Genomic DNA, 115,435 nt, shown 5'->3' with positions numbered 1-115,435 from the left:
TTTACACTAAAATATTACTAAAGAGATACAAAAAAAGTAAAATGCATATGTTGTTTTTCTTTAAGGAGATTAAATATTACTGAAGAAAGAAAAAAAAAAGTAAAACAGCCAAATGGGCTATGCATACGAACTTAAAAGGTTTAAATAAAACAGAAATACAGTCATCCCTCACCTATCGCGGGGGTTACGTTCCAGAGCCCCCTGCGATAAGTGAAAATCCACGAAGTACCAACCTATAATTATTTTATTATTTATATATATTTTAAGGCTTTATAAACCCTTCCCACACTCTTATAAACCTTTCTGTCTGTCTTTTTAACCTTTCCCACACTCTTATAAACACTTCCTATGCTCTTAAACACTTTCTACACTCTTAACACTGCAGAGCAACACGCAGCGATCAGACGTTGATGTGTCTGCCACTCGCTTTGTGAAGAGGGGGACAGGTGAACGCACATTAAGCAGAGGTGGACTTTGTGCTGCTTCTGCCAAAATGCCTGCTTGTCGCTTTGCGCGTTCTGAAGGAGGAGGAGGAGTGTGGGTGTGTGAGGGCTGAACGCACGTTCGCTCAAACCCCCCTCTCCGAGCAGCATTAAGCTCCTGCCACTTCGCGTTGTGAAGGGTGGGGGGGAGCGGGCTTGCTGAATGCACGCTAAGGAGAAGTGGACTTTGTGCTGCTTGTCGCTCTGCGTGTCAATAAGCCTGTACAGCTGCTGTTTTCCTGTGTCACTGCCTTGTCTTGCATGATCTTAAAATGTTTTATAATAGAGAGATGTTACTCATATCCTTAGTCCGACATCCACATATCATATGTGTTAACAAAGGGTATTTTATAAGTTTACATGTGTTTAAAGCGTGTGGGATGGGTATTTTAAGGCTTAAACTATAAAAATGTTTATTTATATGGTCTTTCTATATCGCGGATTTTCACCTATCACTGATGGGTCTAGAACTAACTTCCGCGATAGGCGGGCGATCACTTGTATTTAAAAAACCCGCGATACAGTGAAAGCCCGTTTCAGTCAATAAGTCTTAAAACAGGTGTAAAGATATTGACAATAAGCTACGCAACCCCACCAAGACATGGAATCGTTTAAATCAAGTATCATTACACCTTCCTTTCTTAAAGAGAAGTAAGGCAGTACTTATAAGCTTAGTAATGTTATACATTTCAAATGCTACTTCGATAAACTTTATCACTTCAAACAACTGAACTATCCAGAACATTTCAGGCATACATCCAGCATTCAAACTATGTATAAAAAGCACAACTGTTAAAGGAATTCAGCATTTCTTAATTGAAAATGTTCCTTTAATCATCAACATGTCTCAATGAGTCGGTGTGGTGGTTTTACTTGACGTTTTCATCTTCTGGTTAATTGTGTTTGCAGTTGAGATGTTCTTTCCTGATTTATACTTGTTTTCTCGTTAATATTTGTTTCGCTGGTGTTAATGTTCTGATTAGAGGTTATTGGTCCTTTGATGTCTCGACGGTTTCTTCTTAGAACAGCTCCTATTATGCAATTCCGTCACATACTGGTCTATTGTTTCGCCGCTTTTCTGGAAACATGTAAAAAACTTGCGACGCTCAAACGTCACATTGCGCTTTGGGTTGCAATACGCTTCGAATTTTTCAACTATTTTGTTCAATTTCATATTGTCTCCATCTTCTTCAAACTGAAAATTGTTATACAACTCTAGCGCCTCTTCGCCAATTACATGTAGAAGCATAGGAAAAGTGAAAAAATGAAAGGGTCTATCTGCTTCAATCGCAGCAAGATACAACTCGAATCTCTGTTTAAATCTTTTCCAATTTTCAGCTACATTTCCCTTTAACTGGAGATTTGGTGGGGGCTGTAATCCTTCCATATTTTTATTTCTCTTTTGCTAGAATGTCTTAGCGCTTTCTGACCACGTTTTCGGGTTACTCAGACACGAGACTCGTTCAAAAGCTCAACCTCTTCTTCACATTCCTCTTCCAATCCGCCACTTCTGACACCATGTAGTGATCTTGTTAGGTTTGTAGTTTAATCAGTACACAGGATTGAAAGATATAATAACTTTTTAATAGACGGACTTTAGAGACATTTACTGTACATGTTACTATTCGTTCTTTAGTTCACGCCCATTCTCCTACTTGCATCGGCATTCACAGGCATTACTAATCATTCTGCAAGTATCCCTTAATAGACCTTACTAATCAATTATCATTACAAAATCCAACGTGGTTTGTGCCCTTCAGAATGAAAACAGTTTGCATTTACTTTTTTAATAAAAGGCGAGCTTTTAAGCCTGAGAAATCACCCCATAAATGCACACGTTTAATTGCACATGTGTTAATATGTATGGTTACACAGTATTAAACCCACCAAGACATGGAATTGTTTAAATCAAGGCGCTGTGCTACCTTCTTCCAGATCGGCCCCAAGGTGTTTCACGTGATTACGTAGGAGGCGTGATGATGTGATACGCGACTCCGCCCCCGTCCATTACAGTATATGGACAAAAAATAGGTTCCAGTTATGACCGTTACGCTTTGAATTTCGAAATGAAACCTGCCTAACTTTTGTAAGTAAGCTGTAAGGAATGAGCCTGCCAAATTTCAGACTTCCACCTACACGGGAAGTTGGAGAATTAGTGATGAGTCAGTCAGTCAGTCAGTCAGTCAGTCAGTGAGGGCTTTGCCTTTTATTAGTATAGACTAGCAAAATACCCGTGCTTCGCAGCGGAGAAGTAGTGTGTTAAAGAGGTTATGTAAACATATATATACATAAACATATATACATATATATATACATATACACATCCACATATATATATATATATATATACATATATCAACATATATATACACATACAGACACATATATACATATACATATTTGTATATCTACATATATATACACATATATACATATACTTATTTGTATATCTAAATATATATACACATATATACATATACATATTTGTATATCTACATATATATACACATATATACATATACATACATATCTATCTACATACATACACATATATCTATCTATCTATAGATAGATAGATAGATATAGATATAGATATATATATAGATATATATATATATATATATATATATATAGATATAGATATATATAGATATATATAGATATGTATGTATGTGTATATATATATATATATATATATATATATAGCTGATTACCCAGTGGATTCGCTCACTGAGTGCAAGAGAAAAAAATAAAATGTATGTATAAAATAAGTTTGCCAAATTTATTTTTCCACAAATAAAGGGCACTTACAATAACATAGAAATCAAATAAACAACATTAACATCATTATCATATGAGAATATGAAGTATATATAAGAAGCACATTGCATATAAATATAAATTATTAAACAGTAAAATGTTCTTCTATAATACGCTACCGTGGCTATTCGTTTGTCTGTCCAGGATTTTAAATCACCTGTAGCTCGCAAACCGTTTCACCTATTGACTTGAAATTTGGTACACATATACTACGTCACGTCTACTATTCGCTTTCCCACACATATGAACAAATATATATATACACATACATATACATACACATATATACATATACATACATAGTGCGTTGCAACACGGGCTGCGATTGTTACATGGGAGGGAGAGGACAAATCACAGCTTCCCGCTTTCTAATCGGGCTTGTGATTGCTGCTTTGACGGATGCCCAGATCCCACAGTATTTCCCTTAGGAGAGGCGTTAGGCAAGTGTAATTGAATAGCGGTGCTGCAAGTTATTGCTCTTTTTATCTTTATTTTATTTTATTGTAGAGTCAACTCACAGCTGCGCGCACCAGTGCGTGCGTGGCGGATGCGTACGGCTGACGTTTTCATTGTCTACCACCTCCGCTAATCATTCTTGAGGCAGATTGAAGACTTAAGTGCCAGCTTAACTGAAAAATTAAAGAAAACATACTAAGTTTTAAAAAAAATCAGTTTTAACGGGAAAAGATGCCGACGAAAGAAGAGAAGCAGCGGGACGCTAGGGTGAAGAGCTGCTCATTAAGCAGCAAGCTCATCAACCTCTGAGCAAACGAATGGTAAACGTACAGAGAAAGAGGATAAATACTATGAATGGTCATGTCAAGTATATTCACTCCACGTTATCGTGCAGTGCGCTGTTACTAGTATTTTGATAAAAGAATCTGAATAACATATAAGAAGCGTATAAATTATTAAACAGTAAAACATTAACATTTAAGAAGTAAAGATACATTGAGTACTACTGTAGTGCTTTCGGGTATAGTACATTTTTTGTTTGCCCATTACATGCATAAATGTATACATTTTTTGGTGTATCTACCCAAGAACACGCGACATGACCCGGCAGTTAAAAATTTATCGCTCCAGCAATTTTAACTCTGTTACAAAGTTATCTAATATGGTATTGCAAACGGCAGCGGGAGCGTTTCTATAAACTCAATTTAAACTTACTGTTTACACCGTGCTTTGAAGATGCATAGTATGCGACACGTGTTTCGCCGTAATTGTGGGCACATTAGGAGTACACAGTCACTGCACTCCCTTACTGGAATCGATCCTCGGACGTAGAGGAGAAGCCCCTAACGTTGTGCTACGGCGTGTGGTTCGTTCATTTGACAGCATGTAGATCGGGGTAATTACATTGCAGGCATTCGTAGTCTGATTCACAATCTGATTGTGTGGGTGGTTACCTACCAGGTAACGCTTGTGGTTGGTGAGCAAGTCGGCTAACTTCTGCCACGGTGCCCTCTTTCAGTTGCGAGAAGCAGATCATACAATGGTTGAAATAGTTTAATATATATAGCAAAATCACCGCGCTTCGCAGGGGCGAATATGGTATTGCAAACGGCAGCGTTTCTATAAACTTAATTTGAAGTTACGGTTTATACCGTGCTTTGTTTCATATTCTTTTCCTACTTTATCAATTGTGTAATGTGTTTTTTGAACAGGTTTGATTCATGGAAGTGATCACTCCTGCTGCGTTCAGTCACTTCACGTGAGCCGCTCTCTTGTGTGATGTTGCGATGTCCACGGGTTTGTTTAATGTTAGCTAAGACCCGGCAGTTAAAAGTTTCTCGCTACAGCAATTTTAACTCTGTTACAAAGTGATGCAAACTCTCGTTTATACCTCGTGTCTTCTCATTAAACTTGTATCTCGCGAATATGGCATTGCAAACAGCAGCGGGAGCGTTTCTATAAAGTTAATTTAAGGTTAGGTTTATACCGTGCTTTTTTATACCTCGTGTCTTCTCATTAAACTTGTATCTCGCGAATATGGTATTGCAAACGGCAGCGGGAGCGTTTCTATAAAGTAAATTTAGACTTACGGTTTACACCGTGCTTTTTTATACCTCGTGTCTTATGAAGATGCTTGTATGCGTCACTCACTCGCTTCTTATTGTTTCGCTGCCTTGTCAATTGTGTAATGAGTGTTTTCTTCAGCGCTCTTTGGGGCTCCTCCTTCTTTTCTACGTACTGAGTTCACAGTCAGTTCACGTGATTACGTGGGAGGCGTGATGACGCGACACGCAACTCGGTCTCCTACGGCCATCTTGCTGCCTTCCATTACAGTATATGGACAAAAAAGGTTCCAGTTATGACCATTACGCGTATAATTTTGAAATGAAACCTGCCTAACTTTTGTAAGTAAGCTGTAAGGAATGAGCCTGCCAAATTTCAGCCTTCCACCTACACGGGAAGTTTGGAGAATTAGTGATGAGTGTCAGTCAGTCAGTCAGTCAGTGAGGGCTTTGCCTTTTATTATTATAGATAAGAGCAGCTCACTACTCAAAACTGTAAATATACGAGGCAGTTGGGGGACTCTTGATTACAAGTCAGCATTTCTTACTGCTGCGCCAAGGAAACTGTTGTATCATCCTTGAACCTTTTCTTCAGGCTTCACACATTTATATAGTTTGTCTACATATTTATTACTAAAATTTGAAAAACGTTTCTGTTTTAACAATGTGTTTACACAGATTATTGTAGAAACAAAACACACATGAAATGCATGTGTTCCAAATAACGATCTATTATTTCCACTCTAAAACTCCAGCACTTCACTCCCAGATAATCAAAGCATGAGCTGGGAGAACCTTGTTCACGTTCTGCATCGGTGGGGGGATGGAATAGTAGGCTGCTTGGTGCTTGTCTTGATTGGCACATTTACAAGACAAAAGACACTCTAGTGCTCAATGTGGTCTGTGAGACATGTGTTTAATGACTTTGTACCATAATTCAACACAGGTTTCTCTGTTTGGAATCTTAGCACAGACGAACCGATCTACATCATCAGCAGTTAATAATAAATGTTGCAAAGTAACCAATAAATGTATGTGAGGCAAACATCGTTTTTCAAATTCGATGATGTAAATGTATGCTCTGATTTGCCCGAACACTGTTTTGAGTTCATTCAATAAAAATAAGGCTTTCCGATAAAGCAATATACTTAACGAAAGTGGGAATATCCAGAGCCGATGTAGCTGGTGGCATTGTTGTCAAGAATCTGCGGATTTCTGGCCATTGTGGATTGCACGTCATTGAAAGAAATAAATGTGGCCTACCGATAGTTTGTGATATTGCCATTGGTTCATGATACAACTGTTGCAATGCTCTTGGATTACCTTGATATGATGATGGTAATGTTACTGCTGTACCTATTTTGAATTTGTCTGAACTATTGATATTTGAATTTTGAACGTGATCAATGAGCCCTTGCATATGTTCCGTTCTAAATTTAGCTTGATTCGATTTAATAAAGAAGAGACGATTAGCTTTGACTTTTAGATACGCATTAATAATGTAATGTTGCTATAGATATTGAGATGATAGACGCGGGTTAAATACATGGGAATGTATCGCTAATTTGGACATTTTTTCTGAATGCGTTTGTTTCATATTGTACAACCATCTGATTTCGCCATCTGGGAAAAACAAAGGAAAGTGTAAAGGATCTGAATGAAGAAATGACAAATCGTACTTTGCCTTTGGGTATACAGGAATATCAACTGTCTTTGATATCTCCGTCGAAATTATTATTGCTGACAGTCCATCATGTGGGTTTATTATAAATGCAACTGTGATTTTTCGGATTCAGATAGAAATCCAAAACAATTTCTTTGTCTGTCTATGTTCTCTAAATAAATGTTGTGTAAAGTGTGATACTTTTGGACGTATCAATTAGTATCCATTATTGGCTGTATAATTTCTAGTATGTCAGATCGTTGAACTCTTTTGATTCTGTGTTGCAGTACTTCTCCTTAATCATAAATATGCACCTGACCAAATCGAAATTAAACTTGTCGTAGCTTTAATTGTTGCGGGACCACAGATTCTCATAGCATATGGTCCATTATTGTGTGAATCAAAGTTTTGTGCATTGAATGATGCTAACGTGAAAAGATTATTGTAGACGCGTATTTTTTGCCTGTAGTGTTTGTAGATTTCACTTTCACAAAACAACAAATCTTTTAATTCTCACGGAAACGCCTCTTCATTGGGAAGTAGCTGTACTTTTTCCAGATGGCGACACGAATTCGCCGATCTACAAGTCTCCGACTTAAACTTTAAAGCCTTACAATATCTACATACTTCCGACATATCACCTACAGTATGTCCATATATTCAATCAGTATTTGCTGTTCCATTATTTGACCGAGTAATCCGAGCTTATTATCCCTATTTTTGTGCATTCTCTTCCCTCCAACGCTTTTGGGTCTGTTTTCGAAGTGTTGCTGTTTCTTCTTTGCTTAGTCGTGGATGTGTGATGTTTAACTTACTAATTTTGTTTGGGCTTCTCTTTCTTCTTCGCTTAGCCAGATTATTATTCTTTTTTGCATTTTGTTGAGCATTCTTTTCTCTCCATCACTTTTGGGCCTTTTTTCGACGCACTGCTCTTTCTTCTTCGCTTAGTCGTGGTCATGTCGTCTTCAACTTATCAATTGTTTTAGAACTGCTCTTTCTTCTTTGCTTTTTAGATGACCGTGATCTTCTTTGAAAATGGTTGCAAGTAGGGCGAGGCAACAACTGAGAGGTTACATGATCGTGATCTTATTTGACAAGTCACCGTCTCATGGGAACAGGCTTCCAATGGATTTTAGTATGATGTGCCTTGACCATGTCGTGGGAAGTGAAAGTGTCTCTGACTCTCTGAAGTGTCTCTCTATCTCTCTTCAACATCATGTCTCATCATAGGATTTTCTTTTATAATAGAGAGAAATGTTACCTAAAATATCTAAATATTGCACATTGAAATAAAAAAAAATATTTGTTGATAACAAGCATTTAACTGTTGAACTTTTTTCACAAAGGCTGCCAAAACAGGTTATAGTCCAGAACAACTAAGATCCTAAAATTAGTCCAAATAACAGAAGCCTTCCATAATACATTGCTTCCCAGACATCTCTGTTTCTCAATACTCATTGTGGTCTTTACAGATTTTTTTTTTTTCCTCCCCAGAAAACCAGCATGTTAACCTTTGCTGGTTTCAGACATGAATGCTGACACCCGACTATGTTGCCCCTAGCCCTAAACAGCCTATCTGATGGCAAACCCATGGCTGGTATGCACAGGAATTTGTGAGCCAGTTTGCCGAGCATTGGAAAGTTAACACTGTGTAATAGGCCTGTCAACTTAGCCAAAAATATAAGGTTTGTGTATTCAAATTAAAAATAAATACATATTCAAATGTATTTGAACTTTGGGTAACAATGCTGGGTGTCACATGTAGTGCTGGGCGGTATACCGGTTCATACCAAAAACCGTTTTTAATTTTTGTTATGATATGGATTTTTCTTATACTGCAACACCGGTTTAAATAGCCTGAACGACGTTCGGAACGTGGCACAGTGGGAAACTGTTTAAGGGGGGACCTTTTTCACTGCTGCACTGCTAAACACGCATGCAACAGAGTACATGCATTAGTGGAGGTATTGAACAGTGAAAATTGACGAAGAACATTCTGAAACTGAAGCTGTAGCATACAATAAGTTGAACATGATGACACAGAAGAACTTTTGCCGAAAAAAGGAGCCGTGTCTGTTGTCTGGAGGTACTTTGGTTTTAAAAGGTCGAATGTGGACCATTTTTATGTTCAAATGTGTGAATACTGTTTCTATACTACTGGATAATACTGTAAGCCAAGTTGTACTTGTTTTATTTTTATTTTTTTTAAATACTGTGTAAATGTACCTGGGTACTCTGTAATAGTGTGACGACATGTTGAATTTATTCTCAACATTTCCACTTTAATCTTGACGCTTATGATGAGAATAAAGTCGACATGTTGAGTTTATTCTCGACATTTCTACTTTTTTCTCGCCGTTTCATCTTAAAATGAATATTTAATTTACTAGATTTTCTCAAACCCCGTCATAAATTATGTAGCACATTAAATGCTTTGTGTTAACAGTTCCCAGCAAGGTTATTATAGTTAACGAAAACTAAAATCAAAACTGAAACTATTATTAAAAAAACATTTTCGTAAACTGAAATAAAATAATTAACAAAACTGAAATGAAAAACTAAAACTAAACGAAACTATTAAAGTAGCTGGAAAGACTAACTGAAATAAAATAATAATTTACCAAAATATTTGTAGTTTTCGTTTTTGCTGTTAGTCTTTAACCCTTGTAAGCTTTCTCTAAAACAGAAAGTCGTCCACCACGAGCCGCCCGCATATATTCATCCAGTGAATGGGGGCTGGTGACGGAGGGTGGCTGTTCACACAGCATTTGCGGTGACAGAGCAAGCTGAGTGCGGGTGCGTCAAGCGTGAGAAATAGAAAGCGATTTGCGTGTTGCCTTTCTTTGTTTTCGTTGTATATCAAGATGTAATTCATACGGCTGAAATCAGAATTTACTACTCAACAAAACGTTTACCATATGGCCAAAAAAATCACGAGTGAGTAACGTTCCAGTTTATTTCTCAGGTGTCTGCTTTTTATTGATAGCAATTCACCTGCCACTTTGCACAGGAGAAATTGTTTTTACTTTCTCATATACGAAGTATAGAGAAAGTATAGTAATCATGAAAAAATTCGACCTCGATATTTTGATGAATCTTGACGTTATAGACTAACCAGTGTCCAACAATACTGTTTTTTGGAATTGTGTGTGTACGTGCGCGCATGTATGTGTGTGTCTGTTTGTGTGTAAACACGATAATTAAAAAACGCAACTAGATAGGTGGATGAAATTTGGCGTGTGGTTGTTACACCACAATTATAGATCTGTATTAACTTTTGGGCCAATCCATCAACCGGAAGTGGTACTTTACCTGAACACATACTCAATTTTTTTTTTTTTATTTATACAGCTGCAGAGTTCAATTTATTTAACTTTACTTTTATAATAATTGTCCATCTATCCATTATCCAACCAGCTATATTCTAACTACAGGGTCACGGGGGTCTGCTGGAGCTAATCCCAACCAGTACAGGGCGCAAGGCAGGAAACAAACCCCAGGCAGGGTGCCACCCCACTGCAGTATAATAATTGTTCAATATATTATTAATTTGATTTGTTGTTGATGGTTCCTTAATGTACATAATATAAAAATATAATCCTTGTCTTGCGGTTTACTCCTCAAATATCCATCCCCATATCTGAGTATACAAGAAAGTCAAGGGGAGAGCACTCCTGGTTTTTGAAAATAAAATGGCACTGATTGAGAGACTGACTAGGTCATCATATACAGGTAAGATCAGCATATTGTTGCTGACCAATCACTTTTGCTTTAAAAACATCGTTTAACAACGAAGCGATACAAACTAAGGTAGAGAGTCTGACAAGTGATGAAAAACCAAACATGCTAATGGGTTTTTGTATTTATTCCATATTTATTAATTTATCGTTTTTAGTTCATATTCACAACTCAAAATACCTGATACTGTGAAAGTAATCCATTAGCAGAATTATATTTTAAAATATTTGTCTCCCTTTTTTCAATGTTTTTCTCTCTCTCTCAAAGTATAAAGTTGAAATATCATATTCTTTTTGTTCTTAACATCAGCCTTATCATACATATTGCATACCAGGGATTTTTCCTGCCTTGCATCGAAACCTGCTGCGGTAGGCTCCAGATTTCCATCAATCCTACTCTGGATAAACAGGTTTGGATAATGTATATATTGTTCTTAACTTCAGACGCGGTCTCTGTTGTTTTATGCCTGTCCGTACTCCTATTACCTGCTCTTGCTCTGCTCATTATGGGTTTACTGTCCTTTATGGTGGTCTATTCAAGACTCACTGCCCCTAACCTTGACACTACATGCTTGTTGTTCTTTGTTTCCGTTAATACAGCTAGGTGGGGTCTGCACACTCATTCAAGTCTAAGAGCCCTGTTCGTCCGAAGCCCCTGTGATTTTCATGAGAAATTATTTTAAAAATTATAAAATTGTGTAAAATTGTTCATATTCAGTGTCTAGTTTTGATTATGCTTGTTTTTATCATACAAAAGCAAAACCAGATAGTAAACCAGGCCGTGTAGTAAGCTTCCACTAACATTAAACTCATATCCAAATCTGTTGTGTACAGTTCTGACTGATTGTGACACAAAACTAACTCCGTAGGCACTCCATGCCATATTTACTAAAACTAAAACTGAAACTAATATATAAAAAAATAAAATAGAAATGTCTTTGTGAAATAAAAACAAAACTAAAACTAAAAATACACGATGAAGGAAAACTAAAACTAAACTGAATTTCCAAGTAAGGTCAGAAAAAATATAGAAATAAAAACTAATAGAAAAAGGCAAAACTATAATAACCTTGGTTCCCAGAGCCATGTTAATCGCTATGTGCTTCTTAAACTGACTTCCTCATGCACTAAGAGGAGGCGCAGTCAGCGATCACCACACAGAATACATTAAGTTCATGATATTCTTGCTTCCTGAACATTTAGAATGCTAAGATAAATACTTGATATCATTTTAATGATGAAATGCATTAAAGCATGTATTAATCATGTGGGGGCACAGTGGCGTGGAGGGTGCACTGCTGCGTCGCAGCAAGGGGGTCCCGGGTGTTCCCTGCCTTGAATTTGCATGTTTTACTGGTGGGTTTACTCCGTGTGCTTCAGTTTTTTTCAAAGTCATGTAGGATATGGGGTTTTGTTATGCTATATTGACCCTACTAGTATATTTATTGCTCATATTCACCCTGCGATGTACTGGTGCTCTGTTCAGGATTTGCTCCTGCCTTGTACACAATGCTTGCTGGGATGGGTGCAACCCTGAATGGATGGCAAAATTTAAACCTGTTGGTAATGATTTTTTTTAAAGTTCTGAATATTCCGTGTTCTGTTTAAAATTAGTTTTTGTTTCACAAAGACGTTTATCTTGTGGCGATTGGTTATGTGGAGAAAGAAAAAGGAAGGATAGGATCTGGGGGTTTGGTACGTCGGACAGAGACAGCACGCATGCAATAAAGAAAGCCCGCTCAGAAAAACATGCATTAAACTCTGTGTTCGTGTGTCTGACCGCCAGATCACGAACTCATTATTTACACAATATTTAAGTTAAACCTGTTTTTTGGAGCCTTGTCACACATGCCATAAAGTTCTCTACACTGAATGTACACCTGGGGACCCCTTACTGCAAGGGAGCAGCACTACCGTGAATGTTTAATACCTGCTTTAATGCATTTCATCATGAAAATTTATCTTGGCATTCTGCATTTTCAGAGAGCAGGAATATCATGAAGTGAATGTATTCTGTGCAGCAATCACTGCCTGCGCCTCCTCTTCGTGCAAGAGGAAGTCAGTTTAAGAAGCGTGTAACGAATAACAATTGGGTTGGGGAACACTTAACACAAAGCATTTAATGTGTTACATTAACTTATGATGGAGTTTGAGAAAATCTAGTAAATTAAACATTGATTTTAGGATGAAGTTTAGTTTATGACATTCTACTTTAATGACTAAATAAAGTGAGAATAAAGTGGAAATGTCGACTTTAACCTCGACATAAGTGTCAAGATTAAAGTGGAAATGTCGAGAGTAAAGTGAATGTGTCAACTTTATTCTCGACATATCTGGTTTTTTTTTTTTCTTCCCACTGTGTCAGGATTTTTTTTTTTTCTTCACCGTGGCCCTAATACACTTCGTAGGGCTATACCACAAAAAGCATTATAAATACAAGTTGCAGTTTTATTACAGTTAGGTCGATAAATATTTGAACAGAGACAACTTTTTTTCTAATTTTGGTTCTGTACATTACCACAATGAATTTTAAATGAAACAACTCGGATGCAGTTGAAGTGCAGACTTTCAGCTTTATTCAGTTGGGTGAACAAAACGATTGCATAAAAATGTGTGGCAACTAAAGCATTTTTTTAACTGTCCTAAATTGCAGCCTTTGCGATTTGCTAATCGCATTGTTTCAAATCATGATTTTGATTTGACATCAAGCAATTGTTCAACCCCAGTAGCCATTGATGCAGAAACAGGAGTTTCAGATGAAAATGATATAGGAGTCACTGGTTAAAGCATTTGGTATACAGCAGGTGTGATGAGCCTTGCTCCAAACTTCATTTTCAGTTTTACTCGTTAATGTGTTTGACATTTCCATGAAGCTACTTGCATATTATTTTCCCAGGTCCTTTATTAGTGACTTTTCTCTCCATCAACCCTGTTTTGTGTATATTACTCTTGAATAGCTGAAGCATCTTTAATTTGGTTGATAGTAATTATTTAAGCTTTTACCCTTACAGATTATGGTACTACACCCTTGTGCAAATTAATTGAAACAAACTCTGAAAACAACAAAAATCAGTATTTCCCCTTTTTTTTTTTTTTTTTTTGAGAGTTGGGGAGGTCATATCATGTACTGATGTGAGCATATAAATATTATTCATAATAACAAAATTTAGTTTGCTTCTATTAATTCACATAAGGGTGTACATTTAGAGACGGTACTCGCAGTAGTTCAAGAGCAAAATATCACAACACGGTTATTAAAAATATCCATATTTCCTAAATAGTTTGAAAGATTACTGTACTTTCCATAATATAGTATAAACAAAATAGAATGACTTGAAGGGCTTTGGCTGTAAACCATTTGTGAAAGTCGATAAGAGATACTCAGTCTTTTAACAGCGGCATACTCTAGATGCTTAAAACAAGTATCTTGCCCTTCTTGTGATTTGTCTTGTAAAGAAGAATTGTTAGAATTGATTTTCTGTTGCTAGTGACTTTACAGTTTCGACTAGAAATGCAAAGTGCACCCTTTTGTGTCAGCTTATTGCTTTGGCATGTCTCTACGGATTTAAAATACCATAAAAATGTCCTGAAGAGTTCACATAGAAAAGAGTAGGTTTAATGAAATGTAATGGCTTGGTCATCAATTCTTCAACAAGAGCCCAGACCCTTCATTTTGTTAGACTCCAGGAGTTCCCAAGATCAATGTCTGATCTTCAGCTTGTACATGATTTCTATCTTATAACCAGTCAAGTATGCTATAATTGCTGCCAGTGCATTAGTGAGACTTCCCTTATGTGAAGTAATCGTCATTTTTTGTTTATGCTAAACTGTGCATTCAGTGATTTTTGTTTAGTGTGAAACTTGTTGTGTTTCTAACAGAGCTAAATTTTATTCAGTCACTCAATCTTCAGACATTTCTGTGAATTTGGGCCTAAATTTTTAACAGATTTGTAGGCTTCTTTGTTAGCGTAGCATTCATTAGCAAGCATCAATCAGTGCTGAAAGTGGATTTATCCATGGTACATGTAAAAAAAACAAGTCTTTATAGTGTTATTCTGTATAAATCTTAAAAACAATCATTGGTTCTTAGTAACTTTACTTGGCAATGCCTATTAAGTAGTATATGGCACTATACCACTTCAACAGCCCACTGTAGGGGTTCTTCAATAAGCTTCCACACATGTCTTTTTTTATTTATTTTTTTATTTCCATGCCGTTTTTGTAGATAGCTCAATAAGACATTGCAACATTATAACCCTTACTTATGCGTTTCACTGCTCCGTCATTATGTAAGTTGATATTAATTCACATTATGCATCTTTTGGGCAGAAGGTGTGAAAGAATAATCTGAGGCAAATTGCTCAAACATGAGCTTTACAAACCCTCTTGGAGGCTATGGTTTTGTTACACAATAATTCAAGGCCTTTGCACAACTGCCCATGCTATGAACATGTTGCAAAATAATAAGATCTTAACTATCCAGTGTGCAGTCTAGACCTTGTGCTATCTGATTTTTGTTCTATTTGAACTCCTAACATATGCATGAAAAAGTTGATTTGCAGTTGATATCAAGGTGAAATTTGCAGTGCATAGCCAGCTTCACTTATTTTTGGAAGGCATTCAGAAGCTTTTTTTTTTTCATTATTTTTAAAGCAAAAGAAAGCATCCATAATTTCACTTACATCAACACTTGCTGTCCCAACAACAAACAATAGAACAATATTAAAGCCCTTTCCCTTATGGTTGAACTTTTTAAAAAATATTTTCCTAACTTTGGTATATTTAGTAACAAAACACTTTCCCTGGAAAACATAGGCACTTTCCATGCTTGATGCCCAAAGAAATACCTGATTCAATTGTTAAGGAATAGGAGAAAATTTTGACAGCATAGTATCGGTTGGTAATGACGATCTCTCTGTATTTTTTTTTTAAAGTCAAAATAAAGAATCATGGTTTCAATTGGGTCACATATTTAAATATTCATTTTTTGATTAGTATTTCATTACCAAGTAGTACAGCTCCAGTTATGATGATAAATAAGCAAAAAAAAGACAATGCAAAGTGTTCTGAATTTAATGCTTCATGGATCCAATGATTGTTTTAAATTTGTACAATTACACATTTCAAATAATGCAAGTCTCAGATCCAGTTCAGAATCGCAGAGGATTTTGAAGCCTGTCTTGTCAACATTGGGCAGTAATGCACACCCAACAGCTTTAATTTCACCTCTGTCATATGAGTGATTAAAACTGTGTAAATAAAAAAGTTTGTTCTATTTAAAAAAGTAATTTAAAAAAAATCCCTTGCCTGTCATGACCACCTCTTTAAATTAGGGGAGGAGCTCATTTTCACAGCAGGTATCATTATCCTATAAAGCTTTTTTTTCTGTATATTATAGGTACAGTTTATCGTGGCAATTTAAAACTGATCAAACTGTGAACACTGTGTAGTTAAAATGGTGCACAATGTCTTTAATAAGCCTATCGGGCAGTCTTCTATAGGTACGTTCATATCTACTGTGCCCTTTCCTTCCACCAGAGGGATCTCTCATTTCCACAGCTGACCCTTTGCTGTAAGCTGCTTGCAGAATCAACACTGTATAGCTGAGATTGTTCAAATGTGTTTTAAGACTGTAGAAAGTCTTCTGTATCACTTTCATGTCTACTGTGGTCTTCTGTCCCATCCACTGGTGGAGGGCACATTCATTATCACAGCTGCAGCAGATCAGACCCTGCCTTCTTCAAATTTGCCTCAAACTGTAGCAGCGATTGACAGTTGTGTTCTCACAATCAAGGGGATATCAGACAGACCATTAAAGAATGGAAAGTTTCAGGGATTTCTGCAGCACACTGGTATATAATCACTTGTTCAGCATAAAAATGTGGTGCCTCAGGATAACACAAAGATCTCTGACAGACTGAAAACTGAAAAGCAGGGAAAGTCATTGTGGGTAGTACCAACACAGGCATTACCTTTCAGAATATCCAAATCAAATTGCATGTTGAGAAAACAGTGGAGGTTACAGTCAAGGAACTGGAAGGCCAGTTTGAAAATATGAGGGGTAGCCACAAGGAAGCCGTCTTCTATCATGGTTCATGACCAGGTGATTTACCCTCTTTATGAGAAAATGAGATTGACTTAAATGGTATCAAGATGCCTTGTTGAGGAATGCATGCGATGTCAAGGCTGTACAAATGGAATGGAGATTGCTAAAAATTCCAATTAAAGGACAATTCTCAGACAAGTCTTTATAACAGTTTGTGGGAAGTCTTACTGACAAAAGAGCTTTATTTCACAGATTTCCAAAATGTTCTACATCTTGTTGAGATCATGCTTATTCTGCTTATTTCAGCAGCTCATTGTGAATGTGGCTTTTCAGTACAGCACAGAATAAAAAAATCAAAAGTGTGAAGCCCACTCAATGTCTCAGCCTTGGAGGATTTAGTCAGAATCGGCACAGAAGAGCCATCACTTGAGTAGTTTCCTGAGCCAGGAGATATGGTGTTTTTTTCTTCCTGGGAAACAGTTTAGTGCGTACAACTTATTATCTCATGCCCACCATGTATATATCTCATGCCCACCAATTACCATAGCCTGTGCACCAGGTGCTTTAAGGTCGCACCGGCCAATACTGCGTGTGCTCCTCATACATTCAGATGAGCACCAAATGCCATCGCGTGCTACAGTACATCATTTTCTGGAAACGGGACATATCACTGAACAGTCTGATGTTTTCCTCACACAGTTACAGTCCACAGAAATGGATATTGGCAAGTTTATAAAAGCAGGCTATACATTCAAGCCCAGATCGTTAAATCCGCGAAGCAGCACCATTAACCACTGCACTAATTTATAGTAAAAGGAAATGACATTAGTTAGCCAACTACTTACTAGCTCGCAGCTTCTTATTCACACAAGTTACAAAAGTAATTCATATTTCACGTATTGAGTACATGTGAAGTTTATGCAGTCCAATGTGGGTTCACTATTTTAATGCACTGGTAAACCTGGCACACTCTTCTCGAGGAAGAAAATAACACCATATCTCCTCAGGTGCTCCGTACGAGTGAGCAGATGAATATCTGTAAACATAAAGCACATACCCAAATCCTTACCCAGCCCCCACAAGCCTAATCTTAACCATAGTGTAACGGGGTACGCGATGGGATTTTGTGACTGACGTTCTGAGAAGTACCTGACATATGTCCCAGGTATTGCAAGCTGCAGTTAAACCCATCTCCTACCATCCCACACTCCTTTAATAAATAAAAGCCCAGCCGTCTGCGTTTTTATATCACCGTGCAACAAGAGCTGGAAGTGACGTCAAACTGAAGCGCCAAAGCCTTGGTAAAGGCATAATTAGGTAGCCCCGAAGCGCACTTTTGTAATATTTTAATGTAACTTTATCTCGTACGTACGTGAAAACATGTCGTACGTACATGAAAGTATCTTGTACGAACGTGAAAGTATCTCGTACGTACAAGATATTTTCACGTACGTACGAGATAAGGGTTGTCCCAAATTTTTTTTCACTGTGCAGTTCAGAGCTTCCATAATAATGTTAATCAATTGAAAGGTTACTATTTTACACGTGATTATTTGGTGGCTAAATCAAAGCTATTGGCCCCTATTTTTTTTTTTTCTCCTTGAAGTGAATTTTTGTCGCGTCCCTGTTATTCTCTGCCTGGAATTTGCATGTTTTCCTGGTGGGTTTCCACATTTTTGCTCCAGTTTCCTTCCAAGGACATGCAGGTTTGGGGATGTGGTGATGTTAAAATGATGCTAGTGTTTGTGTGTGCTTTTATTCACCTTGCAATGAGCTGATACCACATCCAGGGATCGTTTCTGCCTTGTGCCCGATGCTAGCTAGAATGAACACGTCTCTGGATTGACGGATGTAATCATTAAACATCCATACTTTTCAGAGATATCGTGGGAAGATATCCTGGGAATTTATTGCATGTCTCCGGCAATTGCAAAGTCAGACGTTGTTTTCTCACCACGGTGATATCTCTGCCACTTGGTGGATTCCTCCAGATTTTTATTAAGTATGCATGCAAGTACAAACAGTACACCACTTGCATACCAGTAGCATCCGCAGGCACACATGACACGTTGCATGAAATATAAACCCAGCCTAAGGCACACAAGACTTTAGCTAACATCCCTGGATGAGGCCAAAAGAGGAAAATAGACCGAAGATTGAACGGAAAGTTTTTTTTTTTTTTTTTTTTTTTTTGTTGAATAGTGGAGAAAGAACCAAGGAAAACATCAAAACAAATCTAAGCTGGCCTTCAAGCTTAAGGTGCAGTGGTTTCAAGTCACACCATCCATTGCTGTCTGAATGAAAATAGATTGTGTGTTAGGGGACCCATGAAAGTCCCACTTTTTAAGAGAGAAATACAAAAAAGCCCAAAATGTATATTGACAAGCCACAGTAGTCCTGGGAGAATGTCCTTTGAACCAAAAAAATGTGTTTTTTTATTTATTTGTTTTTTATTTTTGTTTTATTTTTTTTAAGTAAACCCTACCAATTCTGTGCTCACAGAAACCAAAACAAAGCTGTCAAAGAAAGGAACACCATTACCCCTGCCTTGAAACGTTGAGGAGGCTTAGTGATTTTTTGGGTTGTTTTGCTGCCTTTGGCATTGGGTGCCTTGAATTTGCATATTTAAATAAAAAGTCTATTAGGGAATTTTGGAGCCTTGACATACAGCTTTCTGACACTGGGTTGTATTTTAATGAAAGGTCATAGTTCTTCAGCAGTATAGTGACCTGAGACTTGCCTCAAGAATCACCCAAGAATGGATTAAAAGAAAACTTTGGATGATTCTGAAGTGGCCTGTTATTATTCCTAATCTGAATCCAGATGAATAGCTATAGAAAGAGTTGAAACTCACAGTTGAGAGAAGGCACCCATCAAACCTGAGAGCACTGAAGTAATTTTCTTAAGAAGAGTGAGGCAAACGTCCAGTTGAGAAGTGTATAAATCTCATTCAGAGTTACAGAAAAAGCTTGATTCCTGTTATTTTCTCCAAAGACTGATATACAAAATATTAGGTTAAGGGTACTGATATTTTTCTCTGTGCTATGTTCTCTTCTGTTAGTTTCAACTTAAGTAAAGTTAACCTTGATCAAAATCCTTAAGGGATGTTTTCAGCACCTTGTTGAATCCATGAGTTGAGGAATTCAGGATGTTCTGAAGATCATTGTTCCTATAGAGTTCCATGTTGGGGTTTAATTGTCAACAACAAGTGGCACTCTTAATGTATCTCAAAACCCAGGAAAGATGTTATTAAATTAAGATATATAAAAATAAGGTGTTTTTTTCCAACAAATATTGAATTCAATGAGGGATTACCAAAGTAAAGAAACAAAAAATTAGACCTGCTGACCCTTGAACCATGGACTTTCATACAAAAGGACCCTTGTAACTGATGAGGTGACTATAGTCATTTTCCACCTCATGCTAAAACCAAATTGCCTCTATTTAAACATCTAGCACCTTCTTGGAAATCTATCCAACCTCTGATCATCCTTTCCTGCAGACCATCTTAATTTGTAGAAATCAAGCACTTCTTCTGTCACTTGATCCCCTTGGAAGTAATTTTTAGTCAGGGGACTAGCCTGTCTCTTGGCATGAGATGCTACACAGCAGTGTGTCCACAATATGCATTAGAGTTTCAAGTACAGCTGTTGCTGCTTCCAAATGAGTGTGCATAGTATATGTTACCAAGGTACCATTTAACATGACAGTTCTCCAGTTATGCAAATATATTTAAAAATGGTATTGTGCACTTTTGATTTGCAAGTTACTTTGGCTTAGTGCTTTTATCAAGTAGATTAATGATAAATGTAGCAAAATAATTGAAAGGAAGAAAGCAAGAGTTTTACTAGAATATCTATAATAATAAAAGGCAAAGCCCTCACTGACTGACTCACTCACTGACTGACTGACTGACTGACTCATCACTAATTCTCCAACTTCCCGTGTAGGTGGAAGGCTGAAATTTGGCAGGCTCATTCCTTACAGCTTACTTACAAAAGTTAGGCAGGTTTCATTTCGAAATTCAAAGCGTAATGGTCATAACTGGAACATATTTTTTGTCCATACACTGTAATGGAGGAGGCGGAGTCACGTATCGCGTCATCACGCCTCCTACGTAATCACGTGAACTAAAAACAAGGAAGAGATTTACAGCATGAGTCACACGCGGGAACGAAGGTAAATGACGTTAATTTTTGACTGTCTTTTAATACTGTGTAAGCATACATATTAACACGTGCAATTAAACGTGTGCATTTACGGGGTGATTTCTCAGGCTTAAAAGCTCGCCTTTTACTAAAAAGGTAAATGCAAAACTATTTTCAATCAGTTTATTGAAACGCTCCCGTTAAGGATTGCAATAACATATTCGCGAGAGAAAAGAACGAAGTAGGGGGAAATGGAGGAAGAGCCGCAAACAGCGAACAGCAAAAAATTAATTAAACAATTGAGAACGGAGCGACTTAAGCATACAAGCATGTTCATAAGGGAAACAAAGCACGGTGTAAAACGTAAGTTTAAATTAAGTTTATAGAAACGCTCCCGCTGCGGATTGCAATAACATATTCGCGAGATAAAAGTTTAATGAGAAGACACGAGGTATAAACGAACCACACGCCGTGGCGCAACGTTAGGGGCAACAGTTTCAACCATTCTATGATCTGCTTCTCGCAACTGAAAGACGGCACATGGCGGATGTTAGCCGACTTGCTGACCGCAACGTTAGGGGCTTCAGCTATGGCGCTGACGCCACATCTCAGTGCCAACACTTTGCAGACTGTACTTAAAAGACACGCCCTCCTCACTGGACAGTTAAAAACACCAATCAAACTAACGATGACATCAAGTATTACCCAATCAAAAGTAGGAAAGGAGGCATCTTCATAAAATGCGTGTGGGATGATTTGCATGAGACGCTGCTTTAAAAAAAAAATTATAAAAAAAATACGGGATAAATCCCGTCCAGTATTGATTCAAAACGGGACGCGCAATTTCATTCTCAAACGCGGCACCATTCCGTATTTTAAAGGACGGGTGGCAACCCTACAGTGCCAGGTAACCACCCATACAATCACATTGTGATTCAGACTAGGAATGCAATGAATGTAATTACCCCGATCTACATACAAGGCGAAAGTCTTGCAACATTCAAAGATGATGGTTTGGGATAAGTACACCATACAACATAAAAGAGCTTATGAAGCCTTGAACCGAAAAAAGCAACATCTCAGAGATCGTAAAAAAAAAAAAAATAGGAGGTAATGTCGTTTTACTCGCTGTAGATTTTAGTCAAACATTACCAGTTATTCCACGAGGGAGACCAGCAGATCAACTCAACGCGTGTTTAAAATCCATGCTTCTCCCACGCTCGGTTATATGTCGCGTGTTCTCGGGTAGGTGCACCAAAAAATTTATACATTTAAGCATGTAATGGGCAAACAAAAAATGAGGTATACCCGAAGGCACTGCAGTAGTACTTAATGTAACTTTACTTCTTAAATGTTAATGTTTTACTGTTTAATAATTTATACGCTTCTTATATGTTGTTCAAATTCTTTTATCAAAATACCACTGACAGCGCAATGCACGATAACATGGAGTGAATACACCATACGCATCCGCCCACGGCTGCCCTGCTGTGCGCAGATAGGAGTTGATTCTACAATAAAATAAAATAAAATAAACATAAAAAGATAGTAGACGTGACGTACTATATGTGTACCGCATTTGAAGTGTATAGGTGAAACGGTTTGCGAGGTACAGGTCATTTAAAATCCTGGACAGACACACAAATTGCCACGGTAGCAAATTACAGAAGAAGATTTTACTGTTTAATAATTTATATTTATATGAAATGTGCTTCTTATATATTACTTCATATTCTCATATGATAATGATGTTAATGTTTATATTGATTTCTGTGTTATTAAAACTGCATGTATGTGTGTATATGTGTGTATGTATATATATATATATATATATATATATATATATATATATATATATATACTAGCAAAATACCCGCGCTTCGCAGCGGAGAAGTAGTGTGTTAAAGAGGTTATGAAAAAAAAAGGAACATTTTAAAAATAACGTAACATGATTGTCAATGAAAGCCCGTTTCAGTCACTAAGTCTTATGTGTGTGTTTATGTATGTGTGTATATATATGTAGATGTGTATATGTAGATATGTACATATATGTATATGTATATAAATGTTTGTGTGTGTGTATATTATATATATAATATATATATATATATATATATATATATATATATATATATATATATAATAATATATATAAATATAAAAAAGACAGCAACAGTTATAACAATGACAACACAATTACATTGACAATCATGTTACGTTATTTTTAAAATGTTTCCTTTTTTTTTCATAACCTCTTTAACACACTACTTCTCCGCTGCGAAGCGCGGGTATTTTGCTAGTCTTAGAATATGTCTTTGTAATTTGTGGGTTAATTTATGCAGGGAGCAGTGTAAATCATAACAATTTTTAAGTGGAATTTAAAATGCTGTGAAGTCTTTTCAGAGCAAACTGCATTAAACAAAACAACCTTTGCCATCTTTCAGCTGACTCTGATACATCTGAAGAGAGAGATGTATAAGTTGATGCTGTTTACAGATTAGCCAATACAGTAATCCCTCACTTATCGCAGGAGATAGGTTCCAAGGCCGACCACGATAACTGAATTTCCGCAAAATAGGGACACCATATTTATTTAATTATTTAACGTGTATTTGGACGTTTTTAAACCCTCCCTGTAATGTTTACAACCCACCCTTTACTCTATTAATAACAGGGACAACTGCTAAGCAATATGAAATCGGTAGATAAGTTTACACTTACTGTATAGCAAAGTACACGTAGCTATATATGACGTGATGATGGTGATGAATATGCTGCGCAGTAAAAATGATGACGATGAAGGTGATAATCCCCTGAATGCAGTAGCAAGAGCACGTTAATGCTGAATGAGTGAGATGAGACTTCCTGGTTAATGCAGCACTCCGTCGCTGAGCCAATCAGCAGCACACAGGAACTTAACTGCGTGCTCTGATTGGGTAGCTTTTCAGCCATCCGCCAATAGCATCTCTTGTATGAAATCAACTGGGCAAACCAACTGAGGAAGCAAATACCAGAAGTAAAAAGACCCATTGTCCGCAGAAACCCGCGAAGCAGCGAAAAATCCACGTTATATATTTAGATATGCTTACATATAAAATCCGCAAAGTCGTGAATCCGCGAAAAGTGAACCGCGAAGTAGTGAGGGATTACTGTATACAATCAGCACAGCATTTCAGACATTGTTTTTAAAAGTTAAACATAATACCCTCCCCTGTTCAATTCAGCAAGCTAAATGAATGAGTGCTCAATATATGAGTTAGATTCTTATGTATATTGAGATATCGGAAAGGCTGGGAAGAAGCCCTTGTGTTTAATTTAGAACAGCTTTAGTGAATTATTCCCTTCTTCTACCTGTTCATCTTTTCCCAGTTCTATATAGGTTCGATATGCTTGATTAACCTTTTGGTCCTGCACCACCTCCTCCTTTTTTTGTGACTCGACATTCCCATTCTACCACATCTAATTTCTTCTTCTGTGTTCCCTTTACTGCCCATACCTTCGCTTCATGCATCATTGCTGCTCCTACCACTATCTTAAAAACTTTATCTTTAATCTTCACCTTAATTCTTCGATCACACAATACTCCTGATGCTTTCTTCAAATTTTCCATCCCCACTGCACTCTATGGGTTATCTCTACATCTTATTTTCCATCTTGGCATACCACTGAACCTAAACCTTTAAATTTAACTGCATTCTGTAATTTCTGTGACATCACTTGCAACATATTCACTTAAGGGCATCACACTTGACATGCCTGTTCCAAGGCGCTTGTTATGTAAACTAATAAAATAATAAATTGCATTGTATTTTTACTTTTAATAGAATAGATGGCTCATTCAGCTGTCACTATACCCTAATAAAAGATGTTTTAAATAGGAAAGAAATGATAGGAAATAAAATAATAACCTGCTAAAGGAAGTACCATTCCCATTGGAGCTCATTAAATGACTAGCAAAGGTAAGTAGCAATGGTATGATTATGGGGGTCACAAACCTAGGTTCTGGAATAACTGTGTACACTCCTTTTAGCTGTCAAAGGAATTTATTTATTTACACAATTTATTCCTGCTCTCATTTTGCATCATTAATGAAGGCATATCACCAAAATGTTTAATGGACTTAAATGGCAGTAGTACTCTCCATCATTCTTTTTTTCATTTCTCATGTATTTTTTTCTTCTTTAACTATTACCTTATTTAGTTATAGTGTTGGTTTGTCTGTTGCCTCAATTGTGCTGCATTTGCAATGTGGCGTTTAATGAAGTGAAAAACACCAAGCATTTTGTTATACTACATGCATTAAAAAGTTCATTTTAATGGACGTTAACACTGAATATGCCCAACAGGATAGAACTGCTCAGCAGGCAGAAATAGGATTATATTGTATTGATATTTTATATATTCCCAAGTATTTTTAATTGGCAATTATGCATTTGATTTTAAATATATGGTTTGGCTCCTCTTGTTGTGATATGTTAGATTGTATCTTTTAGTGACTGGCCCACTATGGGAAATACATTGCATTAATTTTTTTGCTTTGCCTGACCCTTGTAAATGGAAGTAGTTCATTTTATCAGGTTCGAAAATTTAAGTTTTATATAACCTGTTTGCTGCTTTGGGTAGCCAGTGAATGCCACAGAAACCTTAAGGGTATTTTACAGCGACTATATTTTTGTAGAAATGGAGCACATTTTTTTTCCTAGAGCATTAATTTTAAGATCCCATTACTTTTTCCTTGGGTCTCATCAAGACAAGGAAGAAAGCTTTCTAGCTCAGAATTGTATGCCCAGAATGAAACTTTAAAAATATGAAATCAGCAAAGCATGTATCCCTAAGCAACTTATCATATTTTGGAAGAGTAAAACTACTTTTTCAAGTTTGGTATTTAAATAATTGAGCTACTTCAACAAGGTTTCTGACATCCTGGTTTTGAATCCTGTACCTGGACATTAATTTGCTGCAGAAATTTCAGGAGATAAATTTTCAACATATACCTTTATGTGACAAAATGCTTTAGATTTTATCACAATGTGATATTGATACTGAAGATTGTTATTTTCAGATTTTCTGCTTCAATGCTGTTGCTATAAAAAAATAAACTGAAAAAACAGCCTCTTTAAAATTAGTTACATTATACACACATGTACCAGGGTAGGATTTTGTGTCATACAGTCAAATTTTTTGCCTCTATTTCAGTTCCACCACTGAAAATTGAAGATAAATTGACATTGTCAAGGGCATATACTGTATATGTCTATATCTTTTCATCCACTTCTTGTTTAAGTTGGGTAAGGGGCATAGGCTATCAGAAACCAGTTATATAGTGAATGCCATAACAGGCACCTAACTATATTCATTTACATCGGCTTGTTATTGGGGATTGTCTCACACAGCATGTGAGTGGCCCCAAGTCCAGTGTAGAACATGAAGATTAAGAGCTCTTTGTGAAGAACTAAAGAAACTGCCAATTTAGTTAGCTGAGCCAAATGAAGTCCTTTTGCTCAGTTTAGCATTCAAGCTTTTTAAATATACAGTATATGGTCATGTCCTATATATGCAACAAGCTCATTTCATTTGGTTTCACTTCAGTGAAATATTTTTGAACTATTGACTCATGATTTGTTTCTGTTTTTTTTACCAAGGAGCAATGTTTCATGCTCTTTCTCAAACTATAAATGTGAAATTAAATTAATAATATCTGTGTACTGTCTGCATATCATTTACGTATTGTAAGGAGATAACCACCCTCCCTTGATGATTAACCAAATAAAATACCAAGGAAAATTTATTTTTCGCTTTTAAACATGTTGGTTTCATGCATTTAAGGATGTTTTAAAATGTGCATTTTTTTATTTGTCATACCCCTTTTTACTGCAAAATGTTTATTTATTTTACTGTCACAGGACTGCATCAACAAATTAGTTTAGTAACCAGTGTGGAACTCCAAGTTTCACCAAGGTACTTAAAATAATATGGCTGGTAATGTGATCACAGTAAGATTATTTTGTGATATATAAATATTTTCAGACATTAACAGAGTTAGGGGAAAGTACAGTTTACTATGGGCACTGTAGTGGATTTCTCTTAATTTATTGTGTGTTTGAAAGTTATTTTTTGCTTTTTTTCTTGCATTATTGACAGAATGAAGATGCTAATGGAGATAAGGCTTGGTATATGCACCAAGCTTATTCTCGATACTGGCGACATTATCACCAAGCAATGTTATGGCAAAAAAAGCATAAACAGGCTTATAGCAAAGCAGTTCAGAGCATTGGCTGTTTTCATTTTAGCTCATCAACAATGAACACTCATCGCTATTCTGACTGGAATGAGGACGACTATTCTGCTTATTCTTACTGCTTTGGCTCTGGCAAAGAAAAAAATTGGACCTATCATTCAAAATTTAGGAAAGGGGAAGATGGCAGAGTGCTGAATGTAGAAGACCAAGAATCAGAAACTGATGAAGAGTCAGAAACTGATAGCGAAATTGAGTGTGATGTCACCAACATGGAAATAACGGAAGAACTACGCCAATATTTTGCCCAAACAGAGAAACACAGAAAAGAGCTTAGTAAGTACCGAAGCATAACCGACCAAACTGTTCATCATTAGTATAGTAAGCTGTTAACTCTTTCTAAATGGTGAATCACATTGGTGTGTTTTAGTTGTTTTACTTTTAGGAGCTTTAAAGAATAGTCTTTAATTCTTAAAATGTTTTTCAACATTTTTCTCCTGTTTGTACTACTTTATCAAAAAGAGAAAAATTAATTGTGGAATAGAAAGAGAAACAAAACCAAACTACTAAGACATGTAGGTAAATCTGAACATTTATAACGGCTTTTAAAAATTATCTGAATGGAGGCAACTTAGGTAAAGGCTAACTAAACAAATTAGATGAACTGTCATCACCTTCTGTTTAATGACACATATGTCCTTTGTGTTACATGTACAGTGCTTTGAAAAAGTATTCGGTCTCAAAAACCTTTCACATATACTATGTGATTGTGACAACCTGGGATTTTGATCAGTTTAATTGGATATTTTTATTTGTAAATCAGACACTTTTTAACAGTACTACCCAAAAATGAAGAAAAATTAAAAACCATTAAAATTTAATCCAAAAGGCTAAAATGTCATCAGTTTGTAGTACTTGATTGCACCACCACTTGAAGCTGTTATCGCAAGTAATTTTGCACAATGTGATGGAGCAATATTTGCCAGTTTCTCTCTGCAAAATTGCCCAGTCTCTGCCAGGTTAGTTGGGAAGTGACAATGGGCAGCACTTTTTAGCTCTTGTCTGAAATGTTTGATATAGTTAATTCTTTTAGGGCGCATGTCGACTTTTGTCGACAGGAGGGGTTGAAGGCGAATGTCGACAAAAGTCGACATCCAGGGATAGGGGTCGATAATCAGCTGTTAATGGCGACAAATCTCACTGTCACGTCACAGGCATTCCCTCTGTGCTTGGAGGAATGCTAGACTCGTTGACTCGGCAAATAAACATTGCGTGTGCGTGAGTTGCGAAATGTAAACAAAGGCAAGATGGCACCGACATGTGAAAAGGCAGCGAAGCAAGTGCAGAAAAGAAAACACTCGGCAGGCGATGTTTTGCGCATTATCGCGGAGTCGGACTCTTGATTTTTCAGAATCGGACTTTATTGGCAGTGATCAGGAGATCGAGCAAGAGAGTTAGAAGCAGGCATCAGCTGATCAGACACCAGCCGATGCCGCGCCAGCGGATCTGCTGCCAGTTGAGTGCCTTCGCGCAGCCAATGCATCTACGGCAAAGTTCGCATGGGATAAATACACAGACATTGATCCGTTGAGAGCCGATCTGGCTACCGGAGTTTACAAGACGGCATGGCTTGCTGTTGGACTACAGATCACCAGCTGCTGTACTTCAGGCTGCTCTCTCCTGCTTTTCAGCTACTGTCAGACGAGACAAACAGGTAGGCAGAGATTTTTTTTGAATCGCGGGCTGCGTTTGCATCGCATTCTCGTTTTTCAAAGTGGAAACCCACAACGAAAGACGAGATGAAGCGCGCTGTGGCATTACAAATAGAGATGGGACAGAACTGGTGATGTAACTTCAGGGAGCATTGGTCCAAACGTGTTTTGTCCCCTGGTGGCTTAGGTACGTGCTGCTGCAAAGTTTTATTCACTTCTGTAATAAACAGAAGCAAATCCCATGGGGTGAGCCAGGCTATAATGCCATACATAAAGTTCATAAAGTTTCAGAAGATGAAAAGAGGTGACAATACGGTTTTCATGCAGGCAGAAAACTTGGTGGAAGTGGCATGGCACGATGGCAAATAGGTGACTTGTCTCTCTACAGTACACACTAACAATATATGTTAGAAAGTGCAGCAACAGGCAATTGAAAAATAGGCATCAAAGCAACACATATTGTAAGGAGTGCAATGTGGCAATGACTGAAATTGGCTGCTTTGAGCGAGATCAGACTTGGCTGTGTAAAATGTATGTGATATGTATGTGAAATCATAGAGTATGCAGGCTCATACAAGATGCAAGACAGTAACATTTGTCAAAAGTAAATTTTTTTGTGGATTTGATGTGTTAAACAATTGCTTTGTGTTCTTTTCTAAAAATGTTAGTTTTTGGAAAAATATTCAGCCCTGGGAGAAAAGAAACAAAAAAAAATTAGCCCTAAAAGAGTTAAGGTCAGGACATCAATTTTCTTCCATTCTTCCATTTAAACCACTCAGTTGTTGGTCCAGCAGGTTTTCCTAGAGGATGTTTTTTGTTTTTTTTTGGTGTGGAATATTCATCTTTCCATGAGCCTGATCAAATTTTTGAAAAGTATCCCACACTTATATATATATATATATATATTTTTTTTTTTCCTGACTAATGTGCTATGTTAGATTTACGGCTTATATATGTGTTGTTTTTAAGCCAAAAGAAATTCACTTTAGTCTTATTACACTACAGTCACTGCTTTTTCTTGCCACTATGGCATAAATGTCCTTTCTGCACTGTCATGATGATTGTTGGAGCCTTGAACATCCTTTCCAGTTGCAGTCACTGACTTAGAGAATAATTGGTGTTGCTGTAGCTTCTTTCGCAAGAGGCATTCTTGTCTGCCAACAAAGTTCAGAGGAGTGGCCTGACCATGACAATGTGACTATAGTTTCATAGTGTTTTCCACTTCCTCATGATGGACTGTGCTGAGATCTGAGGTATGTTCAGTGCCTTTGAGATGATTTTGTACCCATCCACAGATTTGTGCTTCTCTGTAATTGTATCCCTGACTTGTTTTGATTTGTTTTCATTTTGGTTTTCCTTTTTGAAAATCTGTACACTAGTGTTGGACCAAAGTGAGAAGATGGTATTTATCCTTATAAATTAGTTGGGAACGGGTGATCTACCATTTCCTACACAGTTGGAGACCATTAGCAAATTGAGCGAGTTGGTAAGGTAATACACTGCACCTGAGCAAAGTTAGCTTTATGTTTTGAAAGGGAATGAATATTTTTTTAAATTACACAATGTTTTCTTATCAGAAAGGTTTTCAAAAGTTTGTAGATCAGTTGGGAAAAAAAATCTTACAATATATTAAAGTAAGTTTATAATCGGAGTCAATAAAATAGGAAAATAGTTTATTTAAAGTACCATACTTGTTAGGAAAAGGCATTCACAAATTAATATGCACTTCACTCTCTTAATGTGGTATTTGCTTTTGAAATGAATACTCTCTTAAAGTGCACACTTTAGGGATTTGTTTAAAATTTACTAAAAATGTCTCAGCAGCTGATTGCTGGTAAAAGAAAGGAGACAGGCTTATTTTAAATAGACAGTGGGTGTTCTAATTTAGGTATTTTGAACATCCCCTGATATAGTTTTGTTCTCCTGTTGTATTCATTAGTTTAATTTTGGTTTGTTATTGCCATATTGTTGCTGGCAATTGTGCTTCTAGCATGGGAGGGTTTTAAGAAGGCAGCCAGAGCTGTGTGTACTGCTGTGCTGGTTCATGTGCAGAAGCATTTTCTTCCACATCAGTTTTATTTTCCTTGTAGTAAAACACTGCATATCTACAAATCTACTTTAAAATACAGTGGAACCTCGGTTCACGACCATAATTCGTTCCACAGCTCTGGTCGTAAACCGAGTTGATCGTGAACCGAAGCAATTTCTTCCATAGGATTGTATGTAAATACAATTAATCCGTTCCAGACCGTAGAAACTGTATGTAAATATATACATTTTTTCAGTTTTTAAGCACAAATATAGTTAATTATACCATAGAATGCACAGCGTAATGGTAAACTAAATGTAAAAACATTGAATAACACTGAGAAAACCTTTAACAACAGAGAAAACTAACACTGCAATAGTTCGCGCTATAGTGCTAGGAACCGCTCTCGCTAAAAACACTTTTTTTAATGAGTTTTAAGCACAGGGGAAAAAAGGAACATTTGAAAAATCCGTAATTTAATAAACCACCAAGAAAAGTAACACTGCAACAATGCAGGCTACGAACCGATCACCGGAAACATAACTGAAAACAAAAACAAGCCTTCTCTAACTTATGCGTCCCTCAATCACTCTGTGTGTGTGTGCGTGCGTCTCTCTTTTGCGAGCCTGGAGCGCTCCTGTGTGTGTGTGCGTCTCTCTCCTACCCCCCCCCCCCCCCCCCCCCCCCCAGCCTGTGTGTGTGTGTGTGCGTGCGTCTCTCTATTGCGAGCCTGGAGCACCTGTGTGTGTCTCTCTAGCACGCAACTCTCTCTCCCCCCGCCTGTGTGTGCGTGCGTCTCTCTTTTGCGAGCCTGGAGCGCCTGTGTGTATTGTCACGCTTGGGTCACAGATTTGCACAGAGACACACGAGGTTGTAGAAAAAAAGGAACTTTATTCAAAGCACTGCAAACAAACATTTGTCTCTTTTCAACAGTTTAAACGTGCTCCATGACAAGTCAGAGATGACAGCTCCGCCAGGAGCACAGATTGTCTGAGAGAGAAAGAAGGAGAAGCAAGCAACCAATTTAACAAACTGAAAGAAGCCCGTGCAGGCTTTTTAAGAAGGCGGAGCACCGCGCGAGAGGCATATTACGCGACAGAGCCGGCAAGAAGGGAAAGGAGGAATGTGAAGGTAGTCTGTCCATGTTTCTTAGGGGTTTTCCCAGGGGCGTCTGTATTCTCTGGGGGTGCGATCAGCTTTGCAGCTCACAGTGTGTCTGTCTAGAGCGCTCCTGTGTGTGTGCGTGCACACGCCTCTCTTGCGCGTGTTCCTGTGTGTGTGTGTGTGTGTACAGCCCTCTGTCTCTTGCGCTGCCTCTCTGTGTGTGTGTGCGTGTGCGCGCGCGCTCTCTCTCGCTCGCTGCACAGGAAATGCACAGGGAGAGAATGAACATCAACAAACCGAAAGGGAACCTGGCTTGTTCGTAAACCGAGTGTTTGGTCGTGAACCGAGGCAAAAGTTTGGCGAACTTTTTGGTCGTAAACCGAGTTGTACGTATACCGAGACGTTCGTGAACCGAGGTTCCACTGTATAGAGAAAATGCTTAAATTTTTATTTGGTCATAGATAATAAATTTATAGATAAATATTTGTGCCACTTTTATATGTAATTTGCATTTCATTGTTACTTAGTATGGTCTCCATTTTTTGTCCCACAGTTTTTTCAACACTGTAATGAAACCATTTCTTTTACTATGTCTGTCACCAGGTGAATTTAGGTAACAGTGCCTATCCTTTGGTCAGTTGCTACTGTACATATGACAAATGAAGGGAACTTCTGATGTAGTAGCTCTAGTTTAGCTGGCCAAAAGTAACAATGGAGGAAAAACTAAGAGAATCTGAGATTGGGACAGGATTGATTAGCCACTTTGGTTTTCTTCCTGTATCACAAACATATGTGTGATAGTTGGTGATTATAAAATGTCTCAGAGTGAGTAGATTGTGTGTGGTGTGTGAGTGCCCTCTGTAATGGATTAGTGTTCCAGTGTCTGGTTCCTTCTTTGTGTCTGATGCAGCCAGAACAGGCTTTTCCCAAAAATAACCCTGAATTGGATTTATCCCATTTTAAAATGTTACATTGCCCATTGCATATTTGTTTTGCATATTTGTGTGCATTTCACGTGAAACATCATATTTAAGTATTGAAAATACTGACAAAATGTTTCCCCAACTAAAAAAAATATTGTGGCAAAATCACAGGTGAGTTTGAACGCCTTGAACACCCTAGTTTTCCTGACATGCGCAGGGAAGTTTATATGCCCTTATCACCTCACCAATTGCCTGCTGATTTTGCTTTGCCAATGTGTCAATTAGCGGCATCAGCCTGCACTCATCCCCCATTCAGCCAGCTCTATGCCCTTCCTGACACTAATTCTCTCTGTTCTTACTTCCAGCTCAAGTCTGCATTTATGACTTTATCTAGTGATGAGTTATAAGGAACTACACAGGTAAATGATATATCATGATTTGAAATACATATATTTCATGTGTGTTCTGTGTCTACAACAATCTGTGTAAATCTAGGATGACATGAGAAATGTGAGGCAAGACACGTTGAACACATAGCTAAAACATAATTTTTTGTATGTTGTTGGTGTGCAGTGTAAAATGTGTAAAGACTGAAGTCCAAATATCAAATAAACACTACCACAAAGTGTATAACAGAGCAAGTATGCTTTTATTCAAGAATAAAACAGATAAAAAATAAATTGTTCAAATGCCATGTTGCTGTGAATGTGTTTTTAAAAAAAAAAAAAAAAAATCCTAGCATACATACTTTTGGCAGTAATCTGATTCCATAGACATTGCAATGTCTGCTCAACAAGATACCAAGAAGAAATGATTCACCCATGTTTGTGTGCCTGCTTTTATCCTTTCAGCAATAACTTTTAAGTACCATACATTTGCACAGACTGTTACAGACTCAAATGAAATGTATGTTTTTATTATATAAAAATAACAATAAATCATAGCTCACTACTCAAAGCCCTCCATGCGGGTTGAAGCTGGGATTAGAACCCGTGACCTCCTTACTGCTAGGCAGCAATGTTATACATTCACTTCCTGCATGGATCCGCAACGCAGCAGCATTACTACTGTGACACCTGCGTTAGATATCAAATATAACTGGTTGAAGACAAAATACACAAATGTCTTTATTTTGTACTGACTGATATTTGAACTTAAGTTTTAACACATTCACAACAATATGTCATTTGAACATTTTTTTTATTCTGAATAAAAGCACACTTGCTTTGTTATACCTTTTGTGAAAGTGTTAATTTGATATTTGGACTTCATCTTTACACATTCTAAACTTCACATCAACATATTGTTATTACTATAACATGAAAAAATGTCTACCATTTGCAATGGAGAGAAGGAGCTGATTAATTTTTAGCACCTGAGGTTTCATCTCACTTCTGTCATGCCCTCTTGAAGTGCAAACACTTTCAAATATAAAACATGAAATGTGCATGCCGAAGGAAACCACAAATGAGAGAGTGAGAGAGGCAAAGAAGATATACTTTTATTGATTAAAGAAAAATGAATACCTGCAGTTGAATATATTTGAGCAAGAATTTGCTAGTAAATTTTATAAGGGATAAGTCAATAATACATTTCTTAACTCTCTATTATTAAAAAAAAAAAAAAAAAAAAAAAAAGCGGGCAACGATACATGATCTTCTCGGAAGTTCTCGGAAGACATTTAAAAGATCCGTGAGACAAAAAAGACTGGCCACGGAGCGTCTCGCAGGGACCATAAACATAAGACTTGGTGCAAAGAGATTGTTCCAGGGCCATCTCGTGGGGTCGTGGAACATGAGATTCTTGCAAGACACGCCCTTCTTATCAAATAAGAGCACGGTCAGCCAGCAAAACACTCAGACATGTAAATGCACATAGCACACACAGATCCTGTGCTCTCGGCACATATAAAACGTATAAGGACAATACGTTCTAGATGAAGAGCAGCGTGGAGAAAAGAGACCCAAAAGCGTTGGAGAGAAAAAAAGGCAGATAAGAGATAATGAAAGCAGTGGAATTCGAAAGGCTCAAACAAACGATGGCACGATACACATGCAGAGAAAGGTACAGAATATGAAAGCAGTAAAATTCTAAAGTATTGTCGCGTCCCAGCCAAGTTGAAGCCTTTTTTGTTTTAAGTGACTGTTAGGTCCGATTGAGGGAGAGCGGGTATTGATTAATGTGGTAAGTGGGGGGGGTCGGCGAGGGTGCTAGAAAGTTGTTGTTTGGGGTTACGAAGTCTGCGATTGTTCAAATAGAACTTTTGCGACACTTTATTACGTCAGTTGCTACAGTATAAAAAAAAAAAAAAAGATAGTAAAGATCACATTAGCGCAAACAGAAGGTAATTAATCATCAGAACCAGGTGTAATTGAAAAAATAGCAGGACAAATTGAGGTCAGAAATAAAAGGCAAAGAGTAGAAAACAAAGTCTTTATGCCTTTACAACTTCATAAACACGTTCACAAACTTACACATGCAGAGCAGATTATGAAAGCAATGGAATTCGAAAGGCTCAAAAAAAACTTTTGCGTGATACAAATGTGGAGAAAGTTAAAGAATATGAAAGTAGGAAAATTAGAAAGTATAAAAAAAGAAAGTAAAGATCGCAGTAGTGCAAACAAACGGAAATTATTACTCGAAAAAGGGAAAATAAACACCACGGACCAGGTGTCATTGGGGAAAAAAAAGCAGGACAAAGCGAGGTCAGAAATAAAAGACAGAGTAGAAAACAAAGTAAAACATCATAAAGAGGTTAAAAAAGGGGGCCAAACACATGCAGAGCAGGTTAGAAATAATGAAAACTGGAATTCAAAAGAAAAAAAAAACTTAAGCGCGAAACACATGCAGAGCAACATACAGAATATGAAAGCAGAAAAAAACGACAGTGTCAAAAAAAAAAGAAAGTAAAGATCGCATTAGCACAAACAAAGAGAAATTATTACTCAGAGAAATAACTAAAAGGCGTATAGAGATATGTCAGAAGTATGTAAATATTGTAAGGCTTTGAAGTTTAAGTCAGAATTTCAAAAACGGGGTTTACCTCACATGCATTTATTGGTTACTTTGCAAAAAAAAATTAACTGCTGATGATGTCGATTGCTTTGTCTGTGCTGAAATTTCAAACAGAGAAACCTATCCTGAATTATGGTACAAAGTCATTAAACACATGTCTCACTGACCTCATTTAAAAGATTCAGCATATTGGGACCCGAAAGATTCCAAATATTGTTTTTACACAAGTTCTGAAATAAAAGTGAAACTAATGAAATAGCAACAATTCAAAGAAAAAAAAGGACCCGAAAGATTCCAAATATTGTTTTTACATAAGTTCTGAAATAAAAGTGAAACTAATGAAATAGCAACAATTCAAAGAAAAAAAAAATCTTAAAAGTGTGTATCCGGAAAACCAAACACGGGGGTTGGCGAGCGAAGACCCCAAGTTTATTTAAAAGTAATTATCTGTCTACAAGCATATACAAACACATTATACCAATATCTACCAAAACCATTAGTTTTAATTTTTTCGCTGTGCCATTCACTCATATTCCTATAATTTGTTTTTCTGGAATACTGTTTTATAAAGTATCATTCGGCTAGTCAGTTGCCTGTGCCTGTCTCTAATGCATTAAGTACTAGGTCAGTAATTTTTACTTCACATAGGTTACAGACTTTTCTAAATACTCTTTAAAAATTGGATTACCAATCATTTTTAATTTACAAATAATAGTGCTGGCCATTTTGACATTAAATTGTTGGATCAGTGTTGGTCTGACTGTTGTGATGCAGCAATACAAAATGCTGAAAAGGGGTGAAAACCTGACCAGGGCTTCTCTGGTCAGCTTCTGAAATAGACCTTATCCCAGGCAACCAGAACCCAAACTCAAAAGAGTCAGCCTTCCAGGACTGCTTAGGCCCACAATAGGCAATGACTTTTAAAATTCAAAAACATACATTAAGCATCCCAAAAATGCTATTCAAGGAAGATCAAGCCGTAAAACTTCTGATGTAAATGACAATAATAATGAAGAATCTTTATGAATGAATTTATTCACAGAAATCAAAAACACAACAAAAATGGAAAAGTCAAAGTAAGGGTAAAAGGATTTGCCTTAAAAAGGTAACCCAGGTGAATGAGTCCAAATCACCAATCCAAGACAAAATCCAGAAATTCAGTAAACCAGGAAATCCAATAAAGTTCTTCCAGATGTATATTTACTCCACAAACTTCAGTTAACCTTTCCTGTGACCATCTCCTCAAACTCAATGTTTAAGCTGAGGGCATTTCCACAGTAACAACATTATGGTGGCCTTGCTTCTTGGGTGTTCCACCTACAAAACACAATGAGTGTTTTCAAACAAATATAAATAGGCAATACATAAATAGTAATAAATATACATAGCAAAATACAGAAAAAACATAATATGCTGTAAACTTGGGGAAAAATCCCTGCTTGACGTTGACATAAGTTAATATCTTAAATTTTGCCATAGAAATTTTCATATGAACTAAAACATAGTTAAAGTGTGATGGTTATGTAGTGAACCTGGGACATTTCTAGTAATGCTGGGGGCAGAAGCAAACAGTTCCCTGTTCCTGCTCGAAAGATAATCAGAAACAAGTCCACTCTTGAAACCTAAAGGTCTAACTGTGTGTGTTGTTATTGTAATTCAGAAGCTGATGTTTGTAATGGAATGGATTATTTGATAATATGAAGGAAATTCTGGAGATGAATGCCGATTCCCTTGTGACACACATACATCTTTGGGTCTTTGACTTTGGGTTGTCTGCACAGAACTGCAAAATATTAAGAACATTTTTATTGAATATGGCCCCCCGGGTGGAGGTTAGTCCTTTTGCCAAGTAAATGTCAATATTTCAATATTAGTCTTGTTGCATACAACAACAGAGCAGATATTTTTGTTATTTACAGGTCCTTCAGAAATGAATCTAGCAAATCACTGCCTTCTTGTTCATTTGTTCATCTGACTAACAGTAAGTTGCTATGAAATACATACATCTTTCAGTTATTTATGTGAACTGAATTATAATTCCACCCTGCAGTAAGATTTATAATCTTGCTTTAATGTAATATTGTTTACCAGCAAATGGGTTGGATAAAATACATTTAAGCTTGCAGAGATGGCTTCAGTAAACCATCCCCAAACCTAACAAGCTGAAAAGTTTTTGTACCTCTGACTGCATTCTGCCATCTTTTAATCATCATGCTCCGGATTTCATTACAACAACAAATGAAATAGTATAGAGATCTCTTACAGGTTACGAAAAAACTGTCAATAGTTAAAATACAGTTGACCTTTGATATACGACCAGCCTGACATGCAAACAACTTGATTTACGACCAAAAATTTTGTTTCGTTTTACGACCGAAATCTTGCGTTATAACCCGAATGCGGTCACGTGTATCCGCTTGCGCGATTGTAAACAAACAACCGAGAGCGTTAGTAAGCGTCAGTCTGAGCCTAGGTACATGTGTTTGTGGACGTAATTTCGGTCATTGCAGTGATTTACCTATATATATAATTCACTAAGACCATGCAAGCAAGACACATAATTGCTAAGGAAGGAAGAGAAGGTAATGAAGGTAAAGAAAGCGATCACAATCAAAACGAAGAAGGAAATTGTGTGGAAATATGAGAGTGCTGTTCGTGTGACCGATCTCGCTAATATGTACAGCATGTCGAAATCCACCATCTCGACAGTTTTACAAAGAAAAGATTTGCATAAGGAGGCTCCTTCTAAACATCCACCTTCCATTTCATTCTCCTCCTCCTCCTTTCCTGCAGCCCAAAGATGTCAAATTAAATGGTGAGTACAGTATAAAATTGTTGTTTCTAGAATAGAATAGAATGCCTTTTATTGTCACTATACACATGTACAATGAGATAAAAAGCAGCTCCTTCAGTGCAGACATATGTGTAGAACACAAGTAAATAAACAAATGGTGCGAAAAGATGCAAAGAAGTTGCAAAAAAAAAAGTTCTGCATAGGGCTTGTATGGTTGTTTCTTTAGCTTTAGCATAACGCCGGATCTGCGGCCCCGCTTCTGCTTCCTTTCCCTCCTCTGTCTGCGTCGTCTCCTAGACCCGACAACAATCCACGGAGAGCCCGCTGGTCTCGCTATGTTGTCTGGGATGTCGTGCGTGTGATGAAAAACACTCGAAACAGATGTCTGGCTCTGGACACCGATGTCTATAAGGTTCTGACAGGTGTAGTGGATGTTCGCCGAACCGATCGTGCACAAACAAGCAAGAAAAAAAAAGTACAAAAACAACAAAAAAGTGCACTGAAAAGGAGAGCCCTGAGCCGCTGCGACCATGCGCACCGCCATGCTCCTAGCTTAATCTAGCCTACTTCTCGTAGGCTAGGCACTTTTTATAACTTTTTGGTTAGTACATTAGAAAAATTATTGGTGTTTTGGTAAATTATGCACATTATACAACCCTTTTTTATTATGAAAAGGGTTAAGTAAGTGTTGCAGTGGGAGGTTCGGAATGCATTATGGGTATTTCCATTATTTCTTATGGGAAAAATAGTCTTGACTTACAACCAACTTGAGTTGCAACCAGCCCTCACAAACGAATTAAGTTCGTAAGTCAAGGGTCCACTGTATTTTTAACACAGTACACGTTATATTTTTTAATAAATTGATTACACATACATGTATATACACCTACCGTGTGCAAATGTTAAAGACGCATACAGCGCCACCCTGCTGCCTGCGCTTCGGAAAGCAGATCATAACCTGGTTCTGCTTCAGCCTCCATGCAAACCAAGAGTGAGGGAGCTACCTACAACCAAATGCTCATTCATGAAGTGGTCCCCTGAGGCAGAGCAGGCTGTGAAAGACTGCTTTGGAACTATGGACTGGGATATCCTGCAGGGATCATATAGAGAGAACATTGAGGAGGTTGTTGACTGCACTACTGACTACATCAACTTCTGTATGGACATTGTAGTTCTAGTAAGAACAGTACACTGCTATGCTAACAACAAGCCATGGATTACAAGTGACATCAAGGGCCTTTTGAACCAGAAGATAGGGGCTTTTAAAGGCGGTGATCATGAACTCAAGCGCATGCAGAAGGAACTCCGAGTCCAGCTCAGAGCAGCGAAGGAGCAGTACAGGAGAAAGCTGGAGCAGAAGTTGCAGAATAACCGCATGAAGTAAGTGTGGGATGGGATGAAGATCATCACTGGCTGCAGCTCGAAGATGGGGGGGGGGGGGGGGTGTGGACTCCTTATGCAATGACATCTACTTTATAAAACATCTATATCATCTTGAGAATATTATTATAAAATAGTCAAATATTGGTTCTTAAATAATGTTATTTAATAAACTATTCGTGTGTTATGAATCTCCATGTAGACACCCTTCAACTAAACTGTTAGCTAAAAGATACAGTGGGAAGACTTGTATCTTTCTATAATTCTTCAGTTGTTCACTTGTAGCAGTCATGTTAATCACTCTCAAATTTGTTCTCACAGTCCTCAAACAAAAAGCAAGCATTTTAACTCTTTTAGGGCGGATGTCGACTTTTGTCGACAGGAGGGGTTGAAGGCGAATGTCGACAAAAGTCGACATCCAGGGATAGGGGGCGACAATCATCTGTTAATGGCGACAAATCTCACTGTCCCGTCACAGGCATTCCCTCTGTGCTTGGAGGAATGCTAGACTCGTTGACTCGGCAACTAAACTTTACGTGTGCGTGAGTTGCAAAATGTAAACAATGGCAAGATGGCATCGACAAGGGAGTGAAGCAAGTGCAGAAAAGAATACACTCGGCAGACGATGTTTTGCGCATTATCGCGGAGTCGGACTCTTGATTTTTCAGAATCGAATTTTATTGGCAGTGATCAGGAGATCGAGCAAGAGAGTGAGAAGCAGGCATCAGCTGATCAGATACCAGCCGATGCCGCGCCAGCGGATCTGCTGCCAGTTGAGTGCCTTCGCGCAGCCGATGCATCTACGGCAAGGTTCGCATGGGATAAATACACAGACATTGATCCGTTGAGAGCCGATCTGGCTACCGGAGTTTACAAGACGGCATGGCTTGCTGTTGGACACGACAGATCACCAGCTGCTGTACTTCAGGCTGCTCTCTCCTGATGCTGCTTTTCAGCTACTGTCAGACGAGACAAACAGGTAGGCAGAGATTTTTTTTTAATCGCGGGCTGCGTTTGCATCGCAATCTCGTTTTTCAAAGTGGAAACCCACAACGAAAGAAGCGCGCTGTGGCATTACAAATAGAGATGGGACAGAACTGGTGATATAACTTCAGGGAGCATTGGTCCAAACGTGTTTTGTCCCCTGGTGGCTTAGGTACGTGCTGCTGCAAAGTTTTATTCACTTCTGTAATAAACAGAAGCAAATCCCATGGGGTGAGCCAGGCTATAATGCCATACATAAAGTTCATAAAGTTTCAGAAGATGAAAAGAGGTAACAATACGGTTTTCATGCAGGCAGAAAACTTGGTGGCAGTGGCATGGCACAATGGCAAATGGGTGACTTGTCTCTCTACAGTACACACTAACAATATATGTGAGAAAGTGCAGCAACAGACAATTGAAAAATAGGCACCAAAGCAACACATATTGTAAGGAGTGCAATGTGGCAATGACTGAAATTGGCTGCTTTGAGCGAGGTCAGACTTTGCTGTGTAAAATGTATGTGATATGTATGTGAAATCATAGAGTATGCAGGCTCATACAACATGCAAGACAGTAACATTTGTCAAAAGTAAATATTTTTTGTTGATTTGATATGTTAAACAATTGCTTTGTGTTCTTTTTTAAAAAATGTTAGTTTTTGGAAAAATATTCAGCCCTGGTAGAAAAGAAACAAAAAAAAAATTAGCCCTAAAAGAGTTAAAATGCAGATCTAGAGCTGATGCTTGTTGACAGCTGCATTGAATGAATGGAACATAAAAGAAAAAGAACTGGCCAAATGCCACTATTATGGAGCTACTTCAAGTCTGCTGTTTTAATCACACGCTTACTTTTGTATTGCATGCTGCAATGAAAATTCCAACACTTGCCTGTTTGCTTTGTCGGGTGAAGTGCATTCGAAACTTTTTTTCACTGTAGCAGTACAACTTGCCGCATACTTAACCCTTTAACCGCCAACTCCCTAAATATTCCCCAAGCCAGGCGAAATCTGAACAATTTTCGTTTTTTTACTTTTTTACATTTTTTTTACATTTTTTACATTTATTCAAGCAGTATTGACCACTAAATGTTGTGCAAGTTGCCAGTGTATACACGAAATCTATAAATGTAACCTGAATTCTCAGCTAAGCAAAACATCTTGATACCAAACCGTGCCCTTTTCAATGGTAGATACTGTCGAAACTGTAAGCGGCCCTTCCACGACAATAAACTTTCATCAACTGCAACTGACGGTCCTGGCATGTAGGGCAACTGAAATGCTTCAAATAAATGATCAATCAAAGGACGTAGCTTGAACAAGTGGTCGCGGTTTGGATCTTTCTTATCTGGCTCGTTTCTGTTGTCATTCAAATGAAAGAATTTCAGCAGCAAAGAGAATCGGTTACGTGTCATGACAGCTGCAAAAATAGGTGTTGCATACATAGGATCTGTAGACCAGTACATCTCAATATCTGGTTTTCTGATTATTCCCATCAACATCAAAATCCCAATGAATTTTTTCATTTCGTTTTCATCAGTGTCAAACCAAGCACGAACACGGGAATGTGGAGGTAAATTGGGATTTTTCTCAATAAACTGTGCTGCATACAGATTTGTCTGATGAACAAAATGTCTGATCAAATCAGGTGACACAAACAGCTCATAAAACTGCTCAGCAGTGTAATTGTTTACATCAACAATAAAGCCACACGTTCCCTCAAACGAATGCAGAAAAGGTAGTTCACCACGGGCAGCAGCCCAGCTGAGATGCTGGGGATACACCCACTCAGCGCCGTCATCCGATGCGTCTTCATTCACAGTATCATGCAGCGCACGTTGCTGCTCATCACTGTCGCTAAAATCTTCTTCAGAACTGCTACAATCATGATCAGAACTGTCCAAAATCGCCTGCAAAGCCTCACTTGAAGTCAGTTTACGTTTCGCCATATTCACAGCTGTTACATGCGAATCACGTCACATGACCGGCCAAAACAACCACAGACTTGTCGAAATACAACGTAGTAATAATACCCACGCCAAACCGTCAGTTATACTACTTGCCAGGCATTCATATAACCACAGGCAAATGTGCCGGATAATTCCGGCAGTATGGCGTTAGCAATAAAACAACGGTGCCGGATATATCCGGCAGAGGGCGGTTAAGGGGTTAAAGAGAAGCAATGTTTATTAGACTTGCCAACACACAAACTTGTGATGCAGTCACAAGCACATGATGCAGCACATTGAAAATCCTAGAAAGGTTTTTGGAACAACGGTGAGTCATCACAGTAGCTCTGCAATAGGCAGTGAGGTTGCTCCCAGTGGGGCTGGCATGCAGCGCACTTGTCTGCAACACATCTGCCACAGGTGCCCAGTTGTTTTTAATGTGTCATTGTCACATAGGAATCTGCTGCCCTGCATGTTCAGATGTCCATACATCTGATTTAATTGTCAAAGTTGCAAATTTCAGTTAAAGAGGACACATCGTTTTATGCAACATAGTAAAGTGCCTTTTCTGTAGAAAGCCTTAACAGGTACATTAGTGACATCTGCTGGATCAGACGCCAAAAACAAAGATGAACAAAAATCTACTATAATAATAGAGTAGGATGGAGATTCACAAGATTGTACTTTTGAGACTTTAAGAATCAATATTGAATGTTTAAAATAATGATTAATCTGAAAATCGATAACAAACTATCAATTATGGAGAATCCACTGCATCCACTAAACAGTGTCATCTCCAGACAAAGGAGCAGCTTCAGTGACAGACTGCTGTCACTGTCCTGCTCCACTGACAGACTGAGGAGATCGTTCCTCCCCCAAACTATGCGACTCTTCAATTCCCCCCGGGGGGGGGGGGGGGGTAAACGTTAACATTATTCAAAGTTATTGGCTGTTTTTACCTACATTGTTATTACTCTTTAATATTGTTTTTTGTATCAGTATGCTGCTGCCGGAGTATGTGAATTTCCCCTTGGGATTAATAAAGTATCTATCTTCTCTCTCTCTCTACCCCCCCACCCCCCCAGGCCCAGTAGGTACACAACTACCAATAGAGAATTAGTAAAGCTAAAGAGACAAGTACTTTTAAATGTAAATGTATCATAGTGGTGTAATGTATTAGTAGTAACAACCTACCTTGGATTTTCAGACACAACAATGTCACTTGTGTATAAAGAAGGTTGATATGATTTCTCTGGAACTAATTAGTTAACTAATCCCTGAGTGTAATATTGATAATAAAAAGGTATGCCAGAATTTGTAAATCATTGTTAGAATGCCTGTATTCCTATAGAGAGAATTAAAGGCTGAACCTTTTATTGGCTAACTAAAAAGATTACAATATGTAAGCTTTCAAGGCAACTCGGAGCCCCTTCTTCAGGCAAGATGTAATACAGAGACTGGTATTCCCAGAGAAAACAAAATGATACTTGTATGACTTCAAGTATATTTCACATGCAGAAGTTAACTTTTACCAAGTCTTTTTGTTTTGATTAATTAAAAGAAGAAATTTACTTCAGTATGATAAATGATTGGCATGTTTTAGATAAGGGCTGTTGTATGTGATGCACCACCCCCAGATTTTATAATAACTGGCTATATTGCAGAAACAACATTGTGGGTAGTTTATAAGTTGCCAGCACTTAAGTTTCAAAAATGTCACTCTAAAAATATATTTCAGAGTCTTCAGGGCTCTCATAAAAGCCAAGAAATGGGTTGTAGCATTAAAGTGGTGATAAATTCAATAATTCACGAATTTTTCTTCCAAGGAAAAACAGACTTGATGGGATTCTTTATCACATAGGTAGTGAGAATTCTCATTCTTAATTTGTATGCAGTTGTTAGTTTTTTTTTTTTTAATAGCACAATAAGGTTTTACTGGCTTCTGTACAAATTTTCTTTTTTTGCGCTAAGACGTTGTATGCCAGTGTTGTAATATATGATTGTTTTTATATATAAATGTTTAAATTCAGACTGCAATAAGTAACAATAAGTGTCATGCTTGGTTTCTGAGAATGCTGAATGTAATGCTAACTTTTGAACTCAAAGATCATTAGCATTTTTGGTACAGATGGAAGAAAAATGCAATATGAAGTAAACAATGTACAATAAGTTGCTCTATATCTTGCACCAAAAGATGGGAAAGCAACTTATTAATGTGCTGTTCCGTTACGTATATTAGTATTACTGGTTTTTATTTTATTACTTTTTAAATGAGCAGTAACATTCTTTTGCTCTGACAGATAAGTGCCAGAATTTCTGCAGACCTCTTAGAGAATATAATTGGAAATGTAATCTGCAATAAAATTCTGCTTATTTAGGTAAAACCTTGTCCTTCAGAATAATTTTTGGACTACCATTTTCACCAAGGATTAGAGAAGTAATACACTTCATTCATCACTATGGTAAAAAGCAAACAACAATGAAAAAGCAAAAAAAAATAATCTTTACAAATTAAGCAGTTGAATCTTCACCGCCCTCTGCAGTGCTTTATATTCTTGAACCTAGCAGATGCCATACCAAGATGTAAGGCACCCAGTGAGGATGAAATCCACTGTGTGTTTGTAAATGTTTGTGAGAACAGATATAGAAATGCATGCTGCCCTCAGAAGTATGAGCCATAGAGGTGCTGGTGAGACTTTTTCATAAGAGACCAAAAGTGTTGTCCTCATTTTAGTTCGTCAGTTATGATCACTTCAAGAAATTAAAGCAGCAAACTCTTTCAAGAGCATCCTCTCTAGATGGAAGTATGCTTTGTATACCATATATGTGACGAGGTCCTTGGTTTTGCTGAAATTAATGGTGAAATTATTGTCCTGGAGCCACTCTTTTAAGAGGTAGACCTCATTTTTGCAAGGCATCTCATCATTGTTTGTGATTAGGCCTATGACTGTGGTGTCATAAGCAAATTTAATGATGGGGTTGGAGCTGTGTCTGGTCACATAACCATAGGTGAACAAGGAGTGCAGAAATGGGCTCAGTACCCTACCCTGTGGAGTGTCAATGTTGATGGTCAGTGTAATGTGATGTTGCCATTCTGTACAAGCTGAGGTTTTTATTGGTTAGGAAATCCAAAATCTAATTTCAGTGAATGATGTGAAGTCTTAAATTGATGAGTTTATTTGTCAGGTTTGCTGGTAAGATAGTTTTTCATGACAAATTGTAAACTATAAACAGAACTTCAATATGAATAATTATTATCGAGATGTGGTAGGGCAGTACAAAGTTCAAAGAATATGGCATTGTCTGTGGATTGGTTTTGGAGATATGCAAACTGAAGTTGATCAAGACTTTCTGGAGTGTACTTTTTCAGTTCTAGCACAATCTGTAGTTATTCAGACAGACCCATTTTATTTTCTTATGCACAGGGATAACTGTTGTCCCTTTTGAAGCATTGGGGGACCACAGATTCTCACGGTGAAATATTAGACATATCACTGTCAGCTGATTTGGTTGTTACAGGTTTTTAACACATGCCATTAAATTCTAACCGAATTACGTGCCTGGTGAACATTAACTTATTTAAAATGTCCTCCTTATATCATCTACAGAAACAGAAGGATGAATCATGTGGTGCTACAGACAGTTTTTATGTTTAAAATTATTAAATTGGTCTGGAAAGAAAAATAATGTTAGAGTTGATCCATGGTTTGTTACTAGGAAGTATGTGGATTGTTTTCTTAGGCACACACATTTTTGATGAATCCCATTACTGTATATTCATTCAGATCTGCCTGGCCAAAAAAAAAGTCGCCACCAAAAAAAAAAGGTCACACACTATATTTCATTGGACCGCCTTTTTAGCTTTGATTACGGCACGCATTCGCTGTGGCATTGTTTCGATAAGCTTCTGCAATGTCACAAGATTTAGTTCCATCCAGTGTTGCATTAATATTTCACCAAGATCTTGCATGATGGGTGCATCACTTCATCTGCCTCTCTTCTTACCCTGATGCGCCCATCACTCTGGGACAGGGAAAATCTGGACTCATCAGACCACGTGACCTTCTTCCATTGCTCCAGAGTCCGATCTTTATGCTCCCTAGCAAATTGAAGCCTTTTTTTCAGGTTTGCCTCACTGATTAGTGGTTTTCTTACGGCTACACAGCTGTTCAGTCCCAAACCCTTGAGTTCCCTTCGCATTGTGCGTGTGGAAATGCTCTTACTTTCACTATTAAACATAGACCTGAGTTCTACTGTTGTTTTTCTTCGATTTGATTTCACCAAACGTTTAAGTGATCGCCGATCACGATTATTCAGGATTTTTTTCCGGCCACATTTCTTCCTCGAAGACGATGGGTCCCCACTATCCTTCCAGTTTTTAATAATGTGTTGGACAGTTCTTAACCCAATTTTAGTAGTTTCTGCAATCTCCTTAGATGTTTTCTCTGCTTGATGCATGCCAATGATTTGACCCTTCTCAAGCAGACTAACATCTTTTCCACGACCACGAGATGTGTCTTTCGACATGGTTGTTTAAGAAATGAGAAGCAACTCATTGCACCAGTTGGGGTTAAATAACTTGTTGCCAGCTGAAAGATAATCGTCCATGCAGTAATTATCCAATAGGAGGCTCGTACCTATTTGCTTAGTTAAATCCAGGTGGCGACTTTTTTTTTGGCCAGGCACTGCATGGGCCACCCATCATGCCTAGAGCCTACTGTACAAAATTAAATTAATGCTACACTGGATGGAACTAAATCTTGTGACATTGCAGAAGCTTATCGAAACAATGCCACAGCGAATGCGTGCCATAATCAAAGCTAAAGGCGGTCCAACGAAATATTAGAGTGTGTGACCTTCTTTTTTTGGTGGCGACTTTTTTTTTGGCCAGGCAATAAATATATATATATATATATATATATATATAATAAACCTCAGTAGCAACCCAAAGATTTTGTTGTCTGTGGAGGTCAAGCCTTTGATAGAGATGGATTCGCCACATTTATGGAAATGTACGTTTGGATCAATATACAGTATCTAAATGGGTTAATCTTCTGTACTCCAGCCCATAATAAGGGAGTGAATATCTGGTATGAAAAAGATTATTGTACTGTCTAACTAATCTGTAGTGCATGTATAAAATGAAATCATGAAGTCACTAAAATAATTTTTTAAAAAGCATCTAATTACTTGATCGTTTTATGTTTATTTTTCTGTGTTACGTAATACATTTCTCAGTCAATCCTGCCATTTTGTTTGGATCTTTTAAGCATTTTAAAATATAGTTTCCTAAACAAAGTAACGTATTAAGACTAGTGAAACGAAATGACAGCAACACACCTGGAGTATCCTGTCAGAAACCTTGGACAGAGTACTGCTCCTTTAATACAAGATTAGTGAGTTCATTTGAGTGGGGACTAAAAGTTACATTTTATGCTGTAACTTTCAGAATAGGGAAATTTTTAAAATTACTCCACATCAAATGTATTTTTGGTTTGTTTTGCTCATTATTATCACATGTACAGTTACATTTTTTCTTAACATTAGAATCCCTGAAGCCTGTGAAAAAACTCGTAATATCAGCCCACCTTAAATCCCTTCGCACCTCTCCTTCAGTGTCTTTTGTTTTGTAAATGTGTCGATCAGCACAAGCAGCAAGCAACCTGCTGTCACATCCTCCACCTTGACGGAGCTCAATTCAGGCAAAATGTTCTCCCAGCTGAAGCCAAGGCTCCTTATCTGCATGTGAGGTTCCTGGAGTTGTATAGGGTAAATAATACAGGGGATGCCTACGACCTTAACAAATGTAAATAATGGAAAAACTATTCTTGCAACTAGATAGAGTGCTTACCAAATTTCAAGCTCAGCTAGCTGCTTTTCTTTGTGTCCCAGTCATTGGTAATTACCGTCAACTAACCCAAAACCCTTTGTCTACCATTCACTCAAGATATGATACCATTTTAGGGCATACTTTAAAAACGTGTGATGTTGTCATGCTTAAAGAGTTTAAGATGGTGATGCAGAATTCTCAGTTTTATAGATATGGAATAATTGAAATAATGTAGTTGCTTACCTCGTGCTTTTTTTTTTTGGGTTAGGCATTCACTAGCTTGACTTATTAGCCATTTGCACTGTTTTTGACCTATTGATTTAGCCTTAATGAGAGTTGAATTTTGCCTTTATTGCTTAGCTTTCTTTTTGTCTACAAACTTTGCCTGCTCCATTTGCCATATAATCTCTCCTCATCCTTTCCTCTCAGCTGCACCTTGTTTTTCATTCTTTTCTGCATAGGGTGTTCACAGCAGTTTTCCTTCCAGCTTACTCTTTAACACTAGAATTACCAGAGCCTACGAAAAAACTCGTATATCCGGCCCACCTTAAATCGCTTCTTAAAACCTTTCTCACCTCTCCGCCAGCGTCTTTTGTCATCTAAATGTACTGATAAAGACAAGCTTCCAGCAGCCGGCTATTCCATCTCCCCAACGACTTAGAACGTAAACAAGCTTTTCCCAGCTCTTGCCTTGATTGATTACCTGGGAGTGAAGTGGAGTTTTAGAGTAGAAATAATAAGATTGTTATTTGGAACACACGCATTTCATATGTGTTGCATTTCTACAGTAATCTGTGTAAACACATTGTTAAAACAGAAACGTGTTATATATTCTAGTAGCAATTGACAAAATGTAGGCATAAACTATATAATGTATGAAGCCTGAAGTCCAAATATCAAAGAAACACTTTCACAAAAGGTACAAAAAAAAGCCACCGCCAAAAAAACCCGCCTTAGTGTGAGACATTGATATGAATTAATTATCACTTCTTCCGTGGCGTAACAGTATCAGTCGCTGACTGGGAATCAGAAGCTCATGAGTTCGATCCTGCACAACTCCCATTTGAGAAGTGTTCTTATTTTCACTATTTTAGAATAAAAAGATACATTTGATTTCAGTCTGTAACAGCTGGTGTAATTTATGATATTTGTAAAGGTTAGCTTTATTTTTTTTAAATTCACTTTTCATTGTCTCAGTTGCGTTCAGGATCCATCCCTACCGCCCCCCACCTGACACTGCTGTTTTTACATAAAGACTCGCTATAGTTCTGCAGTGTATCACGATACATACGACCGCGTGTTTTTTTCCCCCAGTATTGCCAGTCCCCACATGTTGCTGTATGCTGTTTCTTTTGTACTCCAGGACATGCAGAGGAAAGCATAGTAAAGAGCAGTAACTTCAGCGCTATATGCAATCATCAGACACTCCCCATCTGACACTGCTAAAGCTCTGCAGTGTACTTGTGACTGCATTGTCGTACCAATGCTTGCGAACTGAAGTGTCTGCATGCACTTTTCGTGGCATTATACGTGTATTTTTGAGCATGCCCATGTAGCTCAAACACAGGAACATATGTTGATGTAAAAGTATAACAAAACAAGTGCACTTTTATTCAAGACTATAACCGAAGAAAAAAGAAAGCAAGTTACAGTAGGTGGAATGCTAAGAACTGCTGATTTCCATTCTGTGCTATATAACTGTTAACATTTGAATCTGATGATTGCATATAGCGCTGTCTGATTTAGTGTGTGCAAGAACATGCAGGTGGCCAGTTGCTGAGTGCTACAACGCACATTTTTAAAAAAGAAAGAGACAAATATATGTGACGTTTTGAAGAAATCATTTTATGACGCGAATAGTACCAATCAGAAAACATCGTCGAAGTAATGCAATATTATTTGAAAACGAACAGCGTCAGGTTGGGTGTGAAGTTATACTGGCGCTGTTTGAGTCAGATCAGAAGCTGAATAAGCTGAAAAAGCTCCTGTTCTGACTCTAAGTAAAAAAGCATGAATTAATCAACAGAAATAACCGCGATTGACATTTTAAAGTTAACGATTTACAGTGCATACCAATTTATAAATTCAATGTCCGTTTGAGGAAAAAAAAAACACTTTCTTCAAAGCTGGGAATCGAACTTTCGCCTCTGTGGCACAGTAACGCAGTGGTGCTCCAAGTCAGCAAACCGTCCTTATAACTTATTTTTTTCAAGATCCATAACACACAGACAGACAAAGCACTGCATAATACAGAGACAGACAGGCAGAGATATACAAACAAACAGGGAAGGCACATGTATTGAAAGAAAAAAAAAAATCAACATGCGCGTTGTCTCTGCAGCACTGAATAAGCTCCCCCAATCTGACTCTCTAAGTAACAGCGCAAGTACAGACACAAATCAAGTGCATGTGTGTACTGTATAATATTAACAAAAAGAGCAGCTTACTACTGAAAACGGCAAATATAGGGGTGAGTGGGGATCGAGCCAGGACTCTTGATTACACTTGGTTTGCGTCTGTACTTGCGCTGTTACTTAGAGAGCCAGATCGGGGGAGGGGTGATGTTAGAGCGGGTGCGCTTATTCAGTGCTTTTTCTTTCAGTACGTGTGCCTTCCCTGTTTGTTTGTATATCTCTGCCTGTCTGTCTCTGTATTACGCAGTGCTCTGTCTGTCTGTGTGTTATGGATCTTGAAAAAAATAAGTTAAGGACAGTTGTTCATGTTAATTGCAGTCTCAATTGTTAAAAAATATTTTAAAAGGAGCATCCCACATGAAAATATAACGAATTCATTAACTGACAGTGCATACCAATTTACAAATTTTATGTCCGTTTGAGGTTAAAAACAAAAAAAAGAAGTAACACTTTATCCCCAGCGGGGAATTGAACTCATGTTTGTGAGGCAAAGAAAAGCTACTCGGTCTGAGAAGCAAATCTTAGCGCGCTACGCCACGGAAACTGTTATATGGTGTGTGAAGCTTTTATGGAAGTGTTTATTTGATCTTAGGAACTCGGGCTTTACACATTCTACATTTTGTAACATTTATTACTAAAATATGAAAAAGTTTCTGTTTTAGCAATGTGTTTACACAGATTACTGTAGAAATGGAACACGCATGAAATGCAAGTATTCCAAATAGCGATCTATTATTTCTATTCTAAAACTCCAGCAGTTCAGTCACTCCCAGGTAATCAAACAAGCCATGAGCTGGGAAAACTTAGTGAACGTTCTGCGATGGTGGGGGATGGAATAGCCGGCTGCTCGCTGCTCCTCATAATCGGCACATTTAGAAGACAAAAGAGAGGTGAGAACGGTTTTAAGGTGGGCCGGATCTACGAGTTTTTTCGTAGACTCTGGTAATTCTAGTGTTAATATTGTTTAAATGAATAACCTCTTTCATAAATTTAGAGTCGGTTATATAGATCTGTAGGATGTCTTGAAGTTTAACTTCCTCTTTCATAGATGGTCTACCTCCAATGTTTACCACAGTTAATTTAAATCACAGTTGTTATTCTGGTTAGAAATATCAAATAAAACTTGCCTGTCATGGCAACAAACAGCCCACTATTTTATTGCCTGCAGAACCACATGATTCATTCTTATTTGCTTCTGTACTTCATGCAACAAGGATTATGAAATGAGTTAATGTCCACATGGCATCCTGTCCCAAATTACATAGCATGTTTTAAAACCTGTAGCAATTGATTTAGGAAAATGTGTAGTTTTCAACATTTGATATACTTTCAATTCTTTATTGTGAATAAAATATGAGTTATGAGATTTGAAAATCATTGCATTCTGTTTTTATTTACATTTAACACCGCGTCACAACTTTTTTGTAATTGGGGGTTATATTCCAGTTAGTCATGATCGCCACCAGTTTGCATTTTGTCACAACTAATAAGCAGAGGACGGGTAGTAATCATTATGCTACAGTCTTGTTTAAAGACGACAGCTTAACATTGAACACTGTTGTACCTTGAAAGCCGAAATTAAATCATAACATTCAAACATTCAGTTTTATCTGTTGCCCCAGATCTTATAGATGAACTATTATTATATTGAGTGGCTTGGTTGCACAGTGATTAACGTTTCTGCTTCATGGACTTAGAACCCAGAGTTAGAATCCCATGTCCAGTCAATGGATTTTACGAATTTCCTCATTGTACCTTGGTTTTCTTCAAGCAAAGCCAGATCAGTTTCATGACATGCTGAACTTTTATCATTCAGGTAGCTGTCTTAGATCATCTGACCAAGGCTTACTTGTTATTCCACGCAATAGATTAAAAGCAAAAGGGGACAGAGCCTTCTCCGTTATGGCCCCCAAACTCTGGAACTATCTCCCCTTTGATATCAGAGCATCTAATTCTGTAATTACATTTAAAATTCAATTAGAACATTATTTTAGACAGGCATTTCCTTCTTGTTAGGTTGTTTTTAGATCTATTATGTATTTTATATATTTACTAGCCAACCCGCAGCGTAGCATACGCCGCATAATTATGTATTGATGGGTGAACGCTTCCTGAAAGACACAGTTGTCCAAATGGGGTTGGTTTTGAGGATACGATTGTAGGTGAATGAAAAGATGTAACTCTGGAGAGGGCAAAATACAATACAGCGTTTTACACGCTGCATACAGCAATTCACATCGAAGTATAGACACAGCTAAGACCATGGAATACCCCTCGCAAACTGTTTTACCCGCTGCATACAGCGATTCACATCCGCAACAAATGTGATTCTTCTTAGATGGTGCTGGCGCGTCCACCCTCGCTCTCGAAGCATACACACTGCCTGGTCATGTGCCCGCTTGCAAGAGCAACTAACAAGAGACCCGCCCACCAACTGTAAGACCATGGCGTGTAAAACAGTTTGCGATGGTGAACACGGTCGTGCGTCATAACCGAAAAGAATACAGTGGAACCTTGGTTCACGACCATAATTCGTTCCAAAACTCTGGTCGTAAACCGATTTGGTCGTGAACCGAAGCAGTTTCTCCCATAGGATTGTATGTAAATATAATTAATCAGTTCCAGACTGTACGAACTGTATGTAAATATATATTTTAAGTTTTTAAGCACAAATATAGTTAATTAAACCATAGAATGCACAGCGTAATAGTAAACTAAATGTAAAAACATTAAATAACACTGAGAAAACCTTGAACAACAGAGAAAACTAACACTGCAATAGTTTGCGCTATAGCGCTACCAACCACTGGCAAAAAACACTTTTTTTTTTTTTTTTAATGAGTTTTAAGCACAGGGGAAAAAAATGAAAATTTGAAAAAATCCGTAATTTAATAAACCACCAAGAAAAGTAACATTGCAACAATGCACACTACGAACCGATCGCTGTAAATAGAAGTGAAAACAAAATCAAGCCCAGTGCATTCTTTAACTGCCTTCCTACCTTATGAGTCCAGCCCCCTCTCTCTCGCGCTGCCTGTGTGTGTGCGCGCGCGCGCCTCTCTCTCTCTCTCTCTCGCGCTGCCTGTGTGTGTGCGTGGCTCTCTCTCTCGCGCTGCCTGTGTGTGTGCGTGGCTCTCTCTCTCTTGCTACCTGTGTGTGTGTGTGTGTGTGTGTGTGCGCGCAGCTCTCTCTCTCGCGCTGCCTGTGTGTGTGTGCACGGCTCTCTCCCTCATGCTGTCTGTGTGTGTGCGTGCGGCTCTCTCTCTTGCGCTGCCTGTGTGTGTTCCTCTGTCTCTCTCTGGCGTTGCCTGTGTGTGTGCGCGGCTCTCTCTCTCGGGCTGCCTGTGTGTGTGCGTCTGTCTCTCTCTGGCGCTGCCTGTGTGTGTGTGCATCTGTCTCTCTCTGGCGCTGCCTGTGTGTGTGTGTGTGTGCGCGTCTGTCTCTCTCTGGCGCTGCCTGTGTGTGTGCGCCTCTGTCCCTCTCTGGCGCTGCCTGTGTGTGTGCGCCTCTGTCTCTCTCTGGCGCTGCCTGTGTGTGTGCGCCTCTGTCTCTCTCTGGCGCTGCCTGTGTGTGTGCCTCAGTCTCTCTCTGGCGCAGCCTGTGTGTGTGTGCGGCTCTCTCTCGCGCTCCCTCTGTGTGAACCGAGGTTCCACTGAGGTTGACTAATGAAAAGTCAACGTGGCTCAGAGGTGCATATGGAGTCTAGCAGAGACGAATGTGAATGACGCCCGGTGTTGAGTTGCTGCGTCCGAGTTGGTGGGCGTGGCTCTGCGAGTTGTCGTCGTGTACAATGGTCTTAGAGTTGGTGGACGTGGCTGTCTTGCGTGCTTTCCATGGGTGGCTACTTGTTGGCGGCTTAGTGAATTATATACGGTGGACGTGGCTGTCTTGCATGCTTTCCATGGGTGGCTACTTGTTGGCGGCTTAGTGAATTATATATATAGATTTGGTTTTTGTTACGATGACTTGCTAATTTTCTTTTTTTTTTTGTTTTGTTGATCCACTGTAGCCAAGGGAGTCATATCCTTTGCGATGTAATAACAAATAGCGTCAGTTATTTCTTTCCATCTTCTTGAACTCTTCTCATACTGTGTGGCATTTGTGAACGCTTGTGTTATCGACATCTGCTTTGCGGAGGCACTTGTTGCTGGGCACTTGTCAGTCTCTTTTTGTTTTTTTTGAGCCATGCACTGTTCATATTCAGTAACGTGATTGTGCTTCAAGTGTTGAAACAAATTGGTGGTGTTACCTTTGGGCGTCGAAACTGTTTTTCTACAGTGTCTACATCTGACTTCATTTTGTTCGATGTCATCCTTACTGAAGCCAAAATGTGTCCAAATGACGGAGACTGCGTTTTTCTTTGGTACAAGCTGCTCTTGTTGCTCAGTTGTGTCAGTGTTTAAGCTCTCCATGCTCGACATGTCGGCGGAATATGAAACGTAACGTAACGGAGCTGGGTCACGTGACTCCACACGCGGTAGTGTTTTTAAAGGGAAAGTAATCGAAATAATCGACCTGGAAAAATTTCATCGATTATAGGTTCTGAATGTCGATTTCGATTACTTTTCGATTAAACGCCCAGCCCTACTGTGGAGTTCATTACATAATTCTGTTGTCACATTTTTGTCTATATAATTTCAGCAACATGCCCAAGTTAACATAAAGACATTAGCAGAGGAGCAGTATCTTTTAAAAGCATTACACTCACTTGCTTTGAAGCATGGGCAATTGCTTGAAATTACTACTAAAGAAACTCTGCAAAAATACTAAATACATTGGAAAAGAGTGAAGTGATTCAGTTTTATCTTAATTACTATATAGGATAAAGAAACTCTTAAATGTTTTCTTCAAAGTCATTTTGGCACTAAAGCAGCAGAAGATGCCAGTTTTCAAATACATCTAGGAAGCAACTGGGCATGTACTTAAAAGGAGGACTTGCAGTACTGCACGTACTAACTGAATAATACCACTTTTGTTTTCAGAGGCAGCTATTGGGTAGCTCTAGTCTCTCAGCAACCCACTACATTCTGATGTAAAAGAAGTACTTCACACTAGGCGTCATTAAAGCTGCAAACCTTGGAGTTGCAATGTGTTTATTCTTTTTTTTTATCTGCAGGCTTTTATAATGCTTGCTATAGCAACATAATGAATTGGCCTCCTGCAAAGCAAAGGAAATACATAGAGGCTTGTTATGAAATTTGTGTAATTATGATCCACTGAGTGATTTGCACAAAATTGCATCAAAACTTTTATTTATATAAAAAAAAAAAAAAAAAAGCTTTAACATCTCAAACCTTTTATATTAGAAAGCAGCCTTGATTTGAAATGTTTCCAAAAAGAATTCCAAGTGTTAAGGAGCTTGTGCATCCGGACTGCTTACAGAACAAGACAATGATTTTTGTTGGTTACTATAGGAACTGCAGCTTTTAGAACAGGGGAATTCTGTCAATGGCAGTTATGATTTCAGTAAGCAAAGAGACAGCTGTTCTTATTCGTTTTAACAAAGAGGTGCATTAAAACTGATAAATTGGTCACTCTTTTCAAAAAATAAGTATATGTGGAATGTTATATTTGGATACTCCTCATTTAAGAAAATGGTTTCCTTGAAGTACTTTTATTTCTTTCATTTAGTGCCAACCACTACCACAAAACGTCCAATTTAATTCAGTGAGCTACACAAGTTACATTTAATAAATGGGTACATCGTAAATTGTCCTAGAAATTAGGCAAAGAGGTGACTGAGCTCAGTTTGTTTCCTGCTGTTGTCACAGCTGTTCAATGGGACACTTAACCTGGTTAATAGTATCTTTTAATGGGAAGAGCATGATATGGGGTGAATTTAAAATACATTTTTTTTGTGATTCTGAAATTGAATGTACAGTAATCAAACTACCCCACTCCCACGCTTCGGGATGCACTTCAGCGTGTCATTCCCATTGGGTGGGGAGTGGGGGGGAATCCCAAAAGAGTTCAGAAACCTTACAATATGAAGAAGAAGAAAATGATGATTCGGCTTCTGATTGATAACAGTGCTGCACACAAAATGCTTTCACATTTAGATAATGTTCTTGTTGAATTCCTCCCACCCAATTTCACAGCAGTGCTTCAGCCATTGGATTTGGGCATCATTCTTTGTGTGTCTGCCACTTGCATATGTAGATTTCACTTTCACCAAACAATAAATCTTTTAATTCTCATGGATATGCCTTTTCATTGGGAAGAAACACTACTTTTCCCTGATGGCATCATGAATTAGACGATCTACAAGTCTCCGACTTGAAATTTAAAGCCGAACAATATTTACATACTTCTGTCATATCACCTATGTCCATATATTCGATCTCTTTTCACTGTTCCATCATTTCACCGAGTAATAATTTCCATTTCTTAGTGCTAATGCAATCTTTACTGTCAGTTTTTTGAGACTTTTGAATTTTAGTACTTTAATAATCCCTAACCTGCTCGGCATGTGTATCACGCCGTTTTTGAACCTCTTTAGAACGTTCTGCTTTGTCTTCTACTCTTTGTCTTTTATTTCTGACTCCGCTTGGAGTTGAGAGTGCAGGAACTGTGTCTGACAATAGATAGATGTTTGTGCTTGTTAGATGGTCAGCTTTAATTCAGGGGATGTGCGAGTTAAAACAAAAGGCTTCAATGCAAAGACTGACTTTACTTTCTGATATTCTTGGGTTAATTTTGATAGCTGCTTCTGATTGGGCCAAATTTAAGTCAGTAGTATGGAAATTTTCTCTGTTGATGAAAAGGCTTTGCATCCTCTGTTCATTGTTATAGAAGTCTGTTTCATCACTAGTTTGAAACTTTTCAAAAAGAAAGTGCATGCATTTCTAAAGACACATCTCCCTAGGTACAGTGGCTTTTCTAAATGTTCTTACTTTTTGCATTGATGTGTATACTTTAAATCTAGCTGTAATATAATCAACACTTTTCATGTTTAATGTTTTCCTGTCTCGTTCAGCTGGCACTTAAAATAAGACTGACATCTATCAGAGTTATACTCTGATCATTCACAATATTAAATCTACCTGCCTAATATTGTGTGGGTGCCCCTTGTGCAACCGAAACCACTCTAATAGGGCAAAGCATAGAGTACACAGAACCTCTGAAGGTGTCCTTTGAAGTCTGGCACCAAGAGGTTAGCAGCAGATTCTTTATGTCCTGTAAGTTGCAAGGTGGGGTCCCCATTGGCCGGACTTGTTTCTGGGGAATTTGGAGGCCAGGTCAAATCTTGAAGTGTTTGCCATGTTCTTCAAACCATTCCTGAACATATTTTGCTGTGTTACAGGGTGCACTATCCTGCTGAAAGAAGGCATTGTCATCAGGGAATACATGTCAAAGTAATATTCACATGAATGTCAAGATCCAAGGTTTTCAGCAGAACATTGCTCAGACCATCACATTGTCTCTGCTGACTTGCCTTATTCAAATTGTGCATACTGCTGCCATCACTTCCCTAGGTAAACGACACACACATAACCAGCAGTCCACATGATCTGAAAGAGTATGTGATTCATCAGACCAGGGAGGTTTTCTTCGTATGTGGATAGATGTCTCAGTTCTTAAAAACTCTTGTTGGATGTATAGCAACAAATTGTAAACCTCAAAGCTTCTCGAGAATAGGTTTGTTCTGTGTAAACAAGGATTAGCTCACATACTTAACAAGTTTCTGTGCATGGAAATCCATTCAGCCATGGCCTCACTATTCATAGATGTGAGACCAATTGCAATCAGTGCGTAGATAATAAGAGAATTTCAAGTCAAGAGAGTTTTGTGCGATCGTAAAGATCCATTAGCCTGTCTGGATGATTGTCTTTTTGAGAGACATCACTTCAGCCAAGAGGGAATTTTATACATTATAAATTTATTAGTGCCTTATATTAGGAGCCAAACTCAGAAGTCGAGCTCTCACAACTAGGGCTGCAACTAATGATTATTTTGGTAGACGACTAATCGTTCAATTTTTTTTCCAATTAGTCAGGATTATTTCATGTCTTGACTATTTTGATGCCTGCGACCTGTGGTTGCACATCCTGTTCTGGGCTGCTGTGCATGTCTTACCCCATCTGCTCACGTCTGCTCACCTGTGAATGTCACCCTGATGTCTCTGCATTAACACGACTAAAGTTAATAATAATCAAATTAAAATAACAACCAGTGAAACATATGAATTTGAAAATAAATAATCAGATGTTTTATATTAGTGTGACCATCTCAATAAAAAAGAAATACATTAAACAATACAAAATAAAGTGCACATAGACTTTAAACAAAAAAGTGCATTTAATTTAACCAAAAATGGCCACTGGTGTGTCTTAAAGTTCAAAAGTTTAAATAAAGCTTCAATTCAAATAAAATAAAACAATAATGTACAGTTTATAAAAGATTCAGTTCATACATTCCTGATTGCAGTGCAGGAATGTGAGCATTTCGACATGCTCTGGTGTGAGGCTGGCTCTCTTTTTTTGAGACAATATGTTCCCAGCTGCTGAGAAGAGACGCTCAGAGGGAGTAGAGGTAGCAGGAATACACAAGAATGATATTCCAGACAAAGATGTTTTAATCATCACACTTTGAAGGAAAAGTGTTGCAGTTTATCACATCATGTACTATATTATGCCAAAATAAAAAAATAACGGACTAAAATATGTAACAAGCTAATTACTGATATACTCCAAAACACAAGTTACCTAACGTTAGTTAGAGATGGTTTACTATTCATATGAACTCAAATATTATATGAAAAAAGAAGGAAAAATATCTAGGACGGCTCAGCTACTCGTATTCACTCGTTTACTTTAGCTCCAAACACGTTAGCAAACGTAACTGAAATTATATTGACTTAACCCTTAAACTGCCAGAACTGGCTAAAGTTGTTTCTCAGTGCAATTTGCCAGCACGCTGGAGCCGAGTATATTCGGCGATATATATTAATTGAACCCCGCAATTGGCTATATTTGCTTCACAGACCAATTTGCCAGCACGCCAGAGGTAATTAGTCAAAGCCGTATATTTGTTGAGCAGCCAGTTCACAACAACTGCCGGCCCCAAAAGAACTGCAGCCCCACTGTCTCTGAGATTCAGCCGCTGCACTAGAAGAGCCTGCAGGCATCAGCGCTCATCTCTGTGTGTTTGCGTGCAGCCAGTTCAAGCACAGTTGGCTCGGTGATTTACTGAATTTCACCAATGACTTCAGTTGCACCTTGAACATATAATAATAGATTGTTACAGTAGTTCATTTTACACAACTGTAAAAACTATAAAACAATCAGTGTTGCAGTAATTGTGATGCTCTTTGCATGAAAAAAAAAATGTGTTCCATTAAAATTTCACATTTTCTTTGTGAATTGTGACGTTTACTTAAAAAGTGCAGCTAAAAAGTATTTGGCATCCAGGGGTGCATTAACCCCCAAGTATGTGTCGGTTTAAGGGTTAACTATCATTTTCGAAACCTTGATATGCACATTATAGTACAAACATCAACGTTAACACGTGACACTAACTTTACTCGCTAAAACTTTCCTCTCAAGAGACGGCAGCATCACAGCTCCAGGATGCTTGCTTTTCAGATGCTCATGCATTGCGGTGGTGCATAATCTGCATTCAACTTTTTTTTCTTTTTTGGTGAAGTGCTCCCACACTTTAGAAAGTTTCTGTCAATTTTTTTTCCATCTCCTTCCCCCTCCTCTATGCAACTCGCCATTGCAACCTTGTTTATTTTCCTCTACATTCTTCTTCTCCTCAGACGTTCTTCTTCGTTGGTAGGACTTTTGCAGTCTTGACAAGCAATAACAAACAATACTGCCCCCAGACGTTCATGTAGTGAATTGCAGTTACAAAAACTAATGTGGTTCTTTGTGACTGAAGCCTCTGTTGAAGGTTCTGTGTATGATGTGTTGACAATTACGTCGACTAATCGTTGCAGCCCTACATCTGAGTTTTTTTGCAAGCTGCACTTTTTTTGTATATGATAGGCAATGCAAAAAATCTGTGAAAGTGCACTGTTTGTCGGGCAATTTGCAAAGTCTGCTTGACCCTGAAACACTTCCTCAGAGTTTTTATTATTTTTCCTAGACACCTGCTTGTATAGACAATTAAAAAGGCCCTTTATTCCATTGCATGTAATATATAGGCAAAAGCCTACATTTCTTTTAAAAACTTCAAAATCGGACTAATATTCTCATTCCCATACATATTTAGAAATTATGGTGAAGTACTGTGTATATTTTACTCAAAATTGTTACATTTTACGCAGGCCATCATGATGGGATCCTTAGTGGAGACGGGAGCTATGCCTGTCAACACTTTTTAATGACTCCATTCCTCAACCTGCCCCACAAACCTGATATAATGCAGCTCTGTCCAGGACAAGGGCATGAATTGAAACAAACTTTGGCCACCTAAAGGAGAGATTTCAATGTCAAAAAGGGTGAAGGTTGCGTCCAAAAGAGCATGTGACACAACTGTTGCATGCTCTACCTTACACAACATAGCCACCATTAGAAAAGAAAGGGACACTTAGGTGGTGGTGCAGCCTGATGATGACCTTGAGACACTGCACCTTGACCAGCCCAGTGGCAGAGCTGCTAGAGACAGAATTATGGCCCAATATTTTCAATAATGATGACATAATTGTTCAACACAAATGTTATGTTTATTACCCAAAACTCTCTACTTCCTTTCAGATTGCAAGGAGGCGAGAGTGATTTAGAAGCACACACAATCTTTTTGTGTGTGTGTGAGAGAGAGAGATTAATTCTTTACCATTTATTTTATCTGTATCTTGAATTTGGTTTTCCTCAGTTCATCTACCTCCATTTTCTGCTGCATTTTTCTCCTTTTTTTATTTTATGTCATTTTCTGCTGAAGATATTCTTTGTACAAGCTGCACACATTTTTCTGTCACATTTGCCTTAGGATTTTTGTTTGCATAGTGTCTCTTGCCTCTGTAGTAATATGTACTGACTGTCTGGTGGTGTCAGGAAAAGGCTCACAGTATGATACTTTGAATCGTTTTACCATTTCACATGTTCACAGAATACAGCAAATGGTTCATGAAGCTTCATTAGGATATCACAATAAACCTCCCCATCTCCCTTTTTCGATGTAGACTGTATATCAGAAGGGGTAATGGGCCCCTGCGCAACAATTTATATCACTATCGGTACAGGAATGCCTAGAGTGGAGTTTATGCATTATTTACATATTTACCTCTACCTCTTCTCCTGATGAGTGGTCAGATACTGTGTCCTCATCCAGGACATCACATGGGTCAACCTCTCGTTACTCAGGCCCAGGTGGAAATGTTATGACATTCCCTGCAACTGACACATCAAAAAAGGAGTACATGGAAATTGAAACACAAGGCCTTTGAAAACACACCTATGGCACACATAAAGCACAAATATGTACAATGCTGGTCCTTTACCTGCAATGAAGTGACCACTACTGCATCCTGCCACTGGTTCTGAGGAGGAGCTTCTCCCTACAATGCCCTTGATGGGTATTTTGCTGGAGATCCAGTTATTCGGCAGTTTTGAGGTTTGGACCAGGGGGACCTTTTTTTTTTGTCCACCTTCTTATTAGCTTTTAGAGGAATGAAATGTAATAATAATCTCTCTATTATTAGAGTGAAGGCAAGCAGGGAGCAAAGCCCCCTAGTATTAATAAAACAAATGTTTTTGAATCTGTTTATGTTATGTTTCAGGTATATATTTTTTTTCAAGTATATATATTTAACCTGTTCCCAGGTCCTGACTTGCTTATATTTTGATCTGCATTATAATGATGTAACACTGTGGAAATTTAACATTTGTATACAAATAGTAAAAGAAATACTTGTACGTTTAATTTGTCTGCTACTTTTTGCTAGCCCTCTTTTCGAGTTTTGGCCGCTTTTGCAATATTTCCTTTTGTACATATTAGTTACTTGAATTCATCATACCCCTCCAGTAAAACTTCTTGCTCAGCCTGGAAAATAATTTGCACTCTTCTTTTTCCATTTCTATCCACCAATAAGCAACTTGCCGATCATGTTTTCTGGTCTCGATACATATGGGCTTTTCAAGCTTCACGGGAGTGTGCAGTCCTCTTAGATGATTGAATCCGTCCATGCTAAACTAATCCTCAGGTGCATTCAGAAAACCAACATAATCGGATGAGTTTAACCGAAATTAGCTAATCCAAGATGAGGCTTCTGATCTTGAGTGATTTAAACAACATACGGAGAATACCCCCACAGGGCAACTTTTTTCCTTTGCTCCATGGTCCAGTTCTGACAGTCACATGTCCATTGTAGGCACATTTAGTGGTGGACAGGGGTCAGCATGGGCACCCTGACTGGTCTATGGCTACACAGTCTCATTCACAGCAAGTTACAATGCACTGTGTTCTGACACTGTTCAGTTTGTGCCAGAGTAGGTCTTCTGCAGGATTGGACCAGACGGCTAACCGTTGTTCCCCACTCACATCAATGAGCTTTGGATTCCCAAGACACTTGCTGTTTCACTGGATGTCCTTCCTTGGACTACTTTTAGTAGGCACTAACCACTGTATACGAGGAAAAACCCACAAGACCTGCCACCTTACAGATGCTATGACCCAGTTGTCTAGCTATTACAGTTTGGCCCTTGTCAAAGTCCTTCAGATCCTTATGCTTGTCCATTTTTCCTGCTTTCAACATATCACCTTTAAGAATTAACTGTTCACTTGCTGATTAATATGTCCCAAACCTTAACAGGTTCCACTGCAACAAGATAATCAGTGTTATTTACTTCACGTTAAAGTGGTTTTAATGTTGTGGCTGATTAATGTATTTGTTCACCATAAATGGCTGAGGTTTTCAGCCCTCAAAGCACATATCTAACCACTATACTAGGTGTTATTTAGTGGTGTCCAGTATAGCAGAGTAGTGATGCAAATAGCCTCAGAGGCCTTTAGCTTGGCTTAAACTTGAGATTATGATTCAGCCTAAAGAAGATACTGGCACAGTTTTTTCTGTGTCGAACTTCCTCCTCAGTGGTTGCCTTTTGAGATGGTTGACTGCCTATATTGACATCTTCCAGAATTTCTCTAGAGAGGGAATTAACCAAGTTTGATAAAGAGTCTTGGTTTTTGTGATGATATAGAGATAGAACTTTGTTTGTTCCCAGGGGGAAATTTGGATTTTTACAGAAGATCTTTAAATAAATAAATACATAGATAAATAGATGAATACAAATAAATATACACATACACTTTGCTCTTAACACACACTGGATTTACTATAAAGCAAGAAAAATTCAATGTCACAGTCACAGTGAGACATTATGTAGGCGTTGCTCTTGGTATAAAGGAGCCCCAGTAGTGTTTCTTGACACAATTCTGCTGAATGATTCGTCGGCTGAAAGTTCTCAGTGTTAGTCTCTCATAGAGAAGCTGTGAAGCATTGTTCATAATGGCACTCTGCTTTGTTGGTATCTTCTCCTTTGCTGCGACCTCCAGGGGGTCCAGAGTGCATCCTATAACTGAACTTACTGTTTTAATTGGACTGTTGATCCAATGGGCCACTATTGAAGTGATGTTACCAGCCCAGTGCACCACAGCATAGAAAATCACACTGGCCATCACAGAATTATAGAATATGTGGAGAATGTCACTTCCCACATTAAAGGAAAGCAGTCTCCTAAGGAAGAAAAGTCTGCTCTTCCCTTTCTTATACAGTTCCTCTGTGTTCATAGACCAATCCAAACTGTCATTACTGTGAACCCCAGAGTACTTGTAGGAGTTGTACCCCCTTTATATCCACTCCCTGAAAAGTGAATGGACACAGAGGCTCTTTGGTGTGGTGAAAGTCAATAACCAGTTCCTTGGTTTTGCTGATGTTTAGTTGCAGACAATTTTCTTTGTATGAAGAAACTAACTTTTCCACCTGACTCCTATACTGTGTCTCTTCCCCTTTATTAATACTCCCCATAAGTGCAAAATCATCTGAGAATTTTAGAAAATGACCCAATCTACTGTTATATTTTTAGTCTGAGGTGTACAGAGTGAAGGGAAAAGGAGACCGAACTGTTCCTAGTAGTGCTCCAGTGTTGCTCACATCCGTATTAGAAACACAGTCCTTGAGCCTCACAGATGTTCAAAGTACTCTGGATTTTTTCTATGAAATGGACAAAATAATGCAGGCATCTGTATATGACTGATTATTATATTAGTTACTTTGGTCTTCATCACAGCAAGAGTCCTATTGCATTAGTTGGTAATAGAAGCACACAGAACAAAATAGCATTTTATCAGGTCAACAAGATAAAATCTGGCTTTCCTTCACTTACAGAAGATAATATCAGTGACAACCACAGTAAAGTAAAGTGTAACATTTCACTGCTGTTTTTTACTAAAAGATGGGAGCAAGAATAGTCTGATTCTTGCTTCCACATCATGGAGTGAACAAATGAGTATAATCAGAATATTCAGTAATGCCATGATGGGTTAATGAAAACTGGTGTAGAATGTGATAGCTTTGTCTGTGCATGTACAAATGGTTCAGTGAAGATGGGACCATGTTCATGTACTGAACATTGCTAGAAATGGAGAGGTAAGTCAGCCCAAGATTTATATACTATAAATGTACATGAAAAAAGAGCAGCCTGCAAGTGTAGGCAACATCAAATGTTCATAGAAATGTAACAAATGCTCAGGTAGTGTACAGGTATTTGCAGTTACCATGTAGTGAGGCAGTTAGGACAGAGTCACTTTTTCATCACTTTTTTTCTTCATATTGTTTGATATTCAAAATATTTGCAATGAATCTGCCTATAGATTAAGGGGCTATATTACAGAATAAAAGTCTGTAGTACTAGGGTGTTGTACCGTGTTAGCCATTATGAATGTAGAGAAATGCCAAGCAAAATGACACCTTTTATTGGCTAACTAAAAAGATTACAATATGCAAGCTTTCGAGGCAACTCAGGCCCCTTCTTTCAGGCAAGATGTAAACGTCATAATTACTATTGACATTTTTTATCTGGCTGATGCCTTTATCCAGGTACAGTTAGAATCCTTTTTTTACAATATACAATCCTTTGCAGATTAGGACAGTTTTTAAATCTTTACATGGGCTTGCTCCTGCCTATTTTTCTAAATTATGTGCTTTACACCAGCCATCTGGAGTGCTTAGATTTTCTGGTCAGTTGTCTCTTGTTGTCCCTCATACCAAGTGTAAAACTAAGGGGAACAAGGCTTTTGCATCTGCTACTCCTCGCCTGTGGAACTCTCTACCTCATTACATAAAGGAGTTGTCTACAATTGAACTGTTCAAAACAAGATTAAAGACTCATTTCTATTCACTTGCTTTCTGTGACCTTCAGTAATACTGATGGTTTCCTCATTGTGATTATGTAATCTTACTTCTATTTATTATTTATTTTATTTGTATTTGTTTGTTTTTTTCTTCTATTATTGTAAAGCACTTTGGCCACAAAATTCCTATGTTGTTTTAAATGTGCTATATAAATAAATTGACATTGACATAATTGACTAGCAATCATCAGGTTTAAAATTTAGTTCCTTAGCCACTGCTGCCTACTGCCTGGAATATATTGATTTTGTTTGATGTTTTTTATTTTATTTCTACTATAGAGTTGCATGGTATATTGGTACTAGAAAAGGAACAAAAACAATTAAAACACTATCTTTGATGGAGACTTTGTGGGACCATATTCTTCAATGTGATCAAGAGTACATAGGGATTTGCCCTCTTATTGCTTTGATACAATTTAGTCTTCATGGAGAACACAACTGTATCACCCTTCCCCTTTGCTTGATGCACACTTTATGAAATCAAAAGGAAAGCAGTGTGTAATAATAGCGTGGCATGTCAGGGCAGCTGGAGTAAAACAGGGTTTTGTAGTTGTGTAATATGCTACTTCAGAATTGTTTTAGTTCTCGTACTGAGGTCTGAAAGCTGATATTGATACTTAAGTCAAAATTTTAGTACAGATCCAATACAAGTCCATTGTGAAGAAATTTTGTGAAGCTGTGGATTCATTAGGTCATTAATGCTATGCGATGTGTGCATTTAAGGACATTGCTGCTACTCAAAGAATGTACTGTGTACTTATGTGCATAGTTTAAGTGAATCTGGAGGATTCCACCGGGGTAAGTGCGAGAAACCACGGTGAGAAAACAACGTCTGGTTTCGCTGTGTTGTGAGTTGAGGGAAGTAAAGTGTTAAAGGAGAAAAATTCTTTGCATTGTGATGCTGTTGTGAAGGTGCAAAAAAAAGACAGCAACAGTGAAACAGAAGATTGTATGTGAGACCTTTAAATGTATTGAGTTATTAAGATGGGAAATATGTGACACTTGTATTGCCTATGGGAGAAATGGATGAAAAAAAACCCATGAATACATTCGCATGTCAGCATTTAAGTTTGATGATTTGCTTCACCTCCTCAAACAATTCATCAAACACAGAAGCACTTAAGAATTTTCCTGTTGGAGCTGCATTGAGGCTTGCCATCACATTGATAGTAAAAAAGGATGCTGTCACGTACCAAAACTTGAATACACATGCCACCTGTATTTTTGCTGGTACTGCAACTCTTGCGTTCATCATATTAATTTCTGAGGACTTGGTCAGAAGATGCATCAAAAAAAAATGCTGGAAATGCATGGCAGCCATGAAGCGTGCACATTTGCATTCTGAGCATGAAGTATAAACTAGTGCTTAGACCCCACAGTTTAGGATCAAGATGCAGTAAGCATGCCAAGCATTCCTGAGGATTCCAAGAACTGATTTGGATTTTTGTTAATGCCTGGTTCCAAAGAGTTAAAAGATATGGTAAAATAAAAAATGTACATCTGAAATCTAAGAATTATGCAGTGTGGTATTTCTAAGCAGTGGTGTGAAAATAACTTCTACAACTAATTTGACACCCACTCATGGAAACAAAAAATATGTAAAATGAAAGCTATCATAGCATTCGTCCAGTCACTGTAAATACTTAAAATAAAAGGCCTCTACCAGTCTTTATATTCCTCATGAATGATCAGTAAACAGTCTGGGCAGTTTAGTGTCTAGATGGTGGACAGGGTTAACATCAATAAGATTGTATTTATGTATCAATGATACAACAGGCCCATGAGATATTTATTATATTAAGCAAAATTTGTGTTTGTTTGCTATATTGGAGCTTAACTAAATTTTTATTTCCATCCAGTTCAATAAGTTCAACCATAGCCATGGTTTAAGATTTTGCTTTTTGCCTTAGCACATACTTAAGCTTCAGTTAGCTTTCCTTTCGTTTAATGTTGACTTTTGCAGTGGTCTTCTTTCGTCCTACAGTCGATATTCTGTGCAAACATTTTATGCTGACACACAAGATATGTAACATGCACTGCTAATCAGATTAGCTCTACTGTAGAAGAGAACTGTTTATGGGGTATTGTTTCCACACATTCTAAGCCAGGTCAAAATATCCTTTTTTCAGAATGTGACTATTTTGACTGAACATGACCGCATAAATGATAATTAGATTTGCTAGCCCTCTTGATCCTTGTAGTTAAAACATTTACTTGTATGTGCCCCCACAAGTTACATATGCTGCCCACCCTACTTTGCTACTTCTCGACATGGTAGAGAATAAAAATTAACTTTTCTAATAAGTCAGTTAGCAATAGTAAAATACTTCTTAAATCTTGAAAAGTATTACAATATAAATAAAAAAAAGTATTTGGTGCAGCTTAGAGCAACTCCTTACTCCCTATCATAGTTTTCCAGTAGTTTTTAAAACAGTAAAGATGTTTGAGTCTTGCCGTTTGAAAAATGAAGTGGGGCAAAAAGTTAACAAAGCAATCTTCAAATGTAAAGAAGCAGCAGGTGTTTGCATTTGGAACAAATGTCTTAATGAATTTAACTTTTCATATTTGGTTTTTGTATTATTTAAAAGGTATGTTCATATTTTTAAAACTATGTTGCATTATGTTGATCATTTATAGAATATTTATCTAATTGTCTACAGTCTGCAATAAATATCTTGGTATACCAAATAGTAAACACTCACAATTTCTTCTTTTTTGTTTATAATTAGATTTAGTATTTAAGGGAGTGCATGTGAAGCATACACCACTTTGTCATTAAGAAATCTAAATCCAAAAATGAATGGCTGTTTTTCTGCTTATTTAATAAAGGAGCTGCAAATGGTTGAAGAGCAGTGAGTCTTAATACTCCAAATTTTTAAAAGAAAGCATTTATATTACTAAAAAAACTAAATAAAATCTATTATTAAAAAAAACAAAAAAAACAAAAAGACTGCGATGAGACGTGATCTTTTGAAGAGAGACACTTTCACGTCCCACGACACGTGCAAGTCACATCATACTTACAGCCTTTGGAAGCAAGTCCCGTGATACACATGCAGAGCAGGTTAGAGATAATGGAAGTAGGAAAATTTGAAAGTCTCAAGAAAATGAGAGTGAAGATCATCCATCCATCCATTATCCAACCTGCTATATCCTAACTACAGGGTCATGGAGGTCTGCTGGAGCCAATCCCAGCCAACACAGTGTGCAAGACAGGAAACAAACCCCAGGCAGGGCGCCAGCCCACCTCAGGGCACACACACACACACACACACTAGGGACAATTTAGGATTGGCAGTCCACCTAACCTGCATGTCTTTGGACTGTGAGAGGAAACCGGAGCACCAGGAGGAAACCCACACAGACACTGGAAGAACCCGAGAAGCAAACCCGGGTCTCCTAACTGCAAGGCAGCAGCACTACTACTGCCCCTCCGTGCCACCCGAGTAAAGATCACATTAGCGCAAACAAATAAAAATAACGGAACCGCAAAAAAAGATAGAGTAGTGTTTGAGGATGTCTGGGGCAGAAGAGAGACAAGGCAGTGACTTTAAAATGTTAGAAGCGCCGCACGAAATGCAGATCACGCCGCCCAGGAGCAGCAGTAAGCCAGCAGCTGATCGAGCAAAGGAGAGGTAAAAAAACAACTGTTATTTGATTCCCATTATATCACTGTTTAAGAGGGGTTTCAGAGGAGCGAACGCGTCTGCTTGGGGTGCGTTCAGCCCCCCTCTTCACAATGGCGCGTAGGCATAGAGTAAAGATTGCATTAGCGTAAACAAATGGAAAATATTACTCGGTGAAATAACGGAACAGCGAAAAGAGATCGAATAGTGTTAGAGTATGTCTGGGGGAGAAGACAGACAAATCAGTGACTTTAAAATGCTCGAAGCGCCGCACGAAAGCACATCACGCCGCCCAGGAGCAGCAGCAAGCCAGCAGCTGATCGAGCAAAGAGGAGGTAAAAAAAACCCAAAACAACTGTTTTTTGATTCCCATTGTATCACCGTGAAAGAGGGGCTTTGGAGGAGCAACCACTTCTCCTTGGGGTGCATTCAGTCCCCCTCTTCACAACGGCGCTTAGGGATTGATGAGCAAAGCAAACAGGGGCTGAAGCCCCCTAGTACATCAAACAATTGTCGCTTTAGAGGTTTCTCTCCAAAAACTGGATTTTACAGTACATAAACAAGATCTTCTTATATAATATGCTATCGTGGCTGTCCATTTGTCTTTCCAGGATTTTAAATCACCTCTAGCTCGCAAACCGCTTGACCTATTGACCTAAAATTTGGTACACATATACTACATGATGTGTGCTATCCTTTTTCGGGGTGATGATTGACCTCCAATGTTATTCCTTTTTTTTTTGTTTTTGTAGAATCAACTCACGGCAGCGGCCAGCAGTGCGACCGTGCGGCTCATGTATACGTGTGCCTTTCTCATCCATACCTCTTCATATCTTAAATCATTCTTGAGGCAGATAAGTAATTGCAACACAAACACTGACTTAATCAGTTTTAACGTGAAAAGATGCCAACGAAGCAGGGAAGAAGCGGGCCGCTAGTGTGGAGAAAAGAAGAGCTGCTCAGGAAGCAGCAGGCACATCAACCTCTGAGCAAACAAATGCTAAATGTACAGAGAAAGAGTATGAAAACTATGAATGCTCAAGTCAAGTGTATTCACTGCACATTATCGTGCAGTGCACCGTTACTGGTATTTTATAATACACAACCTGGATTCAATTTTCTTTTGTCCCCAATCAGTCACGTATCATTATAACCAAGCACAAAGTGTTCACCTTTTTGTTAACATTGTAATTTTTTGGAAATATTTAGTCTCTTGCACTTCACCAATCTAAAACAAAGTAATGCAGTTCTATATATATTTTTTATTGTTTAGAAAAAAATTATATAAACACACAAACACATAGTATATATGACTGAAGCAACAAGTAAGCAATTTGTAACTTTGTACATACAGTTATGTACTCATCGAAACCTTTACTTCCAAAATTATTTTTCATGCCAGTCGTTGAATCAGTTTTTGTTTACCTCTACACACAGAGAGACCTCACATTTTTCTACCCTAGTTTGGGTTTTTTGTGCTGCAATTCACTCATCTCCTGCATTCTGATGCAGTTGCTCCATAGAGGTTTAGTGTGTATTTATTTATTTGTTATATTATTCTCTTATTTTTTTGTTCATGTTCATTTTTTTTTCATGTCTGGAATAATCAAGGTACATATGTACATTTTCATACCAGCATCTTCCAAATGCTGGGTTAAGGGGGTGGGAACAATGACTTTCCTGTTAGTCTTGGGCCTAGGGAAGGAAACAGCCCTCCCTGGGCAAGGCCCCAGAGCTAGTCACATGTACCACACATACACCTAAACCAATGTTTCTCAGCAGCCTTTGGGTCAAAGGCAGCCGTTACTGTCATGAGAACCGGAGACTTGTTTGTTGTAATTCACCACCCTTTCACCAAATGGATCTAAAGAGCTGTACAATTTTTTATTTTTTTTTATCATATTTCCAATTGTGTTCGATTCTTACCACAGCAGGGCCACACTTTTGATTTTGTCCAGTCTGTAATCATGTTTGTTTTTATGTGCGAGTCTCCAGTGACCTTTACTAGGTAAAACTGGGTCTCAAGGTCATAAAGGATAAGAAACACTGACCTTAATCATTCACACTGTTGCCAATGTAGAGTTCTCAGTCAACCCAAACATGTCTGACATGCAGAAGGAAAGCCGGCATACTCGGAAGCAGTGATTGAAGTTGAATCAAATTACTGATGTCTCTGTTTATGTGGTGATTAGCATTTACTTCAAAGAGATGGGGTAGATTAGTAAAGAGAGCGTGATTAGAAATGGGATTAAAAATATTACAAGATCCCTTTGTGAAAAGGCACTAATTTTGTTAACTTCAATAATGGAAGTACTTTAATAAAAAGGCATTGAATTAAATTTCTGTTTTTGATACCCAAAGTTATCCAGTGTCTTAACATTTTATTGGTTAACAGTATTGAATACAAAAATTCTAGTTTTGTAACATTATTACAGACAACTATACATCTCTGGAATGTTCTGAACACCAGCTATCCATTGGTAATGATCCTTTTAACTGTATGTGGCTCGACAGAGGTAAGATCTTTAATAAAATCAGTTATACACTGCAGTGAACTGCTGCTCTCCTAAGCATATACGTCTGAAAATCTCATGTTTTATTAATGAAAGAGAGCAGACAACACTGATACATATGATTTATTTGAAAGAAGACAAATGGGAATGTAAAAATACCATTATTGTTTTTGTTTGACTTGTGGGTTTATTGCAACATACATAAACAACCTGGAAATATTTCTTTGTCCCACCGACGGGACACCTTGTGTGTAAGTAGCTAATTAGCTTATTACTTGGCATAATTTACCCATCTTCACAAACTTCCTACACTCCAAATGGTTGTTTTTGTTATCCCTAGTCCCTAGCTAGCCCCATAATCCTGTTAACTACTATCTGATTTGATAATATCTTTTTATTCAGCTTGGATTTGGGAGAAATGAATTTAAGTGATTTTAGCATAAGGTTGCAACATAAAAAATGCACTGAATGGTTCTGAATGCATTTTTGGCTTGAAAAATTACATATTTATTAAATTTGATCCTTCTACTATAAAATGAGTGAAACATTAAAAGTACAAAGTCAGAAGTGTAGAAAGTATAATAACGATACAAATAATAATAAAAATCCTAATACCGTATGTGCTGTCAAATTGTGTCATTTATGTGGCATATCTTGAAGCATGGTGAAATACACAATCAAACGTCGCAGTTAGGATAATAGTAGCGTGATTCCTTGTGGATTTTCTTTCCAGACTGATCAGCTTTTGAACAACACACTGCACATGTGTGATTGACATAAGTATCACTGTCTGATTCATCAGAATCAATTTCGATTTTAAGGTCTGTTTCAGTTTCACTACTTAGACAGATTCACTTCGTTATCACTGTTTGTATCACAGTCAAGAGCGTGCAATACCCGGGCTGCTCAAAAACTTTTCTTACAAGACGCCATAATGAGGCTAGAAGAAGACATGTCTGCAGTGTTGCCTGCTTAACACTCGGGCCTGCCACTTATGCAAGACACGCCTAAATTGTTTCCCGAGCAGCGCTCAGCACTAATGCTGTTGGCACTTTTACAGTCCAAATAATCCTCGGGTCTAACACTTACATGAAACGTGTCTGTATAGTTGCCCAAGTGACACTCAGGACTAACACTTTTAGCACTGTTTTTTCAGCCTGAGTGATATTCGGGTCTGACACTAAAGAAGTTAATTTTCTTTCTATGTAGTCATTTTGGTGCGTATTCAGGCCAAAATGTGTGTGTGTGTGTGTGTGTATAAATATTTATTTAATAACTTGTTTATGTACTATGTAGTACTTATGTATTTAGTCAATGGAGGCTCTGATCGGGGCCCTCAACAGACTGAGCGAAGAGTCTGAGTGTCCGGGCTTGTGTCCTGGATTAAAACCAAGAACCAGGCCTTCAATGACCTCTTAGGCAAAGCCATCAGCAGTGTTTGTCTGCGGAGAGAGCGTCGACCTAGTCGAGAGGTTTACTTACCTTGGCAGTGACATTCATGTCTCTGGTGACTCTTCCTGTGAAGTCAGTGGGAGAGCATTTTAGGGGGGTCTTGAGGTCACTGGAAAGGGGTGTGTGGTGCTCCCAATATCTATGCAATAGGATGAAGGTCCAAGTCTTTAGAGTCCTTGTGCTTCCTGTCTTGCTATATGGTTGCGAGACATGGCTGCTATCCAGTGACCTGAGACAAAGACTGGACTACTCCGGTACGGTATCTTTCCGGAGAATCCTTGGGTACCGCTTCTTTGACTTTGTGTCAACTGAATGGTTGCTCACAGAGTCACAAATGAGGCACATTACCTGCATTGTGAGTAGTGCTGGGCGGTATGACCAAAATTCCATATCACGGTATTTTTCAAAATTAAAACGGTTTCACGGTATTCGACTGTGTTTTTTTCCCATGCATGAGTGGATGTTAACCACAGTTTCCACTGCAATTACTGCAGAAGACTGGCTCAGAATAACCTATTCCACTGTCTTGTGCATTGTACAAAAAACATTTTAATGTGCACGCAAGTATTAATACAGGTTTGCATGGCCCCATAAAGTGATAGTTTTCAAGGGGGTGGCACTAATGAAGAGAAGGAATCGCACTGCATGACAATTGCAGTCAAAATACAGAACCTTTTTATTGAACAAATTTTGCAAACAACTTAAACTATAATTTTGACAACATATTTTCAACCATCCAAAGAGGCATTTAGCCTTAGTAAAATATCCAGAGGTGCTTGTCAAAAGTTGCATTGCACTGAACATGTCTTAGAAAAGGAATAAATAGTAAATATTTTTTGTAAACCAACTACACTTTCTGTTAATGTTAACAACCTCTGTCCACTAACACGTTAGCTATCTGGATTGTAATGGTGTTGGTTATCTCAATCCACCGCTTGCTCTTTTTGTTGAAGTCAGTACCTCTAGCAAACGCGTCTACAAGTGACATCTGACTCGAGTGTCCTGTAGCTTTTTCAGTTTTACCTGAGGACGTCGAGGGTGCCAATCTTAGTTACATACATTCATGGTACACCAAAACATATTTGCTGCTAAGGTGGTGCAGCAAATTGCTTGTGTTGACAACTTTAGCTCGATAGCATTTGCAGTAAATAGTGGTTTGGTTCACATCCAACCTTTTAAAACCAAAGTATCTCCAGACAACAGACACGACTCCTTTTTTCGGCAAAAGTTCTTTTGTGTCATCTTGTTCAACTTTGTCTGCTTATAGCTTCAGTTTCTGAATGTTGTCTGTCCATTTTCACTAACGTATGTATTCCGTTGCATGTGTGCTTAGCAGTATAGCAGTGAAAAGGGTCCCCCCTTAAACAGTTTGCCGCTGTGCCACGTTCCGAACGTGTTTAGGCTATTTAAACCGGTATTGTGGTATAAGAAAAATCCATATCATAATAAAAATAAAAAAGTTTTTGGTATGAACCGGTATACATCCCAGCACTAATTGTGAGGGAGCGTCCGTTATGGCACTATGGTCGTGTGGCTCATTGTTGAGGACAGAGTGGCTGGACCAGGCCAAGGGGATGCCAACGTAACACCTGGCTGCGGCAGATGGTCATTTCCAGAGAGTGGGACTGGGACATGTTTCTGCCTGGGATGTTGCCAGCAAGGGTTCCGAGCTGTTTCGTTGTGTTGTTGGTGCAGCAATGTGCTATAGCATTGCATGCTTCCCAACCTGACCTGACCTTATATACCTGTTTATGAATTTATTTATTTAAAGAGCGTCTGTAAAAAGCCAAATTTCCCCTGGGGACAAATAAAGATCTATTTATATCTATCTACCATTCCATTCATCCAATTGCTGATTTATAATGTGGTCTTTGAAACTTGTGCACTTTTTTCATTTTTTTGCCCTGCAGCCTCCAAATTAATACACTGTAAAGATACTCCCTGTCACCTTTTTCAGAACCCACTTGTTCCAGTTCAGTGTTACTGTGAGACAAAGCCTGTTCCAGCATATAGCACAAGGCAGAAATCAATCCTGCATGGTGTAAAGGTGTTTTAGTCAGAAAATATCCCAGGATAAGGAACCAGTCCATCACAGAGCTCACTTTCACATACACCCACACTCACACAGAGGCCAACATCAAATCGTAAGTATGCACACCGAGTTATTTCCTCCTTTCTGCCATGTTAAAAATAAACTCTTTCTGATCCCTTGAGAGCTTCAACAATCTTTTTGCCTTTATTCAGATATTTATCCTTCTAATAAGTGTTTTGTTGAAATCAGCTGTCACTGGCACCTACCTTAACACTCTGATTATGAAAATGTGTAACAATATAGAACCTCTTAAAGTATAGTGTTTTATTTCTTATGAAAGTAGTATAGCAAAAGTTAAATTCAGTGTATTGGATTAAACAGTCTTCATTAAAGTCTGGCAAATGTAGAGCAAAGCTCATTGATAATCAGTGGATTATCAGTTACTAATGCAGAACTTTCTTTTTTTAGTCTCCCCCCTTCTGCCAGTACTGTTACTCTGCATATAAATCTGCCACCTTTCATTTGTTTGGTTCTTCTTTTTTTGTTAACTCTAATGTGAAGTCAATTCCAGTCATTAATTCAATTGAATACAGCACTTTTCCCTTATAGCCTAAATGTAAATATCAGAGACTATTTTGTGTATTTACATTATTGTTTTTGTCTGATTAATTGTCTTTACTGGTGCTGAGTCAGTTGGTCTGTTCCTAATCTTATTGCCCAAACTCTGATCCCCTTCTAGAGACATCTGCCACTGACTGATCCTGTACTAATTTTAATAGACTGGTCAGAGGCTTGCAGGCTTTGTGTCCTTGTCATCTGGCTTGGAAGTGTGCAGCCTAGGGATTACAATTATGTTACTGTTTTATGTCATTTTCCTGAAGAGCTAGGGAATATAACAGGCCCCTTGGTAGCGTACATGCACTCCATCATTTTGTAAAGATATTAAATGCAGACATGGAAACAGGAAGTTTATTTTGTGGGAATCTCAAACTGGTCATTTCATTGTATATATCACCTTTGACATAGTTATTGTGGGAATGTCTTGTTTTTGTGCTAATTGACACGAATGTGTAGCTTGTTTTATAAAATGAGGATGCTCTTTAATACAAATTTCACATTATTTCATTTGAGAAGTTTATGCAACTGTAGCATTAGAATAAACATGTTCTTTCAACCAAGACTGACATTTATGTTTAAATCAGGTTTCAGTTCTGAATTTGATGTTACTGGAATCTATACGATACTAAATAACTCTTCATATAATACATGTAGATGTATAGTTTAAATATAGTGCCACTAAATTTCAGGATTTGGAAAATAACTTAAATAGCATTGATCTTCAACCTTGGAATTATAAACTTCCTTGTTACCCCAACGGTTCCAGTTTCTGTCCTGTTTTCCTTATGTAGGTAAGTTTCACAAGAAGGATCACAAAGAATCAGATGTTACTAGAGCAACCTTTGCAGTTGCTTTTTTTCCATTTTCTGTGATCATCCATGGAGTTGTTCTTACCAGAAACCAGAATGTGGATACTTGCTTCTTAGCTACATTCTGCACCACAGAAAAAATTATCTAGAACTAAAGTTACAGGAAAAAAAGACAACAGTAGTGATCACTTGCTGTATTTTTTGGAGCTGTGATTGGATGGTGAAGAGGTGGACACACTGCTTTGGTGACGGAATATTAATAATTACATTTTATTTAATGGGAAAGTATATCTGAAAATAACTACGTACAATAGGTCATAAGTACAACTTTTTATGTAGGGCAGATGGCAATGTTGTGATTTGTACAATATTATTTTATTATTTGATTATTATGTATGGAGTTATTATTTAAAGAGCTGAAAATGCACTGTGTTTCAGTGACTTTCACATAGATAAGATTGTTTTTTATTTTATTTAAAAGTGTTATTCATTGTGTATATCATATTCATTCCTAATTAATGAGAGCCATTTTAAACACCACCTTCAGAGGGGTTCCTTTTTTTGCAGCTGATGTCAACAAGGTATTTTTCGTTCCCAAGAACCCAATTTGTAGTCAAATTGATATTCCAAATGGTTTAACTTTAAAATGAACAGTAATTTTGAATATTGCAAGATTCACAGAAGGAGCATCTTAAACATGAATTTTTTTACTCCCAATGCCACATGAAGTAGAATTTTTTAAATCACCTTCTAACCTTGTTGTATTCACACATCATTATCTGTAAGAATCCATTTGTTGTTTTGATTGGATAGCTTCTTTTGTTGGACAGACCGCCTTCTAACAAATGCAAAACGGCCAGCTATCCCTTTTAAAATGTGAGCCTCTCTGTGGGGCTCTGAGCAGCACATGGCTATCTAATCTTTAAACTCTACATGACCACATAGTTGTTACTTAAAGGCTGATTTATAATTCATGAGGAGGTGAATTACAAAGGTCTCATGCACATAGACTGATATAATGAAAGATTTTTTCATTTAAGAAAACAAAACAACAATTGTTTGTTTGGTCCAACATGCAGGACAACATTGGCAATGCATTTCTGCTGCGCACAGAGACATTTCTCACTCTTTTATGTGAAATGGATCAGTTATTCTTTATAAGTTTCACACTTGTGAGCTGCTCTGCAGAGATCTGAACAGAAAAATGTGTAAAATTTCATATTAATCAATGAGGGGCACACTTCTAAGATTTTTGGAACTTTTTTCAGTAATGAGAATACAATGTTCAAACGTCAGTGCCATGACCAGAGGAATATATGAAAGATGCATAGCAATTATACTTTCTTTTCATCCTACATTTAAATATGTTGGGGGAAAAAAATACATATTATTCATTTCATTTACTGGTTCTTTTGAAGGTAAGAATACCATCAGTTAAAGGTTGATGGCTTGGAGAAGTACTGGATAATAGACTTTACAAACTAATATTAACAAAGCAATGCCATTGTGGTATAGGACTTGAAACATAATTGAACAATACGTAAGCTGAGTAGTTTAAGTTGCTCCTTGCAACAGGAATCCTTTCTTGATCCTTCACTTTCAGCAAAGGGTTATAGACTTTTTGGAAGCATTGTTAAAACTGCTTTTCATCAGTTATTGTTATACTTGTGTGGTCCTCTGTTTCAGAAATTCTCTCTACCGTTCCAGACAAGTTAGTTGCTCAGTAGGCGCAATAGATAAATTTAGTAGTGTATTGGGAACAAAGATATAAATATCCTCACCCACGTAAATTTGCAGTAAAGCATCAAGTTCTAGTTTCTCTCCATATATAAATATTTGTATATACAGAATGTTTCATTTACAGTTTTAAGGCCCTTTAGGAAAGGAAAGGTAATGTCTTGTCAGTTTACATATGTCAAAGAGGAGGATTGTGGTGTATGTGTAACCACAAAGACGGTGATTAAAAAGACAGACATGTAGCAGTAGATAGGTTTTAGTTTTAATTATTAAACAGGTCAGACAAAAGCAGTAGAGGAGTTACTCTTAGATGTTTCGTTAATAAAGCAAAGCCACCCCATTTATTTAAAAAAAAATAAATTATCAAATGGGATTTCTCCATTTTCCATGCATGGCACTTACTAAGAAAAATTGTGTACTTAATATTTACAGTGTCGTTCCAAATGTTTCTTTTTATATTTCGCAGGTTGATGTTCTATCAGCAGTCTATTTATTAGACATTGTTTCTGTTGTCTCTTTTAGGACTTTGTGTTATTTTATGTGCATGTTTGTAACATGTGATATGCTTCATTATTGTTTAAAAAAGCTTTATTACCCTTATCTGCTTAGTTTTGTTCACGATCTTGCCTGAATGTACTGGGCACAAGTTCAAGAACAGGGGCTGCTAATTCATCACAGAGCACACTCACACACCGTATACTCACTCATATGGGGCCATATTAGAATCACTAGTCATCGTATCAAGCACATAGTTTGAATGTAAGGGTAAAAATAAAATATCTGGAGAAAAATGCACACACAAAAAAATAATGTGTAAACTCCAGCAATCAAACCCAGAACTCCAGCAATGTAAGTCTGTAGTGTCAGACTTAACGCCACCCAAGATATTGTATATAAAGACTAGTTGAACCATGTGTAAGTTAAGTTCCAAAAACACTACATTTATTAAACAGGAGAAGTGTGTTCTAGGAATTAAGAGCTGGTCCATGACACAGATGTTGAGGTACAATAACCGCTTAAGTACCATCCCCTCCTCCAAATACTACTATCACAAGAATCTATGGCCAGTGTGCCTCACACACTCCCACACATTTCCCACGACACTATATCTAATGTAAACTTCACAAGGAAGTACAAAATAAATAGGCAGACATTTCTATGAGAAATCTGCTGTTTGACGGCATTAACTAAAGGGAAGAGGGGCAGTTGGGTGGTTGTAAATAAATAATGTAAAGAAATAGTAATGATTAATAGCCATATCAAGATTATAAGCCATCTTTCATTCACTAGTTTTCTGAACTGCCTTTTCCCATTTGTGGTTCATGCATGAGACATGACCAAATGGTAAGTGGGTCAGAAATTAAACCCACCTTTCTGGAACTTTGTGGCAGCAAACAGTATACTGGTTTTTTGTAGAGTAAATTTGTTCCTCTTCAAGGTTAAGATATTGAAGTAATACAGTGTAATGGACTTTCCTTTCACAGGCCAGAATATTCAAAGCGGAAAAAAAATCTTTGCATTATTAAGAGAGATCCATTTGCAACATAGTGTGTGTGTGTGTGTGTGTATATATATATATATATATTTATATATATAATATATATATATATATATATATATATATAATATAAAATTACGGATAAAACCTGGTGAACATAGTCTTGATGTACTATTGATTTTGTGCTTATAACCACAAAATGAGGGAAGAGTTGAAACAGACCTAATCCAGTGCCACACGTTAAAATTATTGCTGCTCACGGTTCAGAGATTTACATTGCTGAAAAAATAATAAATCGCTGTTGCAAGAGATCAGCAACACAGCAGGAACCTAAAGCCACTGACACAAAGTTAGCTGAAATACAACCTGAAACAATCTTCAGCTCAGTTTGCAGCCAGAAGGCTTTACGGTCAAACAAAATTCTTTGGAACAAATGTTAAAATTTGTTCCCAGCCAAGAGTATCTAGTGGAAGCGGGAAGTAACTAGCATAACTGCATAAACTGCAAATTACAAGTGGCTTATGGTCAATTGCAGATAAAATGACACAGAAAATTAGAGTAGTGTTTGCCAAAGAAAAGGCAGCAAAATCTCTACATGGCCTCATTCAAGATAAGGTTTGGCATCAAAGCAAATTTTTAACATCAAATATGTAGCTTTTAGAGTCGGTAACAGTATATATCTTTTGGGCATTGTATTAAATTGTAGGTTTTGTTAGCATAACTCAGGTTCACAAAGGTCAAAGGCCATCATGATGTCACTAAATGCAAGTAAGGAACCTACTTTCAACAGGACACCCATTCCATCACAGGGCTATTCTGCACATCATCTTGAATGTAAGTGTAAGCAAGAATACCACGAGTAAACCGTATAAGAACACAAAGCAGTATGCTGATTCCACACAAACATGAATATAATTTGAATTCAGGGTTCTGGAGCTGTGAGATGGCAGCATTATTGACTGCCATTTGCCTTCCTGTTTCCAAAATGTTCGCCTTCTAGATCTTGAAATTTGACACATTTGTCTTTTAACACAGGCACTGGTTTTAAGATGTCCACCGTTTTTGTTTTCAAACAAACAACAATGCCAACCCAGAGACTTTTAACAATGTACCTTTAAATGTGCCCCTTCTATTTTAATCCTGTTAACAATGCCCTTTTAATGAATACAATACATAATGCACTTATCAAAAGTATTCTATTAATGACTACTATTACATTTAACACAGTTGGTTTTTTATGTTTTAAGAAAAGCCTACTTTACATTATGGTAAGTCATGATTACTTTTATTATTAAAGTAATGTAAATAAAAATACAAAACTGAAAAATTCAGCTTTGAAAACTATTGAACCCTTAATATTTGCTAATATTAAAAAGCACATCCTCAATCTGTGAATACTTTTTACTTGCACTGTACATACATAAATACCTATTTGATCCCAAGGGGAAATTTCAGTGTTAGAGTAGCCTACATAAATAAATTCATATATAAATATGTCCATAATCAAAAGACAATTAACATTTTAAAATGAAAAAATAGTGTAGCCAGAGGTTGCAAATTCCACTTGCAGCTGCTAAAAAAAGACCTTCATTAGTGATACTTCTCCCTCTTCCTGAAGAAGCCCCTTGTTTTAAAAAAAATAAAAATGTGACACCAAATACATTTTTTTTTTAAGTGTTCCCATTTGAATGTGGTGTCCTCTTAGGCCAGCCTGTTGTACATCTTTGAACAGTTTTTATTTTTATTATTATTATTATTATTTTATTTTTTTTCCAGAATGAAAAGTAAACAATGTTTCTGACCATAGTGGTGAAACCAAAAACTCTGTTTCAGGAAATGGATGGGTGATTTAACTAGAGTTGAGCACATGAGTTCATAACATAATGTTTAGTAAAACATTTTTATTAGGGTATTTGCTTCCTCTGTTGTACTAGTTGTTATTCTTTAGTAGTTTGAGTTCTTTCTATAATTATATCTCCCTGTTTTACATTAATTTATAAGCACATTGCTGTAATTGTATCTGTTATGGAGAGATGCCAGGGGACAGTCTAATTTTACATACCCACATAATTAATGGTTTTCTGTGTGGTTCATATGCAAATAATTACCATTCAGTATTCAAATATAGATTTTTTTTTTTTTTAAATTTTTTATTAATGGTCATGAAAGAATGTATTCTTAAGGGACTCCAATCATAGATGTGTCCATCCTTTATTGGTGTCAGTTTCATTTCTCCAGAGGAAAACCAAGTATAAATAAGGTAAAATAACAAAGGGAAAAAGGTGTGGGTTCACAGGGATGCCCTGTTTAATGTCCAATTCTAAATTAAAAGTGCAATGAGAATAAAATTTTGAAAAGGAACACCGCAGACTTACAGTGGTCTGTAAAGGCCTCAACAGAAGAATCCATCCTGCATGGAAAAAGGTGCCAGAGTGAATGCCAACTTCTAATTATTTTATAGGCCAGATGGGGCAGGTGTAGAGGCAGCCAGTATTAAATGACATGACATGTCCTTTGTGTCATTCTCCTACATTCTAAGGGGGAAAATGTAACAAAGGTTAGATGTAGTTTGTACATCTCAGTCTTTCCCCAGTGTTTTAACCTATCAGATATTCCTGATGCTCACGAATTTAACAAAAGACATTGCCAGAATTAATTAACACCCTGTAGGTGAAACAACATACAGTATAGCAGGGTATCTTGCTGTGGTGACTATGAAATTGTGTAAGGAGCTCTGTGCATTATGGAGTAATTAGAGTAAGCGTTATATGTAGGGATGGGAATAGAAAACTAGTTCTTGTTGAGAACCGGTTCCCACTGTTTCAATTCCTTGGAATTGTTTGCCATTTTTGCAAACGATTCCCCTATCGATTCCAGTCGCCTCAAATGACGTCACCGTGTTGTGTAGCGTCATTTACCCAGCAGGAAACATGGCGCCTAAGCGGCACAAATGCTCAAAAGTTTGGTTATACTTTCCGAAAAAGGATGACAACAGGGCAACTTGTAATAGATAGATAGATAGATAGATAGATAGATAGATACTTTATTACTTGCAAAGTAGATATTTCATCAAAGGGAGGAAACACTACGAATATGCAAAAGCATTTGCTCACAAAACAAGTGATAACCTTAAATGAATGTCGTGTTTTTGATCCGCTCTGGACTAGTGAATCTCAACCTAGCAGCAGCGGTAACGTTTGCAGGGCCTCTCCCGTTAATACGGCAGGAAACTAATCAACTAACATTGCATATTATGTTAGCGCGATTTGCCTTATTGCAAAACCTGCTATTACTGTGCATTGCATTTAGATGACCATGACGAGAGAGACAGACAGAGTCTGGCTGTCTCAGATGCTGGCAGTTCTCGCTGCAGTCTACTGGTAGCTTCTCCTTTCACAGAGGCGGGGAAAAGTAAAATGACACAGGGCAGGATAGACGAATGTCACCGAGCAGTGACTAAGTTTGTGGTAAAAGGCTTGCACCCATTTGCCACAGTAGATGCCCCCGATTTTCGGTAAGTGAATGTGTTTAATTGTAGGCTAAGTCAGGGAATGTCGAAGTTGCATGTTCTCCTCTTACCAGATGTTTCATCCGTTTCCATTTCTGAGCTGAAACATGTGTTGAAGGCAGCCGTCACTGCAGATGGATGGACAAGTTTTAGTCAAGATCATTACCTCACAGTAACGCTGCATTATGTCAGGAATGGCCAGGCTCAAGAAAAAGTCCTCAAAACCAAACCAGTGTACCAGGCACAGACAGGGACAGCTGTAGCAGAGGAGACTGATGAGATCTTGGAGGAGTATGGTATCAAAGACAAGGTTGTGGCAGCCACTGTTGATAATGCGGTCAACATGGATGTAGCTGTCAAAATAGTTGATGGTTGCAGAATTGCACAGTGCACAGTTCCATTGGACTTGAGTTGATTGTATTTGTTGCTGGCTGATGTAGTTTTATTTTTGAGTGCTCAGCTCATATGTACTTTTAAAAAGGAGAGTGTAAATGTTACTGGACATTCTTGTGTAATTGCCACAGAATAATTTATGTTATACTTTGTTATTGCTACAGAAGAATATTTATTTTATTATTATTTTACATTTACAAATTTTTTTCTGGGGACCCTGTGGCACCCCATCGAGGAGCCGTCGGCTGTGGATCTCTTAAGATCTTACTGTTGGGTTTGTAAGGTCATGCTACTCCTAAATTTCTATCTTGTTCAAAGATAAGATATAAAACAAAGTTCTAAGCTAATCGCCTTGTGTGTTCTATCATTTTTTAAAAATAAGAATCGATAGGAGAATTGATAAAGAATCGAATTCTTAAACAGAATCAAAAATGGAATCGGAATCGTGAAAATCTTATCAATTCCCATTCCTAGTTATATGCACCATAGGATATTTTGCATGAGAAGACTATTAGGGCTCGTTTATACTTCACGCTCAGAACACGTACGTGCCCGCATCATGGCTGCCATGCGTTCTGAGCATTCATTTGATGTGTCCTCTGAGCAGGTCCTCAGAAATTAAAGCGACACGTGCGCGAGTTGCAGTACCAGCAAAAAGTTGGGGGGCACAGTGCGCTTAAAGTTGGAATGTGACATCAGAGTCTCCGTTTACTATCTACATGTGACAGAAAGCCGCTTTGCGGCTCCTACGAGATCGGTATGTGCGCTTCGATATTTGATAAATGGTTTGATGTGGTGAAGCAAAATGCAGACATACAGATGTATTCGTGGTGCTTTTATATTCAAGCGTCGCATATTCCCGATCGTAATGACACGATACATTTTAAAAGTCTCACATACCGTCTTCTGTGCCTTCTTTTTTTCCTAGGGCTTCCTTCTGGTCCTGACAGCAGCAATCGCCACACAGAACGCATTAAATGTATGATATTCCAACTCTCTGTACATTTAGAATCCTTAGATTTATACTTGATATCACTTTCATGATGATAAGCATTAAAGTATGTATGTTACATTTTACAGATAACTCTGTAATTTCGTTTAAATAATGAATACTGTTAATAATTACACACATGGGGGTGACACAATGGCAGAGCGGTAGCGCTGCTGTCTTGCAGGGAGTCACGTCGCTGATATTCCCTACCTGGAGTTTACATGTTTTCCTGATGGTTTCCTCAGTGTGCTCCAGTTTCCTTCCAAAGATGTGCAGATTTGGTTACACTAAAGTGACGCTAGTATATATGAGTGCTTGTATTCACCTTGTGATGAGCTGATGCCTCGTCAAGGAATTATTTCTTTTTCGTGCCCAATTTTGTACATGAAATTGACAAATCCCTGGACTAATGGATTTAATCATTAAACATCCTTTTCAGAGATATTGCGGTAAGATGTAATCAAACGAACCTGTTCTCACCGTGATAATATCTCGCACTGCCACCTGTTGGATTTCTCCAGATGTACGCAAAGTACGTGCACAAGTATAAACACTACAGCGCTTGCGTAGCAGGAGCGTCCGCTGCAGCATGCGTTGCGTCTCGTGAAGTAGAAACCCGGCCTTAGTGTATAGGCTGTAGCTGCTCCATAGTGACACTCCTCAATTAAAGATTTAGTGCTCCACTTTATAACTGGGTTTTGGACTTTCTAACCAACAGAAATCAGCATGTACTCATTGCCACTGTCACATTCTCAATAATGACCCCCGTCACAGGTGCTCCACACGGTAGTGTTCTGAGTCCCCTTCTGTACTCCTTGTTCCCATCTGACTATGTGTTAAGGCACAACTACGACTCCATCATTACATATGCTGATTGTATCACCATTATAGGCTTGATCACGAACAATGAGACAGCTTGCAAAGGTGATGTATACCAGCCAACACAGTAGTGCCAGGACTACAATCTGACCCATGATGTCCAAAGAACCAACAAGATAGTCATAGATGTCAGTAAGCAGAAGGCAGGCCACACTGCCAACTAAATTGGAGAGGATGCTGTTTAGATGGTGAGCAGCTTTACATTTCTTGGAGTTACCATTTACTGTTGAACTAAAGTGGGCCTAATACATTTCAAGGTTTAAAAGTTTTGTTTGTCACTCACATAGATAACGTGCACCGAAATGAAAAACTGGTCTACTCCAGGATTGTGCAAAACAAAAGCAAACACAGTAGAATAATAAAATTATGAAAAAGATAATAAAATTAACTTTAATCTAGTTTAATTTAATCTGATTTAATTTATTTAAGTTAAAATCTGAAATATGAAACAGCAGAAAGTATAAGGTGATTGTGCAGTAAGTTAAAATAATTGTGTAATTAGTTTTAGGATTGGATATTTGTTGGCATGTCTGTGGGAGGCCATCTACATTGATGGCATTCAGAGGTGCCATTTTGCACACCACCATTGTAAAGACTATATTTTGAGTATTTGTTGATAAGAGCATTTACAAGTTTGACCACTCTCTCACTGAACTACCATTCAGTGAACATCTTTTTTGCATCATGCCGTTCTCTGTTACTACAGACTGTAAAGTGTGTAGATTCCAGAAGGGCTTGCCCATTTTAATGTTTTGTTGAGAAACACCTAAACCTCTTGACTATTCCTATATATGCTGAGTAGCAGCACATGACTGGCAGTTTGGAAGAGTAAGCGGTATGCATTAATGAGGAGATGTACCTAATAATGTTAGCAGTTGTACAATGTGGCTGTACTTTTGAAATTACTTGGGATGTTCTGTGATGTAGAAAGGCTTTATATACAAGGAATGCTCTTTGTCACAATTTAGGAAAATGTAAAACTATGAAAGCATTCACTTCGTCTCATTTTTATTCTCTGTGTTGTGTTCATTACCTTCAGAAGTAGTCTTAACTTTTTTTACTTTATAAATGCAATTGTATTCTCTTTCATCTGGGTTGTGTTGTTTATATAAAAACTTTATATATTTTCAAGAAAGGTCAGTTGGTTACTTTTGTCATCTAATATACAAGAATAAATTAATTACTTTGTTGCAAAATGATAATTCATGTTATTTTGGTTGGTGAAAACAACTTGTAGAATGTATTAGGATGAGGACACTTGCATCAGTTTTTGTAAATAAATCAAAGCTTGCATTTCTGTTGTAGTAAACTAATCACAGATCAAACATAATTATATCCTAACAAAAACTGAAGAGCTAGCTTTACAATGATCAAGTCTTTTTTTTTTTTTCTTTCTTTTTTCCATTTAAAAAAAATAAATAAATAAACCCAGCACCCTGTGCTTTCAGCTTGGGATTTCTATGGGGCCTATTAGTATGTTGGATGTGTCTCTGAATAAACAAGGGTCAGTCACAAGGCCTGTCTAGTTGCTGTTTAGTATATTGTTCTCCGGCAAAATGAGGGTGTCTGTATTCTTCCGATTAGCGTGCTAGAAGTAGTTTTCTCTTGTCTCATAAAAAAACAAGCCCCAGATGTGACAGGAATTATTTTGCAGTCACATTGACTACAGCTGGGACACATTTTCCTTATTTCCACTAGTTCATTTGAGTATGCAGCCTTTTTTCTTTATTCCAGCAGCCAGCTGCATTGTATATGTAACACATTTGTGACATTGTAAAACAGGATAGACTCCATAGTCTCCATATGTGGCAGAGCCTTTCACTGCAATGACAGTGTTTTATAGTGTTAAAGAAAAGCATCCAACTATTACAATTGTTCTGAAGAAACAATGAGTTGGTTGTATTGTTGCTAATTTTCACAGTTTCCCGGAACTTCACCATATTCCCCTCAGGACTGCCAGGGCCTCATTATTTTCCTTAATGATTTGGAGAGTTCATTTCTAGTAGAGCATAGGTCATTACCACATCCGGCCACATTACATGGGAACGCAAGGAAGTGACCCGGATCATAATCAGGCAATTTCTGTTGTGTTAACTGGAACATTTTAACTGTATTTTCTGGCTTTCCGTGATACACAATGTCTTGCTTTCTGTTGTGGTAAAGAAATACTAGAAAGTGTGTATTGTGTCAGTGATATAATTGCTGCTTTAAGTAAGGAGGAGAAACATAGTACTGAATAATTGATAATTTAATGATTGTGAACAGGTAAGCTGGGTGTTGTTGGTATATTCATTTCATTGCATCAAAAGTGTGCATATTGTTTGTGCATAATTGGATACTATTTAGTCCAAATTGTTAAATTGATATGAAACCTGTTTCATTAGTTTGTCCAGACACTTAAGTAGTAGTAATTGATCCCTGACAGAGGCTTTCAGGACTGGAACTAAGTACCAGGCATTGTAACGGTGATCATCAAAATGACTCCATCAACCATAAATTGTGTAGAACTTAAGAGATAGAATGAACAGCAACATAATAGCATAACATTATTAAACCTGCCTAATCCAACTGATGGACATAAAGTGGCCCAGAGCCTATCCTGGCACCCCACTCACCTATACTTGTACTTACACGGGGCCAATTTAGAATCACCAGGGGCCTTGTGTATAAACGGTGTGTGCGCCCGACTCCATGATCACATCGCGATGTATACAAACTAAACTTGGCATAAAGCCACACACATTTTCATGCCAGCTCAAACCATTCCGTATGCTTGTTTTTGGCTCAGTTTTGCAAACTGGCAACACCAAGCATCAAAGCAGTGCTACTGTTCTGCGTGGTTTCCGTTTATTTTTTAGATTCACATCCCTAATGTGGTTTTATCAAATACACTGAAATTAACCACATGTCGTTTTTTTTATTTAAGGCATCTGATTGTAATCAACCTGTAGCAATACAATTAATGCACTGAATGGCCAAACTATTCCAAATTCCATAGTTGCTTTAGCATTATTACTCTGTGTACCATTCAGAGTATTTTAACCCACTGTATCTGAGTGTGGAATCACAGCTCTATAGCAGCTGATTGGAAAGCTCTACGGCAGATTGTGTTGAGAGCGGAGATAATTATCGAGATACAGGATCTAGCACACGCTGCCTCAGCCATGGACACTGTCTATTTGAACTTCTCCTATTCGGCAAATGCTTCAGAGCCTTTCCTGTAGGGACCTCGAAGTTCAGAAACCGTTTCATCCCAAGAGCTATAAACACACTCAATCAGTCCAAGTGCTCCTGGTAGAACTGGTGGAAGCTCTAAGCAACTGTCTTTATGGTTTATGAGTCTGACTTTGTCCAAAAACGGTTTTATAAGCTTTATGACCTTAGTCTTGGAAAGTCTTTCTCTTGTGGAGCGACTGGGATCTTTTCCTGAATAAGATCAAACAAAGTTGCGTAGGGTGTGACGGGAGCTTCCACATTCCGCTAAAGTTGCTTCAGTACACATGTACTTTGTCAGCATACCCGTGTCGATCAAACACGGGAAGCTCTGCAGTTTACTTGCGACTTTACGCTGTAGGAAGATAAGTAAATAAATCGAGGTAAATAACATTCAATCTGACTTTTATATATAAAGTACAGTGACTTCAAAAGTCCGACGGCAGCTTCTATCTGCAGCTATAGACTCTTCAGTATGCAAACGACCCTCCATGCTAGTGTTTAGATGTTGACGGTGTATGTGCGCAAAAAAGAAGTCTGACTGCATTCTCGCACCATTGATCACTTACTGAAGTGTCCACAGGCATTTTTCATGGCATTACACGTGTAATTTGTGAGCATGCCCTTGTCGATCAAACAGAGGAAACTCTGCAGTCTACTTGTGACTTTAGACTGTAGGAAGATAAGTAAATAAATCAAGGTAAATAACAATCGATTTGGCTTTTATATAAGTAACATATAAATGTTTCCTATGTAAAGACCATCACAAAACATAATCACAAACAGGACTTTGCACAATATTTTGGCGAGTTATGTAAGCCGTGCCACTTCGTTGGAGGACAAGTGTGGGGCAGGATGACACCCGACCTCTGGGTGCATCCAAACGGTGCCATCTTTTGCCTTTACACCTGGTGCAGCTGCGTTGTTCTTATATGTAAGTGAACATTTCTTGTGGGGGGTGGGGCGTGCTTCTGTTCTCTTTCTCCAATGTAGAACCCTCATCCTCATCCAAGTTCACCTCTGTTATAGCACGTCTTTATTTGAAAACTAACAGCGCTAGATCAGGAGGAGCGTGAACGCGACTGAGAGAATAAAAGTGAATAAAAATTTTTTAAAAAGCTAACCTTTACAAGTACCATACATTTACACCGGCTGTTACAGACTCAAATCAAATGTATGTTTTTATTGTATAATCGTAACAATAAGAGCAGCTCACTACCCAAACGTTTATTTTGAGACACAGGGAGGCTCAAAACGGTGACCTTTTGAATAGGAGTCAGCAGCTCTCACCGCTGTACTACCAAAGAAGTCACTACAATGACCCCCACTAACCCGATTTCTTTTTCTTTGGATATATTCTTGGATTAAAGCATACTTGTTCTGTTATATTTGTACCTTTTGAGAAAGTGCTTATTTGATATTTGGACTTCAGTCTTCAAACATCATACACTTCATGTCTACATTTTGTCGTTAGTACTAAAAAATAGGAAAAGTTTGTCTTTTAGGTGTGTGTTCAACATTTCTTGCATTTTCTGTCATCCTACACTTACGTAGATCTTTTTCGACATGGAACACACGTGAAATGCATGTGTTCCAAATAACAATATATTTTTTTAGCCTATACAGCTCTAGATACTACTTCACTCCCCGATAAACCAGACTTGAGCTGGGAGAGCGATTTTTGCACTTTTTTGTGGCAGTGGGAGGATGAGATAGTAGACTGCTTGCTTCTTGGGCTTATCGACACATTTACAAGACAAAAAACGCTGATGGAGACGTGCGAATGGATTTAAGGTGGGCCAGATTTACAAGTTTTTTCGTGAGCTTTGGTAATTTTTGTGTTAATGAATTGTCTAATTTACTGCATTCTTTCTGTAAAAATCATTTTATTTTGAACAATTGAAAACATGCGTAAAAGGATAAACATCAAGTAAGCTGTTTAGTGTTTTCTAATAATTTGTTTTTCTTTATAATGTCACCAGAGAGTGGCCATGTGTTGCATATCGTTCAGACATGTAATAAGAATGTCACTGTACTCTGACATACTACTACTGCAGAATGAGGATAACTCAGATTAAGCAGGCACTTATAGCATGATATGCCAAGACAATTCTTTTCCTGCTCTTGACTGCCCCTTCTCAGAGACACAGTATAGTCCATCATGGTTCAGATATCAAAAAGCTGAAATTCACATCACTTCTGTTATCCTTCAAAGTTTTTGATAACAACATTGAATGTAAATCATATATTTCAACTATATGGTAATAGGAGTTGTAAAATAATGTATATGAAAATTAAAATGTTTTAGTGGTAGTCATGGCTTCCTGCAACTACATATGTTTATTATTAATTATTATTATTATTAGAATTGCAAATGCTTAACTTTATATTAAAATTATTTTATTTATTTATCAGTATTTTGGATATTATTGTTTTAGCAGTTGGAATTCATCTTTAGAATATTTGAAATTTGCCTATTTCTATAGTGTAATATACAGTAGAATTATTGATACCCTTTATGAATATGTGTTAATTAATGTATATTATCAATGTTTTGTCTTTAAAAACCAATTGTAAGTTTCAGAATATTTTAACTCCCATGTTTAATATTTAGTGATACTTCCCCCGGAAAAAATACCAGCACTGACCCTTTCTGTAATGTTGAACTAGGCTGAAGAACCCTTGTTAAAGAACTTCTGACTACTATCTATGCAGAACATTTCACCTTTTTCACTAATTGACTTCATATCTGGAGACTGAGATGTACATTGCTAAACTTTTTTCCTCTCATAACCTGTACTGTGTGATTTTGATATGTGTTTGGGGTCTTTATTTTGTTGAAATGGCCATCTGTGGCTGAGTTTCAACCTTCTGGCAAAGACAGCCAGACAGAATGTTCAGGTATGTAGCAGAATTAATTTTTCTACTTTTTCAAAAGAGCTCCTGGGCAACTAACATCAAAACATCCTCAAAGCATCAATGATCCACCACCATGATGTCCATGACCAAAATTTTGCACTCATCAACCCATAATACACAAATTCTACTCTCTTCCGTGGAAATCTTAGACACAACATCGATGATGTGAAGATTTATCTAACAGATAAACAGATTGAACCAAACTATGCAGCTTAAGAGCTTTTTTTTTTTGTTTTGGATATATAACTGTTGCCTAATTTGAGCAGATTAACAACCTTTAGTTTAATCTGACCTGAAATCTCTTTGGATTTACCCATTTTGATAAATGACAAAAGGATGTGTGCAACTTCTAATTTATATCTCGGACCATAGATAACAATAGTTCCTGCATAACAGGAGCAATAAAAGTAAAAGATTTTTTCACCAAGGATTCAAATTTATATGGTTTTGTTTAACGTATTCTTAAGGGTTGCCAATAATTGTGCTGCATATGCTTCTTTTTCTTAATATAAAACAATGTTCTTGTAGAAATTAATTTTATTAGATAAATAGTAGGCAGTTTCTCCAAATATTGTGAGGTATGTTTGAATCATTATATGTATTGTTTATTTTATATGATTGTCTTTACCCATTTCCTTTAAAAATTGTCTGTATCTCTTTCATTTTAACCATTTTAAAAAGATGATTTCAGCATTTTATATACTACCCAAGATGAATGTATTAAAAAAAAAAAAAAAAAAATTTTGGCAGTACTAATGTCGTAAATGTCCTGTAAACCCAGGACCTTAATTTTTTTCTGATTCAGAGCTACACCCTCACAACAGCAGCCTGCCAGAGAGTTGCTAGTTCCTCTACCATGTGACATAGTAGGCTTGTGTTATTAAATGGAACTATGTTACTGAACAGTGGGGCATGGGATTTCTTACTTTTATGTTTTTTGCTTTTTTTTTGTATTAGAGTGCAGAAGAAAAGAGTTTGCTATTACTTACACATCTCCCAGAAGAAAGAATAAGTTTGAATATAAAAGTCTATTGCTTATATACTGTGATGTCTCTTTTTTCCATTTCATTGTTTTCATGTACATTTTGATTTGTTATTTTTTTCTAAAAACATAATTGGATACTATTGCTTTTGATTTGCTAATCGTTCCACATAGAAAGCGATTAGGGATTCACTGTTCTTTTTCTGAAAATAAAGGGCAAACAAACCTTTGTATTGCATGACTCCAAACACAACCACAAAAATGCTATTTCTGATGGACATGGTTATTATTATGAACATTATGTTTTATGTTCTTGAATGAGGTGAGGTGTCAAATATATGTCATAGCTCATGGGGCAGCAAATTCTCACTTAGCTTTACCTCTTTCGAGGAGAAGTCCCCCATCTGTCTCATTGCATGGAAACACTTCAAGATTTCTCCCCATGTAAGTTGAATTTATTTCCACATGCTCCAGTTTTCTCCTGCAAATCCCAAAAATCATGCAAGTAAACACAAATGGTGACTCCTAATTCACTATTTTTTAGTGCTGCTGTGTGCCTTAACATGCCCTGGCACCCTATGAAGGGTTGGTTCTTGCTATGTGCTCAATGGTGCCTAGATAGGCTCTGGTTCTTTGCCAAACAGAATTATAACAAACAGGTAAGATTCCTTTATTGTCATTGCTTAACACATACAATGAGATTCTGGTACACTACCTGAAACGATACTCAGTGTCAGCATATGCATGAAAAAAATAATAAACGTTTTCTAAAAATATTGCACAAGTTAAGAAAAATAATATATAATAATGATATGATATTTCACAATTATTTCTATGAGGTGTATAATTTCATTACAGAATTTAGTGTAGTAATCACTTGAGCATAGAAACTGTTCATAAGTCTTGTGGTCCGCGCTCTAATAGGCATACAGTACAGTCGGACCTCGCTAAATTGAACTCAAAGGGACCCGAAAAAAAATTCGACTTACTGAGTTTTCGAGTTAGGGAAAACGGCGTAATAGGCGCAGGTTAATCAAGGACATTATTTTTCCGGCTTAATTATTATATAACCGTTTATTATATTGTCGTTTTATACGTTACATGTAGGCTACATACTGGTACATGCATCTACAGTATGTACTATCGAACAGTGCAATGAAACAGGTTACCTTTAGAGAAAAAAGTCTGTTAACTTCGTTTGGCGTCGATGTGCTGATGCATCTCGCTCGACAATCTCCTCAATCTCGTCAATGGACCGAAACACATTTTCCTCAAGATCCAGCGTAGATTCCAAGAATCTGCGCAGTATGTTAATAGCCTGCCTCGCTTCTTTTCGGCTGGGGACAGGCTGAGTATTGACATTGTTGCCGTATTCTTCCTCATCCCCACTCTCATTTTCCTTTTGTTCCACGTTTGCCACCTCAGCAATAATGTCAGCGTCCGTTAGTTCTCCACAAACATTCACCGCACTGTCAACTTCGAGAAAATCTTGAAAGGACACTTCCTTATTGGCGCCAGTAGCTGTCAGAACCATGGACCATTCTTCGGGACTTGCAAGTGCGTCGTTTGTTTCCATTGACATTCCCTCCAAGTGCTCCTCTGAATCCTCAACGGTTTGCTGTCCAAAACCTGCTTTTTTTGAAGCAATTCTTGATTGTTTCCTCCGGAACTTCATCCCAAGCTCTCCGGGCCATTCGCATCGCTTCTAGCAGGTCAATTCCTAGTGGGCATTTATCTTCGATATCCCGCAGCAATTTTCTCACACCGAGTTTGCGGTATCGTAACTTGAAATTGTTAATGATGCCCTGGTCGAGAGGTTGAAGCTTAGATGTTGTGTTCGGCGGCAAAAACTTGATTATCACAGCTTTCATGACAGGGATATGGTTATGTGCTGTGCAACTGTCGAAAAGAATTCTTCTTTTCTTCCGGACCATCGCTGCATCCACTTTCTTCAGCCACTTGGAGAAAAGCTCTGATGTCATCCAAGCTTGTTTATTGGCCTCGTAATGCATAGGTAGCGATTTCATATTTTTGAAGCATCTGGGTTTCAATGATTTCCCAATCAACAATGCAGCCAATTTTTTAAACCCACTCATGTTTGCACCCAAAAGAAGAGTCACGCACTCCTTACTTTTCTTTCCGCCATGGCAAGATTCACCTTTGAAAGTCATTGTTTTGTCTGGAGTGCATTTGAAGAATAAACCAGTTTCGTCTGCATTGAAGACGTCATCAGGACTGTAATCTTGAACAATTTCTGGCAGTTTCTATATCCAATGACTGTAATCTTCTTCTGGCACTTGCGCAGTTTTGCCACATAGCCTATTAAACACAATTTCTTGTCTTTTCTTGAATTTGTCCAGCCAACCATTGCTGGCTTTAAATTCTGAATGGCCCAACTCTTTGGCAAATTCTTCTGCTTTTGCTTGCAAAAGTGTCCCGTCAATAGGAACGTTCCTATCCCTCACTTGCACAAACCACTTCAAAACGCATTGTTCAATGATGGGATACTCGCATTCCCTCAGCCTGTTCTGATGGCCACATGACTTCTCACTGTACAGTTTCAAAATCTTTTTCTTTCAGAAAAGTGGAGAGCGTACTTGTGGGAATGCCGAATTGCTTTGCAATTTCCACTTTCTTCTTGTCGCCCTTTTCGACGGCTCTGATGATGGTAACTTTTTCCGCGATTGACAACGTTTTAAGCTTATGCTTACCAGTTGCCATTTTCGGGGCATGTACCGTACGGGAGACTATGGAGAAGCACACAGACACGAACACTATTCAAGGCTCCTCCCGACAAGAGACTGACAAAGGTGAAGGGAAAATTGGTTAAAAACAGCTTTCTTGAGACAATTTGGAAATTCCAGACGCCACCCGGTTGGTTATGACTCATGGAGCACCGAAGGGACGCGGATTATTCCAGCCACTTCCTTTAGTTTTCAGACATTTTTGGTCTCAAAATAGACGTCCTACCCTCAGAGAGTCACTTAATCCCTTGTGGAATGCATTAAGGTAAGATTTTGCATCCCCTTTCTTGGTTTTCTGGACCACGTGTTCTGAAATGTAGCCTCAGAATAATAACCCAAAGGCCATAGAAAATTCGACTAACGGAGGTTGGGAGCCGAAAAGTTTTCAAGTTGAGATCTAAAATACATTGGTCTTATGGGAATTCGGCCGGGGACTAACGAGTAATTCAACATAGGGAGGTTTTCGATCTTAAGGAGGGTCGACTTAGTGAGGTCCGACTGTATATCTCTTCCCTGAGGGGAGAAGTTCAAACAGTTTGTGTGCTCGGTGATACAAGTCCTTTATCATGCAGGATGTCTTCCACAGACATCGAGACGTGTAGATGTTTATATAAATGTTGTTGTTGTTGTCTGAAAATTGAATAATGGCATTGGTGTTATGGACTGGTATGCAGTCATATGTATACAGAAAGTAAAGTAAAGGGCTCAACACACAGCCTTGCAGTGCTCTTGTGCTGTGTGACCAAGTGGGGGCCCATCCTGACAGACTGTGGCCGATTTGTTAAAAAGTCCTGTGTCCACAGGCATATGTTATGCAGGAGGCCTAGGTCAGACATCTTGGAAAACAGTCAGCTGGGTAAGATGGTACAATATTAAAAGCAGAACTGTAATCCACAAACCGCAGCCGTGCATCTGTTCCTCGCTGTTTCAGGTGGAGCAGTACAGTGTGGAGGACAGCAGAAATAGCATATGCACATTTCCTATTGGATCTATATGTGTATTGGTGAGGGTCTAGAGTGGGTGGGAGAGCAGCCTTGATGTACTCGAGAACCAGATACTTCATGATTACTGGTGTTTATGCTACTGGCCTGTAATCATTGGGGCAGGTTACTGCAGTCTGCTTTGGAACTGGTACTATGGTGGATGTCTTAAAGCAGGTAGGGACCACGCACTGTAATAGAGATTGCTTTGAAGATATTTATAAAAACATCCAGCAAACACCGCAGCACAGTCTCGGAGAACCTGTCCTGGGCCAGCCACTTTCTGTACATTGATTCCAGAATGTACGTATAACATCAGCAGACTGCATACTGTGCACCTGGCTTTTGGTATCTGGAGCTGGAATGGTGGTTGTGACAGTTCCTGGTCTCTCCTCCCCATGGTGTCCAAAGAAGTGGTTAAGCTGCTCGGCTGCTACTGGTAGCTATTATTGTTTTATTTAGTGATGTGACATATACTTTGTCATGCATGGCAGGGGTCTGAGTTGTCAAAATAATGCCCATTTTTTCACTTGTAGGCTGCTTTCACATTTCTAATGCCCTTCTTCAGCTTCAACCTGGCAGCACTGTACTGCCACCAGAGTGGAAACCTTATTGTGAGCCTTTAGCAAGATTCGTACATTTCTTGTCATCCACAGTTTATTGTTGGAGAAAGCACGGATTTGTTTTGTTAGAGTGACATTGTCTGTGCAGCTCTTTATATAAAACAGTACAGCAGAGGTGTATATACTCTATCAATATTTAACATCTTCAAATATGTCCAGTCAGCAGTACTGAAGCAGTCCTGGAGCTGCTCAGAAGCTCCCTCAGGCCACACCTACATGTCTCTTACAGTTGGTTTGACTGTGTTGATGGCCAAATGGGGGAGGCAGCTTGATGGCTAAGGTCTCCAGGACTCTAAAGAAATCCATAATCATATTATATGATATCATCTACTGTTAAATCCTGCTCCGTACTTTTTTATACTTTATTATTATACTGTATTGAAGATTTGTTCTGTGTATTGTATTGACCCCCTTCTTTTTGACACCCACTGCACGCCCAACCTACCTTTTAATGGGTCTCTTTTTGACCTGCCTTTCCCAAGGTTTCTTCCATTTTTTTCCCTACAAGGGTTTTTTTTTTTTTTTTTTTTTTTGGGAGTTTTTCCTCATCTTAGAGAGTCAAGGCTGGGGAGCTGTCAAGAGGCAGGGCCTGTTAAAGCCCATTGCGGCACTTCTTGTGTGATTTTGGGCTATACAAAAATAAATTGTATAAGAGGACCGTATACTGGAGCTGAAAACAGAGAGATGTGGTGAGAATGGCCCAGATGTGGGAGCGGTAATGCTTTAACACTAGAATTACCAGAGCCTACGAAAAAACTCGTAGATCCGGCCCACCTTAAATCGCTTCTTAAATCCGTTCACACCTCTCCGCCAGCATCCTTTGTCCTCTAAATGTGCTGATAAAAGACAATGTCCTCTAAATGTGCTGATAAAAGACAAGCTGCCAGCAGCCGGCTATTCCATCCCACCACCAACTTAGAACGTGCATGAACTTTTCCCAGCTAATGCCTTGATTGATTATCTGGGAGTGAAGTGGAATTTTGGAGTGGAAATAATAGATCGTTATTTGGAACACACGCATTTCATGTGTGTTCCGTTTCTACAGTAATCTGTGTAAACACATTGTTAAAACAAACTTTTTCATATTTTAGTAATAAATGTTACAAAATGTAGTAGGCATAAACTATAGAATGTGTAAAGCCTGAGTTCCAAAGATCAAATAAACACTTTCACAAAAGCTTCAAGGATGATACGACAGTTTCCGTGGTGTAGCGCACTAAGATTTGCTTCTTAGAGCGCAGCAACTTTGCCGTGCCTCATAGACCCAAGTTCGATTCCCCGCTGGGGATAAAGTGTTGCTTTTTTTTTTTTTCTTTTTAACCTCAAACGGACATAAAATTTATAAATTGGTATGCACTGTCAGTTAATGAGATCATTATATTTTCATGTGGGATGCTCCTTTTAAAATATGTTTTTAACAATTGAGACTGCAATTAACATGAACAACTGTCCCTATAACTGTTGTTTTTAAGATCCATAACACTTAGAGAGTCCCCCCATCTGACTCTCTAAGTAACAGCACAAGTACAGACACAAACCAAGTGTAATCAAGAGTCCCGGTTCGATCCCCACTCACTCCTATATTTGCCGTTTTCAGTAATAAGCTGCTCTTTTTGTTAATATTATACAGTACACACATGCACTTCGTTTGCGTCTGTACTTGTGCTGTTACTTAGAGTCAGATGGGGGGAAGGGTGATGTTACAGCACGTGAGCTCATTCAGTGCTACAGGAGCAACACACATGTTGATCTTTTTTTCTTTCAGTACACGTGCCTTCCCTGTTTGTTTATATATCTCTGCCTGTCTGTCTCTCTATTACGCAGTGCTCTGTCTGTCTGTGTGTTATGGATCTTAAAAATAACAGTTATAGGGACAGTTGTTCATGTTAATTGCAGTCTCAATTGTTAAAAAAAATTTTAAAAGGAGCATCCCACATGAAAATATAACGATCTCATTAACTGACAGTGCATACCAATTTATAAATTTTATGTCCGTTTGAGGTTAAAAAGAAAAAAAAAAAGCAACACTTTATCCCCAGCGGTGAATCGAACTCAGGTCTGTGAGGCAGAGCAAAGTTGCTGCGCTCTAAGAAGCAAATCTTAGCGTGCTACGCCACGGAAACTGTTATATCATTCTTGAAGCTTTTGTGAAAGTGTTTTTTTGATCTTTGGAACTCAGGCTTTACACATTCTATAGTTTATGCCTACTACATTTTGTAACATTTATTACTAAAATATGAAAAAGTTTCTGTTTTAACAATGTGTTTACACAGATTACTGTAGAAACGGAACACACATGAAATGCATGTGTTCCAAATAACGATCTATTATTTCCACTCCAAAATTCCACTTCACTCCCAGATAATCAATCAAGGCATTAGCTGGGAAAAGTTCACGCACGTTCTAAGTCGGTGGTGGGATGCAATAGCCGGCTGCTGGCAGCTTGTCTTTTATCAGCAGATTTAGAGGACAAAAGACGCTGGCGCAGAGGTGTGAACGGATTTAAGAAGTGATTTAAGGTGGGCCGGATCTACGAGTTTTTTCGTAGGCTCTGGTAATTCTAGTGTTAAACCCTATGCTTAAGGTTACTGTACACATGGTCAAGTGTGTTTATTTCTTTTGTGGAACAGTGGACATTTTGATAGAATTTCGGAGCACAGCCTTTAAATTCTCCTGATTAAAATCACCTGCTATTGCGAACACTCCTTCTGGGTGGTGAATTCTGTTGTTTCCTCATCTGGAGTTGTCAGTTTGAGTCATGTCTCTGTATTGACCATAATGCAGCAGTCCTGGATGTTCTCCTGGATGGTAAGTGGTGGCTTTGTGGCAAAAGGATCTGGGCTGGTAACTTGAAGATTGCCTGTTCAAAACCCGGCAGTGAGAGAAGGAGTGCTACTCCGTTGGGCTTTTAAGTAAGGCCCTTAACCTGCAATTGGTGCAAGGGAGCTGTACAAATTGCTTACCCTTTGCTCTGCCCCTAAAACTCTGAATAAGTTGGGTTATGCAAAAAAAAGGATTTCCCTTCGGGGATTAGTACAGTATACCAAGTTACAGTTCCTCTCTTTTATTTGGGAACTACCTTGCATTGGAGACAAAGAGACTTGGCAGTGGAGGTTCATGCGGGTTGTTTGCTAGTCCATGTATGCTGGCCTCGCAGCCACTCCTTTGCTTCCTCATTTTACACCACCTCCATCTCCTTCCAACTGGAATTGTAATCCACAGAGACCCCGTCGGTCTGACTAGGTCTGCCGGTATGTTGTGATCTGGGTATTTGTCAAAAACACAGCTACTGTGCATAAAGCTAATATGTATCAATTCGTGTCAGCTGCATTTCATGTTCACCTATGCAGCATACGTGACATACGCTAGTAAATAGACTAACAAAACTAACAAAAAGCTAATTAAGGAGCATCATTTTGAGGAGTGTTGAGCCGCTGCATGTGCTTGCATCACCGTCATCTTTAAGAAAGATAAAATAAGAAAATGGATAGATGGGTAGTTTGCCATTAAAGTGAAAACAACATAAAATAGAACAGATATAAACTGCTTAAATAAACAGGTACATTCAAAAACTTTTATTTTTGGCACTGATGAAAGCATTAATAGAATGACCAAGACCTATAGGGAAAATCTAGTAAAGTTTATAAAAAATGGAAAACTATTCGGTCCATGAAGATTGTTTAAAAGGATTATGGCTAAGTCGTCTAGATATTTCAGTGAAATGATTTTGAAAGCATTTGGGGTGTTTGTGGCCAACTACAGTGCATGACTCAGTAGTTTTTCTAGATTTCCATGACCCTTTGTGTGGCCTTCATTGAAGTACTTGAAGCATTGTAGAATGTTTTCATTTTGGAATTGGTACTTTTACATAAAATGATAGTACTTAGTATAATTATTCTTTATAACAGTGTAGAAATAAATTCTGCGCAGATAATGTAGTGCACATCCATTAGTGTACTTGCAATCAACCTAAACATCACTGAGACAAACCTATAGAAAAACCTCTATGAGCACGGATAGCACATACAACCTCCACAGATAGTGATGGCTGGAATTTAAACTCCCAGCCTTTGGAGATGTGAAGCACCAGACTTGCCACAGAGCCACCATATACTGTACAGTAAAACACAACCAAGCAAGGAGAAAGAAATGTATGTTATTGTACATTGAAATGTTTGAAATTTACATTATTTAGTATGATGCCAGAGCTATTAGTACTGGATTTGAATCTTGGGTCTGTGTGGAGTTTGCTCATCTGGGCTTACCTCCTTGTATTCCAGTTTTTCCAGTAAATAAATGCAAGTTAGTTAAGTTGGCCTGATGTAATTTTGTGCGAGTTTACTAATTCTGTATAGGGTTGTGCTCATTGTCCAGTACTGTTGGTGTTGTCTGTGGCCTATTTGACTTAGAATTGGACACTATGAGTACATTTAATTGATGGATAGTTAGTACTGGGAATAATGTTTTACTTTCAAAGCAGAAAAACAAATACAATTAATGCACAGTCTAGTATAAATTATTCTACTTCTAAGAACTAAGAAAACATTTAAAGGCACATAGTACCTGTGAAAAAGACTTATACAGTGTTGAATCAGAGTCAAATTAATTGGGCTTTTTTGATGCTGATCAACAGAAAATACTCCTTAATTTCAAAGTGAAAAATGCATCTCCACAAAATGGTCTAAATTAATTGCAAATTTAAAATACAAATTAACTCATTGCACAAATATGCACCTGTTTTAATATGACACACTTAAACCATCACTGATGCCACCTGTTTTTTTAAAAGTCACACTTCTCGTTGTTCTCATAGGTCACTTAGTGGCCTCCCTCACTAATGTTCTTACACAGTCACTCAGTTTTTGTGGACAGCCAGCTATATGCAGATTTATTGCTGGGCCATACTATTACCATGTCCTAATGATTAATTTAACTGGACTCCAAGGGGTATTCATTGACTTGGATATGTTCTTGTCTCTATCCCCTGACTTGTGCTTTTCATTCACCTTTTCACTGAGTTGCTTGGAGTATTCTTTTGTCTTCATTGTGTAGGTTAGCCTGTCTTACTAACTCACCACAAGTTGGACCTCCCAGATAAAATGTGCATTTGGACTACAATCAATTGAAACCGCAGACAGTTGAACTCCATTAAACTAATTGTGTGACTTCTAAAACAATGGGCTGCACCTGAATGGTTTAGGTGTGTTATATTAAAGGATTTGAATACTTGTGCAATCAATTATTGTATATTTCATTTTTGTATTTAATTTAGACCACTGTGCAGAGACCTGTTTTTACTTTAACATTAAAGTGTTTTTATCTGTTGATCAGTGTCAAAAAAAGCCAAATTAAATCCATTGTGATTCAGCGTTGTATAATAATAAAATGTGAAAACTTACAAAACGTTTTCTACACTTTTGACAAATATTCTTTTTTTTTTTTTCTTCTCCAGAGGAACAGCAGCAGCTGGAAGCAGAGCAGCACAGCTCATACATGCCAGCAGATCATGGTCTGCATTCCATATCTGGTCGAAGTGCAAAACCACCTCTAGAAAAACCTGGTGAGAGACGGGTAGCGGAAATGAAGAAACTTTATGGGGAAGACGCTGCCAAAATCCAGGGCATGGAAACAGCCATGCAGCTCACCTTTGACAGGAACTGTGACAAGAAACAGCCAAAATACTGGCCAGTGATCCCACTTAAACTGTAAAAGTGAGTTTGTGGGCTTTTTTTTTCTTTCTTTTTTTTTTTTCTTTTTGAGCACTTCGTTTTTCTTTCTTGCTTCATTTTTCCCCCAACATTCATCTTGACACACTCAGTTGGATTAGATACTTTAGTGGTTGCCCAGTGTTTTTATGGGATATCATGTTAGCAGTTTTATACCCACAATTCATAGTTTAGCTTAGGTGCATTGGTATTATAACTGATCATAAATTTCCTATGGTACTTTAGTTATTGTTCTAGCAGAATTGAAGCCTGTAACCTGTAAGTCTATTAAAACATATATGTAAGCATTTTCAATTGGCTTCTTTTAATATGCATTTAAATTTACTACCAGTTGTGATGGTCATTTACATGCTGTTTTGATTTCTTTGGCATTGTATATTGTCACCAAGCCAAGTGGTTATTGATTCAAATAAAAGTGTAAAATCAATCCAGCTTCTTTTCTGTTATTTTGTAAATATTGTAGTTAAACCGGCTGCCATATGTTAGTTTAACAACCACAGTTTTTCACCAGTGACTTTGTCTGAATACTTAAAGTAAAAGGTCAGATTTTCTTTGTTGACCATGTTGGCCTTGACAAATCTGATTTATGAGACTCTTCAGAATTGGGTGATCAAGATGACATCTTTTATAATGGTATATACAGTGTCTGAATAAAAACAGCAATCCTTTACAAAATAAGCAGTATGAACAAATGGTAAATTTGATAAAGTGTTTTCTGAAGACTATTTTATTGCAGGATAATATACAGCAAGGTCAGAGGCTTGGTCTAGCAAATACAGTGATTGAAAAAATGAATGATATAATACACTTTGCTAATAAAATGTGACAAAACACTTGCATTTTGCTTTAACTTATATAACAAGTTCTTTCAGAAGGTACCATATGGAGTATGCCTTGACAGAAATGAAAAGGAATAAAGTGGAAATGTAATGTTAATGTTTTTATTTGCATGGCATTTAGTATTCTAATTCTGCTGTTTTCATTGTAATAGCGTACACTGGGCTTCATAAGAATAAAATAAATTTATACGGTAATTAAGTCAAAATCATTGTTATACTGTATATATACTTGTACTTGTACCTTGCACCTTTGACTCATTGGTTTTGCTGCAAAATGTTAGTAAAAGGCCTATAAATGGTCATATTACATCCCAATCTTAAATGTGCATTAAATAAAATACCAGTGAAAAACAATAATAATAATATTAACAATTCCCAATTATATCATTACTTATTGATAGACTTTATATATGTAACACTTATTTAAGCTTCTAGTGTATGTAGTTCTTTTTTTGTCTTATTTTTTATGTTATTTATTTAAAACTTTCTCAGATTATGTCAGTTTTTACTTTTTGGCTCTTCGGGTTTTAAGCTGTAACTTTCAGCATACTGAGCTTCTGTATAACCCTGCTGATGCATTTTGACTTCCTGTTTTTTTCTCTTTGGTGCCATTCATTGTTGATGCTATTTTTGAACCCTTAAAGTGCTTGGTTGATTTGTTGTGGACAGTTTCTTGGCAACAAGGCTTAAATTTTGCTCTCCTTTCTCTTAAGATTAATTTTAGGCTTCTCTTTTTCATTTAAAACACACTCAGTGCATCCAGACTTTTTTGGGGAAGCTGAATTTCACGCTTTTCTGTCTTGACTGACCTTTAACAAAGAAAGAGGCTGGACCCCTAGTTGTTCACCACAAAGGGTTCTTTGGCGGAAGGAAATATGAGAACCAGCAGAACCTATTTATGTTGCAAAAGAGAAGTAGTTTCCTTTTAAATTATAGTACTTCTGTGTTAGGTGGGATATTGGTTAGTGATGCTTCCTGACAGATCCATAAGCCTAAGGTCAAATCCTAGTCTAGCAACTGCCTGTGTGGTGTGTGTTTGTTTTCCCCACAGAAACATGAGTTTTCTTTTTTGTTCTCTGGGTTTCTTACCACATCCCAAAAGTATGCAGTTAGGTTTACTATTGACTGTAAATTCTATAGTATGAGTAAGTTCACCCTTTGATGGACTGGCAATCAGTTCAGGTTTGGTTCCTTCTTTGTAATTGATGCTGCTGGGATAGGCTCTGTCACCCTTCGACCCTTAACTAGATTAAGCTGTTTTGGATAAAAGATCATTAGTGTATTTAATTTAGTTAAATGTTTTCCCACTTCAACTGGTAAACTAGTCATGCTATACACTTGTACATTAAATAAACGTCATGCAGAAAATACAAGTATTGTTTAATATATGAATTATGGTCTTAAAACATCCAAATGACAATGAAAAAAGAGAGAAAATGCTGCTCTCGGATTCTAGCTGCCCAAGTCCACAATTTGCTCTCTAGCACACCACAAGGCACACGCCTATATTGATTATTCTGGTAAAATACAAATAAAAGTTCACAATTGGGTTAATTATCAGTGCAGGCACATCAACTATCTGGAGCTTAGTTGGTAATGTTATAAAATATGGGAAATAGTAACCAGCTGCTTGTTTGGAAAGGAGCTGCCAGGAGAGGGGAACATTTACACAAGTACACAAAAGGTTGTACCCAGCATTCCCTCATAAACAAATAGGAATAAACCCGTACAACAAATGGGAATGCAGTTTTCCATGCCAGTGCATGAAGAGGTATGCTACCAGGGGCCTTGATCCCTTTAACTTTAGTGTTTTCCAGGAATAGTATACTTAGGTGCTCAAGTAAGAGGCAGTGGAAATCTAGCTAGGAGCCAGAGCACCTCCCAGGCAATAGGGGGCAACAACACAGTGTCTATAGCCAGCAAAGCTAGAATCATTTTTGCATTTTTAAAGATGGTGATTTAGAGGACCAGCAGAGACAATTCATTGTCCTCCAGCCCATTTTCTGGCATGACGTCCCAGATTGTGGGAACGGGAATCATCTTTCCAATTTAAAGAGGGCAATTCAGGCTCAGCTTGGGATACTTGGTTATTAGAGGGCAACATAGGGCTCACTGGTTTGGGCACATCAAAATTTTAGCTTGATATCCCTGTAGCTAAAGAAGAGAGACCCATGACCCTAGGAAAGAGCTTAAGAGTGTTTCAGATCAGTGAACCATAAAGTCTAGACATGGGATGCTTGAGAGGTGCACAAGTGGACTAACCACAAAACCTGCTAGAAATCTCATTTTGAAATCTCTCCATTCTTGTTGTTTATTCCAAAAGTGGATAAATGCCAGTTGGGTGGTATGCTCTCTATCAAGTATGAATATATACTGTAAAGTGTACTGTCTAAAAGTAACCAACTCTAATCACACTTCATTTAAATGCAGTAAGCACCTTATTTATAGTCCTTCGCTCTGTTGGCCACACTGTCACTCTCTCTGACGTTTATGTTCTGATGAAATTACAAAGCTTTAGAAAAATCATTGCTAAGTAATAAGCTTTGACACTCCAGGATGGATCAGTACAAAGGCAGGATCATCCTTAAACTATGACAGCGTTCATCATGGCGCAACCAGATCTATGTATTCACCTTCATGCCTGTCATCGGTTTCATTGTTTTATTTTAAATTTAGCATTTTTGGATGCTGAAAATCCTCTCGGCAGCATTAGAAGTAGAGCAGTAACCAGCTCCGGAAAAGATGAAATCACTCTCATCCACAGTCATACTTGTCCAATTTAGAATTGACAAACAAACATATAGGAGAAAAACCGGAGAAACCTGAGGAGAATCCGTGGGGTTAAAGGAGAATTTGCCTACTCCAAATTGACAATGACAGATATTATTATCGTTGGATGCTGAAAAAACATTTGATATGATTGAATGGAACTACCTTTTCACTACCTTAGACAAATTTGGGTTTGGCCCGAACATTTGTGCATGGATCAAACTACTGTATACCAATCCAGAAGCTTCAATTTGTATTATTTGTTCAAACTACTTTAAACTAGAATGTGGTACCAGACAAGGATGCCCCTTATCACCACTGCTATTTGCAATTGCCATTGAACCACTGGCAGTTCACTGTCGAAATGCTTATCAGATAAAGGGGATTATCAGAGAAGGACTTGAATCCGAAAATTTCTCTCTATGCAGATGATATGGTTTTGTATACATCAGACCCACAAAATCATGTGCCTGCAGTCTTAACAGCACTTACAGAATTTCAAAAGATCTCTGGTCTCAGAATTAATTTGAATAAAACTGTACTCTTTCCAGTGAATTCTCAAGCACACAATATTAGATTGGACACCTTCCCTTTTATTTTTGTAGGTCAGTTTAAATACCATGGGGTAAATATCACAAGTAAACATAAAGCTCTTTAACAACAAAATTTTACCATCTGTATTGAAAAAATTAAGCAAGACCTGCTTAGATGGTCAACCCTTCATCTTACTCTAGCTGGAAGAATTAACGTTGTTAGGATGAATATCCTTCGTAAGCTTCTCTTTTTATTTCAAAACATTCCAATATACATCATTAAATCATTCTTTAAGCAATTAGATTCAACCATAACTTCATTTATATGGAACTTAAAACATCCATGTATCCAAAGAGCGACTCTACAAAGACTTAAGGCAGAAGGTGGCATGGCTCTTCCTAACTTTCAGTTTTATTACTGGGCAGCAAAGATACAAGCTATAAAAACCTGGACACAAATAGATGAACGTACACAGGCTTGGTCCGCAATAGAAATAAAATCCTGCAGTACTTCTTTATATTCCCTGCTTTGTGCCCCAATAAATGCAAGTTATCGCCAATATACTAACAACCCAATTGTGCTTCACTCACTCAGAATATGGAACCAATGTAGAAAGCATTTTAAGATGGAGAATCTTTTATCTGTGGCACCTCTGCATGAGAACCACCTTTTTCAACCCTCGCAAACATATGCAGTTTTTAATATCTGGAAAACATTTGGGATTAAATTGCTTAGAGATCTTTATATAGACAACATCTTTGCATCCTATGAACAATTACATTCCAAATTAAATTTTCCAGCAAAATATTTCTTTCACTATCTTCAAATTAGAAACTTTGTTAAATAGAACCTGCCCGATTTTCCCCATCTCCCACCTTCCTCTATATGCTGGAAAAATATTGCCCAGTTTTGAGGACTCAGACAGCATTTCTGCAATATATAAAATTATTGTACAGTCCCTCCCTTTCAAAGATCCAAGAGGACAATGGGAAAAGGATCTCACTCAACATTATCAGAAAAGGAGTAGAAGGCAGCAATGCAGAGAATTCATTCGAGCTCCATCTGCACAAAGCATACAATTATTCAACTCAAAATTATATATTGAGCACATCTGTCTCGCTTAAAAGTGTCTAAAATGTTTCCAGTGCAAGATCCAACCTGCGAACGCTGTAATCAAGCTCCAGCCTCACTGGGTCACATGTTTTGGGCCTGCACCAAATTAACATTCTGGACAAAAAATTTTAAGTGCCTTTAAGACCGCCTTGGTGTCACAATCCTTTCTAACCCATTAACAGCTGTGTTTGGTGTTCTTCTAGATGGGCTTAAAGTGGAGAAGGACAAACAGTGATTGTCTTCACTAAAGCACTGAGGAAGTAGATTCTCTTCCTTTATCCACCTATTAAACTCATCAATTCATTTATTTTTACTAGTTTTAAGTTTTATTCCGTTGGCCATGCTGTCTTTCTCAGGGGTGGGGGTTGGTTTGTTTTCAATCCTATTTTGTGTAAAAATTTATCTATTTGTGTGGAATGATTACAATAAAATTAAAAAAAAAAAAAAAAAATTGATAATGACTAGTTCTAGGAAGTCAGAATTCCCAAGTTCCTAGTCAAAATTTTCAACCTACTCAGAAACTCGGGGTTGATCTGTCAAGTCCGAGTTTGTCCGACTTCACATTATGACCTCAATCAAAAATGTCAACATACACTGTAAACTTGAGTGAAAGCTGTGCACTGTTTATTAGCTCTTCTGTCTATTTGTGTCTTGTTAAATTAATCGTACCCACAGTACTGCCCAACTGCTACTGTATCTGAGATGCTATGGTGTTTAGATACTCAAAATACTGTGTGTAATGCATTGTACGTAGTTGTCTGTATTCCGAAAGAGCAAGCATAACACAGGTTTACCTGTGGGCATTCCTGTTGTTTTTCTGAATGTTTTACTGAAACATGGTCAACTCAAGTGTGACATCATTCCCAGCTCCGACATTGGACTTCTGAGGTAAATGGAAAGCAGCATAGGAGTTGGAATTAAACCCTGGATAGCAGAAGGGTGAGTCAGCAAACCTATCCACTTCAAAGTAATTTCAATACACACTGTACAGTTACAACTGTACAGCTAAGTGCTATTTGATTACATTTGTGGTTTTGTCTTCATGCACCTGTGATTTATATGTTGCTGTGGGTATAATAACAGATAAACACAAATTTTTAAAATAGGTTAGCTTTGTGGCCCTGTATTACCTCTTTTTTATAATAACAGTTCTACATTCCTCAACTTCCTCAGTCTTCACCAATTTAAAGTGTTCATTTAGCAGACATTGTGGTCCAGTGATAACACCCCAACTGACGTTGATCTAGTCACTTCACTGACCTGGGCTCCAAATGTAGGCAATCGGTGTAAACGACTGCCCTTGTACTTGTAAAACACCTTGAGGTCATGCTTATTACAGAAGGATGCTGTACAAAATGAAGACTTTTTATTCCACTGCCCTTTGGTGATCTTTTAACTATAGCACTTGGGCATTCACTGACAGGGGTCAGCAGGAGTTTTAACATGGCACAACGGAGTTGTTCTCCCATCCCCCCCCCTGAAAACACCCAAGTGAATCCTGTCCCACAGTTCTTTGTACACAGCCTACTATTGATCTGCAGCTGCTGTGGCTCAGAGTCATGGAGTTAGTGAATGGTGGAGTCTGGACTTGCTGCTTCGTGCTTTACAGTGTTATTAACCATGGGGGTTCCTGCATGGTCAATGAGGGCACAGGTAAAGCAACACTACCCAGTTGAAGCATCAATATACTACTTTTAATGAGCTCTGTCCTTTCTGTTGGGAGTGCCAATCACAGTCTTCAGAACTGTCTTTTGCCAATACCCAGGCATTGAATCCAAATGATTAAAAAATAATTTTGAAACTCTGTATTTCAAACTCATATTATAGAGAGCATGAGCCTGAAGTCAACTCTAAATAGAATTCTGTACTGGGCCAAAATAGATGTTATGATTCCTGACAATCAGAAATCACAAAAGAGGTGCATGCCTCTGAAAACCAAGTGCCAGACCTGATCCAGTTACATAGTCTGCATCCTAAGAATGAGCCTCACCACCACAGGTAGCAGAGCTCCAAACTGAAAAGCCCAAAAATTGAGTAAAGGCTTTTAAAAGGATTATCAGAAAGAGAGAGGAAAATAATTACATAATCCTCTAGCTCTAAAATGAAACAGTTTATTAATATTTGAAGAACTCCTTTAAAAAGGCAAGGCCTACAAAAGGGTAAAAAAGAAGATAGACCTACGCAAACAAATGTAAATATCATAAAACAGGAGAAAATACCTTAAAAACCAAATGGAGGAATCCAACCCGATCAATGCAGAGGCTTCAGCCCCAAAACATCACTGCTCTAGAGGAGATCTGCATGGAGGAATGGGCCAAAATACCAGCAACAGTGTGTGAAAACCTTGTGAAGACTTACAGAAAACGTTTGACCTCTGTCATTGCCAACAAAGGGTATATAACAAAGTATTGAGATGAACTTTTGTTATTGACCAAATACTTATTTTCCACCATAATTTGCAAATAAATTCTTTAAAAATCAGACAATGTGATTTTCTGGATTTTTTTTTTCCTCATTTTGTCTCTCATAGTTGAGGTATACCTATGATGAAAATTACAGGCCTCTCTCATCTTTTTAAGTGGGAGAACTTGCACAATTGGTGGCTGACTAAATACTTTTTTGCCCCACTGTATCAATGACATGTTACTTGTGCCACTGGCTGCAATACAAGCCCAAAGCATGATCAATCCACCCCCATGCCTAACAGTTGGAGAGGTGTCCTTTTCCTTGAAATCTGCACTATTTTTTCTTCAAGCATACCATTGGACATTCTGGCCAAAAAGTTCTGTTTTGACTTCATCAGTCCATGGGACTTGTGTCCAAATTGCATTAGGTTTGTTTAGATAAATGTCATATTTGTTGAGGTATCACTGCACAGTAGAACAGTGCATCACCACTGTAGAGTCTGCTAAATTTTCCTAAAGATCTTTTGCAGTCAAACGTGGGTTTTTATTTACCTTTCTAGTAGTCCAGCAAGCAGTTCTTTCAGAAAGTTTTCTTGGTCTTCGTAGACCTCAACTTGACCTCCACTATTCCCGTTAACTGCCATTTCTTAATAACATGAAAATGCTTTGCTATCTTCTTGTAGCCTTCTCCTGTTTTATCAGCATCAATTATTTTATTTTTCAGAGTGTTAGGCAGCTGGTTGGAGGGGCCCATGGCTGCTGATTGTTGGGGCAAGGTTTGTGGAGTCAGAGAATTTATACAGCTTTGCTATTTGCATCCCCTGAGGTTTCCTAATGATGACTGTGAACAAGCCATAGACCTAATGAGCTAATTAACATATGAGACCTTGGTAAAAGTTATGTGAGACCTCAAATATCACTGGGTTGCCCAAACTTTTACATAGTGCTATTTTCCCTTTTTTCACTTTGAAATTCTACAAAGCAAATACAATACACTAATCTTGTATAAAAAAAAGAGTGTCATCTTTAACTTTATGCCTTTTGGTGATCAGTTCATCTTCTGCTCACTTAACCATTCACAGTAACAGACATTTTAAGCAAGGGTGCCCAAACGTTTATATGCCACTGTATTAATAATGTTATACAATATATTCAATAAACAATATTTTCAACAAAAGCATATTACAAAAACAGAATAAAGTAAATAGAAAATAAACTCAAGCCAGGACAACAGCATTGGCTGGAGTAAAACAATAGACAATTTGTCCTTGGGATAATGGAAAATGTGTAATACTGAGAGAAACGTTTCACACCACCCTTGGATGAATCCCACTCAATTTTGAGGTACACACATTTCTAAAGAGCCATACGTGTTCCACCAGGAAAGTTTAAAGTTGGCATCCATCCAACCAGCTGGACTTTGGGATATATGAAGGAACAGAGTAAACCCACATGGACAGTGAGCAAGATAGTATTTAAACCTAAATCATCACAGCTTGAAGCAGATATGGTACCAAACATGCCCTTTAAACAATTGACGGTCTCAGTTGCTACTGCTACTGTTTACAGTGAAGTTTTCTGCCTCCCTTTAGGTAACTAGGAAAGCATGGCAGAGGTGCTTTATAAATACTTCGTCGTTCTGGTTTTAAGATTTGAACTTACTGGACCAGAAAAAATTGGAAGTGGTCTCCTCTAGATTTTCTTGTATACTCGGATATGGGGATGGATATTTGAGGAGTAAACCGCAAGACAATGATTATATTTTGTACATTAAAGAACCATCAAAAACAAATCAAATGAATAATATATTGAACAATTATTATAAAGGTAAAGTTGAATAAATCAGAGACTGCAGCTGCATGAATAAAAAAAGTACCACTCGGAAGTTGACAGAAATGTAAATTTTGTACCTAATACTTGTATGAAAAACTTGGTTGACCTAAGTGAAAGCGTACTCAAGTTATCGTGTTTATACATACACTCTCACACACACACACATAATTCCAAAAATGCCATTTTTGGACTCGGGGGAAGGTCTAAAATGTTGAGATTCATCAAAATCCCAAAATTATTATTATTAAACGGTTACAATACTTTCCCTATACTTCGTTTGAGAGAAAGTAAAAAGGCTAGGCACACAAGAAGTGTACTCTACTAGTCAAGACTAGGTTGGCATTGCTCAAACACTTTTGTTTTTCCAATAAAACAGTTCAGACTGTGCAGTTCTCAGAGAAGTGGAGAATTGTACAAAGAAACGAGAGAATAGTCATCATTCCATTTTTGAACCCACATCATCTGCAAGACATCAACCAAAACCTTGAATGCCCTTTCAACTTAACACTTCATTGTGGCTTATGAGCCCAACCTGGGAGCAAAAACTAGACAATACTCTTCTCATCCATTCCTTTATCAAACCTGCTTAGTCCACTTCAGGACCATACAGCACGCTATGCATAGCAGAATGGGATTCAGTGCAGAACCCAACGCTGAGCGAATAGACAGTCCATTGCAAGGTGCGCTTATGGACTCAACCCTCCCTTCATCTAACTGAGCCTAGGAAGGGGGGTGGGGGATTTTGGACATGCAAACGCCACAGAGTCTGAGAATAAAGGAGGTGAGAGGTGACTAAACAAAAGCCGGTAGTGAAGCATGGTATACAAAAACAAATTGAAGTTTAAGGAAACCAGTAAAAACTTACACTCTAACTTTAAACCACAGATAACAAAACTGGAAAACCAAGCGCATAGCTCCATGATGCACAAGTGCAGATAAGTCTAGCATCGTAGAAAAGTCACTTGTCATAAATACTGTACAGAAAGGCAGTGTGTCGGAACCTAAACCTTCAAGAATTTTTTTTGATAAACAACTTTTAAAGTTAATAAGCCCAATTATCACACACTCCCCCACACACCCCACCATTTTTGTCTCCCAAGTTCTTTTGGCAGGCAGATGGTGTTGCCAGCAAAGTGAAAGATTTTTCATTCAAATGTTCAGACGGCAAACATGAACGCACAATAGTTAAAGAGCATGACTTGAAGCCTTTCTGGCCAAACGTTTGAAACGCATTTGAATTGCAAATCTCATCCAAATGAGGCTTGATGGATTTTTCCAGTGTGGGAACATGAGATCACCATTGACATACAGCTGGTTTTCATGTGGTGCGGCCCTGTCACCTGTCAGCATGGCCTCCGAGCTCATTTCCAAATGACTAAGCCTCCAAAGTATTAAAAGTATGTTTATCAACTGGAACACACATAAAAGCCCTTTTTACTGTGCATCTTTAAACTTCATCTGACTAGGTTTTTAACTTTCAAATCGAGTAATTGAGAAAAATGCTGGGAGTTTTAATTGTTCATTATTATAGTTTTAAGTATGAATTGACTGAAAGGCCAGACAAAATTATAGAAAAGGTCTTCATTTGAAGTCATCTGCACTAAATTACTGTTTTACTTGAGGCTCTTTTCCTCTTCTCTGTCTCTCTGTGCGTGTAATTTTTAACCTGCTTGAAAACAGCAGGGCCAGAAGCACAGATTATTTTTATGAACAGTAAAACTTCCTGTGGAAAACACCCATTAATACAAATTTCCATACATTTTTCTTGCTTGTCTAATTCAATTCAAAGGTTGGGATGCCAGCACTAAACTCTGTAAGGAGGACACAATCAGTCTTTGTTTTACAAGCACATTTACAGAGCAAACAGTACAACAACAACACAGTGTCAGATATACAGGCTTGGAGGTACATTGCAATAATAAAAAAATAATGTTTTATTTATATAGTGCATCAAATACAAAAAAAGTCTGGCAAGGAGTCACACAATCCTTTATTCTCTTTTTGGCTGCACATATATGATCTGTAGTCCAAATTTATAAATTACAAAAACCAACATCAGGGCTCACT

The 115,435-nt window shown here is 37.9% G+C and overlaps 1 protein-coding gene across 1 annotated transcript; it reads left to right on the top strand.

The window, feature by feature from the left end:
• The first annotated feature begins 24,860 nt into the window (after positions 1 to 24,860).
• Positions 24,861 to 104,302, top strand: gemin8 (gem (nuclear organelle) associated protein 8). Its single transcript, XM_051926668.1, has 4 exons — positions 24,861 to 24,873; positions 26,111 to 26,202; positions 27,056 to 27,485; positions 103,602 to 104,302. The coding sequence occupies exons 1-4, from the start codon at positions 24,861 to 24,863 to the stop codon at positions 103,856 to 103,858; spliced, it is 792 nt and encodes a 263-aa protein (XP_051782628.1). The 3' UTR covers positions 103,859 to 104,302.
• Positions 104,303 to 115,435: the final 11,133 nt, after the last annotated feature.

The sequence above is a fragment of the Erpetoichthys calabaricus genome, chromosome 4 (genome assembly GCF_900747795.2).
Source record: "Erpetoichthys calabaricus chromosome 4, fErpCal1.3, whole genome shotgun sequence".
NCBI classification, from domain to species: Eukaryota; Metazoa; Chordata; class Cladistia; order Polypteriformes; family Polypteridae; genus Erpetoichthys; species Erpetoichthys calabaricus.
The sequence above is the reverse complement of the archived record's forward strand: the minus strand, read 5'-3'. Positions and strand labels throughout refer to the sequence as shown.

Coding starts and splice junctions, on each gene's coding strand:
- gemin8 (XM_051926668.1), top strand. Junction 26,203..27,055: donor CCACTTCTTGTTTAAGTTGG/GTAAGGGGCATA, acceptor CATTATTGACAG/AATGAAGATGCTAATGGAGA. Junction 27,486..103,601: donor GAAACACAGAAAAGAGCTTA/GTAAGTACCGAA, acceptor TTTCTTCTCCAG/AGGAACAGCAGCAGCTGGAA.